Source organism: Myotis myotis, unplaced genomic scaffold (assembly GCF_014108235.1).
Source record: "Myotis myotis isolate mMyoMyo1 unplaced genomic scaffold, mMyoMyo1.p scaffold_m19_p_13, whole genome shotgun sequence".
In the NCBI taxonomy this organism is placed as follows: domain Eukaryota; kingdom Metazoa; phylum Chordata; class Mammalia; order Chiroptera; family Vespertilionidae; genus Myotis; species Myotis myotis.
Window position 1 is genome coordinate 29326353 of NW_023416317.1, and position 120131 is coordinate 29446483.

The following is a 120131-nucleotide window of genomic DNA, read 5'->3' on the forward strand; positions in this document are numbered from 1 at the left end:
GACCATCTCTGCTGCGCAGAGCCTCTCAATTCACGCAGGAATCCTACCCCCCAGCCTCTTGGCCTGCATTACTCCCCATAATAATCTCATACATCAAAGCTGGGAAGGACCCCCACTCTGCCTGTGAGCGACTGCATTAGGCGTTGAATATCATTATCAGAAGCCCCTCACTCCCTCGGCTTCGTATGCAAACTCCCGAGCTCCCTGGAGTCCTTCCCCGAGAAAGTGCCCCGGACAACGGACATTTGTTATTTTGCCGGAGAGGACGCTCAAGCTCCACAGGGACTGAACCAAATTAACGGGAGCGCCGAGTTGGCACCAACCAAGAGCTACATTGACACCTAGTGGCAGTCTGGGGATTACAGCTAGCTAGGCGGGTTCCTTGGGAAACACTTGGAAAAGCCAAACAATGCCTGTGACAGAATTATTTACAAATATTCGGAAGAGGACAGGGTGGGAAGCAAATATTCACTTTTCCACACCTCTTTGGTGATAGAAAACCTACGCTTCATATTTAAATATCTTAATTTGGCAGGCCGAGGGAGAAATTGAAGGCATAACTCTTTCATTCCATCTCAGGATAAAGCCAGGTAAGTGGAGAAAGGGAAATGGGGGAATAGAATCAAAACTTGGAATCCAACTTTCTAGCGCATGTGCCCTCTGACCTAGGAATCTGTCCTCCACACACTCACACAAGTGTGCAAAGATAGTTATTGCAACAGTATTTGGAGTGACAAACAAAAAAAAATGGAAACAACCTAAGAATACAGCTGTTCATGATATGATTTTTGCTATTGTTGCGTAATTCAATTTTACCTTTATTTGGAGTCTCCATTCCTCCTGGTGGCAGAAAATGTAACCGTGGTCAGTCCTGGAGAAAGTCAGGCATTTTATATTTAAACCTAGTCATTGGAGATGTTTTCTCTTCTTACCTTGGCCTTTAGGTTTAGAGGCCCACCTTGGCTCATATTTTAAAAGGTGAGGTATCTGTTCCCCAAATCTCCAAATGGGAGTTTATCTCTGACCCCTCTGTTCCTAAGACCCCAAACTTTATTGGAGAGTTTAATAACACCCCCATATGTTATAACTAACCCCCAGAGGAGGGCAGGGGTCCTCCCTTTTGGAGACAATATTTCTCCATTACTTCCTCCTCCTCCTCCTCCCCTTCCTCCTCCTCCTCCTCCTCCTCCTCCTCCTCCTCCTCCTCCTCCTCCTCCTCAGCTTCATCTAGTCTGGGGTTGGGAAGAGGGGGTAAAAACTGTCAATATATAATCTGCTCTGTCTTTTCTATCATATCTGGAATGAGAACTCAACAATTTGGCATATTTTGTCTGTAACAGCTTTCCTAAAACAATCACATTTACCTTTCCAAATCAGGAGCAGTCCGAGGAGGGATCCAGCACCAAGTTTCAACACTTAGAAAAACTCCTGGAGTAAGCACCCACTGTGCGCTGTACCTAACATGTGTCTGAACCCAATAATAGGTGCCTTGAGCTCAAGGACCAGAAGATGCAGAAAATCTCCTGACCAGGAATACAACTGGCAACCTTTCAGTGCATGGGTCAATGCTCAACCAACTGACCCATGCCAGCCAGGGCTGAACTGGAATTTTATTTTAATTATGGATATTTTTCAGCCATTTCCTCTCCTATGCTTTCACTAGTTTCCTCATTCAGGAATTCTTTGTGGATGTGTGTTGAAATTTCTCAATCTATTTTCCATGACTCAACTTATTCATTTTTTTAAATTTCTTTATCATTTGGTGCTGTATTATATTTAATTTCTTTTTTCTCTTTTAATTCACTCATCTCTCATCTGCTATTCTAGCCTGATATTTACCCTACTTATCATAGTCTTTTTATTTCCAAAAGCAACATTTTTCATATAAACTTGTTCATGCTTAATAATTTCCTGGTCTCATTGTAAAGATGCTGTTCCCTCCTTACCTCTTCAATAGGTAACATGATGTTAAACCTAAAAATAATATCCAAATATTGTACCTGTCACTCATTGAAAGGATACAAAAATGATTAAGTTGTAGGACATTTCAAAGGATTTATGAAGAGGATGTCTTTGGAGTGCTCAGCATTTCACTGCCCTCAGGGAAAGGGTGTGAAGGAGGCAGTTTATCTCTAAAACTCAACTTAGGATTCCAGGTAGAGTGTCTGATGTATGTACCCTGCTGTCAGAGAACAAAAAGGGTGGGTGCCTGGCTCACTTTGAGGAGGCCAAAGGGATTATGAATGCAGAATAGACAGCAGTGCTGGGAAAACCAGAGACAAGGGAGGGAAGCTGCAGCTGTGTACTAGTCTGGATTCTCCAGAGAAACAGACTACATATCGGGGGCGGGGGGGGGGGGGGATTGGGGTGGGTGGGTGGTGGGGAGAATTATAAGGGATTGGTTCACATAACTTTGGAGAGTAAATACATCCCAAGATCTGCCGGTGGCGAACTGGAGAGCCAGGAAGACAAACAAGTGATTCCTGGAGCAAATTAAGCCTGAAATATCACTGGAGGAAAAAATGCAAAACTGACGCTGTCCTACTTTGGGCACATCGTGAGAAGGTAGGGTTCTTTGGAAAAGGCAGCAGCGCTGGGGGGAATAGGAGACAGTAGGAAAGCAGTAGGCCAAACATGAGATGGGTTGACTCCATAAAAGAGCCATGGGCATGAGTCTACAGGAGCTGAGGAGGGCTGCCGAGCACCGTACATGGTGGGCATCACTCATTCACAGGGTCTCCAGGAGTTGGAGCCGACTCAATGGCACATAACACACACCAGGGTCCTTCCTAAAGGGGACCTAGCCTCCCTTCATTCAAGGGGCTCTAGGTCTGTAAACTAGCTCTCAAGTCTGGGGATTGATTGAAGGGTCATGACTTTGTTTTTATGAATCAGATTAGACTCTTGTTCACTTGATCTAGAACTTTTCTGCTTACACAGATCAAGTGAAAATTTAGTAGGCTTCTAAGAACCTTATGGCCAACTAGCCAATGTCATAGATCTGTGTGAGTCTGATTATTTTGGCCATGGCTTTGACTCTTGGTTATCCGTTACACTAACCATGTCTACCTTGTCTTTGGTGCAGGTCACCACTTGGCTCCAGGTTCAATTGCTCCCATGGCGTTTAGGTTTCTCAATTCAATGAGTGCAGCTCCCACTGTATGGCCTAGCCTGCTGAGAAGAGTGTCACAGAGCTCTTCAAGGATGCTGGGCCTCCTGCACATATTTATTCTTTACAGTATTGGAAAAGGTTTGTCTTCTGGACCAGCCCATGTGGGTGAGTAGGTCTTAAATGATAAAGCCACTCTCACATTCCAGTCTTCCTAAGCCTTTGAATTCCTTCCTCTACATTAAGCCAGGGGAGGTCAGCCATTTTCTTTTAAATCCTCATTTGAGGACATGATTATTGATTTTAGAGAGAGGGGAAAGGCAAGAGACAGACAGACAGACATTGATGTGTGAGAGAAACATTGTTCAGTTGTCTCCTGTCTGTGCCCTGACCAGGGATAGAACCCACAACCTAGGCATGTGCCCTGACCAGGAATCAAATGTGCAACCTTTCAGTATATGGGACAAAGCTCCAACCAACTGACCCAACCTGGCCAGGGCATTTTTAATTTTCTCACTGTGGACTGCCTTTTAGCCCATATTTAAGTCAACCAAACTGTTGAACCAGCTCCCATTTTTTTACAAAAATGCCCCTTTTGCTTTCTGCACCATGGGCAAGCAGCACATTCCTGGAGTGCTGTCAGCCTCCATTCACTGGATAGACCACACAACCAGCCTCAACCCCAGCTTCATGTGCTGAGCATGGGTCCCACTCTCTGGCCACGCATGGAGTACATTCATCTCCATTCCTACATGAACTTTGAAGCCCAGCCTATGTATACCCATTCCTTCTCCCGCTGGGCTGCATGTCATCAGCTTACTCTGAAGGTTTATTCTTCATTATTGGTCCATAAAGATGGTGTGACATGGCCCCGCCCCAGGTTAACTCACTCAATCATTCAATAGAGTGAGATAGAGTGGACAAGCTCACCTCCAAAATGTAACATTTAGAGGTCCAAGAGGGCAGCCGCATAGGACACAGAACTCACCCCCTCCAGTGAGCAAACTAAAATATACACAAATAGAGAGAAATACTCCTGTGAGACAACAGAGAGCTGAAAGAATCGCTTCTGAACAAGAGAAAGAGAATAAATAGAGAAGGCTGGGAAGCCATGGGAGCCGTGGGAATTCTCCAGGCCCAGGAGCCAGTGAGCGCCATTGCTTACATCCCCCTCCACTTCAATAGTGTGGCCATGAGCTCTAATTAGGTGCTTTGACATACCTGCAAGATCACCACAGCCTATTCACAGCTTCATTGCCCAGAGCCTTTTGCCTTCAAGCAAACAGAACAAGCAGGAACAGCTAAGAAATTGCAGGAGCAAGCAGGAACACTGAGCATTGCAGGAGCAAGCAGGAACACTGAGCATTGCAGGAGCAAGCAGGAACACTGAGCATTGCAGGAGCAAGCAGGAACACTAAGCATTGCAGGAGCAAGCCGGAACAGCTAAGCATTGCAGGAGCAAGCAGGAACACTAGCATTGCAGGAGCAAGCAGGAACACTGAGCATTGCAGGAGCAAGCAGGAACACTGAGCATTGCAGGAGCAAGCAGGAACACTGAGCATTGCAGGAGCAAGCAGGAACACTGAGCATTGCAGGAGCAAGCAGGAACACTGAGCATTGCAGGAGCAAGCAGGAACAGCTGAGGAAGACATATCCTTCTACCTGACCAAAAAAAATCTCATAAATTAAAACTAAGCTGCTTACAGTTAAACATCTTTAAATTTCAGCATCTACTTGCTGCCATCTGCTAAATTAGAATCTTCATTTGAAGTACAGTAATCCTCCACCCCATTGGCCATCCATAATCTGGGCTTAATCTGAGGAGAGGGGGTTATTCCATCTTGAACTATTTCCAATTTCAAGACTCAAAAGTGAAGGTGAGACAGTGGTGAGTTAACTTCAGTGCAACAGGCCTCATCTGAGAAAACCCTTCCATGTGGTTAACGTGGGTGGGATGACATTTGAGGGCCTACTTCTGGGGTATGATCTCAAAAGGCTAGAAACCCAAGCTGATGTTTGTAGGCTTCATCTTACACTGAAGCAATTTGGTAGAAGACTTACTGGCATCTCCCGGAAATTTAGAGGTGTGTGACCACATTGCAGATAAGTGGTTTAAGTACAGAGGAAAATGTGGGAGTTCCTGTGGTTTGTACAGGCACTTATTTTTCCAACAATCAGGTTTTTTAAAGTGGTTTTTTAAAATTTCCCCCATGGGGTCCTATGAAAGGACCAGGGGTATACACCTCCTCTACAGTAGGAGGGTTTGTGCTTTAGCTCTTGGGACTTTTTGCGGGTTCCTGAGAAGGCTCCAGCTCAGTTTTTTCCTCCAAGGTCCTTAATGGGGTTTTGCAGCCTCTCACTGAGAGAGGCAGGAAGGGCTGTGTCTTCCTTTTGCTTCCACATGTGGTGCTCCCGCCCCTGGGAAGGATGGGTTTTTCCAGGCTTTGTTGATAGGTGCTTGAGGACCTGAAGGCTTGAGCCAGCAAGAGAAAACTGTGATTTTAAGTCAACCCTTGTATGGCATTTCCAAATTTCACAGTAGTTCCACATGACTCCTTGTCCTATTTCATGGCCTGAGGAACACCCCCAGAAAGTCAGTCTAGCCCAGGGATAGGCTAGGAATAATGTAAATACAGCAAGCAGAAGCATTTTTTGAAAAGTCATGAGTCCATAAGAATACACAAAGGAGTAAATGGGGGAGGAGGAGTTAAGAGGTAAAAAGGGCAGCGCAGAGGAAAGACAGGAGAGTGAGGCAGAGGCCAAGGCCCCAGCAGGAAAAGCTCTGTGAACAGAGGGAAGCCCCTAACTTTCAGATGAACACAAGTGAGGAGACTGCGGCTCCTGAACTCTAAATCCACTAATGACAGTGAAGGTTTGTGAGGGGCCACGCCCGTGGAAGTTTTGTAATTGAGTTCTCACTCTAGGAAATTTGTCTGAGTTTTCCTTTATCTCAGCAAGTGGGAACAGAATTTTCCAGCACTCAACACAAGGTGGCGCCAGACACCCGTAGACGTAATGAGATCCTCCCAGGTGGGCTCAACTGGCGAACTTTCCCTGAAGGAAGTGAGTCACACCGGGTTGAAAGGAAACAGAGATCTGCACCCACAGGAAGTTAGCCTAAGGAAAAATAAAGCACACAGAAAATAAAGGTTAAAAAAATTTTAAGAGATGGGGTGGAGTAACACAGAGGTTAGGTAGGCAGATAGTCTACAATCCCTCTGTAGAAGGATTTTTGTTGTTGTTGTTGACCATATTACAGATGTCTCCCATTTTCCCTTCCCTTGCCTCCCTCCACCCACTGTAGAAGGATCTTTTATTTTTTTCATAAATTTGTATTGATTTCAGAGAGGAAGGGAGAGGGGGAGAGAGCTAGAATGATCAATGATGAGAGAGAATCATTGATCAGCTGCCTCCTGCATACCCCCTACTGGGGATCGAGCCTGCAACCCGGGCATATGCCCTGACCAGGAATCAAACCATGACCTCCTGGTTCATAGGTTGGCACTCAGCCACAGAGCCACACCAGCTGGGCCCCACTATAGAAGGATCTTCAAAGAACTTAGCCATGGAATCCCTGGCAGGACAGGTGATGGGCAGGTGCAGAAAGATTGCAAGTAGAGCAGCTAGTGAGGAGGCTGATGCAAGCGTTCAGGTGACACTGGGTCTGACTTGGGTCTGGAAATAGTGATAGAGAAAAAATGCTTCTGATTGGTATATTTACATTTACTAGTATTCTTCATTGATACAGTGAGTCAATAAGCCCAACACGATTTAATAACAAGACTAAGTATAAATGCACTCTACTCACCTTTTTTGAGAATTCATTGTATTAGCATTTGCTGTTTTGTGTATCCTTATGGCCTCATGACTTTTCCAATTTATTGTCAGTTGATGTCAGCCAAGATTCTCCTTTGGGATGCTCCTTTTAGATTCTCCTTTTGGGATTTTGTTTATTGGATCCTGAAGGCAGGACTAAGAAAGCTGGGCTTGATCCTGGGTTCAGGCACACTCTACTGGGTTGAGCAATAACAAGGACTGCAACACATGGTCAGTCTTCCATTGTCATCCTATTAGAGTTATTACTTGTGCCACTTTTTACTGTTAAAGTGTCCTGGAAGGGGGGAAAGGAGGCCTGGGGTGTCAGGACATAGTGCTCTAGGAGAGAAGGATGTAACCAGCTACAGAGAAGGCAGCCCCTCTGGGGATTAGCTTAGTGTCTGGTGTGTTTGGGCGTCAATGAATGTATTCTGGGGACCTGAGAAAACAACAGAATAATCAATAGAACTTTCTGTATACCCACATATACCAGCAAGAATGGATGGGCCCTGGGACAACTGTGAGAGAGACTCAAGCAAAGGGAAGTCCTGGGTCATTTCTGGGTCCTGAACTTGGACAGGTACAGAGGGACAGTGGCCAGAGTGGAGAGGCTGGGAAGAGGGAAGAAGGAATGTGGTGATCAGTGAAGTAGAATAGTTTTTATTTTTGCAAAATGAAAATGTTTTCAGTGTAAGCCAAATATAAAATTAACAAATACCCTTCACGAAAGAGTCAAACAACACAAAAGCATACAAAATAGTACAAAGGAAAAGATCTTCAAGTATTTCATCTTGAGAGATCCCATCCTTTGATCACTTGAAACCCCACCAGGTGGAGAGATGGTTGTAGGCCTCTATCTTGTAGGGGGAAACACCTGGTTGAGGCAGTTAGATGGTCCCCACTGGGCTGGCTGGAAGGGGACCAGGAAGTGGGCATGGAGACAATCAGCTCAGAAGCTCCAGAGTTGTTAGGGGTGGGGGCTAAGAAGGGAGAGGCACAGGCCTTGCCCATCAATCACTTTGCCAAAAAAAAACTTCCCTTCTCCATTCGTTCTCTGACCCTCTTTCCCCCTCCTAGTGAAGGAGATGAAAAGGAAGAGGCTTCCAGAGGCAGGCCTCTTAAGGAAAAGAGATCCCCAAAGGGATTCCCTATAGCATGAGGCCTCCAGGAAGACCCAGGAGCCCCCTGACCAGGGGAGGCTTTGGCCAGCTGCCTCAGTTGGAGTTCTCATGTGGCCAGAGGCTGCCCCCTTATTCTCCTCCTGCCCCATCCCTGACCTAAGGTCGCCCCTCACCTCCTGACCAAAGGTTGTCTTCGGTAGCCTCTCTGGACTCAAGGTCCTTGATATAACTAGAACCCTAAAGATCACTTTTTAGGAAGAAACCAAAATGATTACCCAAGGTGGCCCCTTTCTACTTTTAGTTCTATACTTTAACAACCCTACAGGAAAAAGGAACATAGCAAATATCGCACTATTGACGTCCTTCTGTGTTGTCGTCTCATCATACACATACATTTTAGCTGCTGTCCTCAATGTGCACACACTATTTACTGTTTACAGTATTTCATGTACTCACAGCGTTCCTGCACATCCCAGTTTCACTGTAGGGCAGGCTGAGCCATTCACCTCTGCACAGACATTGGCTTAAAGTGAAACCAACACCACTGTACCCATCCTTCCTTTCCTTTTCAAGGTTTCCTCTAGGAAAGTGGGATCTCCAAACCCACTTGGTGTATAGAGTCTCTGATCATGCCTGTTATACTGTTACACACGGCTCTTCAGAAGAGCCGCACCAATTGCAATGTACAGCATCACCAATTTCCCTACAGCTCTGCCAGTGCTGAATATATATGGTATAACAGTTGTATACTTAATCCACCCATTTTGTAGATGAGAAAACTGAGAGCCAGAGAGAACAAGTCACTTTCCCACGGTCATTCAGCTAGTGGATGGCAGATAGATACAGTTCTGCAGCCACATCTGCCCCCACTCAGTGCTTTGTCTGCCAAACCACTCTACCTCTGACAGTTGCTTCTAGAAATGGACATAGTAGGCTCTTCTGACTTCTCTTGTCCTTGGAGGAAAACAGAAACACAGAAGCACAGCCTTTCCCTCTGTGTCATGCAGACCAGGTTTCTCAGCTTCATGTGGGCCCTTCCCCACGCCTCCTCGATCAGGTCCTGAAGAGTTCCTCAGAAGACAGCACGGTCGTGGCACAGGCTTCCACATCTTCCCTTCTGCAGCTGATTAACTTCTGGGGTGAATTGGTGATTTTCTGAAAAGTAATTCCCATTAATATTTATTAGATGAATAGTAGTACTAAAATAGTAGTTGTAACACTATCACAAAATCCCAATTATTTGGTTAATTAACTTTTAAGCAGCAAAAAGCCCCAAAACAATTCTAACTCCTAGATCAGGGCTTTCCAGCATTTACGGAGATGTCTCCCAGTCCACTGAACAGCAGATCTGCTGGGACCCAGCTCCATCAGTGCTCCTCTCTCTGGGACCCTGCCTCATAAAAGCCCAGAATGTAATTCTGGTAAAAAAGAAAAAAAAAAGTCTAATTTTATTCTACCAGCTAGCTCTGAAAATAACGACCTGGTCTGAGATGCTCTACCTACAGCACCTAGCAGGGTGCTCAGTCCAGAGATGGCGCTCCCGAAACACAAATCCATTCCCTACTCATATTTCATGTTCCTGCCATCTTCTCCCAGGGACCCCAATACATAATCAAAGCCAGTTGTAAAAATGCAGGTACCAACTTTTCAGAGGGACACTCCCCAACCATTGCTAACCTGCTCACCTCCACCGAATTCAGGAGGTACCTCTGCAGTTATCTCCCTTGGCCTCCCCTTCATCACTCCGAAGAGTGGCAGGTGACACAGATAAACAGGCACAGTGGTTTCCTCCACCTCCGTCCCCAGGAGACATCAGCTTCAGACAGTCAGTTGGCCTTGATCCTTGTTTGTAAAGAGGCAGCTTCAGGGGATCTCACTCTTAGTGTCTCGGGCAAATCATGGGAAAGGACAATGCCCACACAGGGCTCACTGAGCAGGGCTGCCTTTGTGAAACCCACCACCAGTTCACAGCTGCTGGCCCAGTCAGATTCTCAGGACACTGGCTACCTAAATCTGCAGTGTTATACTGGATTATTTTTTAAATTCTGGAGCAGCACTGTCCAATAGGAATATAATGTGAGCTACAAATGCAATTTAAAATTCTCTAGTAGCACATGTTTAAAAAGTAAAAAGAAACAGGTAAAGTTAAAAGTAATAGTATATTTTATTGAAAATAAATAAATATCATTTCAACATGTAACTAATATAAAAATATCAATAAAATATTTTCTACCCTTTTTTTTAATGACTCTTCAAAATCCATCGTGTTTTATATTTACAGCACACCTCACTTGGGATTAGCCACATTTCAGGTGCTCAATAGTCACATATGGCAAGTGGCCACTGTACTGGAGAGTATAGTTCTAGAATATTAAAGTAAAACAGCACAACCCCAGAATCTCAGAAGGTGCAAAACTGTTGTCCCACAGGTTAAAACAAACTTTCAAGCATGGTTCAGCTGACATATATCAGTTTGAATTCGTTTTCAAAGTTTAAAAATCAGAAGATTTCTCATTAAAGTCTAGATTTTTGTTTGTTTGTTTCTCACTTAAAACTTGAAGATCTTGTAACACTGGCTCATGTGCATTCCCTCTTGGCAGCAACCTGCTGGAACTGAGAAGCAGCTGTCTTGTTTAGCTGGAACGTGTCTGCCATGGTCCTCACCATCTGACCCTATTGAATTACAGTCATTGCACTGCACACTCTTTTTTTTTTTTTTTTTTTTTTTTTTTTGTACCTATCTGGGCCCCAGAGGCATCTGATCTCAGAAACTCCATTTTCTATGAAGCACACAAAGTCATACTTGGGATGGTCCGTTGAAGAATGACTAACTAGGGGCCATCGTTATGGGGCCACCCACATTACAGTGGAATGTGACAGCAAGAAGAGATAGAATAAAGGGAGTCATTCTCACTTTAGCACCAAAGCCTCCATATCCATGAAGGAAGTATGGATGAAAGACAAGGAAAAGAAATTATATTTTTAGATCTGGAATATATACTTAGAAGTCTTACTATAAGTTTCCTTGTGTATGTGTTTCTGCTTTAGAATATTACTTGGTGATATCAACTTGAATGCAAAGACATTCTTAATGGTGTATTTCAGAGTGCAATCATCACCAACTATAAAATTAAAGATATGGACATGAAATATTTAATCCAAACAGATAAATAAACACAAACTCAATAGGGCTTTTTTTTTTTTCTTTTTTCTTTTTTTTCTTTTAGTTTCGTTCTTTTTTTCAATAGTGCTCTTTAAAGAGTTGTCAAGGATTTCCACTTGGTAATTTTCCATGGTTTAATTGGAAAGATGTGTGGATTTTGCAACGATGGCTAGAAGTTGCTTTTTTTTTAATAGTTTGGAAGATTATCTATAACTAATGCAAATGTTGAAGTACAGCTAGACCAGTGATCGGCAAACTGCGGCTCGGCAAATGGCGGCTCGTGAGACACATGTGGCTCTTTGGCCCCTTGAGTGTGGCTCTTCCACAAAATACTGACTTCTATGCATGGGCCACGAAGTTTCAATCGCACTGTATGTGTGCGCCCACACGTGGTATTTTGTGGAGCGAGCCACGGTTTGCTGACCACGGAGCTAGACTATACCAAAGTCAAGGCTGAGAGGTAGGGAGATGGCGGTGATGATGGGCAGCTCCAGAATCTGTTTGGGATTTAATGGATGCTAGTGATCTACTTCTCACACAGCACTATGGGAAATGCATATACTCAGATAAATTTTCCACTTAAAAAACCTAGGGAGAAACAGTAAAAATTAAAGGCCTCATGGAAAGGAATGCATGTAGGAACAGACACTGAAGCGATGTGGGAAGGATGATAAGGAGAACAGAGAAGCAAAAGTTAGTCCAGGGTAGTGATAGCTACCTCCCGTGGGTGAAAGTGGTCATACTCTCATAGACTGTCCTTGTCTCTGGTCTCATCTAAGTTGTTTGGATTTCTCCAAAAGCTATTTGTAGGGTGTGGCTCATAATGCATTAGGATTCCTAGGACTTCTTCTCATTTGAGGCCTCTTCATGTGCATCTGAAATTCTATAAGGAACTGGCCCTTTACATGGTTCTTCCCCTGACCCTTTACTCTGTGCTCACTAACAAGACACTGGGTCCTGGAAGGATCCTAGTGCCCCTGATCCGAGGGAGGAAACTGCTGGGCTGATGAATGTAGGACCAGAAGAGGAATAATGAGAGAGGTTGTTAGAAATGGAATGGTCTGTGAGTAGAGGGTAAGCATGGGCAACAGAGTTGAAAGGAAAACCACAAAGGGTGACTGCTTGATGGAATCCAACTGAGAAAGGCTGAACTGTTCACCATGTCTGGGGAAGAAGAGCTAGTGGACCTGCGCGAGCCAGCATCGCTTCCCTTCCATTATCATCATTTTGGATTGGTTCAGGCTCACTGCTTTCACTGCAGGGAACCGCTTCTACTTATGCCAGAGGCGCACCAATCAAGCCAATCTCCTACAGATAACACCTTCAAAAACTGATCAAAATAGAAAACTAGCTTCCTTGAGTCACTGGAGAACAACCGTAAGTTGACACTTGGAAGAATGGAATGTCACTAGGCAAGTGTCCGTTTTTTTACAGTTCCTTGTCTGAGGGCAGGTCTCTCTTGGTGCCATAAACAATGACAGTCCTACTGGCTTGAAGAACCAGGGTGCAAACACAAAAGTCAGAAAGTGACAGGACCAGAGTTAAGTGTTAATGGACTAAACATTCCAATTAAATGGCAAAGACTGTTGGAAAGTTTTGTTTTGTTTTTGTATGTTTTTTTGAAAGGCTAACTATATGCTACTATAAGAGACACACTTTAAATGTGAGGACAAAGATAAGTTTAAAGTAGAATCTGAAAAGAAGATAAACCATACAAACAGTAAGCCAAAAAAAAAAAAAAAAAAAAAAAAAAAAAAAGCTATATTGATATCAAGATAACAAGTATTGCCAGAGAAAAAGAGGGACATTTCATGATGATAAAGGCCCAATTACTCAGGAAGATATATCAACCATCAACCATAAATATCCAAGTTGCTAAAACAGAGCTTCAAAATACATGAAGGAAAAACTGACATAAAAGGACAAACAGACACCATCACACTCATAGTTAGAGATTTTATTGTCTCTCCCTCAATAACTAATAGAACAACACAAAAAGTGTGAACAGTATCATCCAACATTTTAACCCAATTGATATTTATAAAACACTATACCAACCACTGCAGAATACACATCCTTTTCCGCTCTGGGGAAGTGTGAGCCCCTCAAGTTCTTCCTGAAGGGAATGAGGCCTGCCCTGCCTCCCGTGTTTGATACACCACATTGCCTTCATGGTTAGCAGTAAACCATTTAGCAAACCATTCAGACTGGGCTGGAGGGGGCCTGATGAAAGGCACATGGCTAAGCTTTATGAAAAGGGGGAAATGAAAGGAGTCAATACTCTATATGTGAAGCCTTCGAACACTGCCTGGTGCTTAACCTTGTACTAATCTCAGCTAAAGTGATAACTGCCTGGAAGTACTAGAGAGAAAAGGAGAACAGGCTTCAGGTAGCAGGGTGTAGGGGTGTCCTGAAGACTGCATGAGGGAGAACCGTTTCTCCTGCGTGGGGAGAGTACGGCCCTCCCTTCAGGGCCATGCAGCTGTCACAAAAGTGACTCCTGCCAGAGCGATTCCGGGCTGAAGCAGAACTACAGGAATATGTAGCTGGAAGGCAGTTCCAGCTCCAGTTGCTTCTGAGGAGCTGGCTGCTAACCCTCCTCCCAGGAGAGAGCTGTGAGAAGAAATCTCTGAGGTGATAGGAATGGGTTTGATTTTGTTGTTTTGTTTTGGCTTTGTGTTGCTTTGTGTGTTGAGGTTTGGCGGATGGGCACAGGAGCCAGCCAGATGGAATATGGGGGTTGGGACGGGGGGCTGCTAGAGGTCTGCTTTTGCTTCTCCCAATCCTGGCATGGGCACACAGGACTACCCACCCTGGGGAGCCTCAGACCTGTGGGCCAGTGTCCTCAGGAGCGAGATAAGAATCCTGGACTTGAAATGAGCTGAGAAAACAGATGGAGATCCTAACCTTTAGGGCAAGTCCAGATTATTCCTGGCCCCCAGCCAAAGCAAAGCACAATCTATGCCTCCCACATCCACACCCACGCACTTCACCCTGAGAACCAATGAGGCTCTTGGCAGGTGAATTGAATATGTTATGTCAGAACAAGTTACTGGATGCAGCTGCTGTTATAATCATGGGAAGGGGCCAAGAGCCCTCGGCACACCAGTCTGGAAGGGTAAGACTGTGCATGACTCCTGAGCTGCCAAGCATCCATAGCTGTGCTACACCCCTGCTTGCTTGGCCATGCCAGGTCCTGGGGGCAAGCAGGAGTGGCCTACTGAAGAAGGTCCCCACTCCCTGGAGAAGGGAGGACTCTCCAGCCCCTCTGATTAGAAGTGAAGTCCTGTGCATGCTCTTCTGCCCTCTTTATGCAAATTCTTGTCAACCAGGAAACGTGTGCCCATGCCCAGCTACAGCCCAAACTACATCTGGTCAGTATTGTGCTGAAAGGAAAACAGAACACTTACCAAAGTGTCGGGGAGCACCACCACGGGGCAACAGGAGTACCGGAGGAGCCGGCCCGTCTTCCAGATGGAGAGCGGCACAACCACAAGGATCAGCATGAAGCCAACAAATGCAAACAGGGCCAGCGCCAGGGGGAGGGTCTCTTCTGGAAATACAAAGATAAGAACAGGCTCAGGAGACACAGTGAAGATGCAATCTCCAATCCTGGGCCTCCCTCACATTCCTGGAGCTGGCTCTGCACATGGCCCAGACAGCAGATGCCAACATCCTGAGATTGATTGTATGCCCCAGTGACTGAAATTACCACCACTGACACCATTTTTCTAGAATCCAGATTGAGGCTTGGTTTCCAGAAAGCCCCAGGGAAGATTAAAATCATTTTCTTGGGAAAAGGGAGGAGCATCAACTGTTACACCACTGGCTGTGTTAGCATGCATAGTACCTCAGGGCCACAGCCAGGAGGACGGGCAGAGTGCCAGGCCCCAGGCAGGATGAGGGGGAGGTGCTGGAAAAGAACAGCACAGAAGGGAACTGGGCGGTAGGTGGTAAAGTGTTTCACAATTTGCTCTTGGCATTGATTCATCTTTGGGAGGAAAATATTGAGTTCAGAAAACAGGCACATGATAACTACGATATATCAAGCCCCTGCTATGGTTAAGTGACTTACCCCAGGTCACACGGGTAGGGCTGGCTCCAAAGCCTGTAGTCATTCTAACTAAGTAAATGGGTAAGAAAGTACCAAGTGGGAGCATCTGAAGATGCAGAAGGGGGCATGTGTAATTTTCCCATCATGTAACCGGAAGCAACTCATGTAGCCTCTCTAGGCTGCACTGTATTGTGAAAGGTGGCACACCTGTATTGTGAAAGGTGGCACAGCCAAGGAGGCTGCAGAGAAGCTGATGGCCTCATATGTGTGGCCAGGGGCACTGTACTTTGTTTCAATGCTTTTGGAAAACATTTTGGCAGTATACATCAAGAGACACGCAAATGTTCACACCCTTTCATCCATTCCTCTGAGTACATTCCAAAAACATGATTCCAAGAAAGGAGACAATGATATGCACAAAGCAGCTCACAGCAACATCTGGACTAGAGCATCGGCCTCATAAACAGACTCCCTCTGCCCCAAGTGGCACAACTACACTTCCCACCCCTTCCAGGCATGCTCTGTGCATTTTCTTCATAGCGCACAAGGGAAGCTATCTCATCTGTTTACTTGTCTGTATCCATCTCTCTAACTAGAAGGTAGGGACAGCCCTGCTGTATCCAAGGGACTAGACCAGCAAGTGGCACATTGTCAGTGCTCAGTAAATAGTCATCAAATGAACAAGTCAATCAATCATTGACCATCATCTTCAAAAGCAAATGGAAATGACCTAAGACATGGAAATGACCTAAATATCCCCAAATAGGAGATGATTTAATTTATTATGGGACATTAGCATGGTAGATTAGGAATTCAGCTATTAAAATGAGAATTAGGACAGCCCTAGTCGATTTGTCTCAGTAGGTAGAGCATCAGCCTACAGACTGAAGGGTCCCAGGTTTCTCCCTCTCTCTTCCTCTCTGAAATCAATAAAAAAAATTTTTTTAATGAGAATTAGATACATACAAGCTTGTTCACTACAGCATGGTTTGTAATGGCAAAGATAGAAAAGCACAGAATATACCTATCATCAGAGGGGTAATTATATATATTTTGGCACATATATATTGGCTTATTTTGCATCTTCTTTGCAAAGGAGATAGAAACATGTGTACTGACATGAAAAGATGTTCACAATATACTACAGTGAAGAAGCAAGAAACAGAACAGTAAGCACAATAGTGCTATTAGTGCCTGTGAGTACTGGTATCATGCAGTACCTGCAGATTAAATGCTAAGCTTGCCAAAATAAACATTCTCGGTGGAAAACATGTACCTCTTACTTTATATACTTCTGTGTTGTTTCAATTTTTAACAAGCTTGACTTATCTGGTTTTAAAAGTAGTATAAAATGGTAATCAGAAAATCCATTTGGGAAATGTGATGGATATTTGTGAAAAAGCAGGCACAAAGCCTATGTGCGATCCAACATGTGTCCAGTCCAACATGTGGGAAGGATGACACCCTTCTGGAGGGCAATCTGGGAACAGCAGTTAAAACCCAATGTGTATGCCTCTGACCAAGCAACTCCACCTCCAGGAATGTATCCTTCAAGTCTACCAGCAAGATGATCTACGTACAAGGTAAAGCACTGCCAGCAATAGCAAAATATTGCGGGGGGTTGGAGGAAATGAAATGCCCTTCAATATAGAGCTGTTATATATACACAAAATGGAATACTACATAGCCATAAAGAAAGATGAAGTTCTGTGTAGATATGGAAAATCTATGATATATAAAGTGGAAAAGACAAGATTCAGAATAACAAATAGAGTATGCTACCATTTGTGCTAAAAGGAAAGGTAGAAAGGGGAGCCTCCATGTGTATTTTATATTTTTTGAAACTAAATGTGCAAAATAATTATTTTTTAAATGTTAAAAAGTTATATACAAATATGTCACTAGTGGTGTTTTAGTGGCAGAATTGTGGGATGTGGGTTTTGTTTCTTTTCAAAGGGTTTTTAAACATTGAGCGGTTTTAGATCATAAAAATGTCAAGGGAAAAAATTTAAGTCAAACATGGAGTCTATAGACTTCCCATAGGCCCCTCCTAGCTGAAAGCATCTGTGATGTACAGGGAGCTATCTCCTCATAAGGCTGACTCTCAGCCCCTGACTGCCTCTCCTGCCACCCGCCTCTGATTCAACGGTAAGTCAGCCTTGCAATATCTGGCCTCAGGCCTAGGGACCTTTCAGGGGAAAGAAAGTTCCAGGCAGTGGCTCAAGGGACCGCCACCCAGCCCCAGAGTGGACTCTCGCCTATAGGGGAATCTGAGTGAAGCACACCTTTACCATAGGAACCCATCCAGCCTCAGGAAGCAGGTCAGTAAGGCCACCGGAGACTGAGAACCAAAGAAACCCAGCAGGCAGCCAAGCATCCTCCGGGGGGCGGTGGGGGGGCTATCACCTGTGCAGGACCCCAGGGAACAAACAGGCCACCCTTACCTTGCACCTTGACACATTCTGCCTGGCTGAAGGTGCTGTGCCTCCCGATGGCTTTCACGAACGTCTGGGCCTTCACACAGTACACAGCCGCTGGCTCCATGGTTTCCAGGTGCACTGGAACGCCCCTGCTCCTCACTATTTTGACATGTTCCTTTAGGAGACCAGAAACCAGTTACACACTGAGGGGAGCAAGACAAGAAAGAGAGAGAAGAACCAGGGAAGGAAAACTGCAGCTATTTCCTTTCCAGGCTGCACACAGAATGTTCCCTCATTCATTCATTCATTCATACCTGTTTATTATGCATGTACTATGTGGCAAGCACTGTTGTAGGCACTGGAGCATAGCATTGAACAAAACAAAGTCCCTGCTGTCCTGGAGCTTACGTGGGAAAAGACAGACAATATGTAATATTTATCAGGTGGTAATAAGAAAAAAAACGAAGCAGAGCAAGAAGGTAGAGTGATCAGGAGGCACCAAAAAAAATGGTTGGGGAAGATCTCTCCAATAGGATAACGTGGACAGAGAAGTGGAAGTCAGAAATACTAGCATGACTGAGCTGGGGGGATAAGTGCACAGGAGCAATGGAACCAGTGGGCAGTGCCTCCTCACACATCCACCCATCCAGCCATCTGTTAATTCATCTGTACACCCTTCCACCTCTACCCATCCCTTGAGGCCTGTGCTCCACGTCTGACCCTGTGGAGGCTTGTTTGGACCACGTTTAGATGACTCAGGGTATATACTACTCTCTCAGCATGGCCCTCCCAGTTACCATGGGTGGATAGAGGGCTCCATCCAAAGAATCTGAGGGAGGAGCTACGTGCGCCCTCCTGCCCAGGCCCTGATCTGTCCCCTCCTCCCCCACTCCATCTTCTTGGCTGGCAATGCCATGCCCAACCATTGTTAACACCCATACCACCCACCCATACCTTCCAGGGAAACTACCCAAACTATAGCCCCTGTTGAGTGGACACAGAGGCATATGCCCTTCTTCCCCCGACATTGTTGTGTGGTCAGAGGTACCCCTAGTCTAAGAAGGGTCCTTCATCAAAGGCCAGCCAGCAACCTGCGACTCCTAAGCTTGGCCTGATAAGATAAGCAGGACCAATCAGATTTCCTCTCTTGGGAATTGGTCTTGAGAATAATTGGAGCTTGAAACAGGGACTAAGGGGAGAGGACACAGTGTGTGTGTGTGGGGGGGGGGGTAATTAAGCCTGAGAGGCCTTGAGGGATGGTGAGGCACAGCCACAGGAATGTGTAGGAAGGACTGATAAAGAATCAGGGCCTGGGAGTAAGCTGGAGAGAAGGCCACAGAAAGAGTGCAATAGAGAGGACCCACCAGAGGGAAGCAGGGACTCCATAGGCAAGGGTCGTTCGGTAAGGGAGACTGTGCTGCAGCCCAGCTCTGGGCCAGCTCTGTTCATAGATTCTATCAGAACCCCTTATTGTACCATATTAATCCTTATGATAAAGTCTACCTTTGTCTGTGCTGACTGCAGTGGGCCTTGTCACCCATATCAGCTTGGACAGAACTTCCACAGGTTTGACTATCCTCTAGTTCAGCAGTTCTCAACCTGTGGGTCACGACCGCTTTGGCGGTCACACGACCCTTTCACAGGGGTCGCCTAAGACCATCCTGCATATCAGAAATTTACATTACGATTCATAACAGTAGCAACATTACAGTTATGAAGTAGCAACGAAAATAATTTTATGGTTGGGTCACAACATGAGGAACTGTATTTAAAGAGCCAGAAGGTTGAGAACCACTGCTCTAGTTCCTGCTCAAGTTCAACCCCTTCTGCTGCTATGGCTGCTGCTGTTTGACCATTCCCTCTGGGAGAGCTGACCTCCCACCCATCCCAGCTTGCACCAGCCATCCCACAGGGAGGGGCAGCACCCCATTTAGGCATTCTGTGTGACCCAGTGGCTCATAATTAGGCAGGGTTATCCAGTCCCTGGCTCTCTGCCCTGACTTCTGCACCCTGCCCAGATACACACCCTCAAGAGGCTTGTGCCAGCCTCATGCATTTTTGAAATCTTCTGGCTGATCTGGAACACCCTGGTCTGCGGTACCTAAACATGCCAGGGAGAATGGCTGAGAAGACAAGCTGATGAGGTGAGAAAATGTATTGAAAAAGTACTGTGAATCCAACTATGTTAGAGTTTATAACAAGGAGGCAGCCCCCATACTTCAGTAAAGCTTGGCCTGAGAAGGCTCCCAGCCAAGGTCTGGGATGGAGCCAAGGCCTGGGTGGAACCAAGGCGGTTCTTTGAGGAGGAGGCTACTGGAATTGTCAGCCTACTCCCATCTCTCTTCTTTCCCACACTTCACTCAGCCTGGCCACCCCATACAATGAGCAATACAGGGCCAGCTTCTCAACCACCTCTCAGAGGTCTGTGATGCCTTCTCCAAAGTCTGACTCAAAGGCCAAGGCCAGAAGTATTACCTTAGCACCAGGCTCCCTTCTCCAGTAGGCCACGAGGAACTCAAACTGGGGTCCCAGGTCTTCCAGCTTAACCACCAGGTGGAAGCCATCCTTGGTGACCTCCATTCCAGGTGGGGTTAGGATGGCTGTTGGCAAGAAAAGAGGAGAATCAAAGCCAGTCCCAGACAGGACTGATTTCTGTTCTGGGAAACCATGACCAGTCATTGGTAGAAACACGCTAGGCTCCTGGCATCGGAAGGGGTTGGCTGTAACTTCACAGCATGCAGAAGCATGTCTACCGATATCCTCCTGTACTCAGCAGGTGCTCAGTAAATGCTTTTTGAATTATGAGCAAGTTTTTTAAAATGACAAAGATTACTACAATTCCCATGGATCAGTGATATGTTTGATATTTCAAACATCAGCAAATCAGCAGCCTGTGAATGGGTTGGCCATTCTGGCCTCAGCCCAAGTATTCTTCATCTCATATCCTTAATGGAGGATGTCAGAAAACCAGAGGGTTTTACAAATTCCAATAACCAACTCTAGAAATTGCTGGACCCCAAACAGATTGGCCAGCAGTCCCCATGGATCTTTTCCCATCAGCAGACTGAGAACAGAAGGGCCCACACAGGCAGTCTCTATCCCTGGCTAGTGATGATGGAGCCATACTTACCTCTCAGATCCAGACACTGCAGGAACAGAAGGGCACCCTGATTGTTGGCCTTGGCTTGAGAAATAGAGTATAGTCTGAGCTAAATCCCCCTGCACGAGGGTCAGTGGACACTCAAAAGAAAGTCATTTCCTGCAGGGAGTTTTCAGAGAGCAAAGCATTTCCTGGCATTTGAAGAGCTGCCTGGATAGGGGACAGAAGGTCTTGGGAAGTCAGGGACCAACTATGCAAAATATAGCCAGTTCAGAGGCTTCCGATGAGCACACAGCACCACCAGTACTACCTCTGAAGCACCTCCAGAAGGAAGAGAGATGTTTGACCACTTCAGTTTTAGGTCAAGCATGATTAGAATCCCCTGATCTCCATCTTTATTGAGAATAGAATTAGAAAAATTCTCAAAAAAAAAAAAAGAAAAATTCTCATTCCAGTTCAGAGAATATTTTGAGTGTTGGAGCAGGAACCTTTGTCCTGTGCACTCTACAAACTCATTTAATCCATCCAGCAAACTTAAGAAAGTAAATACTACTCCTGTTCTACAGATGACGTAACTGAGCCTCAGAGAGGTTAAGTGACTTGCCCAAAGTCACACCGTTAGAAGCCAGAATTTGAGGCTGTGTCTTTTCCAGGTTTCTAGACTTTGCTGTGTGAGTGTTTAGCCTCTGTACTTGTGGATCTCAGCTCTGGCTGTGCATGAGAATAACCTGGGGAAAGTGTTAAACTCCAGTGAACAGGATGCACATAGATGATCTAAATCAGACTCTGGGGATGGGCCCCAGACATACTCTTCCTGGGCTCCGAGGCAGGCACCATCCTCAAGTTCCTGGTCTGGCCCAACACCAATATCTTGGGCACCTCTGGGCCCAGTGTCTTCCTTGAAGAGTTCAAGACCTACTAGCCAGACAGGTGGGGTCTGGCAGAGGCCAGGGGGTAGAGCCACTGGAGATGGGGCACAGCCCCTGAGTCTTACTGATCTGCTCACCCCCAGGTGTGGCCAGCCAGGTGGCAGTGAGACAGGGCAATGGATGCTGAGCCTGGAGTTGGATGTGGCTTCAGGAGGCCTGCTGGGGTAAGTGGTTCTAAAGCTCCCCTGTGACTGGAATGTGCAATCAAGGTTAAGAACCTCTGCTCTCAAAAAGGCTTCCCTGTAAGAATAGGAGATCTTGGTCAGGGCAGCCTTAAAAACAAGACTTTTCATATGTTTGGGGAGAAATCATAGTGCAGAGACAAAGGAACAGACTTAATGCCCTTAAGCACCACGATTTCATTCCAGCTCTGTAGTGAACTCCACCTACCCAGGGGTCACACAGGATCACATCTTCCACCTTCTGCTGTAGGTACACAGACTCCTGTTCCTCCTCCTCCTGCAACAAAACTTTTTCCTGCTTGAGAACAACTCCCCCAGCCATGTAGTTTTATAGGCACTTCTTTATCTCCCTCTGGCCCATGCCTTCCTTTCCAACAACAGCTGCCAGCCCCCAGCAGTGGTCTTGGCTGGAGCCCCTTGCTCCCAGGAGCCAGAGGGAGGTGGTTTGGATGATACCCGGGCACTGTGGACAGAGGCAAAGCTGCTCCACCCTCCAGTGTCCCCCAGCCTCTCCCAGGGCCTGCCACTGGGGTCCCATTGCTTCCACTATATCCTCCTAGTGCCTGGGCAGAAGAGCTCACATTCTGCACCAAAATTCCTATTGATAACATATTCCAATGGTTCCACTCCTGTCCCCACCTTTTCCTTCCTCTACTCTATAGCTCTCAAGTGGGACATGTCTAGGACAATAATAAAAATAATACTTAGCAATAGCTGAGTACTGTAACAGGACAGCACTGCAATTAGTATTTATGCATTTCATTTTGTATAGTTCCCACAACTATGCTTTGAGGCAAACTGTTGCCCTTCTTATAGATGAGGAGGCAGGGAGGGACCCAACTATCAATGGCTGAGCTGGGACTTGATCCACATCCATCTGACTCTAGAGGGCCATTTCTCCTTCAAATCAATCTTCACTTTCTCAGCCAGCTTGGGCTCCCCCCACCACCATCCCCAACCCTCCTGATTTCTACCCAATCTCATACACTCCCCAGGAACCTTTGACTCATCCACTACTGTCCATGCTGCTCTTAACCTTCTTTGTCCTCACTCACAGCAGAGGATCTTCTGCCACATCAAACAACAGAGTTCACCAAGGGCCTTTCCTTGCCTCTCCTGCAGCTCCAAGCAGAACACATTATCGCCCTACCTGTCTCAGCGGAGCATCTGCCTTGCTCCTTCCTACCTCCACTCAATCCTCCATCCAGCAAGCTAACCACCACCCCCACCATCCCATAAAGCCGCTTTCTCAAGGACCCATTTAGGGGCCTCCTTCAGGCCTATCAGCAGTTCTTCTGTTCTCCCATCCATGGCCTCTACCTGCCCAGCCACCTACTGGTGCTCTCCCGTCACCTTCCTTTTAAACCCTGAGGTTTCCCAGGATCCTGTCCTGAGTTGTCTTTGTCCTCAAATAATGTCCCTGGACAATTATATCTGCTCCCAAGCCATAAGCTATTAATGTTGTGCTGTGTGTCTGTCCTTAACCTGTCGCAGCCCCAGGGCCTGATTTCCAGCTGCCAATCAGATATCTTGGCATGTTATCTTGTGGGAATCTCTATCTCAAAGAGCCCAAAGCCAGAAGTATCTCTTATTTCTCAAGAGTAGTTTTTTCTCCTGGGGTTCTCTGACTTGGATGACATTCTCACCAACCCCAATTGGAAGCTGGACACCATTGTTGTCTCTCCCAATGATTGGTCCCTGAGCTCTGTCCTAACTCAGCCATGTCTCAAATTTGTTCTCTTTTCCTCATCCCTTCCCCCACTCCTGGGATCAGGACCCATCTTGGCTCAGCTTGAGTGTTACCACCCCCTCCTCACTCTTGCCCTGCCCTGCATGCTTGTCCTACTCCAGTTCCCTTTCACACAGCAGCAAGTGACTGTAAGACAAACCTGGCCTAGACGATCTTTTTTCCCCATGACTTCCCTCTACTGATTTGTCAAAATCCTTCACTATGTGACCAGCTGCTTCCTTACCCACTGGCCATTCAGTCCTTGCTCCTGCTACTCCTAAACACACACACCCTTTTACACATTGGCTATTGTTTGTGCTCTGCCATATTTGGCCACCTATCTATATTCTTCCCTTACTTCTTTCTCAATCATTTGCCAAGTACTGTTGCTACAGAAAAGTTGTTTATTTCCCAGTGACCATAGAAGGGCAACTATTTCTGGTGGCTCTGCTAAATATATAGATCTTATTGTGCAAGGAAAGGCTGCTCACACAGGCAACATGGGGTTAATGAGGCACCAGATGGGAGTCACTAGATAATTTATTGAGGCACTGTCAGCGTGGAAAGAAGCAATCCTAACCCCACCTCCCCACTTCTAGAGCAGCTAGCTCTCCTTCCAGCTTTGCAACGTCAGTGTCCCCAACACCTGCAGACCCTGACAGAGATAGAGAATGACTTCCAAAGCCTCTTTCAAAATAAGAAAGAGGGCATGTGGGAAGCAGTTGGCATATTTTTAAATGAACCAGTTAAGTTGTTCGTGTTCACAGTACTCTGGCTTTGCAAGACTAATTTGATGCTAACAAGAATCCTGAAAAACTCAGAGGATATGGTTTCTGAAGAGGAAGGCTGGTGGCGGTGGGGGAGTAAAGAGAGAAGTATCTTACTTGAGTTTCGATTAAAGGGTGGCTTCAGGATGCTCCAGGCTGAAGTCTGTGAGCCTAGGATGGCCCTGACGCGGAGGTTGTATGGCACAGTGGCAGTGATGTCATCGGTGACGTCACATTCAGGAACTGTGGTAGGTGAGCACCTGCTGCTGGGGATCCAGATGTGGCTCATGTACAGGCTCTCATACTCTCTAGCCAAAGAGAGGAAGGCACAGGGTCACACCAGTTTCTTCCACCCAGGCTCAATGATGGTTGCAAGTAACTGCCTCATTCACCTGCTTTACATGGGTCAGCAAAATAATCATTTGCTCCAAACTCCAGTTCCTTTACCCTCCTCCCTGACCAACCAACCATTCTTCCTTACTCCTTTTATGACCAATCAAAGGAAAATTAGGCACAAATCCCAATGTGTCCAGGTCTCTCCATCTCCATGGGTCACCACCCCAATCTCAGCCACTGTCATCCCTTGCCTTGCTATGGTCTCCTGATTTTCCAGCTCCCACTCCCGCTATTCTTCAAACCATTCATCACTCAGCAAATCATGACATTTCTATCTTTAATGGCTTCCAAAACACTTGGAATGGAATCCAAACTCTTTCCCATGGCCTCCAAGACTCTCTGGCCTCTCTCTCACTTCACCCCTACACATGCTCTTTCCTCCACACTGGCCTCCTTGCTGAGCTCTTTTAACCTTAGGACCTCTAACCAGCGGTTTGCTGTGTCCCAAATACTCTGTCTCTGCTGTTCACATTGGCTGACTCCTCCTATCCTTCAGAAATAGACTTAAATATCACTCCCCAGACAGGCCTTCCCTGACCAGCCAATGAAAAGGAGCCGCCGAGTTAACCGTCTTTCGCATCAGCCTTTTAGCTTCCTCCCAGCACTGGTTGCTATCTGAAGTTACCTGGAGCAGTGTTGTCCAGTAGAACTTTCTGTGATGATGGAAAGGTTCTATATTGGTGTCATTCAATATGGTAGCCACTACCACATGTGGCTATTAGGAATTTAAAATGTGACTAGTGTGTCTTGGAAACAGACATTGTCATTTAATTTAAATAGCTCTCTGTGTCTAGTGGCTACCACACTGGACAGTGCAGACCTAAATATTTATTTTCTTTACCTTTTTACTGGATGCCTCCTCCTTTACATGCAAGTTTCCTATATCCAGAAACCTGGTCAACCGTACCCTGACTAGTATTTATTGTTAATCGTATATTGAGCACCTCTGTGTCCCTGTCACTCCTCAGTGGCTTCAAGGGCCTGAATACCTGCAAAGGAGCAGAGCCTGCTTGGCCCCTAGGCAGCTGACCTTTAGCGTCACAATTTCTTTTGGCTCATAGACAGGAAAACGAGGTCTCCCCACCCCCAAAGGATCTGAGTCTCCAGGGACCTACCTATCCAGCTGAAGTCAGAGTCAAACTCTTAAGATTTTCTACAGCTCCAGCTGGTTTTGCTCAGTGGATAGAGCATCGGCCTGTGGACTGACAGGTCCCGGGTTCAGTTCCAGTCAGGGGCACATGCCCGGGTTGCGGGCTCAATCCCCAGTGGGGGGCATGCGGGAGGCAGCCGATCAATGATTCTCTCTCATCATTGATGTTTCTGTCTCTCTCTCCCTCTCCCTTCCTCTCTGAAATCAATAAAAACATATTTTTTTTAAAAAAAAAAGATTTTCTACAGCATTAGACAGTTGACTCACCATTGAAAAGAAGCTCCACCAAAATGTGTTTATACACTGTTGGGTTCCCAGAGAGTTCATTATCAAATCCACAGAACCATTTCCCTTGTTTCTTCAACTCTCCCAATGCCCGTGCACACAGAGGCAGCAGGTGACTGGAGATAATCTATCTCTGGGCTCAAAAAGCTTCCTTGGGCTCTTTGTGGATTGAAAAAGGGGGTGCCTCCAGCAATCAACTACTTTCCAAGGGAGAACAACTAAGAAAAAAACCAAAACACACAATTCAAAAAAACTCACCCCTGGTACTCAACAGAATAGTGGATTGTTTCTCCAGCCATGATCACTGGGCTCCATGTTAAGAGATGCTTCATGTTGGTTGACTGTATAGAGAGGTTCTGAGGGGCAGGCAGAAGGGCAACTCCATCTAGGACCAAGGCAGACAGACATGCTGACAGGTGGGCTCAGATTGGGGCACAGCTTTAAATTAGTTTCTAATAAGACTTCATATGTCTATGAACCAGAAACACCTCTAATTTCATCATACTTGTGTAAATGCTAAATATTTTCCATCATCATTGCAATTCTGCCTTTGGTGATAAAATGGCACTTTAATATTAATTAGTAGTCACAATGGCTAATATTATTGAGCACTTACTATATACTATCTAGACAATGTGCTCGATTATTACATGATTATCTTATTTAATACTCATGACTATACCGGGAGGTAAGGACTATTAGTTTCTCCACTGTACAAGTGGCAAAATTAAGGCACATTGTTTACAACTCTTATGCCAGATTGACCTAGATGCAGGCCTTGACTCTGTCATTTACCATGTGACTCTAAGCAAGGCGAATAAACCTGAGCCCTCCATCCCTACATGGCAAACCATGCAGGCTCCTGCCAGCTCCTCGGCACCTCCCTCACCTGCTACTGCCATCCAAGGGACATGCCTACACCTCTCCCAGCAAGGCTGAATGGGGCATCAGCTCCCAGCTGGAAAGTGCAGGCTGGTCTGCTGTGGAGGAGTCCAATCCAGATAGGCACCAAGCAAGTTCTGAGATTCCACCTCAGGCAGACTGCAGACCTCTGAGCCAGCCTGGGACACAAGCATCTGCTCGCACAGGTGTGTGTGGTGTGCCCAAGTATGCATACAGTTTGTACACAGAACGAAACAGGGCTGTGACGCTGAGTATGCACTCATAAGAACTTTGGGCAGCCCTGGGGCTCATCCTGTGTGAACCCAGGGTGCAGTGCGGCTTCTCTGCTGTGGTCCTTCTCTTCCCAGTTTCAAACGTTCTTCTTTTAATGCTAACACCTGCCTCCCCTTGCTGTTACAGTTGCAGTGATAACATCGAGAGCACAGTAGGGCCTAGGGCCCTTGCCCAGGACTTTTCATCTCGGTGTCTGTCTCCAGATTGGCACCTGTTGTTATCAAGCTCCATGACCACGAGGGGATGAGGGTTGCTAGGGAACCCTGCCTGGTTTCCCTGCTTCTTTTGTAATGTAGAGGCCTGGTGATGCACCTCCAACCCACACTCAGCTTCCATGGCCTGCCCTGTGAGGAAACACCTGGGGTATCCACAAGGGAGGCTTCCTGTCCTCCCCACCCCTAACCTTGGAATCACCCAGGGGGTGAAAAGAAAAGGGCCAGCTGCAGTGAGGTGGCACGGGAGGGCGGGGCATGGTCCTTTCTGACATCCTTCCTCTGGTAAAGTAACAAAACATTTTTCTAGTCAGCTATGTGGGGAATGTAAGGCTATAGTTCACAATTTAATAGCTCTGAAATTGAAATCTCCAGGTCCAGATGGTTTCACTGGAAAATACTACCAAATATGTTTTTAAATTAACACTAATTTTACACAATCTCTTCCATGAAGTAAAAGAGGAAAGAACACTTTCCAATTTATTTGATTGGGCCAGTATTATCCTGATGCCAAAATCAGACAAAGATAGTAGTATATATTTTAAAAATAAAAAAAACTACAGACCAATATATCTCATGCACTTAGATGCAAAAGTTGTCAACAAAATATTAGCAATCTAAATCCAAGAATTCATAAAAAAGATTATATACCGTAACCAAGTGAGATTTATTCCAGGTATGCAAGACTGGTTCAACATTTGAAAATAAATTAATATAATCCACCATATCAACAAGCTGAAGAAGAAAAATCATACAATCATATCAACTGACACATGAAAAGCATTTACAAAATTCAACATCCATTCATGATACAAAGATAAATCTCTTCAAGTTAAGAACAGCAGGGAATTATCATTCTTGTGGTAAAATGAAAACTGCTGTTTCTTTCTGAGCCCTACAGGCAACATCTTCCATATCCTTATGCTGTTTGTATAGAGTACTCCAAATTTCATTGTTGTTTTGCCCATGTTTGTGGCACACACACATGGGGTGTGAGATGGAAAAACGGTAATGCCCATGAACTACTGATTTCAGAAGGCATTTAACAGGGTAATGCAGACAGTGTCGTGGCATTGCTAGAACACTAAATAGAAAATGACTTACAAGGAACCATATTTCAGCTCAGACTCCAAGTTGAAAGTGACTCTTTCCACCTACAAAAGGTTTTAAAATGCCCTTCAATTGTTAGAGAAGGCTGATTGTGGACTTGGGAACACAGAGGGAGAAAGAGAAAACTGTTATCCATACAGCATTCTCATTAACATGAAATGTCATCAATCAGCCAGGAGCAATATCTGTTGAAGTCAAATCTCCGAAGAAACCAGTTAATGAAGACTACCACATGTAAATGTCAAATGCAAAAATAAAAAAATATACTCAAGGGGAAAGAGAAACTTTGAAGTGCAGACAGGAAAAACACATTGGCCACAGTGAGGAGTGTGCAAAATCTAGATTTCCTCAGCCACACTGGATGAGGGTTCTCACCAGAGCGAGAGAGCAATACTAAAACCCCCTGTATAATCTTTTTGTTCCATGTGAATGTTTATGCTTTTGTTACTATAGAGAATTGTATTATTCTCATTCTAGTAGGTATCTCAAGAAGGTCCACTGGATGGAGGCTCTATTTCCAATAGAGACGTGAACTGGGTGACCGTGACCTGACTATTAAGATTCTGGTGCTCAGAAACTTAGGTTTGCCCACACAAAACCAGCTAAGCAACATCTTTCCCATAGTGCTGCATTCACAACACTGATATCTCTCTCTCTCTCTCTCTCTCTCTCTCTCTCTCTCTCTCTCTCTCTCTCTTTCTCTCTCTCTCTCTCTCTCTCTCTCTCTCTCTCTCTCTCTCTCTCTCTCTCATTTCCTGTTGCTATTGTAACAAATTACTACAAATTTAACATCTTAAAAACAACACATTTATTATCTTACATTTCTATAGGTGAGAAGTCTGACACTGGTCTCACTGGGCTAAAATCAAGGCATTGATAGGACTGCGTTCCTTCTGGATGCTCTAGGAAAGAATCTGTCTCCTGTTTCCTTGCCATCCTCAGTTTCTAGTGGCCACCTGCATTCCTTGCTCATGGCCCTTTCCTCAGTCTTCAAAGACAACAATGGCTGGTTGATTCTATTTCATACTTCAAATTTCTCCTGCCTCTTCTTTTGTCCTCCCATCTCTCTCTGTCACTGCAGCTAGGAAAGGTTCTCAGCCATCATCTTTTAAAACATATTTTTATTGATTTCAGAGAGGAAGGAGAGAGGGATAGAAACATGAATGATGAGAGAGAATCACTGATTGGCTGCCTCTTGAATGCCCCTGATTAGCGATCAAGCCCACAACTGGGGCATGTGCCCGGACCAGAATAGAAACGTGATCTCCTGGCTCATAGGTCAATGCTCAAATACTAAGCCACGCTGATCAGGCGGCTCTCAGCTTTCAAGGGTTCATGGGATTAGTGTGGGCCCACCTTGATAATCCATGATAATCTCCAAATCTCAAGGTCCCATAACATTAATCACAACCTTTTATTTTCCAAGGGATTAGCGTGTGCACATCTTTAGGGGACCATTATTCTGCCCACTGCATGGGCCTTGCACTGCAGAGGGTATTTGGCTCTATGAACTGACACTATGCCCTAAAATTTCTCCCTCAAATATATTGAATTATTTCAAGAGAATTATCTTGTATATCACCAGAAAAAGCAAAGAGCAAGACTGACCTAGAACTTGGCTGCTAAACTGGCTGCTGGCATCACATCCCAGCTTCAAAAAGTGTACAAACAAATTCATGCCCCAGAAAAGTAGTAGATTACTTCATGATTTTAAAGTATAGTCTTAAAATCAGCAGCATCACATTCCCCAGGAGTTTATTAGAAAGGCAGGCTCTGAGGCTGCACCCTACATCCAACTGAACCAGAATCTGCATTTTAACAAGAGTCCCCAGGGAATTCATATGCACATTAAACCTGGCTTTTCCCTTTCTCCTTTGGCCTCCTCATCTTCTCCTTTGGGCTTTGTTTCCCTGGCAACTGGTTTGTCCCACCAGCTAATCAACCAATCTACTAACTAACCAATCAGCCAATACACTTAGCCTATGCTACAGACTGTGGGGACACAAGGAAAGATGCCCAGGCCCTGCCCTCAGATCAATGCAGAAAACAGAACACACCAAAGCAGAGTAAAAGAGGCCAGGTCAAAGGAGAGAGAAGTTTAGGAGGAGTCCGTAGGTACAGGGAGCCATTTGGAATGATGCTAGGAGAATGGGATCAGGATGGGGAAAGGAAATAGAGATGGCAATTTTACTGGTGAAAATTATACCAGTAAAGGCCAGGAAGAGGAAATGAAGGTGTAATATGCCAACTGTGGTCCATATTTGTTTTCAAGGAGACGTGAGCAATAGGATCAGGGCCTGCATATGCTGGATCATAAGACAAACAGCAGATGTGAACACTATGTGCTGAGCAATTGGGAACTTTGAAGGTTTTTGAACTAAGAAGGGACACCGTAAACTTGATGTCTAAACCAGTTCTAAACATTTGCAAACCACCTTAGCATTGATTTGTTGCCTGGTTTAAACTAAATAGAATAATTACTTCTCAGTGTTAAAATAATAAAAATAAAAATGACAGAAAGTACGAAAGGCTCCCCCTGATACTACAAAATGCCCAGTACCTTGGAGTATTAAAATTAGAAATTTTTCTTAAATGCAACTTGACATGATGAAACATCAAAGACTACAGAGCTGTGATTTTGGAACAATAAAGCATGTAGGTACAAGTATCCAGGAGTGGAGCAGAGAAAATTATGTAATCTTACTGGCAGTGAAAGTGCCTCAAACCAATTTTTTTTTTTTTTTAATGCTATGGAGTACCTACCTGACTGCTACCTTTTCTGCAGTGATCAGGAGAGATATCCAATTTTTACAAGTTTTGTACTCAATATTAATGAAATTTGTGTCTTTTCATTCATGTGTATTTTGTTAGAATCTTTACTCTATTTTTTGTCCCTACAGTTAACATCTCTGAGGCACACACAAAGACTGAGATAACTATGCTGCACCTTTTAAAACCAGATAATGAGATAAATAACAAAATGCATGGAGTTCTGCTAACCTTTAAACTATTTGTTTTGATGCTTTATCTTTCTAGATTGTTCTGTGGACATTAGGAGAGAGATTTCCAAACAGAATGCAGGCTTTTTCTTTTCTTTAGGATGTGGGGAAGGAGGTTTAGGAGGTGAGCAACCTTTTTGAAAACAGACTTAAGATTTTATATGCATATAATGCAACCCAAACCCTGGGAAAGTATCTTTCACCTTCTTAACCTACATTCAATTCCCAGTCTATTGGCTGTATTCTAATTCATACTTACCTATGAGCAAACATGGAATCAAGGTGTAGAAAAGCCACATGATAAGACTTGTCGAGATTTCTTCTAGAATCTTCGTGAGGGTCCGTGTTTGGCAGACTCAGTTTGACCTGGAACATTGTTTCCTTTCACAATGCGACATCCTGTCCATCCCAGCCATCCTTGCTTCAGAAAACAGATGTTGGAGCTGAGGTCTCAGTTGTTGTGCAGCCCGAATTGTTCCGGAAAGAGGAGCCGGTCCAGACAGCTCAGAAGGGGCGGGCCGTATAGCACCCTCCTTTCTGCCCAAACCCAGATATTGATTGCATCAGGGGGAGTGGCCTGCAGAGTTCCAGAGAAAAAGTAACTCTGGGAGCTTGAGAATCTGCCTGGGGAAGATACCTGGACAGTGGGCTCTCTCCTGGGGGACCCTGAATGTCCCTAGAAACCCCATTGGAGTGAGCTGGCAGGATTATCTTACCCTCTCATCAATTAGTTGCCCTCTTCCATGTCTTCATCTTGAGTTCATTCAAGCTGGGTATTGATTCGTTCTTTTTGCTAATACATACCCACTTCAGAAAAAAGTAGAGACGTTTTGAAAAATGTTTTAATACCTTTTAAAAAGTCAGAGGTGAAGAAGAATATAGTTTCATATTCACTTGCATTTTTCAAAAGAAAACCTGGAAGGAGATACAAAAACTAACTAGATTGATTACCTTGGGGCAGAGGAAGTGGGGACTGGGAAGATGGAGAAAAATGAAAATGAGACTCTTTGCAATATCTTTTTTTGTTTGTTTTGGGCTTTAAACTTTTTTATTGTGGTAAAATACACATAACATAAAATTTACCATCTGAACCATTTTTAAGCATACAGGTCAATGGTATTAAATATATTCACATTGTTGTGCAAACATCAGCACCATTCACCCTCATGGCTCTCTTTAGCTTGTAAAACTGAAACTCTATGGCCATTAAACAATAACTCCCCATTCTCTCCTTCCCTCTGCCCCTGGCAACCACCATTCTTTTTGTTGCTGTGAACTTGACTACTCTAAGTACCTCATATAAGTGGAATTATACAGCATTTGTCTTCTTATTTCACTTAGCATAATGTCCTAAAGCAGTGGTTCTCAACTTTCCTAATGCTGCAACCCTTTAATACAGTTCCTCATGTTGTGGTGACCACCAACCATAAAATTATTTTCGTTGCTACTTCATAACTGTAATGTTGCTACTGTTATGAACCGTAATGTAAATATCTGATATGCAGAATGTATTTTCATTGTTACAAATTGAACATAATTAAAGCATAGTGATTAATCACAAAAAACAATATGTAATTATATATGTGTTTTCCGATGGCCTTAGGCGACCCCTGTGAAAGGGTCGTTCGACCCCCAAAGGGGTCGCGACCACAGGTTGAGAACCGCTGTACTAATGGTTTACAGGTTTAACCATATTGTAGCACATTGCAGACTTTCCTTCCTTTTTGAGGCTAATATTCCATTGATGTATATATCACATTTTGCTCATCTACACATCCATTAATGAACAGTCGGGTTGTTTCCATGTTTTAACTATTGTGACCAAGGCTGCTATGAACATGCATGTTCAAATATCTCTTCGGGACCCTGCTTTCAATAGTTTTGGGTGCTATGTATTTTTATACTATTTGATTACTGAACCATGTGAATGTATTATTGAAAAATGAAAAACAATTTTAAATATTGGAAGAAAACTTATTACAGGATTTGGCTCCCTAAAATGCCAGCTTTTAAAGGACTCTAAACACTTTATATGTGCCAATTAATTAGTGAAAAGAACATGAGCTTTAGAGTACAAGATTGTGGTTCCAGTTTAAGAACTTACTTGCAATGTCCCTTTGAGAAATGAATAATTTATTCATTCAACAAACATTTACTAAGGGCCTACTATGCGCTAGATCCTGAGAATTCAACAGTCCCTGCCCTCAACTAAGAACTTCCCAAGTGAAGAAGATGAACATGGGAATAATCATAAATTGGTATTGGAAAAAGTGACAGAAATATTTACAAGGGAATAAGGAAGCATTAAGGAGAAACATCTAACCAGCATGGGAGATCAGAGAAGGCTCCCTGGAGGAGGTGACTTGGGGGCTATTAAATGCTGAAAACAATTAGCTAGGCCTGGTGTGTTTAGGAAACAAGAAGTTTGGTGCAACTGGAGGTTGGAGTGGCAAGACATGGGGTCCAAAGGCAGAATGAAACAGGATTCCAGAGAGCTTTGGATGCCTTGTTGAGCTTAGAGTTTATCCTTAGAGAGCAATGAAGCTTGGAGAGCAATGAAGGTCAAAGAAGGGGTTAAAAGTTCATGTCAATTCCTGCATTTGAGCTTTAAAAAGTTTATGACTAGGAAAGATAAAACAGTAGAAGGGGTCAGACTGGAGGGAGCTATGTCAGCCAACTAGGTGAGAGATGTTATTGGCTTTCGCTAGATTTCCCCATGTTGGGAAAGAGCAGTAAGCTAATCCAAAAGATGGAGGTAGAATTGACAGCTCCTAAATATTGAATGGATTGGAAGGGTGGAGGAGGAGGCAAACAAGACTTTCAGGTTCTAGGTTTGTGTAGCTGGGTGGATGGCAGCACCTGAACCGAAGTAATGAAAAGGAGGAGGAGGATGGGGTGGGGCCAGGACAGGCAATGTTGGGGAGGGTACAGAAAAAGGTTGCATGTGTTCAACTTGATACACTTGAATTTGAGATACAGGCAGGGGGGCTCCAGTATGTAAAGAATCTTTGCCTCAAGTTTATGGGTGTCTGGCACCATCTCCTCTATCTTTAGCATTTCAGTGGTAGCTGAGATTAGGAAGTGGGTGAAACATTCAAGGAGAGTATGTAGATTAAGGTAGCATGTGGATGTGCTTCTGGAGAAGACCCACATTTAAGGACCAGCATTAAGAAAAAAGAAATATAAACATATTCGGGGGGGAGGTGTAAAAATAGGTCAGAGAGGCAGACAGTTCTGGAACAAACTGGCCCTGGACATGATGAAAGATGGAGTGGTCATCAAGCAGGAGTGCAGAACAGTGAGTCATTGAGTTAATCATTGAAAAATGTCCCCTGGATGATCATTTGTAATCTCAGTAAGAGGCGTTTCAAGAGGAGAACTTGAATCAGAAGCTAAACAGTTGTAGGGTGAGGAATGGACGGGATAAACAGTACACTCAATGTGAAAGGGAAGAAAGCAACTCCAGGAGCCTCGTTTTTTCATTTATAAAACAGATATGATGATGTCTTGCATATTAGTTAAGGGAATTAGAGAATACAGACAAAGCACATTAACACAATGCCAGGAACACAGTAGATCTTCACAAATGCTGTTTTAACCATGTCTTATGTTAATAACATTAGCAATAAGTACATTAGGGGTAATTTGCTCTGACTGGCTGGCTCTTTGCGTAAGGCCACTCATCTTTCTGTTTGGCCCCTGGAGAAACAAAGAAACACTTCCAATAGGAGACACCTATTGGAGCGTAGTAGTTAAAACCATGGGCTCTGGAGCCACATTGTCTGAGTTGGCACCCAGGCTCTGCCACACTTACTAGTTGTATTTTTTTCAGGCAAGTCATTTACAGTCTGCTTTTGTGTTCTCTTCTATAAATTGGAGACAGTTATAATAGTACTTAATTCACAGGGCTGTTGTGAGAACTACCAGGAAATGATTGGTACACTTAGAACAGGATCTGGCAAAGTAAGTGTACAGTAAATGTTAGCTGTATGTCTCTTTATTACACCATAGTCAAGAATGTTTGTTGCATGCTCTTTCTGATTCCAGCACTGTGAGTCAGTGGCCACATCTGTGCCATGACCTCTGGTCACAGCTGCTTGTATCGTTTCTCACTGCTCCCCTGGTGTCTGATCCTGGCTCCCCTTGCCTTTGTGTCTGGATACACCCCAACTTGAAGTGCTTCATACATGCTGGCCTCAACATCTGTCCCCCATCTTACTTTTGTTCTCCTAGTCCTGGCTTCCTGAGTCCTCTCTCCTAAATGCACTTCTGCCTAGTTTCCACATGTTAACAATAAAAGCCAATTTGTACTGGGTATCTATTATGTGCCAGGAATCATCCTAAAGGCTTTCCATGATTATATACATTTCCATATTTTATACAACAGACTTGCAAGGTAAGATTTAATTCCCAACTTTTCAGGGACACAGGGCTCAGAGAAATTTACTGTATATAAGAGCTAATCAGGGATGGAGATAAGAATTCCAGATAAGGTCTGCCTAATTCCAAGTTCTTTTCACTCACCTTACTGCCTCCCAATTAGCACCAAAGGAGGACTCACAGTGAGTCTCAGGGCACAGAGGAGAGAGTGATTCGAGAGATTAGCAAAGGCTTTAGAGAACAGACAGACCTTGATATGGAGTTGCAAGGATGTACCTGTTTAGATTTGGGTAGGAGAGATGCATTCAGTTCAGCATTACAACTGGGAGAATAACATGAGCAAGGCCCAAGGATGGAAAAGTTGAAGGGAATACTGACTGAGGAAGAAAAGGAAAAGCAAAGGAAAGAGAATGGGAGAACAAGAATGGGGGGAGGAGTGTTGTTCACCAACACCTCGAGGTCTTAAAGATAGTTGACTCTACCTGGGCATAGGTCCGTCAAGATGCCCCTTTCATACCCCACTCCTGGTACAAAAAAAAAAAAAAAAGATGCCCCTGCCCAGCTCTGCCATCCTCTCTAGGCAGTACTGCCTGGCAATTTTTCACAAGCCACTGCAAGGAAAGTCTCTGTCCTGGGTTCTGCACCCCTCGAGGGGCACTGAGGGGTAATGCTATCTGCCTGTCCCTTTTGAATGACAGTCCCTCTCAGGAATGGTTCATGACAAGGCACTCAGGCCAACCAACTCTATACGGACCATGTCATTGGGTGAGGACTTCTGGAGGGCTGTGTCTCACCTGCTAGCCTGTTCTCTTGCCAGGAATCCCTGAGTCTGACCTCACATTTCTCTTGTCTCTGAGGTACTTCTCTTTCTATACCTCCTCATCAGCTGGTTGAGATCTACAGTTGTCTATGCAACATGCCAGAACCAAGCTATCCTCTAACCTGTTGCTTGCACTTCTGTTAATTTTCACTGCCATCCAGAGTTGAAAGATCATCTATTCTGAAGATGAACTCCTGAAAAAAAAAATTATTTCCTATTATAAGCAGGTACAGTCTAGAAACAGGAATTTTTTTCCTTATTACACTATTAGCCACTTAAATATTTTATATTTAATTATGGAAGGAAATGCAGGTGATGTAAGTTTATGGAATGATAAAGAGGCAGTGGGGAGAGAGAGGGAGATTGCTGCAAGAAAGAGCCCTGTGAGGCCTGTAGGGCTGGGACTAGAATGAAGCAAGAGAAACACTAGGGTGCAAATTTGAGGCACTCACTCGAGAGTTGTGTAAGAGCAGGATAGGTCCTGGTGTCCTGGAGACTACATATGTGGCCAATCAGTCCATTCCAACAACCCTTCCTTTCCCTACTTAGCACAGAAGAGTTCTGGGCCCTTTACCAAGATTCCCAAATATGTCCTGTGTTTTAGAACATCTCACATTTAGTTTTAACCCACTGTATCAATTATATATTTTTTGTTATACAGGGTATTTAAGCAGTGGAATTTTCTGTGTCTTAGATTTTTCTAACTCCTGCTCCCACTGAGTCTGCTCAGTTATAATTTCCACACACTGTTAAGCTTTCGTTTTCAGCCCTTTAACACCTCCTCGAAACATACTTTCGTTTTTCAACTTCCTCCCTATTGTCTGGCCACCAGTGCAGAGCATCAGGAATTTAACCTCAATTCTTTCCTTATGGTGTGATCAAATAAAGCCCGTAAGTCTGTCAAACTGTCCTTCCTGCAGTCATAACTGATTTTTTCTGTGACATTCTCCAACACCTTTTTTTGTTGTTGTTGTCAATCCTCACCTGAGGATATTTTTTGTTGATTTTTAGGGAGAATGGAAGGGAGAGGGAAAGATAGAGAAACATCAATGTGAGAGAAACACATCGATTGGTTACCTCCTGCATGAGCCCTGACCAGGGCCTGGGCCTGGGAGGAGCTTACAACCAAGGTATATGCCAGTGATGGCAAACCTATGACACGCGTGTCAGAGGTGACACGCGAACTCATTTTTTTGGTTGATTTTTCTTTGTTAAATGGCATTTAAATATATAAAATAAATATCAAAAATATAAGTCTTTGTTTTACTATGGTTGCAAATATCAAAAAATTTCTGTATGTGACACGGCACCAGAGTTAAGTTAGGGTTTTTCAAAATGCTGACACTCTGAGCTCAAAAGGTTCGCCATCACTGGTATGTCCTTGACTGGAATCAAACCTGGGACCTTTTGGTCCACAGGCCTACGCTCTATCTGCTGAGCCTAACCAGCTAGGGCCTCAACACCTCTTCTTAAGATGGAGAATCAGGCTTTATTCGGAATTGCTCTCTGTAGTTAAAAGTTCCACATTTAAATAAAACAAATACTATTTTATTCAATTTTAAAATTTGAAATTCAGAAATAATGCTCTGTAATAGTGAAGATCTTAACATAATTTTCAAATGATTTTGATTGCTGAATTTTCACTCAACCAGTTTAATCCTAGTCACACAATATGCTCAAAGGCCAATTTTATAGGCGGCCTCCTTTGATCATTTTACATAATTAACACCTTGATTCTCACTCTCCAACCCCCTCAGCCTGCTCTATTTTTTCTTCAGAGTACTTCTCCATTAGGCATTATATCACCAGAAATGTAAGTTTTATGACAGCTTTTGGACAACTTTGTCCATTTTCATTATCATATTGCTAGGTTAGAAGAGTCTAGCACCTGAACATCAAATATTTGAAGTGAGTTGGTTGGATGCTGGACAAATATCTTCAAAAACTGTTTAAATATAGACACATAATAATACACACAGATATAACAGTTCAAAACATAGTTTTTCATCTTGACACCAAGTGATTAGCATATGCCCTGATGAAATCAATATTTGTTTTCTATAACATAGCCCTTTATCTATACTCTAGAAAACATATCAAGACAAGTTGGCATTACTTGTTCCTAGAAAAAACACGTGTATTCAAGAATTACTAATTTCTGCCAAAAAGTATCAATTTAATAACCATTCCTGTGTTCAGCGTAAACTAGACAACACTTCAGTCTCATCCTGGAATTCACCTCTCTCCATAATTTCCCAAAGGCTATCTGCAAATTTTCTACATAGTCTAAGATATAAATTATTTGAGCCCAGAGATTTATTTAAAGCAACAAGTATCTTACAACACTGAGACCAGCTTTCCTTTGAGCTTTAAAAACAGCTTAAAAAGTAATTTGAGTTGAAACATTTAAAAATTAGGCAGCCCAGTAAGTCAATTAAATGTTTGTGTTAAGCTATTGTAGGCATATTTGTGTAAGTGCTCCAGCAGGCAAACATAGTCTCAAAAAGATACATCTACCTCTGTGAACATGGCCAATGATAACTGAAAAACTCCTGTTCTTCAAAACCTTACCAAACTCAGTTTAGGTCCTACTCATTAAACAAGTCTTAGCAAATTGTATATACTTTCAGATCAAAAGAATAACTTGTTAGTAAACTAGAAAAGTATATTTTGGTCCATCTGTCACTTGGTTTAGGTCATGTAACAGCAAGAAATTTGGGCGTGTAGTATGCATAGTAAAATAGCCTACAAGTGTTTAGAAGATGACAGAGTTGAGTCATAAAAACTTGCTAAACCAATAGAACCAGCTTCTCAGAAAACAGCTTCCTATCTTGCCTTGCAATAGAATCAAACAGACAAATAATGGTCTCCCCCAGGAGCAGTAATGTGGCATTTTTTAAAAAGGAATTCACTGTATACTGTTCAGAATATAAAATTAGGATGTCATCTATCTAATATATCAAATGTCCTTTAAGGAAGAAGTGACTACAGTTGTAAAGCCATTTGGAAACAGTTAAAATATCTACATGATTACAAAGAACCCCCATATCTTCTAGCAAATATTAATGTGGAAAAGTTAAAGCATGCTGTAATACTACATTCTTTTTTTAAAAATGTTTGATTTTTTTACAGAGAGAGGAAGGGAGAGGGATAGAGAGTTAGAAACATCAATCAGCTGCCTCCTGCACACCCCCCACTGGGGATGTGCCTGCAACCAAGGTACATGCCCTTGACCAGAATCGAACCCGGGACCCTTCAGTCCACAGGCCGACGCTTTATCCACTGAGCCAAACTGGTTAGGGCTACATTCTTAATTTATTAATTTAGACATTGCATTTAAAGTGTTCCTGATGATAGTTTCCAGAATCCAAACCAAAAATTCTCTGTGCGCAGAGGCTTTTGCATATGAATGGCCTGGCCCTGTGCAATCTAAAATTACCTAACAAACTGAAGCTGGGTCACAGAGACCCAGAACATCCAAAAGAAGGCCCAAGGTCCCAGGCCCCACAGCAGCTTGTATTGCTTCACAGCGGGGCCTCATCTGGGCACCTCCAAACCCCAAACAAAGAAGAGGAATCTGCAGATCTCTCCATAGCTCCAGCTGGGTAGCCTCAGGCAGAGGCTTAATTAGCACCTCCTTAGAGATCCAAGAGTCAGTGTACCCAGTGGTCAGAGTGGGACCATCCAGATTACAACTCCACAGATCCATAAGGGACACACTCAGGGGGCAGACTCAGTGAGCACCAAAGCCCCACTGAAGCAAGTCTTGCCTCATAAGGGTGTCTCCAGCACATAAGTTCTCCCACCATAGACATAGCTGATTCTCACAGCCAATTGGCCTAGAAGTCAATTCCTCCCAGTGATACCTACAACAATCAAGGCTTAACTACAATGAGACTGTGCACAAAGCCCACAAAGGGGTGCACCAAGAGTTTCCACCTCAGGTAATTGGGGAGGCTGAGCCACTGGGCCCTAGGGCACCTAGCACAGAAAGCCACTCTATCAACACAGGGAAGCAGCCAAAATGCGGAGACAAAGAAACAGGTCACAAATGATATAAATGGAGGAAGGCAAACTACTGGATATAGAGTTCAAAACCACAGTTATAAGGCTTTTCAAGAATTTTCTAGAAACTGCCGATAAATTTAGTGAGACCCTCAAGAAATCTAGTGAGAACCTCAAGGATATGAAAAAGGACCATCTAGAAATTAAGCATACACTGACTGAAATAAAGAATATTATACAGAGATCCAACAGCAGACTAGAGAATCACAAGAATCAAGTCAAAGATTTGAAATACGAAGAAGCAAAAAACACCCAACCAGAAAAGAAAAAAGAAAGAATCCAAAAATATGAAGATAGTGTAAGGAGCCTCTGGGACAACTTCAAGTGTACCAACATCCAAATTATGGGGGTGCCAAAAGAAGAGAGAGAGCAAGATATTGAAAACCTATTTGAAGAAATAATGACAGAAAACTTCCCCTACCTGGTGAAAGAAATAGACTTACAAATCCAGGAAGCATAGAGAACCCCAAACAAAAGGAATCCAAAGAGGACCACACCAAGACACATCATAATTAAAATGCCAAGAACAAAAGACAAAGAGAATCTTAAAAGCAGCAAGAGAAAAACAGTTAGTTACCTACAAGGGAGTACCCATAAGATTGTCAGCTGATTTCTCAATAGAAACTATGCAGGCCAGAAGGAAGTGGCAAGAAATATTCAAAGTGATGAAAGCAAGAACATACAACAAAGATTACTTTACCCAGCAAAGCTATCATTCGGAATTGAAGGTCAGATAAAGAGCTTCACAGATAAGAAAAAGCTAAAGAAGTTCATCACCAACAAATCAGTATTATATGAAATGCTGAAAGGTATCCTTTAAGAAGAGGAAGAAGAAAAAGGTAAAGATAAAAATTATGAACAACAAATACACATCTATCAACAAGTGAATCTGAAAATCAAGTGAATAAATAATCTGATGAACAGAATAAACTGGTGAATAGAATAGAATCAGGGGCATAGAAAGGGAGTGGACTGACAATTCTTGGGGGGAAAGGGGTGTGGGGGATGCAGGAAGAGACTGGAAAAAAATCATACACCTATGGATGAGGACAGTGGAGGGGAGGGGGGGAGGAAGGACAGAGGGTGGGGTGGGAACTGGGTGCAGAGGAGCTATGCGGGGGGGAGGGAGGGAGAGGAACAACTGTAATAATCTGAATAAAGATTTAATTAAAAAAAAAAAAAAGACGGAGTGGGGGAGGATTGTGCATGTAGTATAAATTCAGATTTCTCAATAAGGAAGGGGGTTGGGCTTACCTGGGAGGAAGAGGTGCCTTTTCTTTTTCTCACAAGGTACCTGCTTCTTTGCAATCTCTGGATTAGATGATAGAATTAGAGCATTAAAGCTGGAGATACTTGATGTGCCACTTAAGGGTGACCTTTTAATTATTTTGGGGGTATCCTTATAAAAACTTATAGACCAGCATACTATGCATACTACACACCCAAACTTCTAACAGCCCAAGCTGCTCATCTGCTAGGACTTATTCTTCCAGCAATGGCAATGGATTGCACTTGGCCTTCCTATTCTGTTTAGTGATCAATCTGTGACACAGTGTCATTAATAGTGCTAGGCACCTGTGTTATGACCAACTAACAGCAGGAACAGCTTTTACTTATTGAGCTTATACAGTTTTGAAAAACGTTCTTTCAGTATTTTGGAGAAGTTATTTGTGGAAGTAGGCTGGGCAGTGTTATCTGTGCTGTCTATTTAACTGATAGCTAAGCATCTCCTCACAGGTGACAAAAATCCTGTAATACTGCCCTTCTAGGACTCTCCTCTAGCCTAAAAACAAGCACACAGCCTGGCTGGCATGGCTCAGTGGCTGAACGTTGACCTATAAACCAGGAGGACACGGTTCAAATCCCAGTCAGGGCATGTGCCTGGGTTGCGGTCTCGATTCCCCAGTGTGGGGTGTACAAGAGACAGCCAATCAGTGATTCTCTCTCATCATTGTATGTTTCTATCTCTCTCCCTTCCTCTCTGAAATCAATATATTAAAAAATAAAATAAAAACAAACACACAGAGGGCAGTGTGTCGTGATACTGAGTATACCAGGCTGGGAACAAGGAAATCTGGTTTCTAACATAAATCCTGCAACTAGCTAGCTATGTAGATTTTTTCTAAGGTTGTTCTATTTCTTATGAAAATGGCTTCAAGTAAAATTCATGCTTATAAAACCAACCATTGGTGTGAAGACTGGTTTAAAACTTTTTTAAAAATTGCTAAAATGTTACAGCACAAAATTAAGTAGTTCCTAGTGAGGTTTTTGTCCCATAATATGGAGAGGTCAGAGTAGGTATTACTGGCATATATGGGCTATCTGGGAACTCTCTAGTTATTATAAATCTATTTATGGCACAAAAATAAGCAGTTTCCAGTGCTACTCTCTTCCTAGCTATTTTCTCAAAACCAACTCACTGGGGTTTGCTATAATAGTTCATGTCTATGATGCAAAGTATTAATTGCTCCCTTTATAAAAAATCAATTTTTTAATAAGACTGGATAAAAAAGTGATGGAGAAAACAAAACATCATCAAACGTTTGTTTGAAATTAAATAAAAAGACGTTTCCTATCTAGTCATTTAAAGAGCACTTTATAACTGTTTTCTTCAATTTATGTTCAAGTGATTTTACAGCAAAAAGATAAGCATACATAACTTTTATTTTCATTAAACTTATTTACTAATAATCATCTTAAACAAAGGGAGACTGATGTCTAACCACTATGCTGTACACCAGACACTAATACAAAATAATATTGAATATAAACTGTAATTTTAAAAATTAAAAAAATAAAGGGGGGGCTGAGAAAGATAATGAAATATAAACTAAAAGGCTTTAAATGCAGATGCAATGCAGATGAAAGCTTGTACATCAATGTCTTATTTATATTTGCTGACTCCTGTTGCTTAGTGGGTGAAGCCAGGCCTGCCACCCAGTGGCAACATCTTTTAAAATGATTTTAAAATAATTTTAAGATTAAAAAAGTATTTTTTTACTAAAACAAATTAAAAAAAAAAAATTCAGCCCTAGCCAGTTTGGCTCAGTGGATAGAGTTATGGGTTCGATTCTGGTCAAGGACACATGCCTGGGTTGCAGGCTCAATCCCTCGTAGGGGGTGTGCAGAAGGCAGCCAATCAATGATTCTCTTTCATCACTGATGTTTCTCTCTTCCTCTCCCTTCCTCTCTGAAATCAATAATATATATATATATATATATATAAACTCATACATTAGATGACTTTAATTTTAGCATCAGTAATTCTGATGTATTAAGTGTTTGCTTATAACATATTAAGAATGGAAACATTAATTTGCTTAGGTTGCACTGGGAAATTTTTCAAAATATATGACTTCTATTTACAAGTTTTGTGATTTTAGTAAGAACTGTCAATTAAAATACTGAAGGTTGCTTTGCTTAAATTTCAATCTATAGAATAATGGAGGGAGAAGCTGTGACCACAAAATACAACTGGTTTTCTTCTGTGACCTATAGAATTAAATTTAATACTCTACAGTAGCCTCTCATCCATACACCCAAACTTCTGCTTGGTAAACAAAAACATAATAGAAGCACTTGCAAAAATAAGATTTAAAAATATTTTCTCTAACTATGAGTTCATCCCAGGTATACATCAATTTTAGTGTCCCAGTCAACAAAACTCAAGCTGAAAGGCGGAAATAGAAATAGTAGGAATATCATGCCTGATAATTATTGATGTTAAGGAATGGGGGTGGGAGGGAGACCAAGTATCTCATTGCCTCTTGTTTACCCCAAATTTGGCCATAGCTTTTTTTACACTGGCACAGATATATCCTAACACAAGATGTTTTGGGAAAAAATAACACTAGAGCCTCCATTTACAGTTTGAAAAACGGCTTTGTTCTCTTGAATAACCAGATGAAAAAGAAGCACCCCAAGAAAGTCTTAGAAATTTAGAGATTTTTGTTTCCAACACTTGTAAATTAAAATTGTACAAGATATGTTTTCTAACCTATGTCCCATTTACAGTGAAGACAAATGAATTTTTTAAAATGGCAGACAAAACATACTTGATTGGTATTTACAATGGCTTATGACAAATATAATACCTAAAAATAATTTCTAATTTTCCATTTATTATTGCTATTTAGTCACAGAAATGATTAACACTCTCCAAGAAATTTATTTTAGCATATGTCATATATTGATATAATTTTATACGAAGAGAAACCATTGAGAAAGTGACTAATATGGTGCCCTTACAAGGAAATAAAAGAGAGACAATAAGGAAATTCTTCCATAAAAAGACTTTTGATTTGCATCATTTTTTCAAAATATAAAACCTTATTATTAGAAGCAAAGAAAACAACAACAAAGGAAACAATAAAACAGAAGACCAAGGAAAAAGAATCGCTTATGCAGATGCTTTGCATACGTAGTATATATGTATGGGCTGAGTTTTAATAAAAATACTTATGTATTATAGTCATTCTCATATAGAGTTAGAAATAGCCAATCAAGTATGATTGGACTGACAGTTTCTCAGTCTTCAATTACATGACGAATTAGAGCTGTGCAGCAATCATTTCTGGTCAGCAGTATCATGATAAATGCTTGATAAGATATAATTTTTCTCCTTGTTCACTTGTAAAAATTGGTGCCTTTTTGTAATGTTCTACAAGTTCTTCCATGGTGCTGAATTTACGCTGCCCAATGCAGTAGACAGTCTCTTTTAGTTGGACTTTAAAATGCTTGTTTTTCCCTTGTGCTTTTAGTGATACTGAGAAATCATTTGGCTAAAAGAGAAAAAACATGTAGGGTAAACATTTTGAAAGACATCTGTTAGCATTTTTATATTAAACTAATAACAGTTAAAATGTGAACACTTATTAGGTGCTAGGCACTATGCTAAATTACTTATGCCTCAAAACAAACCCATTTTACTGATGAGAAAATTGAGGCTGAGAGAAGCTAAATTATCCAAGATCATCCATCTAGTTAACAATAGTCAGGATTCAAACCCAAGCAGTAAGATTCCGAAGTCTCAACATGTTCTGCCTAACACCATAGCAAATCCTTTTAGTTTAATATCTGAAGCACATCTGGAGCTATCTTCTCTCCAGTCAGACTACTAGAGAAAATCCAAGACATCTACATCTACCTCTTTCCAATTAGTAATGAATAGTAGCTGTCTTACAGAGTAGCTGATACAATATTCTGAACTCTCAAAGAAGCAGAATAATGTAAACTTATGAGAGGTCATAAACTCAAATGCCTACGGGGCGGGGGGGGGAGGGGTGTAAATAAGTGACAGGATAGATAGAAGGAACTACAGTGCTATTCTTCCCTATCAAGCACCTGCTCTTCCTGAGGGTTATACAAGGCCCCAGTCTAAGGGAGGTGGCCACTTAGCTGTGATTGCTGCCTTGTAGGAATATGGACTTAATGTTGACAGGTCTTCCAATTTTAAAAGGGAGGTCTGCTATCTAAATTTTTATAATTAATCTCCCAATATTTAAATGCTGAAAATATATTCAAATGTTTTTTAAAAACATTGTGCAGGTCAAACAAAATATGCCTAAGATCTCTACTTCAAAAACTCTGCTGCTAAAAACAACGGTATATTTTGGTTAATATCTATGCTCAATTAGCCACAAGAAAATATACAGTATTCTGTAATTAAGCTACTTCCTTAACTTCCTTAGACTTTTTAATTTAACTTAACACTCTTTTGAATAGTCAGTATTAACCCCAGAATCCTCTTTTTATCCAATTACTGCCAAAGCTTCAAACAGTGGGCTACTTGGAAACATCCCCATACTTAACCAATCACTCCAAGGTCACTCCCTTCCTAACCCGCCCACTGCTTGTCCTGGAAAGCAGGGCCAGGTCAGGCATCCAACCGCTTCCCTATGGTCAATCACCTGCTCTTCCTGGGGGGTTGGGTATGCATGTTACAGGCTCCATTTCCTGAACTTTAGACTTTGGCAGTTCAGTCATTATCTTTCCTCCCTCTATCCCTTCCTTCCTCTTGTGCGCATGCGTGCATACACACACACACACACACACACACACACACACACACACACACACACACACGCACCTTGCACCAGATAGCTAACTTCTGACTTTTTTTCAACTTTGTACAATCACACATTCACTTTTGTACAACTACATACACACAGACAAAACCAATACTAATCATAATTTGAAAAGTGGAAACACAGTGGTATCCTTTATCAAAGAAAAATAAAGGCCATTTTTAAGGGAAATGAGTATCATCAAATTCTAATATCCCTAGACAGTACCCAAGAGTCCACATAACTATTTTTTATGGTTTATAGCTTTGTTAGTATTAGAATAAAATTTAACTTTTATCACAAGTGCATTTTAAATACCATAACCGTTTAAAAAAAGTTTTTGAGGTACATAATAAAAGTGTATTCCAATTTCTAAACAAGCAATTTATGAAGAAACTTAAATATAAAATTTTTAAATTTAGGAATTCCCTTTATTATATGGACAACAGTGCATCCAATATGCAATTTAAGAAATGTTTTCAAAAGAAATATTTTCCCAGTTTCTCCCTTTTTCAGTTTAATGCAACAGAAAATAATTCAGGAATGCAAAACCAACAATACTAGACTAGACCAAATAATCCAGTAGAGTATCACTACTAGGGCTGTATTATATTAAAAATAAAGTTGGAAAAAACATTGACTTAAGCTTCAGAACATTTATAGGGAAGCCAATTAACCCCTCCAATTTTTTTTTTTAATACCCAGTGCTCTACTTCCATTTACCTTTGAAAACCAACTTACCGAAGACTCACTATCACGAATGAGGAAATCACCTTCATGCCCCCTTTCATTTAATGCCATTTCTGCTTGATGCCTGGTGACTTTCCCATAATACCAAGGATTGCCAGCAAACTTTCCAGTGAGTGAAGGCCTAATGTAATCACACTGTGGAGGTGATGGTTCCAAACCTGAGGTTAATGGATTATTCTGCATAATGGTAACGTAGTTTTTTGGCACCAGACCAACCATTCCATTGATCTTCCTGCATTTCCACCACTCGGGGTCATTTTCAGGTTTTTCAAGAACATCCATTACATCTCCTTTCTCAAAATTAAGTTCTTCATCATTGGATGAGCTGAATGGGTAAAGAGCCTGTACCACATGCAACACTTGCCCAGTATTTAGGTTATTGACGACTGCTGCTAATTTCTCTGACAGAGAACCCACATGGTCACCCAAAGGACTGTCACCTTCCTCAGTTACATAGTTTGAAGGGAACCATCCAACTTGTCCATTGTAGCTACCTCGCCACCACCCATCACTGCACTTCTCCATGACGATCACCTTCGTCCCTTTTATCAATGATAATTCATCCTCTCTCTCTGCCATGTAGTTAAATTTCACATATGCAGGCATGTTGAGGTCATAGAGACGTTCCCCTGGGTCAACAAAGCTATCATCAGCAGGAGATGCAGAATCTGGTACACTGGGTTTTCTTTTCACTTTTCCAATGCCTGTTTAAATTAGAAAAAAAAGTAATGAGAAAACAAAACAATGATAACCTAAAAAACCAATTTGCTCATTAAGAAATCTTTGGCTAGTTTTGTAAGCCTTTAAAGTTAAATTCCTCTTTCTTTCTTTCCACCCACCCTCTTCTCCCTTCCTTCCATTCCCATGACTAATAACTAGAAATTTGTACTTTTTGACCACCTCCTTTACCAATTCTCTTTTCATAACCACTTAACTGTAGTTATATGACAATTTACCTTTTCATCTTTCTTATCAAAGACCCTAAAATAACTGCACAATTATAAAATTGTCCTAAATTAATGCATGTTCTCTGAAATGTAAATACAGATTATTTCTCTCATACCTACAATCTAAGTACATACATAAAGGATCCACCAAACCCATCTTCTTCTTGTCTTATTTTTAAAACCTAGATTTTTATAATTAAAGTAAACAATAAATTAATTTACAACTTGATGTATACAATATAAAATTGTAGTTATGTCTGGGTAATACTCTCATTTGCTTTCTTAGCTCTAAGACCCAAGTTGCTCTTATTTGTTTCCTATGTTTATTTTAAAATAATATATTATTTGTTTGCTTCCTCTCATTCCATTCACATGTAAGCTCCACAAGGGCAGGAATTTTGTTTACTTTGTTCATGGATGTAATCCCAAGGATCTCACAATGGGTGATTAATATAAACTTGTTGAAAGATATGAAAAAATCATCAAATGGTGCCATCATCACAAATGTATGTTACATCAACTCTAATCAGGCATTTTCACCACTGCTCATTTCTTATCACATGATTTTATATTCTATTTTTAGCAAGAAAATGAAGGCATTCCTAGGTAAAATTTTTCAAATACCTTCTCACTCTCTCAAAACTTTCTCATTACTCTTACTCCATTTCTTCACCCAAGTTTCTAACTACTGATCCTTCTGGGTTCTTGCCATCTTTACTGCCTCTTTTATGACACTTGACCATCCTTGTTTCCTATCTACTCTATTGTTTAAAACCACACTCAGATCACCTCTATTCTTAAATAATTTTATTTCAACTCTGCTACTCCCTTTAAACTATGCCATTATTTAAAAAGTTGTCTTCCCTTTTTCCTTCAATTTTTTCACCATTCACTCCTAACTTCTTATCTGCTACTCCCTTTAAACTATGCCATTATTTAAAAAGTTGTCTTCCCTTTTTCCTTCAATTTTTTCACCATTCACTCCTAACTTCTTATAATATTAAATTTTTATTCTAAACCTTGTTATAAAATTGCATTCTATTTGTTTACTAGTCTGTCTCCTTAATAACAGAATTAGCTTCCCTCAGATAGAAAACGATTTTATTACCTTGTATCTCCAGTGCTTAGCAGTACAGCACCTACACTAGTAGTAGAAACAAAGTCAATTTTTGTGGATGAATCCAAAGGTGAATGATTCCTTAGTTGAAAGTGTTTCCTGAGATGTCATGCTTGGACTTCCCCTATACCTCAAGGAAATCATACACTTTCATTTTCTATAACTTCTGTATAGACGGTTCCAAGGTCTCTTTGCAGCTCTAAGCTTTTTCTGGAATTCAAGCACTACAATTCCAATTGTCACTAGATATCTACAGATTGTACCACAGCACCTCAAATACAAACACCCATGTCCAAATAAAATATGCATAAATCAACTCCATTCCTCCCAATTTTCTTATTTCTGGTTAGTAGTACCATCATCCTTTAAAATCCTCACATTAGAATTCCTATGGAGTAGAAAACTCTAGGCCTCCATTCATCCACCAAAAAGTAATGAATGAGCTGGCAAATACGGTCAGAATCAACTTTTCCAGGATTCTGGAATGTAGGAAAAAACTAGGGCCAGATTTAGGGAAGAAAGAAGGTGCTGTTTTGTAGCATAGAGAAAGCAGTGGCATTCTAAGTTGCTTGCCAACAATCACTTAAATCCCCAAACAGTAGTGGTTGTGAGAACAGCAATCTGCACTCCTAATGCCAGAAGAAGCATCAAAGGTCTTATTCTCAAAGAACTGTAGTTGTGGGTTTCAATCTATCTCAGCTACCTGAAGGACCAGCACAATGGCTTGCTTTAGTTTCACCTGACTTGGAGCATTCCCTGGGCAAGAGTGTCTTTTGCTGAAATCATTAATTGATACAGTAGTCTGGGGCAAGTGACAACAATTGGACAAGAAACAGACATTAAAAACCTGAGAAAGAAGAGTTTGCGAAAGGATATACATGGGGTAATAAGGGCTTTTAAAAGTTGCTGTGTATACCAGATAATCAAGATCTCTGAAATACATCCATACATAAATGGTCAACTGATTTTCAACAAGGAGGCAAACATCATTCAATGGGGAAAAGAATAGTCTCTTCAACAAATGGTGCTAGGACAACTGGATATCCACATGCAAAAGAATGAAGTTGAACTCCTACTTGACAACACATAAAAAATTAACTCAAAATGGATCAAAGAGCCGAAACCGGTTTGGCTCAGTGGATGGAGCGTCGGCCTGCGGACTGAAGGGTCCCAGGTTCGATTCCGGTCAGGGGCATGTACCTGGGTTGCGGGCACATCCCCAGTGGGGGATGTGCAGGAGGCGGCTGATCGATGTTTCTCTCTCATCGATGTCTCTGACTCTCTGTCTCTCTCCCTTCCTCTCTGTAAAAAATCAATAAAATATATTTTTTTTAAAAAAATGGATCAAAGACACAAATATAATAGTTAAAACTTTAAAACTTTCAGAAAAAAACATACAGTGAAGTTTTCATGAGCTTGGATATAGCAATGAATCCTTAAGATTTGACACCAAAAAAGCACAAGCAAAAAAGATAAATTGTACTTCATTAAAGTAAACATTTGTGCAAAGACTATCAAGAAAATGAAAAGACAACCTACAGAATTAGGAAAGAATATTTTCAAATCATATTCTGTTAAGGGTATATATCTTAGAACATATATATGTTAGAACCAACAACAGAAAGAAAAATCCCATTTTAAAAAATGGGCAAAGAATTTGAATAAACGTTTCTCCAATGAATATATGCAAATGCCCCAAAAGCACATGAAAAGATGCTCAATATCATTAGTCATTAGGGAAATGTAGATCAAAAACCACAATGCAATACCACTTCACACCTACTGGGATGGCGATAATAAAACCAAACCAAACCAAACCAAACCAAAATAAATAAGAAAGTAAGGGTTGGTGAGAATATGGAGAAACTGGAACTCTTCTTACATGGCTGGGCAAAGTGTAAAAAGGTGCAAGTGCTATGGAAACAGTTGGATGGCTCCTCAAAATGTTAAACACAGAATTACCATATGATCCAGTAATTCCATTCCAGGTGTAGGCCCCCCCCCCCCAAAAAAAAAAAAAGGTATTCAAATACTTGTACACAAATGTTCACAGCTTCACTATTCACAATAACCAAAAAGTAGAAACAACTTAAATGTCCATCAACAAATGAATGGATAAACAAAGTGGTATATTAATATAATGTAACATTATTCGACTATAAAAGGGTTGAAACAGTGATACATGCTACAACATGGGTGCACCTTAAAAACAGTGTGCTAAATGAAAGAAATTGGACACAAAAGGACACATATTATACACATTTATATTAAATAGCCAGAATAGGTAAATCCATACAGAACAATTTTTTATTTATTGACACCCACATTTTCAGAGGAGAACACTAAGATACCAGAAAGCTAAGTCAGTTTTCTAAGTTAACTCAGCTGAAGTCTAAATCTGGCCTGGACATAGAGCTAGATTTGGACAGAAAGCAGATTAGTGCTTGCTAGAGGCTGAAGGAAAGGGGTAACAGGGAGTGACTGCTTAACAGGGATGGGTTTCCTTTTGGGATAAAAATGGCTTGCAATCAGACAGATGTAATTACACATCATTGTTAATGTACTAAACTGCATTAAATTGTACACCTTAAAAAGATTAATTTTATGTTACATAAATTTTACCTCATAAATGTTTTTCTTAAAAGATTCCCACATCAGAATCTATAAAACAAAATAAAAAAACAAGCAAAACAGAAATAAGCTAATAGATACTGAAAACTTTTTTTTCTTCTTGATACTCCTCTCCCCAGGATATTTTTTTCCACTGATTTTTTTAAAAAAGAGAGTGGCCCCTTGCCGTAACTGGTTTGGCTCAGTGGATAGAGCGTCGGCCTGCGGACTCAAGGGTCCCAGGTTCAATTCCGGTCAAGGGCATGTACCTTGGTTGCAGGCACATCCCCGGTGGGAGGTGTGCAGGAGGCAGCTGATCGATGTTTCTCTCTCATCGATGTTTCTGACTCTCTCTCTCCCTTCCTCTCTGTAAAAAATCAATAAAATATGTTTAAAAATTATTTTTTTAAAAAAAAAAAAAGGAGAGTGGCCCCTTAAATCAATTTCCTGAATAGATATTTCCACCTTCACGACTTAGTTTACCTTGTTGGCTAGTTTCTTACCCAAATCTTATTAAAACTTCTACCTTTCAAAAATCTATTCAAGGACCATTTCAAATTAACAATTTTATTATTTTATTCATCTTTCCACTCCATGTTTCTCAACATCCTTCATTTCCCACCTTCACTCTCAGTAGTGAGCAACTTCACTCCTTTCTTTTTTTAAGAACTGCAGGGAAGGGCGCGTGGGAGAGGAAGGTCACCACTGGGGACTCTTCCTCCCTCCTGCCCCAGAAATGTCTTCACTTTCAGAATATGCCTTGCGCATGACTCGCCTGAGTGCCCAGCTATTTGGTGAAGTTGCCAGGCCTACTGATTCCAAATCCATGAAAGTGGTGAAACTGTTTAGTGAGCAGCCTTTGGCCAAGAGGAAGGAGACATATGACTGGTATCCAAATCACAACACTTATTTTGCGCTCATGGGGATACTGCGTTTTTATGGCCTCTACAGAGACGAGATCAGGACTTCAAGGAGGAGCAGAGACGTTTGAAGAAACTTCGTGGAAAGGGGAAACCAAGAAAAGGAGAAGGAAAAAGAGCAGCAAAAAAGAAATAGTGTTTGTTAGTGCGGAGAGAAACTTCCTCCTCTGCAACTGAGAGCAGAAGCAAGAGTTTATTCCCGTTCCCCAAGTTGAATGAGGAACATAAATGCTCCGTGTTGAAGTCTGATCCAGTTAGTGTGACCGGTTTCTTGACCACATTCTAATTCTGCAAAGTTATTTTGGCCTTGGTTTTGTAATCTGAGGTTTATCACATTCCCTAAAGAAATGAATGCAGCCTAGCCGGTGTGGCTCAGAGGCTGAGCACTGACCCAGGAACCAAGAGGTCATCGATTGGATTCCTGGTTGTAGGCTCAATCCCCAGTGGAGGGCATGGAGGAGGCTATCGATCAATGATGTTGCTCTCTCACTCATAAGTGTTTCTCTCCTTCGCCCTTCCTCTCTCTAAAAATCGATAAAAACATTTATAAATGTATATATATAAAACAAAAAACAAAAAACACCTCTAGCACCTTATATTTCTGGAATCCTTGTATGACAATGTTTCCTGTGTCTGTCTTTTAAGCCACCCCCCACCCTTTTTTAGCATAAGCTTCCAGAGAAGAGCATTCTGTCTCACTGATCTTTTTATTTTCCTATACTTTAGAACTGTGTAATAGCAGATGCTCAATAAATGTTTGTTAAATTGATTAAAATTGAATACTGATAAAAGAAAATACAAAATTTTAAACCTGAAAATAAAGGCAAGTTACAAAATGATTTTTTAAAAATTAAATTTATTGGGGTGACTTGGTTAATACGATACAGGTTTCAAGCATATATTTATATGATACATGATCTGTATATTATATTGTGTGCCCATTTAAAAATTTCTGAATAAGATAACCTTTAAGACTAATTATACAGTGTCAAAAAGAAAAAGAAAAAAGAATTTTTGGACAGACCCAAAAATGAAAGTCCCTAATGGGAAAACACAAAAAATAACCTATTTTAACCTTGGAAGCCAGAAATATTTTAGGGAAAAACATAAGCTTAGAATATTCATTTTTCTATGCAATACAAAGCCTTTTGTGATCTCTCTTTTGAGCATGTCTTTAACCTCATACCTAATACCTAATGCTATAGCCATACAAGCTCCTCAGTTACCAAAATACACATTCTATTTCAAGGATATGAGCCTTTGCACATGGTGTTTTTCTGCCCTATGACATTCACCACCCTCAGTCTTCAAGATTCAGTCATGGTATCTTCTCACTAAAGATTGTCCTATTTCATACCAAGTGTTCCATTACCATTTATCATATGAACAACAGACAAATGTATGCATAATCAACAACTTGCTTTTTTACCCTGCTTCTACAATTCTTTGGGAAGGGCCTGTTTACTGCCCTTTGTTTCTGTTGCTAAAAAATAGTCTTCCCAATCTTTCAGTAATGAGAGTAGATGTGAAACTACTTTATAAAGTTATACAAATATAAAGTATTAATACCTCTTAATTTCTAAATTATGTTATAACTAGTAGCCCGGTGCACGAAATTTGTGCACATTAAAAGGGAATTAATTGCCCTGACCGGTTTGGCTCAGTGGATAGAGCATTGGCCTGCAGACTCAAGGGTCCCAGGTTCGATTCTGATCAAGAGCATGTACCTTGGTTGCAGGCACATCCCCAGTGGGGAGTGTGCAGGAGGCAGCTGATCGATGTTTCTCTCTCATCGATGTTTCTAACTCTCTATCCTTCTCCCTTCCTCTCTGTAAAAAAATCAATAAATTTTTTTTTTTAAAAGGGAATTAATTAGCAGAGATATTTTAATATTGCTATTTGCCCTTTCTCTATAATAGAAGTGTGAGAGATGAAAGGAAATTAGTAAAATGTATATGAAAATAATATATAAATTTATTAATAAATAAACAGTAACAAAAGGATATAACAGACGCATGATATAAAAATGACAAAAACATATGAAAACAACAAAAACATGATATAAAAACAACAGTGATGAAAACAATGACTGATAAAGTGATTAAACTTATTCTAATATCTCCCTGTATACCACACATTAAGAGTGAAAACACTTTCAGGGTGTTGGACTAATTTCCCTTGTGATGAAGTACTTAGAACTTTAACTGTAACATCACATGCTCTTCAAACTCGAGAGAAAGTAACATATAACTGACCATGTGCAAAAACGGGTTCAGGTAGGAACATGCCTACTCTGTCTAGAGTTTGTCCTTGTGATTTATTAATAGTCATCACAAATGCTGGCATCACGGGAAACCGCCATCGAATCAATTTAAATGGGAGGCCAGTGTCAGATGGGGACAAATTAATTCTTGGAATCAGAACAGTCTCTCCCTCTGCAGATCCTGTTAATACTTCAGCTTCGATACTGTTAGGGCGTAATCTTTTGATAATAAATCTGGTACCATTACAAAGACCCCATTTACTATTGAGATTTCTCAATAGCATGATGATTGCACCCACTTTCAATTTTAATTTATGACATGGCATTCCCGAAGGAGTAATACTATTCAGAAATTCGATGGGGAAATTTTCCTTTGTTTCTTTGTTATGGGTTGGGGCCACAAAATTAGTAACAAAGAAACAGAATTAAAACTTTATTGTGAGGAGCCGCTACAGTGTTTTGGACAGGTTCAAGCCTTGGACTGATGAGAGGGCACAGTCCTCTCATTGCCACGTGCAAGTCCCAGCTTGGAGGGCAGGGCCCTCCCAGCACAATTATAGCCAACAGCTGTAGCTGTAAGCTTGAACCTATGGTCCGAACACATGGCCCACATGCCTGAGTGATGTGGGCTTGACAGAGTTCAGGTACATGTAGTTGAGTAGGATTGAAACCCAGGAGAATGTTTGTAAACATCATGGTCATGCCCTTACTTTGCCTCGTAGCATCTGCTATAAAATAAAGGCATGGCTGTGGGCATGGTCGCTGTCTCTCAGAGAAGCAGTATCCCACCGAGACGGGCTTTCATTCTCTTGTCTGTCTTTTCTAAGCCTTTCAGCCGCCCCACTCAGGTTCACCCCGTGTTGGCGCGACACACTTTAGAAAGATCTGCCTCCACGCTCCCAGGGCGGGTTCCTGCCTCAAATTCCGCCCTTACAGGAAACAGTTCTGGGAAACAGCTTGGGGGAAGGCACAGCAGTTGTCAAGACAACCACTGGAGGACTGGCTTCCTTCAGCTGTACGTTCGTCTGTATTTGACCAACACCACCCATGGTTTTTATATAAGTAGATCGGCAACAATTAAATCACCTTACAAGTAGACTTGCACAGGTATTTTTTTCTTTTGTTAATCCTCACCTGAGGATATTTCTTCCATTGATTTTTAGAGAGTGGAAGGGATGGAGTAGGGGGGAGAGAGAGAAATTTGGTTGCCTCCCGCATATGGCCCGACTACCCACTTGCAACTCAGGTACATATCCTTGAGCTGGAATCAAACCGTCAACCCTTTGATGCAAGGGGGGTGGGGGGGAGAGAGGGGGAGGGAGTGCTTTAACTGCTGAGCCACACTGGCCAGGGCCTCTCTCAGGTTTGTTTTTCCTAAATTCTTCCCAACTTCCCAGTTAGTATACCTCCTAATCTCAATTGGTCCCTTTTGCATTAAATCTTTCTAATCCATTGCTTGACTCTAACCTTCTCTAATCGTTAGTCAATATGGGTACAAAAGAGACCCTAAATATAAATTTCGTCCTGCTATTTACTGGTTAATTTGATCTTGGTCAAGTTATTTAATCCTCTTTAAACTCTGGTCGCCTTGCTTGTGAAATGATGGTGCGGTATTAAGTACCTACCTCATAAAATTTTTGTTAAGCACTCAGCATAGTGCATAGCACATAGCAAGCAATGGTAGTTACTACTTTTCAACCCCTAGTATTGGTATTTACTTTTTCAAAAATACTTAAACCTTTATTATAGCATTATATAGCTGACCCTGGCCAGGACTGGGAGGGAAATGACCAGGTCTAAACACTGAGGATCTGCGTAACTCTGAGGCATTCATTTTTATTGTTAGCTTTGTTTTGAAAAACAAAAACAAAAACAAGTGTCAGTATACCTTCCAATCTTTCCCTTGCTCCTAACCACTGGTCTAACTTCTCTCTTCCTACAACAGTTTCTTAACCAAAACAATATATTGTTAACTCCAAAAGTTTTTAAGAACCCTGGTTAAGAAGTGTGAATATTGCATCTTCACATGATAGTTGTCCTCTTCCTAAGGTAAATCTTTGTACCCACAACTATTCTTTATGTAACCTGGTTTTCAAATCTTTAATATACTGGATGCCAAGATTTGGAAGCATCTGAGTTTCTCAATACCCCTGGTTAAAGTATGCCTATCCAAAGTATATAAACTAAGCCATGCTTTATTTGGCCAATATACACAGAAAGAAGCTATAGCATCCCTTCACCCGAGCACCTCATAAATTTGAATCAATGCCATTATGAACTGTCTTGAGATCTTTTAGCATCTAACTATCACAGCAGCTCTTACTAAGTCTTTTTTACTCATGCAAACCGCTGCCAGGCCAGATTCAACACTTTCAATTTCTTTTAAAAACTTAACAAATTTATGTTAATGTCTGTTCCTACTTATCTTGTTTATTTCTGTTGCAGTTTTTAGCTTTCAAATATATTTCTGTACACAATGTATTTGTCATTCTTCCAGCATTAGGTCTTTATGTTAAGCATGTTATTTTCCCTCCATCTAAATCACTGAGTAAATAAATGTTCAATAGACTGAGGCCAAAGAAAGTATTCTTCTTTCTTGAGGGAACTATAATTCTGTTATGTTCATACTTCAAAACCAGTTTCTCCCTCCTGGATATCCCCAGGTTTTTATGGCACATCTAAGATTGGTCAGCTGTTTACCAGGACTATAAGACTTCTAGAGTTCAAAGGGACTTTCCAGGGTCATAGTCTTGCCCAATTCTCTCATTTACAAATAAGGAATAGGAAAAGTTTAGTTATATACCCTTGGCCACATGACTAATAATTGGTGTATCTGGAGGCAGAACTAAGGAATTCTAAATACAAATATATGGTGTTCTTCCCATTACAGAGTTTTATTTAATTTGTTTGTATTTTCTGTTCATTTTTATTTACATAAAATAGAGAAATTAATGTTTTTTTTTATTCTGCTTGATCTAAACTTTTGTGCACTTTTTGTTTTCAAGGGTATTTTCACTGCCACACAAGGAGCACACATACTATTTCCTCAAATTTTTAAGTCCATTTAGGGACTAGGTGGGTGAATAGCCTATATCTACTCTGACAAGCTGGAAAGCAAGATAAATGTAAACTCTGGCTTGCTGCTAGTGAGGAAAGAAGTATTTTGGTTACAAATCTCAAATCCTGACCCTAAACCTACAAATGTATTTAGGATTAACTATCAACTTTCTATGACTCAAGAGAGAATGATGATTTTATCATTGTATTGACAGTATATACTGAATCATTATATAAATGATACAATATATTCATTTTATACTATTTCTGGTTGATTTATAGTCAACATCAATTATGACCAGACTTAGATACAAAATCCACTATATAATTAGTAAGCAACCACCACCATCTACCTTCCCACCAGAATGTAAATTCTGTGAGAGTATTAGTTTTATATTCTATTATTTTTGCCTTGCTTGCAGTAGGCTCTCAATAAAAATATGCTGATAAACAAATAAATGAATAAGTTAAAGAATAAACTGTAAAAGGAACACTGACCAAAAAAGCAGACCTAAAAATTTTTATAACTCCCCAAAAAGCAAACAAAAGAGATATATCTCTTGGCCACTAAAGTTAACTAAATAATAAAAGGAGTCTTAATATTACAATTACAATATTCTTTTTCAACGAAGTGCTTGCTCCTTTTCCATTTTGCCCCTTACCTTGAAATTTTGACAGGTTACACTTCGTTTCCTTACACTCCCTATGTATGAGACTTGTACAACAATTCTCTGTTCATTTTTCTAGAAATATCAAGTAAATGTTCATAGACCAAATCAATTTCATTGTCATAAGATTATAAGAAGTCCATCACTAGATAGAAAGATTAGGCTCTTGTATTAGTATTACTTTATGATCAGAGCTTAAAAACAAGCCAAATAATTTCCTATTTTCCGCACTGTTTTTATTTTCTTTGCAAGCAGTTGTTGTCAGAACTCATTTCAAACTATAAAATTTCACATTTACTGAAACAGTAACTTCTAACAATCCTACATGGATTAATTGAAAACATTGCATTTACTGTGCTTTTATTAAATGTTTTCGTCTACATTGTTCCTCTAAAATCTAAGTAAAAAGTACTAAAACAATAGTGTGTTAATTCAAATGTTGAGGATCATGTGAAAATCATGTTGACAATAAAGGAACTTGCTTACCCAATCCTTTTTTCTGTTTTTAATTTATTTAATTCACTTCAAATGTCTACGCTAAGTTCAAAGTTACTGAATTAGAACTGCATCAAACTCAAATCATTTATTTATATCCTTTTGCTATCTGTTAAAGAGTGATACAATATTTTAAAACTACATTACTTATAAAGTCAAAACTAATATTATTTATCACAAATCATTTAGCTTATGTTTAATAAACCACATAAGCACCAGCCCATATAAACCCCCTCCCGTAGGTTCTCTCCATACAGTTTTCCTTTAAATTACAAAAGTGAAAAATCTAATTTGAAAACTACAAGAAAACTATGGATTTAATAAACAGATTAACTTACTGAAAAAATCTTTAAAGGCGTTTAACCAATCCATTTAGAATAAAAATCCCGTGTTTTCTTTTGTCAGTTACAGCTCAGGATAATTCTGAGTGAGCTTCCTGGTCTGTTCTGCAACACTGAAACTTCCCACACCCAAGCCATGTGACTTGGCCCACACCCAGGCAATAGAAAGTTTTTCTAAGGCTCCTCTCTTTCCAAACATTTCCCCCCCCCCCCCCCTGAATTATAACAGAACCTGTAAAGCAAGTATATCATGATGGCCACAAATGTGACCTTATTATTCAGAGTTATTTTAGAAGAAGCTTTAAGTCATATATATTTTCAACAGTTGAAAATGTCTATCAGCACGATCATTGTGAAACAAATTAATTATATGGAACATTTAAGTTACCAATAAGGAGTTCAGAAATTCTGAGAAAGGAGAGAAGGCTGTCCGATGCAAACGCTGAATTTACATCACTATACAAGGCTAACTACAGATCACTAACTTAAAATGAATAATTAAAAAATGTACCTAATTGGGCTTTAAAATTTATATGCAGTAATATCTAAAATTGGGAAACTTATCCTTTTTGCTCTATGGTATTAGTTTTTTCACTACCTTTTGTTAATTACTATCACATTTGCTCTAGTTGCAGGATACCAGCATTCTTTAAAAATATCTATTTAGATGCGGTTCTAGTCCTTTTCGTGCTTTCATCACTATAAGGCACACTTTCTTCACAAAAGTTACCTTAATTATCCCCAATAGCTCTAATCAACATGCTTTAAATCAATGGTTCTCAACCTTCTGGCCCTTTAAATACAGTTCCTCATGTTGTGACCCAATTATAAAATTATTTTCGTTGCTACTTCATGACAGTAATGTTGCTACTGCTATGAATTGTAATGCAAATATGTGATATGCAGGATGGTCTTAGGCGACCCCTGTGAAAGGGTTGTTTGACTGCCAAATGGGTCGCGCCCCACAGGTTGAGAATAGCTGCTTTAAATAAATGTCCAGTATTCACAAAATAATAAATATTCCTGGTTCTAACTCTGGTCTCTTTTAGCTACTCAAGGAAAATCTCTTTCTGGTTTGTCTTCCAATAAAAAACTAATAATAGTCTTATATGCAAAACCTTAAAAATCTCAAAAAGGTAACCTCACTACAGCAGTTAAATGTCATGGTGAAAATTTAGATTAATAACTTCATTTATTAAGTTACATTTAGAATACTGAATTTTTAGTTTAGAAACCAATTTTCTAATACTTTATATCTTACTTTGAATTGTGCAATAAATTTTTGCTATTTTATAATGGTTAAAAACAAAAAAAGATTTGTCTTCTATTGCTGATTTAGTCTAGAATAACAATAATAAATAAGAAATAAAAAATAATATAAAGTAGTTAATCAATAATATTTTATATTTGTCAGTTATGCCATATTACTTTCAAACTTTCACAAGGAAAAATTTTACTTTCTCTTCTACATATATACAAAGAATCCTTAAGTAATAGAATGTCTGCATGCTTGCCTGAATACAAAAAATGAAATTCTGTCCCTCCCAATTCCTTCCTGTCAGCCAAGGAGACTTTAATTAAAAAAAAAAAAAAAAGAGGCCACTCCTCATCTGGACATATTTCCTTCCTATCAGCTCAGCCAAGGCAAGTGTGAAAGCAGGTTCCACTATCTTTGGCCCTAATGAGGGCCAGTAAAAACACACAAACTTTACAGCTAGAGCAGTGGTTCTCAACCTTCTGGCCCTTTAAATATAGTTCCTCATGTTGTGACCCAACCATAAAATTATTTTCGTTGCTACTTCATAACTGTCATGTTGCTACTGTTATGAATCGTAATGTAAATATCTGATATGCAGGATGGTCTTAGGCGACCTGTGAAAGGGTCGTTCGACCGCCAAAGGGGTCGCAACCCACAGGTTGGGAACCGCTGAGCTAGAGGAAGAAAGAATGGGGGAAAAAGGAGAAACAAAATAAAAAAGATCAGCCTTATAGAGGCTAATCTACAGTAATGAATCTAATTTACTTTTATACAGTAATGATTCACAATTTAAAATTCTATTATCAACTATAAGAATAAAATAATGGTTTGCTTTTAAAAGTTAAGTTCAAAGTGTAAACCATTAGATATTTAAAATATAGCAATGTGCCAGGCAAAATAAACTGCCTTAATTTCAAGGCGGTAATTCTGCATCTTACTCATTTATCCCTGTATCATTTAGATGCAGAATTTGCCTAACTCCATCAGGTACTCAGAGTTCAAGAAGCCCCTGCTAGATCAGTCAGTTCTGCTCCTTAGCACCACCCTGGCTTGATTTTTGAACTCCAGCCAGACCCACCAGAGCTAGATTCATAGAAACTTCCCACAAACACTTATGACGTCCACTGGTCTCCTGATGTGAACACCTACTATGAGCCAAACTTACCTTGTCTTGCTAAAATTCCAGTTCAGCCCTTTTCTAGTCAGATCTGCCCACTGCTGCCAAAATTATGTACAAAGAACCAAGCTCTAACATCTACTTAAAAGAAAGTATTGTTGCTGTTTTAATACAAGAATAACTTACCTAATGTATCCTTTAGGTTTTTTACAATAGATGCTTTCCGAGCACTGTTTTTCCTTTCCACATAGTTAGAAGGCACAAAACCTGTTTTATTCATAGAATTTCGAACTCGCCACCAAGACTTAGAATCATCTAGAAGCCATAATCTCTCATTCTTCTTGATGTCCAGCTCTTGTTCTTGTTGGGCCACATAATCAAATTTGGCTACTACAACCACTTCCTCTGCCATCTTTCAGCAGCTTCAGCACTGTAACCACATAGAAAATATTTTTAAGATGTAAATAATAGCAGTCTACATACTTTTCAAAAGAGATACACCTAAAAAACCTAAGAGCACTGAAAGGTTAAAAGTAAAAATATGAAAAAACAAATACACCAAGCAAATACAAATCAAAACACAACTGGTGTAGCTATATTAATAACACACTAAAAGACTTTGAGGCAAAACCATTACTGATAATAAAGAAGTTTACTATACAGTGATAAAAAAGCCTATAACCTCTATACTTATGATTGACATAGCTCCAAAATAGATTACTAGAACTACAAAGAAAAATAGACATCTATGGTCACAGAGGACAATTTTTAACAACATATTTATCTCAGTTAACACATTGTATGCGGGAAATGTATTTATACATTTTACGTATTTATACGTCCTACCAGTGTAGTAGAGCACGGGACACGTATTAATACGTTTTTTATAGACTAGCGGTAGAATGCGGGTAACGTATAAATACGTAAACTAAAGTTATCGTAATTATACTGAACGTTGCCATTTGCGCAAGAAATTAGCAAAAATGGCCAGTGTCACCTGTTAGCGCACGATAAAAACTACCCGCAAACAATGTGTTAATAAATAAAGGAGACCAAAAAATTAGTAAAGCTAGAACAGAACTGATATCATAACCATGCAGTTTGAACTAATCTATAATAATCTATTTTAATAATAGAGATATATGCAAAGTGTCTGGGACACTGTTAACAGTAATAACAATGATCAAACAGCAGGCTGAGTGGGGCGACCAGGCTGGCGGGGGGGCGGGGGGGAGTTAGGAGCGGCCAGGCCGGCAGAGGGAGGCAATTGGGGGTGATCAGGCCGGCAGGGGGTAGGGCAATTAGGGGCAATCAGGCAGTCAGGCAGGTGAGCAGTTAGGAGCCAGCGGTCCTAGATTGTGAGAGTGATGTCCGACTGCCAGCTTAGGCCCTATAAATTGGCAGTTGGACATTTTCCAAGGGGTCCCGGATTGGAGAGGGTGCAGGCTGGGTTGAGGGGGTCCCCCCCCCCATGCACGAATTTTGTGCACCGGACCTCTAGTCTATAATAATAAAAGCACATAATATGCAAATCAACTGAATAGCCAAACAGCAGGATGACCTTCCAGACAAAACTGGGGCTGCGAGGGCCGAGGCAGTAAGGGGCTGAAAAGGCCTACTCTTGCACAGATTTCGTGCATTGGGCCTCTAGCCCTATATAATAAAAGTGTAATATGCAAATCGACCGAACAGCAAAACAACCGGTCTCTATGATGCGCACTGACCACCAGGGGAACGCTGCTCAGCCAGAAGCCCAGCTAACAGCTGGCGAGCGCAGCAGCAGTAAGGAGCGAGGGGCCAGAGCTGTGAGAGCCCCAGATTGCGAGAGGGGTTCTGCCTGCCGGCTTAGGGCTGATCCCAGGGGTATCGGCCCTAAGCCGGCAGGCAGACATCCCCTGAGGAGTCCTGGACTGCGAGAGGGCACAGGCCGGGCTGAGGGATAACCCCCCTCATCAGTGCACAAATCTCATGCACTGGGCCTCTAGTAAACATAAAAATACTAGAGGCCCGATGCACAAAATTCGTGCAAGGGGCTTGGCCCTTGCAGCCGTGGCAGCTGCCTCAGCTTCATCTGGAAGGTCATCCAGAAGGTCGTTTGGCCATCTGGTCTAATTAGCATATTATACTTTTATTCTAATTTCCAAACAGACAAATATAAAAATTCATCAAATGCCAGGCAATTAAAAAAAGTCTCAAGAACTTTAATGTACTTGATATCCTACAACCACATTCTCTGACAACCATAACAAAAAGATAGCTTTTTAAAAAACCACATGTTTAGAAATTTCTAAAAACTCATGTGTCAGAAAATAAGTAACAGAATTTAAAAAATATTAAAAGTAAAGTAATAAAGACTATACTGCCAACCTGTGGGGTGCAGCAAAAGGAATAAATAGGGTGGGGCAAAAGTAGGTCCTTAGTTGTACACAGTTACATCAGAAAAATAAGAAAACTAAAAATAAATTAATGAACTGAGCATGTCTCTTAAGCAGTTAGAAATGCTGAAGAATATAAAAAAGGTAGATAAAAGGAAATAATACAAATAAAAGCAGGACTTAATGAAACAGAAAATAAACATAGAGGACAAAAGCTAAAAAAAAAAAACTAACAAGAAAAACCTAAACCAAAAAAACCAACCACAAAAAGGTAGCTCTTTGTCAAAACTAACAAAATGGATATAATTCTGGTAAGATTCAGTAATGAAAAAAGGAAGATGCACAACCAAATACTAGGAAAGAAAGGGAGTTATACTTATAGATACTGCAGACATTCAAAAAATAATTTTTATAAACAACTTCAATAGCTCTAAAAACAAGTACAATATACACATATGAAAACAAATGCAAATGTCCCTTAAGTTTGGGAAATGATGTTCAATCTCATTGTAATAGAGAAATGCAAATAAAAACTGCTCCGTAATATGATTTTTTACCTATCCGGTTAGCAAAAATCCAAAAGATTGACAACACAGATTGTTGGCAAGGCTATCAGGAAGTAATCACTCTCATATATCTAATCTAATAAATGACAAACATGCAAATTAACTGTACCTTTGCTACGCCTTAAGCCACACCCACCAGCCAATCAGAGCGACTATATGCAAATTAACCCAACCAAGATGGCAGCCAGCAGCCACGGAGCTGAAGCGAGCAGGAGGCTTGGTTGCTCCAGTGATGGAGGAAGCCAAGCTTCCCGGCTGGCTCTGAGCTCCACCGAAGGAAACAAAGTTTCAATTATAGAAGGTAAATAAACCCCAGAATAAAAAAGAAAAAGAAAAAAAGGAGAGGCTGGGAGCTTCCGTCCCTGGGGGGCTTGGCCAGCCTGAAAACCGCCCTTAGCCCCTCACCCAGACTGGCCAGGCACCCCAGTGGGGATCCCGTACCCTAAAGGGGGTGTGACCAGCCTGCAAACAGCCATCAGCCCCTCACCCAGGCTGGCCAGGCACCCAAGCGGGACCCCCACCCTGATCCGGGACACCCTTCAGGGCAAACCAGCAGGCCCCCACCCGTGCACCAGGCCTCGATCCTATATAATAAAAGGGTAATATGCAAACTGACCCTAACAGCAGAAAGACTGGGAATGACTGGTCACTATGACACACACTGACCACCAGGGAGCAGACGCTCAATGTAGGAGCTGCCCCCTGGTGGTCAGTGCACTCCCACAGGGGGAGCTCTGCTCAGCCACAAGCCAGGCTGATGGCTGCCAGTACAGCGGTGGTGGTGGGAGCCTCTCCTGCCTCCTAGGCAGCGGTAAGGATGTCCGACTGCAGCTTAGGCCTGCTTCCCGTTGGAAAGTGAACATCCCCCGAGGGCTCCCGGGCTGCCAGAGTGATGTCTGATTGCCAGCTTAGGCCCAATTCCCCAGGGAGCGAGCCTAAACCAACAGGTGGTCATCCCCCAAGGGGTCCCAGTCTGCGAGAGGACATAGGCCAGGCTGAGGGACCCCCCCGAGTGCACAAATTTTTGTGCACCGGGCCTCTAGTTGAGAATATAAAAAGATTAAGAGCCTATGGATAGGGAATTTGGCAATATTTTACAAAATTATATAAACCTTAAGCTTCAACTCAACATATACTGTCAAGGTTCAGATAGTATTCCTGGAGGCAAAGACCAGCAGTCATATAAATGAGAGAAGTCCCTGGAAGGCTAATGGACTCTGATATTCAGCAAGGGCTGAAAATCAGCATTGTATTACCCTGCTGCTGGCTGAATGGTTGAAGACAATCCGCTAACCTGATCATCTTTTATTGTTTACCAAACCTTGCCATTCAAATGTGTGTTTGCTTTGCTAAAGGGCAAATGTGTATTCTAGTAAGTAAAAAGCTATGGGTCTGGAGATTCAGGGAACCTCTCTGCTAGAGAGTAAGGTCTCCGCCTGACTCCCCCATGCCTTCTAAATTTATATTTCTTATCTAGTATATCCGTTTGTGCGCAGCCCCTTCTCCAGACCTTGAACCCTAGCCACAGATGGATGCGGCATTCACAAGTATACATAATGTGTGTACTTATTTTGTTGTGGGGGAGCATGAAAATTAGAATTCCCAATTTATCTTTATTCACAAAGAAACACTAAAAAGATAAAACCAAAAAATGGTTATCCTGTGGGAAGAAAAGAGAGAGAACCTCAGTATGGGAGCAGACCTCTCTGGGTGTACTTTTAGAAGCATCTAAATCAATGGTTTTCAACCTTCATAATGCCACGACCCTTATAATTCAGTTCCTCATGTTGTGGTGACCCCCAATTTCATTGTTACAAATTGAACATAATTAAAGCATAGGATTAATCACAAAAACAATATGTAATTATATATGTGTTTTCCGATGGTCTTAGGCGACCCTTGTGAAAGGGTCGTTAGACCCCCCCAAAGGGGTCTCGACCCACAGGTTAAGAACCACTGTCCTAGGGTTTTGTGGAAGGTATAACTGTGAGGATGAAATTGGCTATTTGGCTGCAGCAATTACTAAGCAAAGTGTTGGAAGTGTAACTTTACTTCTCTTGGATGCTCAGAGTAAAATTTGAGAAGAGAAAAAACTTAAAGATGAATTGTTAATCAAAAGGGAAGCAGAAATTTAATTTAAATGTTGGAAAATTCTCAGATTATCCATATTGCAAAATATGAGAAAATATGTTATGAACTCTAAACGTATGTACGGCCAAGGGACGGGACTCTTTGATACATTAGTTTGGGTGTGAATACCAGACTCAATCAGCCACCGTAATTATGGAGAAATTAAAAATTACATGCTAGTCTGAAACAAATGCTAATTAAAATAAAGGCCTTTATTTTAAACGATAGGTCAAATAAAATGCCACCTTACACTATTCACTTTTGGAAATATCACTTTGGAAACATCCACAATATGAAAAACCACAAAATTATGACAAAGGCAATCTGTACTGGCAGAAATCAGGAAGGAATAATGGAAGATTGTTGGCCAGTCTTCTTAGATTTTACAGGATAAGACCACAGATATTCTTCAAGACAAGGAAAGAAGAACCACAAAGGCTGCCTCCTCCATTTCAAAAGGGGCCATTGCCTGGGTTTCAACCCAAAGATGTGGGGCCCAGGCCAGGAGAGCCACTGGCATGTGATTGTAGCACAGCAAGAGCTGCCTTGAGCTGCACTCAGCAAAGCCATAGGGGAAACACAGGTAAGTATTTAATAGTTTTAAATAGAGAACATACATGAACAGATATTTCACACACAAAAAAGGAATCTGAATGGCATATAAGCACGTGAAAAGATTCTCAAATTCATTAGTCATTATAGGAATGAAAATTAAAACCACCAAGTGATATCACTACACAGCTATTAAATGGCTTACGAAGAGAAGAGAGGTGGAGAAGAATGAAAGGGGGAAAGAAATAGGGGAGAGGAAAGATAGAGATACAGAGATAGAGAGATAAAGATAAAGATAGGAAAGGAAACAAAGAAAAAAAAGTACTAAGTTGCCAATGAGGATGCTAATCAACTGGAAATAATGCATTGCTTGTGGGAATGCAAAAGTAGTACAACCATTATGGGTAACAGTTTGACAGCTTCTTCAAGTTCAACATACACTTACCATATGACACAGCAATCTCACTGACCTAGACTCAAAAGGCTATGTATGGCCCTGACCAGTTTGGCTCAGTGGATAGAGCATCGGCCTGAGGACTCAAGGGTCCCAGGTTCGATTCCGGTCAAGGGCATGTACCTTGGTTGCGGGCACATACCCAGCAGGAGGCAGCTGATCGATGTTTCTCACTCACTATCCCTCTCCCTTCCTCTTTGTAAAATATCAGTAAAAATATATATTTTTTAAAAAGGCTATGGATGACATTCTAGAAAAGGCAAAATTATAGGGATTAGTGGTTTTCATAGGTTAATGGTGAGGGTAAGAGTCTGACTATAAAGCATGAGAAAATTTTATTTTCTTGAGAGGGGGTGAAGAAACTGTTCTGCATTCAGGTTGTGGTAGTGATTAACTTAGATGCACAAAGTGTGTTAACTTCCATGCACAAGGTATGTTAACTTAGATATACAAGAACAATGGACAGGGCTGCTTAAGGCAAAAACAAATCTTTTACTAAAGAAGTCATTTGCCTCTCGATATGTCTAATCTCCTTCACACTCAAAAACGTGTGAATCTTACTATATTTAAACTAAATATATAGCAGAAAACATTCATTGCACTTTCTTATACTTTAAATGGACCTGTTTTGACTCATGTATAATTTTATGTCACCATGCAATATACATTCACTAAGTTTTGCAGATCTTCCAAATGTTGACATCTTATAAAATATCATTGCATTTCATGCAGTCTCTGGAAACTTGAGTGAAAATGAAAATTAACATCCCAGTATATGAAAATAGTTTTGGCCTTACAGACTCCCTAAAAGGTCTACTTTAGGAACTCTGCTCATCTAAATATGGGAATAACATCAGGACAAATACCTAAAAACATGTTCTTCCCCAACCTACTTTTACAAATTAATTCGGTATATCTACAGATTAATGGCACTAAGTTTGTCAAATCATTTTACCATATTGTGTATGACATGTAAACTATGCGAAAGGGCACTGTTTGCTATGTATGATAAATATCACCATTTTTGGCAAGCCAGTTGTTATATTCTGAGGAAAAAGGAACCAGCTAGTGATAGAAAAAATTCTAAAGGGAAATCTCTCAGGCAAGTACAAATACAATTTTAGAGTCTGTCGTACTTTGACATGTAACTTGACAATTTCCTGTTTCTGATAAAAATCAGCAGAGTGACAATACCCAAGTGACTAACTCCGGAAGTTTGGTTGGGCTATAGATCTCTCAGTAAACAATTAAGAGGGAAAAATCCCCAAATAAGTAACTTCAATATTCTATAAGTAATGCAAAAAGACAAGGCAATTCATAAGATAATTTTATTCTATTCAATGTATTATACCTTACTATTTTGTCTAGTTATTTTAATTGTTAAATACTCTTATTAATGAAACAACATAGACAAGAAACCCAGCATGGGGAAATTAAAAATTACATGCTAGTCTGAAACAAAGGCTACTTAAAATAAGGCCTTTATTTTAAATGATGGATCAAATAAAATGCCACCCTATATTATTCACTTTTGGAAATATCACTTTGGAAATATCCCCAATATGAAAAAGCACAAAATAATGACAAAGGTAAAAGTTATTAAATAGTTATTACAGATGAAGAATACACTGAGCTAAGGCCTGAGAATAACTATAGGCACATCAAGCAAAAATCCTGCTCTCTAAAAATATCAACTATAATTCTATTTCAACAAGTTATTTAATGTCTTAGGCATTACTCCCTATATGATTACTTTGTGAGGCGTCACAAAATTTTACTTATTACCCTCTCTGAATTAAAATGTCACGTAGTGCTGTGGGGTGAGGGCATGTGCCAGGGGTTAGGGGAGGCCGGGGAAAGGTCAGTGGGGAAAAAAAGGAGACATATGTACTACTATTTGTAATACTTTAAACAATAAAAAAATTTTTAAAAATGTCACGTAGTGCTAAGAGGTCTATAAAAAAGTAACAGTAAGTCTAGTATCCATCTGACACCATATAGTTATTACAGTATTATTGATTATATTCCCTTACATATATTTTTTAAATTGTGATAAAATACCTGAATTTCACCCCCACCCCACCCCCAAAATTCAAATGCTTAAGTCCCATCCTCCAGTACCTCGGACTATAACTATATTTGGAGTTAAGTTCTTTAAAGAAGTAATTAAGGTAAAATAGGTGGATCCTAATCAAGTATGACTAGTGTCATTATAATTTGGTTCGGCCAAAGTGGCTCAGTTGGTTGAGTATCGCCCTGTGCACCAAAAGGCTGCCACAGTTCAATTCCCGGTCAAGGTACATACGTAGATTGTGGGTTCGATCCCCAATTGGGGCATGTATGGAAGGCAACCTATAAGTCTCTCAGTCTTCCCCACCCCTTCCCCTTCCTCTAAGCATATCCTCAGGTGAGATTTAACAATAATCTATATATAAAAAAAGCTAATATGCTAAGTGTCCAACCGTCCAACTGGTTGCTGTAACTCACACTGACCACTAGGAGGCAGATACTCAACGCTGGAACTGCCATGACCCACACTGCCCCTTTACAGAGAAAGGGCACCACGGACTTGGCGCCCACAAAGCAACACTCGGCTTCCCCCAAGTGGTACACAGGCCCTACCACCACCTCAGAGTGATACCCCACCAAATCGCAGCCAGTGGTGCCAAGACTCCATGGCGCAAAATGTGGCCCACAGCCCAGCCCAGTCCAGCCCAACCCAGAAACAGTTGCTGTGGGTGCCAGGTAATGATGTCACGTAGCAACGCCTGGCTTCCTCTCCCTAGAAACTAGACTCCTTGGAATTGCTTTTTTTAAAAAAATGTATTTTATTGATTTTTTACAGAGAGGAAGGGAGAGAGAGTCAGAAAGATCGATGAGAGAGAAACATCGATTGAGCTGCCTCCTGCATACTCCCTACTGGGGATGTGCCCACAACCAAGGTGCATGCCCTTGACTAGAATCGAACCTGGGACCCTTCAGTCCGCAGGCCAATGCTCCATCCACTGAGCCAAACCAGTCAGGGCCTCCTTGGAATTTCTTTAGCCCAGAAACCTGACTTGCTTTACAGCCAGGTGCAAACATTTTACAGTTTAACCAAATGTCTGTGAAGCATTTTCTGGTGCTTCATCTCATTTGATCCTCACAGAAATCCTGGAGTAGGTAGATAGGAGACTTGGTGGAATACTATTTTCTCTTTATTAGCCGGAAAAACAGATTTAGAAAGCATAGAAACTTGACCCGACTGAAAAGAAGTAAGAAATGGTGGACCTTGAAAACGACTTCAGGTTTTCTCACTGCGCAGAATATAGTCAAACACTGCTGCAGTTAAATATTTTACCCTTTGTTCTCCCTGCGTGATCTACAATAATAATCTGCAACATGTTGGTATTTACTGCTGTGTTGCTGACAATTACCTGAAAGAGAAGATGAGGTGCTTCACTGGGCTGGAAAAAGTTTAGCTAAATCAGAAAGCAGGTCTAATTAAGCAAGTTTATTTTATACATATAAAAGGCTAAGCTGACTCGCACCTGCGCGATACATATAAAGCTCTTGCTGGCGCCAATCACACACATGTGTTTTGATCTGTCAATGTCGATCGTGAATTTGGTTGACACTTCTATTATAAAGAAAGGGCAAATAGCGATATTAAATTATTTCTTCTAATAATTTCTTTTCAATGTGCATGAATCTACGTTCCGGGACACTAGTAATAAAATAAGAAGAGCCAATTTTAACACAGACATGCTCCATATGAAAACTATATGAAGACATTGGGAGAAGACAACCATCTACAAGCCAAGGAGAGGCCTCCGAAGAAACAACCATGATAACAACTTGATCTCTCAGACTCTAGCCTCCAGAATTTTGAGAAAATAAATTTCTGTTGTTTAACCACCCAGTCTGTGATACTTTGCTATGGCAGCCTTACCTAACTAATCCATATAAAATGTATCATCTGAACCATTTTTAAGTGTACAGTTAAGTGGCATCAAATATATTTACAATGTTGATGAACAAGTATAGCCATCCATTGCCAGAACAATTTTAATCTTGCAAAACTGAAACTCTATACCCAGTAAAAAATTACTCCCTCATATACAGCCAAACTGGTACTGTTAGCTATATATTAATGTGGGAAAGGAAGCAAAAGAGAGTCAGAAATTGGTGAGCATATTCAGCTGGGAAACAGAGGCCTGTTGGCTTCACCAGGAAGCTACAGCTCAGGGAACCACCAGTCCATTCCCAGCAGATCACTGGGGGAAGGGATAGAACAAAAGGGCAGGTAAACATATACGCAGTAAAGTCAAAATGGTGCAAGGGGTATAGGTGACCATGGAGACCTGTCAGTCTTACCTGGGGAAAGGATCACTCATCAGTGGGTGCACCCTATCAGAAGCCCATGAAGGTTTGAGAAGCTGACTGGCTATTTTGAATAATCTCCTGGTTAAAACCCCAGGAGAACAAAGCACGCGTGCTCTCTCTCTCTCTCTCTTGCTTGGGACTGTAACTGCACTCGCCCTGAGTGGTCTCTTCTTCCTGGGAGCATGTGACCCTGTGGGTCTAGTGGCCACCTGGAGCCTGAGAAAGGCCATGCAGGCCCAAATGAAGCAGAAACTCTGGACATTGGCCTTGGCCTTTGCCCTGATAAAGACTCAATTGGACTTTTTCCACGGCGGGATGGAGGAAATGGGACATTGGAAAGCAAGGAGAACTCTTTCGATATTGCATCACAAATAAACCACCTTGCCACATCACAATCAAATCGCTGATTTTTACCAAGCTTTTACTTAGAAACATGTTTCCCAGGTTTTTTGAGGTCCCACTATATGCCAGGCACAAATGAGCTATCCAGCTCATAAAGCTAAAGCTGTCGTGGAAGAGTTTACAGACTAGTGGGGAAAGTTCTGTTTCTTTGCTAATATTATTTTATCTTTAATGCTAACATACTCTGCTTCCATTAACATCATAAATTATGCTAACTACCTCTATAAACTAGGTTAAATGTGCTGCTACTGTTTATATATTTAACCACCTCTGACTGGACTAATAAAACCACCTGTCTTTTCACTGTATAAAGTCTTATTTAGTCTTCAGCAGTAACTGGTTTGGCTCAGTGGATAGACAAGGGGTGGGCAAACTTTTTGACTCGAGGGCCACAATGGGTTCTTAAACTGGACTTGAGGGCCAGAACAAAAGCATGGATGGAGTGTCTGTGTGAACTAATATAAATTCAAAGTAAACACCATTACATAAAAGGGTACGGTCTTTTTTTTTTTTTTTTAGTTTTATTCATTTCAAACGGGCCGTAGTTTGCCCACGGCTGGGATAGAGTGTCAACCTGTGGACTGAAGGGTCCCGGGTTCAATTCCAGTCAAGGGCACATGCCCAGATTGCAGGCTGGATCCCCCGTAGGGGGCGTGAAGGTAGCAGTCAATGATTCTCTCCCATCATTGATGTTTCTATCTCTCTCTCCTTCTCCCTTCCTCTCTCTGAAATCAATAAAAACATATTCTGTAAAAAAAGGGAAAAAGGAGAATAGGAACCAGTCAGGCCTGAGTTATTATTCTTAAATAAAGTGAAGCAATGATCCACAGGTTCTTGCAAACTTCGATTACTGCATACAGAGGACTAGGTCTTAAAGACTAATTCTCTTCTATCATCACTGTATCTAAGCTTCCTCCAGCTATCCCTAATCTGGAGGGCTGAGAGGTGCCTCTTAGCACTATTTGACATTTTAAGCCATGTTCATATATTACTTGCAAGAGTCTGCACCTAGTCCAAGTCGTGCTTTAATGCCCCTATAAATAAAATATGCTTATGATACATTCAATTTACTTTCTTAACTTCATAATTCTGTACTAGACACTGTTCTGCCATTAGCTATGACTCTGGGAATGTCCTATCAACCTCCCAGAAACTCCGTGTTCTTATCTGTAAAGCAAAAGAACTGAATCAGATAAGATCAAAAAGTCTCTTTTGAGTGCCAAAACTATGATCTAAGTTCCTCCTTAAATTTTCTGGACTAAACAAAACCAGATTTGTATTGTGTTTTCTAAGTATTTTCATTACAAGAGGTGGCAAAAAGTAGGTTTACAGATGTAATACAAATAAATAATCTATATTGATAAAAAGCTAATATGCAAAGTGTCCCCTCAAGAGTTTGACCAGGAGACTGGGAGTTTGATCACTCGCTATAATGTGCGCTGACCACCAGGGGGCAGCACGGAATGAAGGAAGGCCCCAGCTGGCAGCTGGGGAAGGGAGGCCCCAGCCGGCAGCCTTGATCTCTAGCCAGCTCTAGGGACCCTACTAGTGCATGAATTTTGTGCACTGGGCCTCTAGCTAGTAAATAATAAGAATAAACTTGTATTTTGTGTACTCACAACTATAAGCCTACTTTTGCCAACCCCTGTATATTACCACTATTCCAATCATTTAAAAAATATTTTTTTATTGATTTCAGAGAGGAAGAGAGAGAGAAACATCAATGATGAGAGAGAGTCAACGATTGGCTGCTTGCTGCATGCCTCCTACTAGGAATTGAGCCTGCAACCCGGGCATGTGCCCTGAATAGGAATCAAACCATGACCACGGGGTTCATAGGCGGAAGCTCAACCATTGAGCCACACCCACTGGGCAATCTTTATTCTTTTATATTCTATCTAGTGTCCCGGGGCATGGATTCGTGCACATTAAAAGGAAATTAATTAGAAGAAATATTTCAATATTGCTATTTGCCCTTTTTCTATGAGAAATGTCAACCAAATTATTGACAATGAAACACACGCGTGAGATTGGTGCCAGCAAGAGCTTTATATGTATCGCGCATGTGTGAGTCAACTTAGCCTTTTATATATATAGAATAAACTTAATTAGACCTGCTTTCTGATTTAGCTAAACTTTTTCCAGCCCAGGGAAGCACCTCATCTTCTCTTTCAGGTAATTGTCAGCAACACAGCAGTAAACATCAACACGAAGCAGATTATTAATGTAGATTATGTAGGGAAAACAAAGGGTAAGATATTTAATGGCAGCAGTGTTTTGACTATATTCTGCGCAGTGAGAAAACCTGAAGTCATTTTCAAGGTCCACCATTTCTTATTTCTTTTCAGTCGGGTCAAGTTTCTAAGCTTTCTAAATCTCCGTTTTCTGGCTAATAAAGAGAAAATAGTATTCCACCGAGTCTCCTATCTACCTACTCCAGGATTTCTGTGAGGATCAAATGAGATGAGGCACCAGAAAATGCTTCACAGACATTTGGTTAAACTGTAAAATGTTTGCACCTGGCTATAAAGCAAGTCAGGTTCCTGGGCTGAAGAAACTCAAAGGAAGCTAGTCGCTAGGGAGAGGAAGCCAGGCGTTGCTACATGACGTCATTATCAGGAGCCCACAGCAACCATTTCTGGACTGTGAGCTGCATTTTGTGCCAAGGGGTCTTGGCAGTGTAGGCTGTAATTTGGTGGGGTGTCACTCTGGGGTGGTGGCGGGGCCTGTGTCCCACTTGGGGGAAGTGGAGTGTTTATTTGTCAGTGTCAGGTCCATGGTACTGTTTATTTTTAAATGGCCAGTGTGCATCATGGCAGCTCCAGCTTTGAGCGTCTGCCCCCTGGTGGTCAGTGTGTGTCATAGCTATCAGTTAGTAGGACGTACGGACACTTAGCTTTTTATATACATAGATTACTATGTCTCTTAAAAGTGTCACTCAAGTTGTACATATTCTCAAAAGAATACACACATCTCAGGAAACAATAGTACTACCATTTTCCCATACTGTACAGTATAAGTAAGGTTAAGATTATGGCATCATTTTTAGCAACCATATTCTCCTGACACACCAAACTGTGGTCACCTGAAATCCCACACATATTTAACATGATTTTAACCATAACATTTGAGTATCTTTCACATTAATTGCTGTCCTTAATTCTTTTTTTTAAATCCTCACCTAAGAATATCTTTTCTTTATATTTTATTGATTGTTTGTTTTTTTACAGAGAGGAAGGGAGAAGGACAGAGAGCTAGAAACATCAATGAGAAACATTGATCAGCAGCTTCCTGCACCCCACCCCACCCCGCCCCACTGGGGATGTGCCCGCAACCAAGGCACATGCCCCTGACCGGAATGGAAGGTGGGTCCCCTCAGTCCGCAGGCTGATACTCTATCCACTGAGCAAAACCAGCTAGGGCCCATTGATTTTTTTAGAGAGTGTAAGACAGTGGTTCTCAACCTTCCTAATGCCACATGACCCTTTAATACTGTTTCTCATGTTGTGATGACCCCCAATTTCATTGTTACAAATTGAACATAATTAAAGCATAGTGATTAATCACAAAAATATGTAATTATATATGTGTTTTCCGATGGCCTTAGGCGACCCCTGTGAAAGGGTCGTTTGACCCCCAAAGGGGTCACGACTCACAGACTGAGAACCGCTGGTGTAAGAGAAAGGGAAAGACAGAGAAATATCAATGTGAGAGAAACACATCAATTGTTTGCCTCCTGCACAAGCCCCGACTGAAAGGGCGAGGAGTACGCCCTCCACCTTGCCCCAGGGTAAGGGCTATGCCCTTCATCTTAACTTGGCCATGTGCTCAGCAAGCTTCTTCCCGGAAGATAGTCAAGGGAAGTGCACGCCATCACTATGACCACATCCTGTGTACTCATGCCTGGCCAATCAGCAGGGCCCACAGTCCTTTCTCCTCCCCTTACCCCAAACCCCTATAAAACCTCTCTCCACACAGAGTTCTCTCTCTCTCGGCCACTGGAGCTTACCGTTGCATCGGTGAGTGTGGCAGGGGAGCCAAACCTGGGTTTGAAATGAATGACTCTTTGCTTTTGCATCGGACTCGCTGGCTCCCTGTGGGTTCTTGGGAATCATGAAATCTGGGCACAACATTTGGGGGCTCGTCCGGGATTCCCAAGACCATCGAGGGACCCCCGATCCGAAGAGTCTGACTGACCGCGGTATGTGTGTGTCGTTGTATGTTCTGTTCAGTGTGAGCTCGTTTCTGGAATCTGTAATTGCCTGAGGGGTCTAGGTGGACGCGCCGTGAACGACCACAGGCGGGGGAGAGTTGGAAGACGTTCCGCTCCCCAGGAGGGATGGATATGCCCCTCACCCCAGGAGGGATGGATATGCCCCTCACCCCAGGAGGGATGGATATGCCCCTCACCCCAGGAGGGATGGATATGCCCCTCACGAGGGATGGATATGCCCCTCGCGGATTTGAGACGAGGCAGGTCGCTCCTGCCGGTTTGGCGTAAGGCCAACGTCTAGTTGCTTCCATGGAGTTGGAAGCCTGTATTTTCGGGCCCTGTTTAGTGTTCTGTGTTTATACTGGACGGATGTTATGGGATGGACTCAGACTGCTCCTTTGGGTATTGTGATTGATCATTTCAAGCAGATTGGGGGAGGCTTTAGAGCTCCCTCAGGAGTTGGGAAGTTGTTAGGAATTGAATGGATTGTTTAAAGTCTGAATGAATGTCTGGTGAAAGTGTGGGAGTGTGGAGGGAGGGGGATTGCCCTCCCCCCTCCTTTGTGTGGCGGTCGGGCGGCCGCCTGAGTGAGGGTCTGTGGAAATAGGTCACCCCCTCCCCAAGTAAATGCGTCTGGGATTTCTGTGCACGTGTTAGGAGAAAAGCTGGCTTAAAACTAATGTGCGCACCGTCCATTTTCGGATAGGGTTTTGGGCTAGCATATTTAATTTGCTACCTAAGATTTTAAAAAGTTCTGCAATATAATGTTGGCCATCTCTCTTTTAGGGGTTTTGATTTGCTCTTCCCTTGTTTATTGTGAGAATGAGGAAATCATATTTTCTGTCAGAGAACAGTTTAGACCGCCACAATGTTGAGCTGCCTGACTTGGCAGCTGCCATGTTGGCCGCATGGCATGCCGTGCCCCTGGGGGCCGCCATCTTGGAACAGCAGGCCCCTCCCTCTGACTTAGTCAATCACAAAAGGAATGTCTGCTCACTGAGGCAGGATGGGATTTCAGGGGTGGAGTTTTAAGGCAGAGTTTTACTAAGGAAATGCAGATGGGGCAGAACGTGTGCCTGCCTCCCAGATTTATTTAATACTAAATTAGCAATCACGGTCTTAATATAATTTTAGTGGTATGATAGACCAATGTTTTGAGCAGTTGGCTTTATAAGGGCCGACAATAGAGCTTGTATTTCTTAAAGGGCTTGTAGAGAATTGAAAAGCTTTTACAAATTCATAAATGCATCCAGGATTTCTGTGCACATGTAAAGGAAAAGGCCGGTTTAAAAACGAGTGCGCATAGTTTTGAGCTGAACTTGACCTTTTGCTGTGTACAGAATAAAAACCCGAGCTGTTTTGGCCTTAATAGTTATGGGTTTGCTTCTTGAATTCCCCAGCAGGAAAATTGTGACCATTTTGAAATTTAGCAGCTATGCCAGGATAGCAGTAATCCAATTTCTAAAGTAAAGTACAATTATTTCAGGTAGAAACTGTGGTTTAAAAGTTCTAGCTACCTGGAAAGCATGGCCTTGGTATGATAGGAGGAAAAAGAAATATTAAATGAATGGTAAACCAGTGAACTGGGACTTGTCACTGATGGTGGATTGTGAAAAGGGCTGGACGTGGCCTAACTTCTCCTTCCTTGGTACCCCTGAAACGTCTGAGGGTACTTCTGGCCTTGGTTTTCCGATGTGTTAAATCTGTCGATTTTGTTGCTTCGCCGAAATCCTCTTGAAGGACATTGAATGGTTCTTTCCTTCCTCTTTAACTTTTGGGGGATTGTGTGAATGGATTACTGATGTAGATTATCAAGAATCTCTAAGGTACTTGTCCTGTATCTGGAGGAATGGCTTCTAGATGGTATTCACCATCTCTGGGACTTCCGGAGGGAAGTCAAAGCTCGGACTGGCTAAGGGTTCGGATCTGGCCTATCTTTTAAAAAGGTAGAAAAGAAGCATTCCTAGGCAGTTTTCTACTGCCTCTGTTCAGGTACTTGTTCTGTATCTCGACACAACTGAAACTGATTTGTTGGTATTTTGTGGTATAAATGTGGCATGCACCTCGAAGTTCTTAATGGGGAATGTATCTAGTTATTGTGTCTATTTAGTCTTGATTTCCTTGTTCAATATGAGTACCGTTTCTATCTGGATGAGACATAGGTCAAAAGTCCTGTCCTGGGATGTGGGAAAGGGAGGCCTCCACATCTGTTCCTGTCTGCTCACTGAAAGGGTGTAAGTTGGATGTTTATTTGATGTTTGTATGTCTACTTGGGTATAATTATTTGTTCATGTAAGTGTGGAAGTCTGTGGGAAAAAAAAGGCACACGCTTGCCCCAAGAGCACTTGCTCTCTGTCAGAGGTGGAATCTGCCCGCCTAACTAGTAAACATCTCTGTCTGTTTGTTTGCTGGGAACTTTGATTTGGTATGTGATATTCGGTGCTGGGTTGGGATTTTGGAATTCTGGGGTAGATTTAAAAAGTATTTGTGGCTTTTCTAGTCTGATTGGGACATTTAAGGGTGGGGCTCACAGTTCCTCAGGGCAGAGATTTCATGGGCCCTTCCCCCTGCCTGTGCTGAATTAAATAATACAGGCCAGTGTCATTTGGCTTGCTGGTTAAAGGAGGACAATGGGCCTTAGAATCTGTAAAGGTGAGCGGGAATGAAGCTGGTCAAATGTACTGAAAGGGTTTGGTACCTGTTGCTGCTGTAACTGATAACAGGGTTACCTAGAAGCCATCAGGACTTTGAAGTTCTCCAAGAGAGGAGGAATCTGTCTGACTCGGAGACTGGCGAGGACTGGGTGGCTTTTCTTTAACAATCTCTTTCCTTGAGAGGGCTCCAGAGGGCGCACGAGGACATTTGGCCACGCCTCCGCGCCATCTATGAGACCAGCCCAACCCCAACTCCTCATCAGCACAGACCAGGAGATTGGGTCTACATCAGAAGGCACCGCCGGGAGACCCTAGGGCCACGTTGGAAGGGTCCCTACATTGTGGTGCTGACGACCCCCACCGCTCTCAAGGTAGACGGCCTCGCGACCTGGGTCCATCCGGAAAGACTTCATCACCAAATGGAGCATCGATCGAGATCAACGCAACCCGCTCAAGCTCAAGCTACGGCGTGCTCGACCTGCCTGATGCCGGTAACATGACTCGCGATCACTCCTGTCACCAGGAGCCCCCACAATACTGTGTAATACATTTAGATAATGCCGGCATCTTCATGGACATGGCTCCAAAGAGACAAGGACAATTTATAGGATCACATGTTTGGTAGCAGAAGATTTGGCTGCCTAAAGCGGCCATGATGCCAATATTATGTTTCATTGTATTGATATGTTATATTAACCTTTGATTCTTTTGCAGGTTTGAATGTATGTTGGCTGTCCTGGAAGGGAGCTGTGTGGGGTGACCCCCAAAAGTAAAGGGTGCCTAGCTGCCAAGAGGGCAGGGGCCCAACTGGGCAGGGAAGGGTGCCCATCAGGTTTTGGTCTCTTTTGAGAGACAGCTAACAGTTGGCAGCCTGTAATACTGTCTTGCAGGCCTGAGTCACCATGCCATGTCAGGGGTAGTAAAGCTGGAAAAAGCCTGTTTAGAATAGAAGGTCTGAGGCATGGTTATGCATAGAAAGAAGGTTTTATGCCAACAGTTACTGTTTTGTTTTAAATCCATGAAAAGGAATTAGCAAGGAAAGTCAGAAAATCTTAGAGTAGATCAGTATGTTTTTCTCCTTATGTAATTCCTCCGAAATCTGGCAATGCTAAATAAGTACGTTTCTTTACATAGATTCAGTAAGACTGGTTCCTAATAGTGGTTTTATTAACGGAAAACTTTGACTGGAGTATCATGTTTCGAAGAGCCCTATCTGAGCTCTAAAGACTTGAAGCCAGTAAAAATGCCACGAAGAAAGCCTGGTATCCTGCTTGGGAGCCCTGAAGATGGCTGGCGCTGGAGCGTCAGGCTGATGCCCTACCATCACTGGCGGTTGGTAAGAGTAGAAGGGGAGCAGTAAAGATGCCTCTGCATCCCTGCAGAACCCCACACACTCTGGGCCGCAACAAGTAGGAGGGCTACTGAGATGGGCCTTAAAGCCTGGAGCGTGGGCTCAGGTGGAGTTGCTATAGGTGAGGGATTCACCTAACTCAGCAGATACTGCAGGCAGGCTTGATGGCAGCTGGATGGCTTGGCTTCCTGGCCCTACGGGGCACATTAAGATTCAACCATGAAATTCCAGCAAAGGTAGTCAGTTACCATTCTTGTTGTGTGTATGCAAACATCAGGACAGTAGATAAATTAATCTTGATTTGGCTTTTTGATAGCCATGGAGGAATTTTAAGAAGAAAAATCCTGTTTCAATAGAAGTTGTTAAATCTAAAATGGTTTCTTTCCCTTCCACCGGGCCATTTGTTAAGCTTATAGGGATAGTTCAGTTGATAGTTCTGTGTGCCCAGTATGGGCCTCTAGCAATGGTGGAATAGAAATGCAGTCCGTCTCATGATTGAGCCGGAAGTTCCAAGACAAGGGGGGAATGAAAGGGCGAGGAGTACGCCCTCCACCTTGCCCCAGGGTAAGGGCTATGCCCTTCATCTTAACTTGGCCATGTGCTCAGCAAGCTTCTTCCCGGAAGATAGTCAAGGGAAGTGCACGCCATCACTATGACCACATCCTGTGTACTCATGCCTGGCCAATCAGCAGGGCCCACAGTCCTTTCTCCTCCCCTTACCCCAAACCCCTATAAAACCTCTCTCCACACAGAGTTCTCTCTCTCTCGGCCACTGGAGCTTACCGTTGCATCGGTGAGTGTGGCAGGGGAGCCAAACCTGGGTTTGAAATGAATGACTCTTTGCTTTTGCATCGGACTCGCTGGCTCCCTGTGGGTTCTTGGGAATCATGAAATCTGGGCACAACACCGACCAGGGCAGGGGCCAGGGAAGAGCCTGCAACTGAGGTACATGCCCTTGACTGGAATCGAATCCAGAATCATTCGGTCCATAGGCTGACACTCTAGCCAGAGTCAAACTGGCTAGGATTGCCCTTAATTCTAATGTTTCCTCTCAGGCCCACCATTGCTTATATAATTTTTATTCAAAACCAGTTTTAGGACATTACCACTTAGCCCTATTAAAATTTATTGTGCCTCCCATTATCCTTTTGGCCTATGCATACAATAGGACCCATTGGAGTTACAGGAAACCAGTACACTAGTACTTAAAAACTCCTAAGTATAAAAATGTGTGCTAAATTGTAAAGCATTGTGCATGTCTACTCCTTAAGCACCTCACACTTAACTTTCCCTGCAGTTTCTGCATCTGTGTTTTATAATTCAGTAAATAGTACCACTATCAATCCAATTATCTGAATTAATGAAACCTACTCAGTCAACTCCCACATCTCAAGTCATTTAGATGAAGTATAAGAAATTTCTGAGAGAATCTACCTCTTGCTGTTGGCCTCTCCTTTGATTCTAGCTGTATTTGCTTCCTATTGCTGTGTAACAAATTGCCACAAATTTAGTGGCTTAAAACACAAATTTAACTATAACTGGAAAATAAATTAATTTTTAAAATCACAAATTTACTGTCTTTTTTTTTTTTAATATATTTTATTGATTTTTTACAGAGAGGAAGGTAGAGGGATAGAGAGTTGGAAACATCAGATGAGAGAGAAACATCGATCAGCTGCCTCCTGCACAACCCCCACTGGGAATGTGCCTGCAACCAAGATACATGCCCTTGACCGGAATCGAACCTGGGACCCTTTAGTCCCCAGGCCGACACTCTATCCACAGAGCCAAACCGGTTAGGGCACAAATTTATTGTCTTTAAGTACTAGAGATAAGAAGGTTGAAACTGGATTTACAGAGCTAAAATCAAAGTCTGTATTCCCACAGGAGGCTCTAGGGCAGCGGTTCTCAACCTGTGGGTCGCGACCACTTTGGGGGTCGAACGACCCTTTCACAGGGGTCGCCTAAGACCATCGGAGAACACATATGTAATTATGTGAACGAAAGGGGCCACATGCTGGCTGACCTGACAATCTCAGGGGAGGCCTGCATGGCAGTCTTGCAAACACAGAGACCTAAAGTAACCACAAAGGATGGTCAGAAATTAAACTTTAACTAAAAGCAGTTATGGTGGGCAGTTACATCCTAGGCCAGTATCTTCACTGACAAGGTCAACCTTTACCTTAACTGAACCTATCTGTCTTTTTGCATCTATGATAACACACCTTTGAAATGTCTGGGTAACTTGTAGCTTCCCTTTTTCTGGAGCCCCTGGGGCACAACCAAATACGCTGGGCCCCAGGACAGATACCACAAATTCCTTCATTATCATGTTAATTGATCCTGCACCCACCTAAGTATGCGTCCATCATTTTACTTTTTATCCAATCCCAAGGATTTCCCTGCTTTCCTTTATCCCTCCTCCTTAATCTATCACCAATGAATTTCATGTAACCCACCTATGTCCCTCCTTTGATTGCAAATGTATAAATACAAATGTAACCCGCCATTCTCCAGAGCACTATCCCAATTAGTTGAGGTTCTGCTTCCCGGCATATGTCAACAGTTTGGCTCAAATAAACTCACAAAAAATTCTTTACAGGTTTCAATGGGTTTTTTTACGTTAACATTTACATATTGTTTTTGTGATTAATCACTATGCTTTACTTATGTTCAATTTGTTGTTTTTAAAAAATATATATTTTATTGAATTTTTACAGAGAGGAAGGGAGAGGGATAGAGAGTTAGAAACATCGATGAGAGAGAAACATCAATCAGCTGCCTCCTGCACACCCCCTACTGGGGATGTGCCAGCAACTAAGGTACATGCCCTTGACCAGAATCGAACCCGGGACCCTTCAGTCTGTAGGTCGACACTCTAAGCCAAACCAGTCAGGGCTAATTATGTTCAATTTGTAACAATGAAATTGGGGGTCACCCCAACATGAGGGACTGTATTAAAGGGTCCTGGGGTATTAGGAAGATTGAGAACCACTGCTCTAGGGGAAAATCCATTCTATGCTAATTCCTTAGCCCCCAGCCATATCATCTTGACCTCAGCTTCCATTGCCACTTCTCTTTCTTACACTCCTGCCTTCCTCTTATGAGATTCCTTGTGATTACACTGGGCCCAGGGATAGATAATCCAGGAAAATCCGCAAAGTCCTTTTTGCCATACAAGGTAACATATTCACAATTTTAGAAGACTAGACTGGAGACATCTTTGGGAGACCATCATTCTACTGACCATGATAATCTTAAACTTAGGCTAATGATTCCAGGTACATCTGACTAAATTTCCCCATATTACTCACTGTGATTCTTTTGCTTTCTGCTCTGGGACTTCCTGAGGCAATGAAATGAGATACCACTGGGAACACAATTGGCAGGCTCTTATGTGCAGCTGAAAGTGGGGGAGGGAAGGAGAAAGAATTTATACCACACTGGGGAAACTGTCAACTGATGGGAGAACAAGAGCAGATGAGTAGAAAATATGAGAGCCGCATGTGGCTTGCGAGCCGCTGTTTGCCAACCACTGCCCTGGACTCTAGGGCAGGGGTGGGCAACTTTTTTGAGTGCGTGCCAAAACCAGCAAAATCTCTGACTCAAAATTCTGCGTGCCAACCCTAATTTTTTGAGAACATGTTATGCCTACTTGATATCTCTTAAGGTGTACATATGTGAAGAACCTTGAAGAAATAATAAAATTCATTCGAGCGACAAAAACACAGTATATGATGATGAAAAGTACATTTATTTTTTAATGTATACATGTTATGTAAGATTATTTATTTATCTAAGATGCACCTACACTGAATTTATCTGAAAAATAAAAAAGTCAATATTAAGAAAAAAATTGTAAATGGAAGATTATAAGAGAGGGTTTCGCGTGCCAGCAAAAGTTACTGGCATGCCATGTTTGGCACGCATGCCAAGGGTTGCCCACCCCTGATCTAGATCCTCAGAAGTTCCTACTGGAATTGAGCCCTAGTTGCAACAGCAGTGAATAATTCAATAACAGTCTTATACTGGCTTTTCTTTTTTTTATTCACTCTGGTCCCTCACTCTTGTTCCCTAAAAACATCCACAAATAAATTACCTGCACACAACTCCTTCGCTTTTAGATTGTTGTACTTTAGGGGAGAGGATGAGAAGGATAACTGGTTAAGACAATCAAGTAAAGAGTTTTACAACACAGAAAAGGAAAACACAATGACTTAACAAAATGAAAGCTATATACATAGTAGGGTATCTAGTCTTAATGCTATAACGTATAACTTTAGGTCAAATCTCTAAGTTTTATCAACTGTAAAATGAACAGCTTGACTCCTATTATTATCTACTAGAGGCCCGGTGCACAAAAATTTGTGCACTTGGGGGGAAGGGTGGGGGGGTCCCTCAGCCTGGCCTGTACCCTCTCGCAGTCTGGGACCCCTCAGGAGATAACGCCCTGCTGGCTTAGGCCTGCTCCCAGGTGGCAGAGGGCAGGCCCAATCCCTAGGTGCAGCCCCTGGTCAGGCTCAGAGCAGGGCCGATTGCGGAGTTGAGGCACCGCCCCCTGTCATGCACAGAGCAGGGTGGATTGGGAGGTTGCGATGCCACCCTTAGTCACGCTCAGGGTAGGGCCGATTGGGGGGTTGGGGCACCGCCCCCTGTCACACTCAAGGCAGGGTTGATGGGGAGGTTGCGGCGCCACCCCGTCATGCACAGAGCAGGGCCCATGGGGGGGGCGGGGGGGTTGGGGCGCCGCACCCTGTCACACACAGGGCCGCAGGGCAATCAGGGGGTTGGGGAGCTCCCCCATCACACACAGAGCCGCAAGGGGATCAGGGGGTTGGGGAGCTCCCCCGTATCAGACACAGAGCAGGGCTGATCAGGAGGTTGGAGCGCCTTCCCCTGTCACGAACAGAGCAGGACGGATAGGGAGGTTGTGGCCCCGCCCCCTGTCACACACAGACCCGCAGGGCGATCAGGGGGTTTGGGCGCTGCCCCCTGTCACACTGATCCCGGTGCTGGAAGGCCTCATGGCTCTGCTGATCCCGGTGCTGGGAGGCATATTACCCTTTTACTATATAGGATAGAGGCCTGGTGCATGGGTGGGGCAGGCTGGTTTGCCCTGAAGGGTGTCCTGGATCAGGGTGGGGGTCCCCACTGGGGTGCCTGGCCAGCCTGGGTGAGGGGATGATGGCTGTTTGCAGCTGGTCACACACCCTTCAGGGTGGGGGTCCCCACTGGGGTGCCTGGCCAGTCTGGGTGAGGGGCTGAGGGCTGAAGCTCCCAACTGCTCCTTTTTTTCTTTTTCTTTTTTTATTCTGGGCCAGCTTTAGCTCTGACTCCAGCTCTGAGGCCTCTGCTGCTGAAAGCAGGTATCTGGTTTGTTTGGATTCTATAATCGAAACAATGTATAACTCTAGCTCTGAGATCCCGGCTCGCTGAAAGCAGGTTTCTGGGGTTTTGTTTAGCTTCTATATTTGTTACAATGTTTCCAACTGCAGGCTCAGAGGCCGGCAAGGCAGGCGGGGAACGTTGGTTTCCTCCGTCACTGAAGCAAGCAAGCCTCATGTTAGTTTTAAGCTGCCTGGCTGACGGCAGCCATCTTGGCTGGCAGTTGATTTGCATATTGCCCTGATTAGCCAATGGGAAGGGTAGCGGTCGTACGCTAATTACCATGTTTCTCTTTTATTAGATAGGATAGTTCCTTTTAGCTGTAAACTTTTATGACACAGTATAAACATCATTATGGACTGATTGGTGAAAAGGGACAGCAGAAAGGCAGAGTAGTGAGATTATCACCAAAGAGATCAGCCAAGGAAATTCTGAAATAAGCCAGTCAGCAGGTAATATAATTTGGATTTGAAAAGCCATGGAAAAATTAAAACCCTCATACAGTGCTGGAGGGAATGTAAAATGGTACAGCCACTTTGGAAAACAGTTCAGCAGTTCCTTCAAAAGGTCAAACATAGTTACCATATAACCCAGGAATTCCATTCCTAGTAATACACCAAGAGAAATTAAAACATATCTATATCTCTATATCTCTATATCTCTATATCTCTATCTATATCTATATCTCTATATCTAAAAGGCTAATATGCAAAGTGTCCCCTTGGGATTTCGACTGGGAGACCGGGAGTTCGATTGCTCGGTATGACGTGCACTGACCACCACGGGGAGGCGAGGAACAAAGGAAGGCCCGGCCGACAGCTGGAAGGCCCTGATCAGCCCTGATCACAGGCCAGGCTTAGGGACCCTACCTGTACACAAATTTCGTGCACCAGGCCTCTAGTACAGGCAGTCCTCGGGTTACGCTGGACTCATTGTACGTCGTTTTGTGGTTACATTGCCAACTCCCATTTATTTATATATATTAAAAAAGGTTCCGTCATTTCGACATATGTACATATGTGCTTTATGTTTTTTGTTTTTTTGTTTTTATTTTTATTTTTTATTTTATTAAATCTTTATTGTTCAGATTATTACATTTGTTCCTTTTTTTTTTCCCCATAGCTCCCCTCCACCCAGTTCCCACCCCACCCTCTGCCCTTACTCCCCACTGTCCTCATCCATAGGTGCACGATTTTTGTCCAGTCTCTTCCCGCATCTCCCACACCCCTTTCCCCCCCAAGAATAGTCAGTCCATTCCCTTTCTATGTCCCTGATTCTATTATAATCAACAGTCCATTCTGTTCATCAGATTATTTATTCACTTGATTCTTAGATTCACTTGTTGATAGATGCATATTTGTTGTTCATAATTTGTATCTTTACCTTTTTCTTCTTCTTCCTCTTCTTAAAGGATATCTTTCAGCATTTCATATAATACTGGTTTCGTGGTGATGAACTCCTTTAGCTTTTCCTTATCTGTGAAGCTCTTCATCTGACCTTCAGTTCTGAATGATAGCTTTGCTGGATAAAGTAATCTTGGTTGTAGGTTCTTCCTATTCATCACTTTGAATATTTCTTGCCATTCCCTTCTGGCCTGCAAAGTTTCTGTTGAGAAATCAGCTGACAGTCATATGGGTATTCCCTTGTAGGTAATGAGTTTCTTTCTCTTGCTGCTTTTAAGATTCTCTCTTTGTCTTTTGCTCTTGGCATTTTAATTATGATGTGTCTTGGTGTGGTCCTCTTTGGATTCCTTTTGTTTGGGGTTCTCTGTGCTTCCTGGACTTGTAAGTCTATTTCTTTCACCAGGAAGCAGAAGTTTTCTGTGATTATTTCTTCAAATAGGTTTTCAATATCTTGCTCTCTCTCATCTTCTGGCACCCCTATAATTCTGATGTTGGTACGCTTGAAGCTGTCCCAGAGGCTCCTTACACTATCTTCGTATTTTCGGATTCTTTTTTCATTTTGCTTTTCCGGTTGGGTGTTTTTAGCTTCTTCGCATTTCAAATCTTTGCCTTGATTCTTGCGGTCCTCTGGTCTGCTGTTGGGAGTCTGTATAATATTCTTTATTTCAGTCCGTGTATGCTTAATTTCTAGTTGGTTCTTTATCACAACATCGAGGGTCTCATTAGATTTCTTGTAGATCTCAATAAGTTTATCAGCGGCTTCTAGACAGTTCTTGAGAGACCTTAAAAGTGTGGTTCTGAACTCAATATCCTCCATTGACAATTTTGTCCTGTTTCTTTGTCTCCGCATTTTTTATGCTTTCTTGGTGCACCCCCTAGTGGTCTTTGTGCGCAGTCTTGTTGTAGTTAAGCCTTGATTGTTGTAGTTAATACTAGGGGGATTTGACCTCCAGGCCAACTGGCTGTGAGAATCAGCTGTGTCTGCAGTGGGAAAACTTCTGTCCTCTGGGGAGGTGCTAATCTAGCCTTTGCCTGAGGCTATCTGGCAAATGGCTCTGTGCAGGGCTTGGGCGGGGCGGGTCGCACGGGATCAACAGGGTGGGTGGAGGGAGCAGTTATGGCTGCTCTCAGTCCCATCCCCAGAGGCTCTGCCTCTCAGAGTCCCAGCAAACGCTGCAAACCTCGGAGAGAAAGCTGCCCTCGCGTTCCGACCGATGCCAGACAGTCCCGCTTCTCCCGTTTGAGTCTGGGTCCCTAGAGACTTGCCCAGAACTGGAGCTCAGAATCTGAGACTCCCTCCCGATTGAAAACAACAACCGCGCCCTCAGCCACCAGCCCGTTCCCCGCGCACCTCCGCACCTTTGTATTTTCCGCACTGCGCCTCCTCTGAGTCTCGGTATGCTGTTCTCTTTCCTTCTAGTTGAAGAATTTCCCCTCAGCCAGCTTTCCTGTGGTTCTGGGCGATGTCCGTTCCGTCTTTTAGTTGTATTTTTGAAGTGGTTGTTCAAGGCAGCAAACTCCGGTGTTTACCTATGCCGCCATCTTGCTTTTCCGCGCTTTATGTTTTTTATTATTTATTTACCACAAGTAAAGGTCAGGAATTATTATCTTTCTTTTAAATTTTTTTACTGTTTCACTTCATTACTGCTGTGTATGTGCTCCATGTGAGTGACGTGGGTGTTTATGTAGGTGGGTTCCAATTTACGGCAAAAATCACATTACACTGCGCCATAGGAACGGATCTCCAATGTAACCTGAGGACCTACTGTATTCACATAAGAACATAAAATGAAGTTGAACCTGTACACTACACTCTGCCCCCCCCCCCCAAATAAAACAAAACAAAAAACCCTAAAATGAATCAAAGACCTAAAATAAGAGCCAAAACTATAAAATTCTTAGAAGAAAACAAGGCAAAAGCTTCATGGCATTTCTCAGATCTAACACCAAAAGCACAGGCATCAAAAGAAAAAATAGATAAACTGGGCTTCATCAAAATTAAACTCTTGTGCACCAAAGAACACAATCAGGAAATGTGAGATAATAGCTGCAATATATCTAATAAAGGATTGATATCCAGAATATATAAAGAACCTTATAACAAAACAACAAAAACAAACAACCCAATTAAACAATGTTCAAAAGATCTGAATAGACATTTCTCCAAATAAGATATACAAATGGCCAAGAAGCACAAGAAAAGATGCTCAACACCACTGTTGTTAGAAAAAAGCAACTCAAACCATAATGAGATACCACTTCACATTTAATTAGGATAGCTATTTAGAAAAAAAAAAATACACGGAAAATAACAAGTATTGAGGAAGACGTACAGCAAGCAGAACTCTTGTGCAGTGCTGGTAAATGTAAAGTGGTGCAACCACCTTGGAAAACAGGTATTTCCTCAAAAATTTAAAAATAGAATTATGTACCACATGACTTAGCAATTCTACTTCTAGGTCCATACTCAAAAGAAATTAAAGCAGGATTTTGAATGGACATTTGTACACCCAAATTCATAGTAGCAATATTCACGAAAGAAAAAAATTAGAAGCTACCAAAGTATCCATCAAAAAATACATGGGCAGCTCAGTTGGTGTGGCTCAGTGGTTGGGCATCAACCTATGAACCAAGGAGTCAAAATTCGTTTCCCAGTCAGATTGCAGGCTCAATACCCATTGGGGCGGGGTGTGTGTGTGTACAGGAGGCAGCCAATCAATGATTCTCTCTCCTTGATGTTTCCCTCTCCCTTCCTTTATGAAATCAGTTTAAAAAAAAAAAATAGGTAAATGTGAAATATACAATCAATGGAATATTACCACCCTTAAAAAGGAAATTCTTTTTTTGTTGTTGTTAATCCTCACCCAAGGATATTTTTCCAGTGATTTTTAGAGAGAGTGGATGGGAGAAGGAGAGACTGAGAGACACATTGATTGGCTGTCTCCTGCACTTGTCCCTGCAACTGAGGTACATGCCCTTGACTGGAATTGGACCCGGGACCCTTCAGTCCACTGGCTGTTGCTCTATCCACAGAGCCAAACTGGCTAGGGCAGGAAATTCTGACAGATGTCACAAAAAAGATAAATCATATAATATGCTAAGTGAAGTAAGTCAATCATAAAAGGACAAATATTGTATGATTCCACTTATATAAGGATCCTACTAGAGTAGTCAAATACATAGAGACTGAAAGTAGAATGGTGGTTGCCAGGGGCTAGGGGATGGGAGAATGGGAAGTTAGTTTTTAATGAATACAGTTAAGGAAGATGAAAATATTCTAGAAATAGATGATGGTTGTTCAACAATGTGAATGTACTTAAAGCCATAGAACTATACACTTAAAATGGTAAGTTTTATGTTACATGTATCTTACCACAATAAAAAACTTGTACATGAATGTTCATTGCAGTATTACTCATAACAGTCAAAGGGGAGAAACAATTCAAATGTCATCAACTGATGAATAATTGATGTATCCATATAATGGAACATTATTCAGCAATAAAAAGGAATGAGTACTGATACATGCTATAATATGAACCTTAAAAAATTATGCCAAGGGAAAGAAGGCAGTCACAAAGGACCACATATTGTATGATTCCATTTATATGAAATGTCCAGAATGAGCAAATCTATAGTGACAAAAAGCAGATTAATGGTTGACTAGGGTAGGGAATAGGGAATATTAAAAGGTGATGACTAAGAGCAGTGGAGTTTCTTTTTGGGGTGATGTAAATGTTCTAAATTGTGGTGATAGTGAAAATACTAAAAGCAACTGTGAAAATACTAAAAGCCACCGAATTATATACTTTAAGTGGGACAATTATATGCTATGTGGATTATATCTCAATAAAGCTTTTTTTCTTTTTTTTAAGCCAAGACTCAGTGGCTGAATGGAATTGTAAAATAAAGCAAAGGAATGAATTAAAGGATAGTTTGAAATCTTGCTCTGCCATTCATTATGTGTGTGACAATGAGCAAGGTACTTAACCTTTCTATGCTTCGGTAACACCTACCTATAGGGTTGTTATAAAGATTAAACAAAATAATATGTAAAACACTTAGTACAGTGTCTGCTATACACCACTGTCCTTCCTTACCCTCTCCTCCTACCTAATGCTAAAAACTCCACCACCAGTTGTATGGAAATATAAATTCAATAATAGTTATATCTGAATTTCATGATAAGGAAGTTATGTTTATTCCAGGTAGCAAATAACCTAAAAGATGCCAATTACGCTACTGAGAGCAATTTTCAAGTGCTAATTCACTGCAAGTTGAAACCCAAGACAAATGAAAATAAACTTTAGATAACACTTTTCACCAATTATCTCAACAACAGTTCCCCCTTCTTCCTTCATTTCCACACACTTCTTTCCTTACCTACCTGCCTTTTTATCTTATCCTTTATTTAAAACTATTCTTACTTAGGCTGTTATTAATAATGAGAAAAACAACAATTTACTTTTTTCCATTGTAATACATGTTAGGATTTTTAAAATGACTTATGCCAGCTATGGGACAGCATCAAACTCTGCCCCGGTAACCCACCAGAGTTTCTTGAACAAAATGAAGAAACTTTAAAAGATGAGAATGAGAAGGAATACAAGAAAGCTCCTGCTTTCTCTTGTGCCATAGCTGTCTTACTTGTTTATCCAGAGACAGAATCCTTTGGCATCTACAGAGAAGAACTACAATTTCTCCACATTATCCATAACCAAGTTTCACTCCAAAAAAAGTCAGATGTTCCAATAATTTGGTATTAGTACAACCTGGCATACAAAACTATACATTTTAAATAGATCCTCGTTTCATTTTAATGTTAAATAACAATTTACTCTCAAATTATTTTAAAGGACAATGTCTTTCAAAGGAGCACCTGCATTATAAATACTTCCGGAATAAGATTCAGTAAAAGGATGTGGTTAAGAAGCATAAACAGATGAATTGCCATTCTATTGTTATAATTCTGTACATTTTCAAGATCAGAAAATTCCTACTAAAAACATTTCAAAGTAAATTCATAAATGTTATCTCTATGTAGGCTTTCAGTACAATTATAACTTACTGTAACATTAAAAAAGACTATCTCTAAAGAAGAGTTGCTACAACAAGCTCAGAACTCTGTATTGCCTAACTTAATTTCTCCTTGATGCCTAACTACATTGTCTCATTGTATTTCACTTCAGAAATGTTTACTGGATACTCAGTACAGAGAGCAAGTATGCCAAGTACTTTTAGTACAATATGTTAATAATTCCCACAGCAACCTTATGAATTAAATTACCATTTTATAACCTTCACAGAACCTCCAAAGTACATCACAAAGAATAGCTATAGTGTAAGCAGCCAAACTAACCTCCCTCTTTCCTACACTCTGATGGTTTCCTTGGCCCTATATTAAATTGGTTCTCCTCCTCCCTTGCCACCTACTCCTGGTTTCTATTTCTGGCTCCTCTTTTTTCTCCCCTTCAGCCATCTACTCTTCTCAATATATACCCTCCTCTCTCTAAATAGATCATCCATTTTTATGATTTCATCTTATCACCTTCGGCCACTTGACTCTCAAATCTGTAAGTCCAAGTGTGTTCGCTAATAGAAGCTACCATTTTTCAACATTTCTACTTGAAAATCTTGTTATCACCTCAAACTCAACATGTATCATTCCCAATTCATTATCTCCAAAAAGCCAACTCTTCCATCCTCTTTACTAATTTCTGTTAATTACACTATCATCCCACCTATCCAGTCTCCTCCAATAAATCACACAGCAATTTGTGTAGGTTTTGCCTTTGATTCATCTTTTTCTGTTCAACTGACACTGCCACCACTAAACCCCAAGCCCTCAGTAATTCACCTAATTTATGAGTTCTTGGTTATAATTCATTCCAGTCTATCCACTTTAGTCTTTTCTGTATAATAGTCATTCATCCATACAACATATTCACTGAAAGACTAGTGTGTGCTAAATAAGCATCAGCTACTTACTGCAGGGATAGGACAGTGAGAAGGATATCTCTTTCTAGCAGAGGATACAGGTAATGCAAACAAAAGTTTTCTCAAATAAATAATTATTGACTTTGATAAATGCTGTGATAGATGTAAACACAGTGCTACAATAAGGACAGAGAATAGGAGGGCTACTTTAGGTAGAGACTTTAGTTAGAGATGGATTTTATGCTGACACTTTAAGAAGAAAAGGAGGCAATCATGTAAATACTTAGAGTGCTCCAAGCAAAGGAAACTACAAAACACGCAGTCGGTTGTAGGAGGGGAAAAGCTTGGCATGTTACGAGATATGATTGAGCCTCCTGTGCCTTGAGAATAGTAAGAGAGAAAGTGGTACAAGGTACGGTTGGAACAGAGGCCAATTTTATTCTATGCATATAATTAATTAAAGGGTTTTTTTTAAAGCAGGGGAGTTCTAACTCAATATACACTGTGACAGAGACTTCATTAATAGCTGTGTTCTCCTCTCCATTAGCACACTGGTTTACTACATTCCCAGGCACTCCTGTAATTAGGTGTGATCATGTGACTCAGTTCTGACCAACAGAATGTGGGTAAAAGTGATATGTGCTACGTCCAGCCTGGGTCCTAAAATCTTCCTCTGTATTCTCTTCCTTTCTCAAGACAACCTCAAAAGATACATGGTGATGATAGTGATGACTTAGAAGGATAGAGGAACCTGTGTCCCTGAGTTACCGCGTGGAGTAGAGGTGTCCCCCCACTCCTATTCCATCACACATATAAACTAGATTGTGATGTAAGAAAGTAATATAAACTTCCATTGTTTTAAGCCACTACAATTTGTTGCTTATTAGAGTTATTAGCATATCATGACTAATACTAACACAGAAATCTAAAAACATTTCTCTGACTGCTCTGTGAAGAATGAGTTAAAAGGGAAAAAATAGGCCGAACCGGTTTGGCTCAGTGGATAGAGCGTCGGCCTGCAGATTCAAGGGTCCCGGGTTCGATTCCGGTCAGGGGCATGTGCCTTGGTTGCGGGCACATCCCCACTGGGGGGCGTGCAGGAGGCAGCTGATCGATGTTTCTCTCTCATCGATGTTTCTGACTCCCTGTCCCTCTCCCTTCTTCTCTGTAAAAAATCAATAAAATATATTTTAAAAAAAAAAGGGAAAAAATAGTAAAATAAAAAGACCACTTAAGACTCAACAACAAAAATGTAAAGCATAGGACTTAAACAGACATTTCTCCAAAGATGTCCAAGTGACCAACAAGCATATGAAGGATGCTCAACATCAGAATTTACTAGGAAAAAGCAAATCAAAACCACAAAGAGATATCACTTCACCCCATTACAACAGCTACTATTGTTACTGCTTTAATTAGCTAGTTTTTAATATTAATAACTAGAGGCCTGGTGCACAAAAATTTGTGCACTTGGGGGGTCCCTCAGCCTGGCCTATGCCCTCTTGCAGTCTGGGACCCCTCGGAGGATGTCCACCTTCTGGCTTAGGCACGCTCCCTGGGGGATCGAGCCCAAGCTGGCAGTCAGACATCCCTCTGGCAGCCTGGCAGCCCTTGAGGGATGTCCACTTCCCAGCAGGGAGCAGACCTAAGCTGCAGTAGGACATCTTTAGTGCTGCTGGGGAGGCGGAAGAGGCTTGTGGCTGAGCAGAGCTCCCCCTGTGGGAGGGCACTGACCACCAGGGGGCAGCTCCTGCATTGAGCGCCTGCCCCTGGTGGTCAGTGTGTGTCATAGTGACCAGTCATTCCCAGTCTTTGTGCCCTTAGGGTCAGTTTGCATATTACCCTTTTATTATATGGGATAGGAAGAAAGCAAAAGGGAAGGGCAGACATTATGAGCATGGTCATCTGGGCAGCTTCAACTTAATACTCCCCAGGGAACCACTGGTCCATTCCCTACAAATCACTGGGAATAAGGAAGATGGACCCATGTGCAGTGAAGTTGGGGTGAGTAGGAAAGTGCTTGCCTGTCAGTCTAACCTGGGGAAAAGATCACTGGTTAGTGGGGATGGAGCCACTGCAAGTATGCAAAATCCTGAAGGATTCATTGGGTAAGTTCCCAGTTAAATCCCTAAAACAAAAAGTTGTCTCTTGTTCCTCTTGCTTTGCTCCAGTTTCCTTGCAGTCACTTGTTCTGCGACCCACAGTGCTCACCCACCATGTGGCTGTAGAAGCTGCATGGCCTATATGGGCATGGGGACCCCACAAGCAATGGACTGCAGCTGGGAATACAAGCTAAGCTAACCAGATGATGGAATGGACTATGCCTCAACATGGAATGGAAAGTCTGGAAACTCTGAGCAATGGCTTTGATTCTAGCTCTGAAGACAAAATGGAACTTTTTCCATGGCAAGACGAAAGGAAACGGGACCTTGGAGGGAAACTCCCTGAATGTTACATCACCAAAAAAGTTTCCACAATACTTCATTGTCCCATGGGGACCTCCAGAAATTCTTTTTCCTACGGCACCCCAAGAAGCCCACTTCCACCAGTAATAGGTGGAGACATGGAGGACACCCCACCAATAACACTATTAGGGAGGGAGGGAGAAGGGGAGGGGGGAGGGAAGAAGGAAGGGAGGGAAGGAGGGGGAAAAATAATTTATGAGGATGTGGAGAAATTGAAACCTTTGTGTACTGTTGGTGGAAATGTAAAATGGTCCAACCACTATGGAAAACAGTATGGCAGTTACTAAAAAAATTAAACAGAGCTATTCCTAAAAGTAGAGACTTGGATATGTATTTGTACATCCATGTTCATAGCATCATTATTCATAATAGCTAAAAGGTGGAAGCAACCAAGTGTCCATCAAGAGATGAATGGATAAACAAAATATGGTGTATATATTCAATGGGATAATACCAGCGTTAAAAGGGAAGGAAATTTTGACGAGGCAACATGAATAAACCTTGAGGACATTACAGTAAGTGAAATAAAGCAGTCACCAAAAAGACAAATACTGCATGATTCCCCTTACATGAGGTACCTAAAGCAATCATATTCATAGAAAAAGAAAGTAAAATGGTGGTTTTCAGGGGCGAGGAGAATGGCAGAATGGGGAGTTGTTTAATGCATACAAAGTTTCAGTCTTGCAAGATGAAAAAGTTCTCAAGATTGGTTGCATAACAATGTGAATATTAACAATACTGAAGTGTACACTAAGTGGATGGTTAGATAATAAATTTTATGTGTATTTTTCCATAATAAAAAAATAGAGAGGGAGGGGTGTAGAGAATAAAAAGACCAGTGTGGATGAAAAAGGAGCCTCAAACTAAACCTGACAAGCTCAGGCATGGCAGGCCTTACAAATTCAGAGACCTTAAGAACCACATAGGATGTGGTTACTTAAATTAAAACTTCCTAACTAAAAGCAAGTCATGGCAGGTAGTCGTGTCCTAGGCCCATATCTTCCTTGACAAAAGTCAATCTTACCATAACTGACCCTACTGTCTCTTGGCATCTAGGATAACATAACTTTAGAATGTCAGGACACAATCTCCCACCAGAGCAGAAGACCATGGACCCCTCATTGTTATCTTGTTCCCCACATACTATTTCTATGTGCTATAAATGTTTAATACCCTGTACCCACCAATATAAAAGAATTTTTCTGTTTTACTCTTTATCCAATCTCAGATTTCTCTGCTTTGCTTTCTCTCTCCTCCATAATAACTACCACCAAAGATTTTCATGTAACTTTCCTTATGCCTCCTCCTTTGATTATAACATATAAAATAAACTGCAAAACTGCCATTCTCCGGAGCATTTTCTTAACCTACTGATATTTTGCTTCCTGGCAATTGTCAGTTTGGCTCATATAAACTCATAAAATCTCTAAAGGTTTGGATGTTTCTTATATTGACACTAGCAAGTACAGTCGTCATAATGTGCACCTGAAACTAATATAATACTATTATGTCAATTATCTACATATATAAAAGCTCAGTGACCGGAAGGGTGGAACGACCAGAAAGACTGAGACGACGGGTCACTATGACATGCACTGAGCAGGCAGGCAGGCAGGCGAGTGGTTAGGAGCGGGAGGTCCCAGATTGCGAGAGGGATGTCCGACTGCCTGCGGGGATCAGGCCTAAACTGGTAGTCAGACATCCCCCAAGGGGTCCGATTGTGAGAGGGCCCAGGCCTGGCTGAGGGACCCCCTCCCACCCCGTGCACAAAATCTGTGCGCCAGGCCTCTAGTCTATATATAAAAGGCTAACATGCAAAGTGTCCCCTCAGGAGTTCCACTGGGAGACTGGGAGTTCGATCACTTGCTATGGCATGCGCTGACCACCAGGGGGCAGCACGGAATAAAGGAAGGCCCCATTGGGCAGCTGGCAGCTGGGGAAGTTCCCAGCCGACAACCAAAAGGCCCTGATTGGCCCTGATCGCCGGCCAGGCCTAGGGACCCTACCTGTGCACAAATTTCATGCACCAGGCCTCTAGTATTTCATAAAATAACAGGATGTTACAAATCACCAATCAAAAACAATCCCACAGAAAACAGAAGGCCAATAGTCCAAGTGAAGATAAGATGAGTGGTATAATGACCATCTAGATAGAGAACCAAAAAATTCAAGTTGTATTATAGAGATGGAAGAGACAAGACTTGATGATGGATTGAGGGGTGAAAAAGGAGTCAGATATGACACCTACCTGGCTTATAGCTACTAAGTGGATGACAACACCATTTAACAAAATGGTAAATACTGAGGAGTGGACAAATGGGGATGGGGGTGCAGATTAAGAGTAAAGGAATGAAGACTTGTTTTTATTATCTTTAAGTTCAAAATGCCTATGAGATATCCAAATGGCAATATCAAGGAAACAGCTTGATATGTGGCATATTGCATTTCAAAGACAGCTAAGATAGAATCTCCCATCCTATTTGTTTTTCTTACTAAGTGATTTAGACCACACCTCCAGATGGGAGGAGAGCCAGTGAATCTGGGTATGCTTATTACTATGCAGAATTAAAGCTACTCAACTTCAAAGGCTGTCATAAATGGTATTACAGCTTCTGCCGAACACCCTAGAGATGCTTGTTTATGGAGCTATGATGAAGCCCAAGCAGCCTCTATAAAGATCCACATGGAGAGGAATCAAGGTCCCTAACACACAGCCAGCCAAGCAGGTCTCAGCCAACTGTTAACACCAACTTGTCAACAATGTAAATAAGCTATTTTAAAAATAAATCTTTCAGGCCAGCCTAAATGATAACACATGGAACTTAGAAACAAGCCATCTCCACCCAAACCCTGTCCACATGCAAATCACAGAAACACTGGGAGGCGGGGGCGGGTAAGGGAGGTTATTGTTTAAGCCATTCAGTTTTGGAGTGATTTTTATACAGCAGTAGATAATATGACTCTGGTGTTCAGGGCAGAGATCTTCCCTAGAGACATAAATTTGTGAACCAGCCACATACCAATACTATTTAAAATCATAGGACAGAATGAGATCATCTAAGAAAGAGTGATGATGCTCTAAAACAGGGGTCCTCAAACTTTTTAAACAGGGGGCCAGTTCACTGTCCCTCAGACCGTTGGAGGGCTGAACTATAGTTTTAAAAAAAAACTATGAACAAATTCCTATGCACACTGCACATATCTTATTTTGAAGTAAAAAAACAAAACGGGAATACAATATTTGTATTTGCATGTGGCCCGCGGGCCGTAGTTTGAGGACCCTTGCTCTAAAACTTCAATATAAAAAGCTAAACAAAGAAAAGACATCACTAATTCAACTTTAAACTCTTTGCCAATTGCCTAAATTATTGTCTAATACAGACATCAGGTATTCTATTATTTTCAAAAATCTACCATCACCTTCTCACATGCTCAAATCTGGACTTACTGTTCTTTTATCTGATAACTAGAGGCCCTGTGCATGACATTTGTGCACTGAGGGGGGGGGGGGGACGGTGTCTCTCAGCCCAGCCCAGGCAGGGAGCCCTTGAGGGATGTCCAACTTAGGACGGCTCCCCGTGGGCCCAAGCTGGCAGTCGGACATCTTTAGCCTCTCCCACCACCGCCACTGCACTCACCAGCCATGAGCACAGCTCTAGCTGAATGGCACCTCCCCTGTGGGAGCATACTGACCACCAAGGGGCAGCTCCTGCATTGAGCATCCGTCCCCTGGTGGTCAGTGTTTGTTAGAGCGACTGGTTGTTCCACCATTCAGTCTACTTGCATATTACCCTTTTCTTATATAGGATTATTATATAGGATCAGTTAGCATTCAGGGAATCCTCTTTACTATCACCTTAAGTATCCCATTTGTCTCTCTAGAATTTAATTTCCTGTATCATTGTCCTCTTTCATTGAGGTTTACTCCTCCTTTTTGGTGGGTGAAGCAAATCAGACAATAGCTTTTTAAGAAAAGCAGCAAGAGAAATTTTTGGTTGTAAGTCTTAAAATGTCTATACTATATTTATGCTCAATAATTTTGGCTGGATAAAGAATTCTAGCTTGGATATCATTTTCCCTCAGATTTTGAGGGCATTGCTCACAGTCTTTTAGCTTGTGAGGTTGCACTTGAGAATGCTGAATCTCTGAAATGTGACTCATTTGCCCCCTAAGAAAGTTTATAGGATCTGCTTTGTCCCAGATACTACAAAATTTCACGACACACCTCAGTGTCTGTGTATGTGGATTTTTAAGCTAATAGGCTTCAAACCTACTCTATTCCACTGTGCTTTGTAATATGGGAAGGGGGCTGGAACCCTGCAAATCACACTTCTTTGCTAGCATGCTCTATCAGATAGCCTATAGGGGCGCCAGAAAGACACTAAAACAAAGGAGGGAACAAAGAGATACTCCTTCAGGTCAGCATCAACCAACAACCAACAACCAACAACCAACAACCAATGACCTTCACTCTGCCAATAGCAGTGGTCTCAATAGCAGCATTGGTTCTAAGTTAGCCATTTTTTGCTTTTGTGTTTTACCTACCATTCCCAGACCAACCTCAGCAAGTCTCCTAAGATACCTACACTTCCTGAGCAGGCAGCTCAGAAATCTGAGTTTCACCTCTTCAGGGCCACTCCTCAAGTTTCTAAATTCTAATAAACCCAATCTCTTTTTTCTTCCAGCCCTAGGGACTAGTAATTATAGTAAATCCTCACTTAATATAGTTGACTAGTTCTGTGATTGTAAGTGAAACAATTTTATCATAAGCTAATTTATATAACAAGAGTTATATTCCTATGGCATTTCATTGAATAAAGAAACATGGTTGAACAAAATGACTTTATTCCACGACTTTAAGGATCTGCTATACTTACTAAAGTTACTGTTTCTGTGATATCTAAGTGTTTGCTTACTTCCTTTTCAGCTCCCCAATTATCTAGTGTATTGGTTTCTGAGGGCTGCTGTAACAAACACACAATGGGTTGGCTTAAAACAGAAATCCATACCACCTTTGTGGCCACCAGAAGTCTAAAATCAAGGTATGGGTGGGCCATCCTCTCTCTGAAGGCACTAATTAGCCAGTTAACTGTCACATGTCCAAAACAGAAACCATCCCCACACACCATGATATTTTGAATTTAATTGTGTCTATAGATGCTTACGGTGTACAAAGGGCTAAGGAAGGATCTGTTCTAGGCCCTTCTTCCAGTTTCAGGTAGCCTCAGGCATTCTTCTGTGTGCATCTATGTCCAAATTTCCCGTTTTAAAATGCCAAACATATTGGATTAGAATACACTCTAATGATCTCACTGTTAACTTGATTATCTCTATAAAGATTCTATTTCCAAATAAAATCATATTCCAACATGTTAGGGGTTAGGTCGAGCTGTGGGCAAACTACGGCCCGTGGGCCGGATTCGGCCCGTTTGAAATGAATAAAACTAAAAAAAAAAAAGACCGTACCCTTTTATGTAATGATGTTTACTTTGAATGTATATTAGTTCACACAAACACTCCATCCATGCTTTTGTTCTGGCCCTCCGGTCCAGTTTAAGAACCCATTGTGGCCCTCGAGTCAAAAAGTTTGCCCACCCCTGGGTTAGGACTTCAACATATCTTTGGGGGGAAGGGGCACAATTCAACCTATATCATCTGGCTAAACAATTCTTTATATTAAATTCTGTTATAAGTGGTGTGGCCTCCATTTTCCTGACTAGACCCAATTGAAAGTGTGTATCTATATTCAACCACTGTCCTGGGCACCCAAAGGGCTCTCAATCTGCAAAATGTTTCTCAAATTGTGGATTTTAAAAATACTTCACTGATATTTCTACTCTGTTCTTTTCTGTTCTCTCTCACTGGCACTAGTATTACTTGAAAGTTGATCTCCTAAACTGACCTTTAAATTTTCTTTTTCACCTATCTTCCATCTTTTCCTGTACGTTATGAGAGGTTTTCTCTACTTCTGCTGAATCTTTTCTTCTTCTTCTCCTCTAATTTTCAGCAGTTGTTTTGTTGTTGTTTTTTTGTCTTGATTGGTCCTAATTCTTTTTTTCTATTTGTTTTGGTCTCATATTAAAAGCTTTTCTCATATTTAAAAGTAGGCTTTAAAAGCTGATAATGAATAACATAGTTTTTCTTCTCGGGCTAGTATAATAGTAAAAGAAGCATCCTCTAAGTTCTGAATTGATTACCAGGTTCTGGGAGCCAAATAGGAGAGGTGGTTTCAATAAGGATCCTAACACTAAGCATATTTCATTTAATCCAAGTGTTTTCAGTAGGACACCTGCCCTTCAATTATGGTATGTCTAGTGCCCAACCCTCTCTAAAAGATGCTTTATTTGACACCTACAGAGAATAAATTTTCAGTCTTCTGACAGGGCAGTCACTTAGCTATACAAATTGACAGAGACCTAGGTTGAAGCTTTTTTTAAAAATAGCTTACTGAGATATAACTCACATGCTATGCAACTCACCCATTTAAAGTGCACATTTTCAATGGTTTTTAGTATACTGAGTTGTGCAACCATCACCACAATCAATTTTAGAACACTTAATCATACCAAAAAAACCCCTAGTACCCTTGATCAGGTATTTCCCTCGAATCTTCTCCTGCTCCAGCCCTAGCCAACCACTAATTTATTCTGTCTCTATAGATAATACATTTTCTGGATATTTCAAACAAAGAGAATCATACAATATGTGGTCTTTTTGTGACTGGCTATTTCACTTACCATAATGTTTTCAAGGTTCATTCATGTTATAACATGTATCACCACTTCATTCCTTTTTATTGCCAAATAATATTCCATTGTATGGATATGCATTTTATTTACCCACTAGAGGCCCGATGCATGAAATTCGTGCAAGAGTAGGCCTTCGCAGCCCCGGCTTCGTCCAGAAGGTCATCTGGATGGTCGTTCTGCTGGTGGGCCGTTCGGTCGATTTGCATATTACACTTTTATTATTATAGATGATTCAATTGGTAGAAATTTGGGTTGTTTATTCTTTTTAGCCATTATGACTGATTGGGCTGGTTCATTTTTTGTTTGCCTTGTTAATCCTCACCTAAGGATATTTTTTCCCCACTGATTTTTAGAGAGCCCTGGTGGGTGTGGCTAGAATGGGAGGGAGGGAGGGAGGGAGGGAGGGAGGGAGGGAGGGAGGGGAGGGAGGGAGGGGAAAGAGAGAAACATGGATGTGTGAGAGAGACATGGATTGGTTGCCTGGGGGGCAGAGGGGATGGTGGTGAGAGAGGCATGATTGACCCACACTAGCCAGGGCTGAGCTGCTTCTTAAACAGTTTCAAGCAATCCTATTTTTAGCACCATTCTCACCCCTTCGACAAAAATGCCTGATGCTACCTATCTATTCTTGAGCCTGAGGATTCTTTTCTATTAGGATTGAACACTTTTTTAAGTCTACTAAGAAGTTTCTATTAGTCCATTTGCTTTCCAGTTTGCAAATTTTATTTCTTCTTGAATACTTTTTACCTGTGTAGTTCAAATCTTTAAAAAAATATCCTTAAGTGTATCACCTTAGTAAGCTTTGTAGTTAAAGCAAATGCATCTTTCACTTATCTACTTTTACCCAAAAGTCCTCTTAATTGATTTTAGCCTTTATTCTTTCTACTACATGCATTTCAAGGCTATAAACTTTCTTTTAAGCATGGCTTACCTCTTGCTCTTTTTTTTTTGTTATTAATCCTACCCGAAGATATTTTTCTGATTGATTTTTAGACAGTGGAAGGGAGGGGGAGACAGAGAGAAACAGTGATGCGAGAGAGACACATCGATTGGTTGCTTCCTGCACACAACCAAGCCTGCAACCACGGTACATGACCTTGAACGGAATTGAACCCAGGATCCTTTAGTCTGCAGGCTGATGCTCTACCCACTGAGCTAAACTGGTTAGGGCAGTATCTCATAAGTTATATGTCATATTTTCATCACTCAGTTCAAAACAGTCTAATGTTATTTCTTCTTTACTCTCTGGGTTGCCTAGGAATATATTATTTAGTTTTCAAAACAGCTGACAATTTTTTAGTTATTTTTTTGCAATAAACTTCTGGCTTAATTCCAGTATTTCAAAGCATACACTTTTCATATTTTTTTATGGTCCAGCATATGTCAATTTAGGTAAAATTTCCATAGGCAATTGAAAAAAAATCTATATTCTGCAGGTGCTGAGTGAAATGTTCAATGTATGTCATTTAGACTCATTTGTTAATTATGTTGTTCAAAATCTTTTTTTACTTATTATTCTACTAATTATTCAGAGAGTTATGCTAAAATATACCATATTATACTTATGAATTTGTCTAATTCTATTAGTTCTATCAGTTTTTGCCTACTAGGTTAGCAAAAATTAGAATAATGACACAGAGTTAAGGAACACTATTTGTTGGTAAGATGTTTGTTTATGTTTTTATGAATAGCAGTTTGGCAACAGAAACATTTTAAACATTTATATCTTTGGACCCAGTTAGTTCACATCTAGAAATTAATTCTAAAGCTTTTAAATGTTCATCAAACACTGCTTAGCAGTTAAATGGATTAACAGATTCTCATTTAAACCTTATAGCAGCCGTGGGCAAACTACGGCCCGCGGGCCGTTTGAAATGAATAAAACTAAAAAAAAAAAAAAAAGACCGTACCCTTTTATGTAATGATGTTTACTTTGAATGTATATTAGTTCACACAAACACTCCATCCATGCTTTTGTTCCGGCCCTCCGGTCCAGTTTAAGAATCCATTGTGGCCCTCGAGTCAGAAAGTTTGCCCACCCCTGCCTTATAGTAATCTTTTGATTAGGTATCATCCCCATTTTACAGATCAGAAAAATGAGGCTTACAGTGGCCTAAGCCCAAATAGTTATGAAGCCTATGTCAGAATTTAAGCTGACTCCAGAATATTTAAATTTATATATACTGACATAGAAGAACATTTATTTATAAGGCCAAGTCAGAAAACAATATATAGCATGTGATCCTATTTTTTTTAAGTGAGCATAAATTTGTATATTCATAGAAACAAATCTGGAATATAATATACATATTAAAAAATAAGTGACAAGATACCATTTAGAGGAGAGAAAGAATTTCATAAGAAAACTGTAATGAGACTCCTCATACAATTAAGACTAAACATATTTGAGTATGTCTGCAGTCAGGACTTTAAAGAAAAGATATTTCCTATAACAATGTAATTCCTATTTCTCCCACTCTGACATCTGGCATGTGGCTCACATTAATATTACCTCTCATTTCAGGTAGGAAAATACAATCACACATATATGTATGCATGCATACACACACACACACACACACACACACACACACACTCTCTAGAGGCCCGGTGCATGAATTCATGCACAGGTGGGGTCCCTAGGCCTGGCCGGCGATCAGGGCCAATCAGAGTCAGGTCAATTGGGGACTGCCGGCCAGGGGAGGGACAGGCTGCATCCACCACCACCCACCTTTGGGTCCCCGTCCCACAGGCGGGGTTGGGAGAGGTGGTGACAGTCACCAGCTGGGCACAGAAGGAACGGACGCCGCCAGACAGCCACAAGTGGTTGGCTGTGGGAGCGCACTGACCACCAGGGGGCAGCTCCTGCGTTGAGCATGTGCCCCCTGGTGGTCAGTGCGGGTCAGAGCGACTGGTCGACCGTTTGTTCCGGTTGTTCAGTCCTAATGGTCGCTTAGGCTTTTATACATATAGATACATGTATATATACACATACTTACACATATACAGATTATTATGACCACCTGACGTTTGTAGGCAAATTAGCTATAATTTCGCACTGAAGTTGCTAGAAGGCCAGACCATTATAAATAGGTAAGCAGGTTGTTTATCACAACAGTACAAGTCGTGGATATGGGTAAACAATGCGATTTAACAGCCTTTGAACGTGGGATTATTGTTGGTGCTCGGAGCCATGGAGCAAAACAGCTGAATTTGTTAAATGTTCAAGAGCAGCTGTTGTTAAAGTGTTTAAAGACTGGACTGTCAGCGAAAATCTGGGTCTGAATGTGCGAATTGTGGCTGTCAGCGACTAGTCAATGTTAGGGCAGAACAAGAATGGCAACACTGGTACAAGACAACTGAAGGGCAACAGTGCATCAAATTACCGCAGATCTTAATCAGGGATCCTCTCAAATGATCTCTGAACGCACTGTTCACCATACACTGCATCGTATGGGATATGGAAGCCGAAGGCCTGTTTGAACACCCTTGCTGTCTGCAGTTACCAAGATAAAACGTCTCCAATTTGCACAGGAACACAAGGATTGGACAGTCGAGCATTGGAAAAAAGTCATGTGGTCTAATGAATCACGTTTCCAGTTGCATCACGAGGATGGCAGAGTGAGAATTTGGCGGAAACAGCATGAAAGCATGCACCCCCACATGCATGAATAGAACCCTTCAAGCTGGTGGGGGCAGTTATGGTTTGGGGCATGTTTTCCTGGCATGATTTGGGCCCTTTAATTCGTGTGGAACAACATCTGAATAGCACAACATACCTAAGTATCATTGCTGATCAGGTTCATCCTAACATGTTGATGGCGTATCCCAATGGAGATGGCTTCTTCCAACAAGACAATGCGCCATGCCACGGTGCTCATATTGTGCAGGAGTGGTATCAAGAACATAAGGGAGACTTTACCTTGCTTAGGTCGCCCCCACAATCACCAGATCTCAATCCAATTGAGCATTTGTGGGACGAAGTTAAAAGAGTCATCAGGCAGCTAGTTCCACAACCATCAGATCTCACAGAACTGGACAGTGCTATTCATCAGGCATGGTGTCAGATTCCTCGCATCACCTTTCAACATCTCGTGGAGTTAATGCCAAGAAGAATCGCTGCAGTATTGAAGGCAAAATGTGGCCCAACGAAGTACTGATGGGGTGGTCATAATAATCTGGCCACTCAGTGTATATGTACTAGAGGCCCGGTGCAAGGCAATTGTACACTGGGGGTGGGGGAGTCCCTCAGCCCAGCCTGCACCCTCTCGCAGTTCTTAGCGCTGCTGTGAAGGCAGGAGAGGCCCCCGCCACTGCCACTGCACTCGTCGGCCGTGAACCCGGCTCCTGGCTGAGCGGCACTCCCCCTGTGGGAGCACACTGACCACTAGGGAGCAGCTCCTGTGTTGAGCGTCTGCCCCCTGGTGGTCAGTGTACCTCATAGCAACTGGTCATTCTGCCGTTTGGTTGATTTGCATATTAGGGTTTTATTATATAGGATATGTATTGTCACTGCCTGGAACAGCTTCTTGCCCAGAACAGATTTATTCTGCCAATTATGATTTTCCAACTACAGAGAGGGCTGATGAAAATGACTCATTTAAAATATGACTTGGGCTGTTCTCAATATTACAACTGCCCCTTTTCCCATTCTTCAAAGTACATGCACCTATGTTTTGCACCTAGATGACAAGACAAAGAACAATGCATACATACGCATATTATGTGTTCTGTGACTTATTTCATCAACATTTTGCTTTTCCCACTCTTTGATATTTTACATTTTTTAAAAATCTCACAGCTCTGATAATAGAGTATATCCTACCAATTCTTAGTCATTACTTCCATGACATGCACTAAACTAATTAAAACAAAAAGCTCCAGGAAGTTCCAAGATTGTAAAGCTTGAGTGCAAGTAAAAATAGTAGTAGGCTAGAAACAGCTTTATTAAAGTAAACGGGAAACTTTGTAACAAGGACAGGGTAGGCAAATTTTTTCTGTGAAGAGCCAGATAGTAAATATTTTAGGCTTTTTGGGACATACACAGTCTCTGTCATATATTCCTTTTTTATACATAAATCATTCTTAAATAAGAGCAGTACAAAGAGCATTTTTGAGGAGTTGCAGTTAAAACGGTGGAATACAGAAAAGTTTTTTAAAAAAGAAATTTACACAGGGCAAACAGGAAAGGAAACAATAAGCAACAAAATATCGGAAGCTAAAAGACAGATGGACAACGGCAACTACTCAGTGAACTCCGGAAAAGTGAAGCTAACCCTAACTCCTAAATAGGAGTTGAAAAATCCAATTTATACCTTGGAATTCTCAAAAGATTCAGGAAGTGGTAGTACCTCATACTACTTAAATTGAGGCAAGAGTTAAATACGGAAGACTGGGTAAAAGTTGAGAAGCAGTTAAATCCCCAAATCTACCTGATGGTTGGCTACCCCGCTCTGAATGAGGAGTAACCAGATGTAATTAAAGGTCTGCATACCCTACCGAAAGTGGGGGAATGAGAAATCCAGTCCCCCCAAATCCCCTCACACACACATAACCCTGGTGGACAAACTTTCAGCCCTCAAGCAGACTGAGTTTTCCCCTCATGAACCTGACACAAGAGGAAACACCCCTCATATAACAGGGTTTTCTCAAAAACTGGCTCACTCAAACCACCACGCAATTAAGTCCAGTATTTAAGTCACGATTAAATCAGGTTTACTATCAGGAGATAATAGCCAAAGATTAATGACTTCTGAAATAAGCCTCCAACATAAAAGTTAGAGGTCAATATAGAATAAATAGTCTGCAAAAAGAAAAGAACATTTTTAAAGAAATAATAATTTGTAGCCTCAGAAATTAGAAAAGTACAACAATGAAACAAGTACAGGATGCTCTCTATACAAAAAATGAGAGAATAAAAAGAGCTCTTGGGAAATCAAATTCTTTTTTCCCCCCAATAGTTTATTGATTTTGAGAGAGAGAGGAAGGGAGAGGGGGAGAGAAACATCGATGTGAGAGCATAGCATCCATTGGCTGCCTCCTGCATGCTCCCTACCAGGGATCGAGCCTGCAACCTGGGCATGTGCTCAGACCAGGATTCAACTAGCAACCTTTCAGTGCATAGGACAACGCCCAACCACCTGAGCCACACAGACCAGGGCAGGAAATTAGTATCTTGACAGCAAAAATGAAATTTTCAACAGAAGGCTTAGAAAATATTAAAGAAGCCTTTCACATAAAATAGAGCAAAAAAAATTATGAGATGAAAAACAGCAGAAAAAAACGAAGAGAGGACTAGCCTATGAGATTCAAACAAATAAGAGAAGTTTCAGAGAGAAACAGAAGGAAGAGGAAACCACCCACTGTAATGGACTAAATTGTGTCACCCCAAAAATTCATGTTGAAACTCTAGATAAGGACTATAACAGACAACTGAGGGTAATGAGGTCATAAGGGTGGAGCCGTAAATAATCCAAAAGGACTGATGCCCCTAAAGAAGGAGAGAGCAAGAAAGGTTTTGTGAAAAAGGAGACTGTCTATAAATCAGGAAGAAATCTCATCAGAAACCAACCCTGACGGCACCTTGATCTTGGACTTCCAGTCTCAAGAACTGTGAGAAAATAAATTTCTGTTATTTGTCCCACCCAGTCTGTGGTATTTTGTGATGGCAGTCCCAGAAAACTAATATAACCATCAATGAAATAATTGAAGACTTCCCAGAACTGATGAACATAATTTTGCAGATTTGGAGGACACGATATCCAGGAAAACACAAAAAATGAATGCATGCCAAGTCACACACTCATTAAATTTCAGTACAAGAGATACAAAATTCCAGAAAAGCAGAAAACATTAGGATTAGGAATCAGAATGTCTTCGGAATTCTCAAAAGCTAGAAAATAACAGAGAGATGCCTTCAGAATTTTGAAGAAAAATTATTTCCAATCTAGAATTCATTACTGAACCAAATCAAGCAGGAAGACAAAAAAAAGAAAAAAAATATTAATGCAAGATTGCAACCTTTCACAGGAATCTATGGTGGTATATACTCCATCAAAAGGAGGCATCAAGTCCAGCCGGCAGTCGTTGAGTGTCAAACCTATGAACCAGGAGGTCAAAAGTTCAATTCCAGGTTGCAGGCTTAATCCCAGGTGGGGTGTGTGCAGAAGGGAGCCAATCAATGATTCTCTCTCATCATTGATATTTCTATCTCTCCCTCTCCCTTCCTCTCTGAAATCAATAAAAAAAATAAATAAATATATATATATATATATATATATATATATATTTTTTTTTTTTTTTTTTTTTAAAGGAGGGATCAAATTCACAGGCAACAGATTTAACACAGGGGAAAAGCAGAGTCACCAGTTTTGTTGTAAAAGGAGAAAGCTGGATCAAGCCGGTTCAAAAACTGATAGACAAGGATAGTGCAATTCTACTCCCAGGTATTCATACCAAAAAGAAATGAGTTAGCCCAGTTGGTGTGGCCCAGTGGCTGAGCATCAACCCACGAAGCAGATCACAGTTCAATTCCCAGTCAGGGCACATGCCTGGGTTTCGGGCTCAACCCCCAGTAGGGGGCGTGCAGGAGGCAGCTGATCAATAATTCTCATCATTGATGTTATGTGTCTCTCTCTCTCTCCCCCTTCTCCCTTACTCGTAGAAATCAATAAAAACATTAAAAATAAAAAATATGTGTGTATGTCTACTAAAAGACTTCTAAGTAAATGTTTTTAACAGCTTTATTCATAATAGTTAAAAAAAAACTGGGAAAAACCAAATACCCATTAGTAGCTCATTTTTTAAAATTGTGTATTATTTCAATGGAATACTATCATCAGTGGGGGGAAAAAATAAAATAAAAAAACTATTGCTGCACCCAACATCATGGATAAATCTCATAAACACAATGCTAAGCAAAACAGCCATCCACAAAAGAGTACATACTGTATGGTTCCATTTCTATTAAGTTCAAAAACGGGCAAAAATAATCTATGATTATGTAAGTCAGAATAGTGATTTCTTTTGAGGATAGGAGATACTGATTGAGAAGCATGACAGAGTATTCTGGAGCGCTACAAATAGTCTCTATACCTTGATCTGGGTGATGGGTATATGTCTACAAATGCAAAAATAGGCCTTTTAAAGAAAAAAAAAGAAAGAAAAAGAAAAACTTCCCCGGGAAGAATTCTGGGAAGAAGGGGTTGTACACAAAGTATTCTAAATGTTTCTAAAAGTAAAAATTGTTATCATTCAAGAACATGTAGTACCTTGAGGTGATCAAGCATTTCCAAAGAAACATTTCCAATGCCTTAAACATTTCTGTAATATAGCTGGAATACAAGGCACATTAAATTCTTCGCTATATCTATTATTTGAATTGATCTAGAGGCAAGATGATTTGGGAAGTATGTACTGAAATTTTTGGAAGGCTGATTCTTTAAAAACAAACAACAAAATCCTTTTCAGATGCACCTGTTTTTTAAAAGATGTCCCCAAGCCATATTCTCACTGCTTTATTCAATTGGTCTGTATGAACAAAAGTGGAAATTATTCATACCATACTTATGTCCTTAAGTACAATTTCAGGAATAAAAAAAGAAACAAGAATCAGTGTTTCAACTGTTTATTTTAGCAGATAATTTACTTAAACAAATAAAAACCATTATAAACAACCAAAAGTTAAAAGAATAATAGCTTCTAAACTTGTTTCAGACCAAAAGAGTAAAGCATCCTCTCCAGGGATATTTCACCTGATATCTTTCTGTGCTACCTACCTGTCTTACATCATTCAACTCTTGCTATATAAATAAATGTGAAAAAGCAACAACACCAAGGCAGCCCTAGCTGGTTTGGCTGGGTAGATGGGTGTCAACCTGCGGAGTGAAGGGTCCCGGGTTCGATTCCAGTTAAGGGCACATGCCTGGGCTGCAGTGCTCGATCCCCAGTGGGGGACATGCAGGAGGCAGCCAATCAATGATTCTCCCTCATCATTGATGTTTCTCTCTCTCCCTCTCCCTTCCTCTCTGAATTCAATATATATATAAAAATATCAAGGCAACCGTGTGTGTGTGTGTGTGTGTGTGTGTGTGTGTGTAAATATCAAGGCTGCTCGCTATTCAGAGAAACTTTAGAGTTAAAGGGGGGAAGGGAGGAATATGAAGAGCAAATATATGTATGTATAAAAGATCTAACTTCCCAAAAAGAACAAATGATTTTCAGAATGTTTTGCTCAATAAGTGGATTGCTCAATAATCTGGTTCTTCACAGATGAACAAAGTGACAAAGTAGCAAAATGTAAAAGTGTTACTGTTCTAAGAATCAACAAGATCACTTTTAGAAAAATCATTACATTTATCAGCGGTTCTCAACCTGTGGGTCGCGACCCCTTTGGCAGTCGAATGACCCTTTCACAGGGGTCGCCTAAGACCATCCTACATATCAGATATTTACATTACGATTCATAACAGTAGCAACATTACAGTTATGAAGTAGCAACGAAAATAATTTTACGGTTGGGTCACAACATAAGGGCCAGAAGGTTGAGAACCACTGAATTAAGGGATAAAGCCTCACGGGTTTCCTCCAAACCATCACATTGTTCCCATCTACTTTCAAGGCCCCCAAATACTCAGTCTCTTTATCAAGAGATTCAAACAAACTCCAGTAGTAAAACTTTTAAAAGATTCATTCACTTTTTAGTGAGTCGAAGACACAACTGTAGAGAACATTATTTTTGTTAGTGCTGTTGATACATCTAACAAGCATAGAAAAAGACTGCAAGTATACTTTTAAATCATTGTTTCAATTGATCATGAAGGTTCTCCTGTCCTCATAAAAAAAAGTTCTGAATTTATAGAAGGCATAAATACACAAAATGCAAAGTAATATGAAGTAAGCAATAAAAAACAACATTGCAAGAGATGAGTAGTATAGTTTCATAAAGAATAAACAGAAAATTTGTAAAAACACACAGTACTAGAGTTAGGAAATCAAAGGTTATGTCTCAGCTCTGACACCATCACTAGATGTGTGCATTTTAATTCAGATATTCTGTATGGGTTGCATTTTCCTTATAAACAGAAGGTGGAATTCCAACTTTCCCACAATACTGTCCCATGATATGTTGATACAAGCCCACATCAGATTAAAAAACTAAAGGAATGATAAAACAATAAAGGCTATGGGTTCAAAAGAAAACAACACAGAGAACAAAAGATCTGGAAGGCTGCACTGATGGACCAAAAATGAAACTTAACAAAATTTGAGTTCCTTTGCTATTTGGGTACCTTAGGAGGGCAATTTTCTTTTAAAAGAATAGGCAGGCTATGCGTAGACATTCAAAGTCTCAACAGATATAAAGATAGAAAAATACAAAGTCTAAATGAGAACCAGAGATTGGTTTGGTTAGGTCAGTGGTCGGCAAACTGCGGCTCGTGAGCCACATGCGGCTCTTTGGCCCCTTGAGTGTGGCTCTTCCACAAAATACCGACTTCTGGCATGGGCCACCAAGTTTCAATCACACTGTACATGCGCGCCCGCACATGGTATTTTGTGGAAGAACCACACTCAAGGGGCCACAGAGCCGCATGTGGCTCGCCAGCTGGAGTTTGCCGACCACTGGGTTAGGTGGACAGTTCCTACAGAGAAACTGTGCTGTCATTAGGAAGAACAGGTTTTGAGCAGATTGTTAAAAGGCTAATAATGTGAACTATAGGCTATAGCAGCGGTTCTCAACCTGTGGGTCGCAACCCCTTTGGTGGTCAAACGATGCTTTCACAGGGGTCACCTAAGACCATCCTGCTTATCAGGTATTTACATTACGATTCATAACAGTAGCAATATTACAGTTATGAAGTAGCAATGAAAATAATTTTATGGTTGGGTCACAACATGAGGAACTGTATTTAAAGGGCCAGAAGGCTGAGAACCACTGGTCTATAGGTAACGGGGAGCTATTGGTTTAACAATGAGAGATACGTTCAAAACATTATTTTATGATTAGGACAGGCCAGTATGGCTCAGCAGTTGAGTCTTAATCCAGGAACCAAGAGCTCACTGGTTCGATTCCTGGGTTGCAGCTTAATCCGCACGAGGGGGTGTGCGGGAGGCAGCTGATTGATGTTTCTCTCTCATCTCATGGATGTTTCTATCCCTCTTCCTTCCTTTCTCTCTAAAAATCAATAAAAACATATTTTTTAAAAAACAGATTAGGCAGAAGGTTGGATATACTGAGTAGGAAGAAAAGGCAGACAGAAAACCTAGTTAAAAGCTAGAGGAAATAAACAGGTATCTGAGAGAAATTTCAAAAAAATGGCTGAAAAATTAGCCAATGATATGTGAATCAAGGAAATCAAAGGTAAAACCAAGATTTGTGTCTGGGCAATTGAAAGCATAATATCACCATAACATATGGAATCAATTTTGAAGGAAAGACTATAAATTCTAACTCTGAAATAGTTTAGTGAGGATCATCCAGACAAAATTGTTGCCTTCATCTTTAAATGTCATTTTTGGCCCTGTTAGTTGTCTTCCTAAAACAGCACAGCAGAGTATTTATGAAGATCTTTTAAGTGCTTAGTGATTTCCAGAGTTTCCTCTGATTTTTATGTATCAACTAAATGATGATTTAATCTTCTGGTGTAGGTAGAGAACATTTGGTATTTTTTCTATATTAAAAGTTATAAAACTATGATAAGAAAAAAGGACTACATCTGTATTTATCAAATCAAGTCTTCCTGACAAGTAATTTATAACAATAATCACATCAAATCTACCTTGAACTTTGGCAGGTCCAAAAGGTCCATAAGAAAAATAAACCCAAGGCACAAAGTATCTCTCAATAAACTAAAAAGACATTGTATGTATACTTCAAGTTTTATTTACATGGACTAAAAGATAGTGCTTAGAAAAATAAAGTACACGATTTAAAATTAAGCAAGTGAACAAGCACAGTTAAGGAGTCTTGAACACTTGGCAACTAGTGTTCACAGATACCACAGCTAATTCTCACAGATCACAATTTTCCCAAAGAAAAAAAAATCTCAGAGTTTGTAATCAAGATGGAATGAAACTACCAATGCATATTTCTTGAGTTACTATCCAACTGTGAATGGGATGCCTATTTAAAAACTGAATATTATCGACAATTCCCAAACAAAACCTTCTTCCTGAATTCTCACCCTTCACTTTGTGACCTCGCTGAAAACTGAACCTTTAGGCACAGTGCTCTCCAGATGCTTAATAAACTGTACAGGTGAGTTTTCATAAATCTACCAAAGATTTTTAAAAATGAGTAACTTCTGCAACACTTACCCATTTTGACCGGACATTGAGCTTCTTTGCTCACCACCCAAGGTGGGATTTTAAAAAATTCTCCTTAACTTCATTCTTCCCTACCTTGTCAGCTTTCTTACAGAATCTAATGGGTAGAATTATTTTTAGCTGATCAGTTCATCAGCTCGAATTTAATTGAGCGTCTATAATGTAACTGTTCTCAGCCCTGAACAAAACCCAGCTTCCTGAGCTTCTAACGGCAAATTTAACTTTTATGGGAACGCATAAGGTTACAAAATCAGCCAACCAAGGTCGGTTTTTACCGGATATATTACAAGGCAAGTCAAAAGCTCACAACCCAAGCAACTCAGGTAGGAACCTACCACAGGTCCCTCCGATGAAAATATCCCCGATCTCCCAAGGACCAGGGAACCGGCTGGGGCTGGGGCTGGGGCTGGGGGAGGGGCAGAGGGAGCATCCCGAGGATGTCCACCCGCCGCACGGGGCTCAGGCTAGAGGCGAACGCCCCCCTTCCCTCCTCTCCCACGTCCCTACCTTCCTGGCTGCATTAGGTCACAACCGGCAACGGGATTTGGGGAGGAAAAGAAGCAGAGAAGCACGCACGCCGCACACTGGACCTCCCAACCTCGCAGGGGTGGCCGCCCGGGGTGCTCACCCGGACCCGGCACGCCGGAGGCGGACAGGAAAGCCGCGGGGCCACGCCCCTCACCCCCGAGATAGTGGCCGGAGGGTCGCGCGAAACCTCAGTGCAGACGCCCAGGCCGGGCCGACGGGCCTCCCCGCCCCCTTCGGCTCAGCTCCGGGCCGGCAGACGGCGCCCGGGGCTAACTTCGCCTGGGAAGAGGAAGCGACGCCGCGAATAGCAGGCTGTGTGAGCGCCAGGGACAAGGAAGGGCTCCCCGTGCATCTGCCCGCCGGCAAGGCCGTCTCTCCGTCCCCCTGCCGAGCCTCGGCGGCCCCAGCTCACCTGACGAGGGCACCCAGACGCCGCCGCGGCCGCCGCGATGGCCGTTACGGCACGAGGCCTCCGCTCAGCCGCCGCGTAGCTCTGGGGAAAGGGGCGGGGCTCGCGCAGCGGGCGGGCGGAGATGCAACGCCGACTGGCCGCGAGGCTGTGGGCGGGTCCGCTCGGGCAGGAAACCCTCTCTTGACCTCCTCTGATAGGCTCGGTCTCCCCGTCCCTTCCATCCGCCGCACCGGGATTGGGCGGAGCTGCCTGTCAGTCAAGCGCTGTGCTGGGCGTGGACTGAGCTGAGGCTGCGCGGCGGAGAACGAGCCGGAGAGTGAGAAGCGCCGGCCTTCATCAGGCTCCCGTCGCTTTTTTCCTCTCCGGCTGCCTGCTGTGGGCCCTCCTCCTCCGCGCTGCGGAGAGAGACTCCACAGCCAAAAAAAAAAAAAAATGACTGCTTCCCGAGGTCAGCCCCATCCGCTCTGGGATCTTCCCTCGGGTCTCTGCACCTGAAAAGAGTCTTGGCAGATGAAGATTCTTGGGGGCAGACAGCAAAAAAAGAAAAACCAAAAGGCCCGAAAATGGGAACTTGGGAGAAAAATGTAAGACATATGCTTAATTTGAGCCACAACCCGAAATAGAGTCCGAGGACCTTCGAAGGGTCCTGGTGTGTAGGGAGCATCCAGTCTTGCCTGCAGTGGTCATGCTGAGAAGAGAAAGGACAGTGACTTTCGGGGACAGGTCTGCCGGCTCTCAGGGGCTCAGCCCCAGCCCCCTGCCTGGCCATCAGGATCCCGACACGAGCTGCAGCCCCGCAGCCCGCAGCCGGCCCCATGCCTTCCTCACCAACTTCTCAGGGACCCTGCGTGGGGTGTTGGTCTTTTCCCCATCCGCGCTGTTGAAGTAGTTTCCCCGCATCCTATTTAAACTCCTTTTAAGGTAGGAACCATATCAGCTTTCAGTTTTCCCCCAGTGCCTGGCACGCGATAGCACGTCAGTAAATATCGTTGAAGGCATTATCAATACCTCGCCCTTCCCCAACTTTCATCCGGGCCCTGACTTTACGTCCCACGAGTTCACACCTTCCTGCATTGAACTTCAAAATTATTCATTTGAATACCGGTGATTGTATGTGGTTTGCTTGCCATATACAGGATCGCAAGGTCGACCTCAAATCACCGGCGGCCGCTTCCTGGCTTCAAGTAGGCTGAGGCAAATAATGTCATGAAACTCTGAACAACAGCTACTCTCTCTCTCTGTTTACATCTTATTATTGGCATCTGCAGTGAATAATGTAAGTGAATTTTGAATTTACTATTAGGATCTCAGTGCCATATTTTATCATGGCTGCCTCCCAAAACTTATATATTGAACCCTAAGCCCCGATCTGGCTATATTTGAAGATAGTGCCTTTAGGCAGTAATTAAGTTGACTGAGGTGGTAAGAGTGGGGCCCTAATCTTACAGGATTAGTGTCTTTATAAGAAGAGACATTAGAGAGCTTGCTCTCCGTCTTCACCATGAGAGGACACAGTGAGAAGGCAGCCATGTACAAGACAGAAAGAGAGATCTCACCAGAAGCTGACCATGCTGGCACCCTGATGTGGAACTAAGCCTGCAGAACTGTGAGACATTTTTATTGTTTGAGCCACTCACTCTGTGGCATTTTGTTATGGCAGCCTGAGCTGACTAATACAACACTTTTATTGATACACCTTATAAAGTTTATGGACTGAGGTATTACACTCATTTTTTTAAGCTGGAGAAACCATTGTCCAGAAGTTAAAAGTATTTATCCAAAATCACAGTGCGAACTGTTAGGGAAACCTAGCTCAATTCAATGCTATTTACACATTTAACATGTGTTAGGGGCAGGGGGATGTGAATACAAATACAATAGGTAAAGTAATCCTTGCCATCAGGTAGCTTATGCCACCTACCTTAAGTAGGGAAAATATACCCAGGAAAAAATATGCTTAAGTCATAAGTTTAGTTTTTATTTTGAAAAGGAATATGTATTTTGAATGGGCCAAGGATCAGAACAGACCCTTCATAAGACTGCAGATTTCTTGACAACCATGTGCCACCTGTTTAAACAATAGAAGAATTAAGGGATTTTAAAGTGTTTTAGCCGAAACCGGTTTGGCTCAGTGGATAGAGCGTCGGCCTGCGGACTGAAAGGTCCCAGGTTCGATTCCGGTCAGGGGCATGTACCTTGGTTGCGGGCATATCCCCGGTGGGAGATGTGCAGGAGGCAGCTGATCGATGTTTCTCTCTCATCGATGTTTCTAACTCTCTATCTCTCTCTCTTCCTCTCTGTAAAAAAAAATCAATAAAAATATAAAAAAATAAATAAATAAATAAAGTGTTTTAGTTCCTTGTAAATATGTTTTTTTAAATATATATTTTTAGTGATTTCAAAAATAAACTAATCTCATTTAAAGAAGTCTAAAAGAGCCCTGATGGGTTTGGCTCAGTGGTTGGACCATCAGCCCGCAGACTGAAGGGTCTCAAGTTCCATTGCTGTCAAGGGCAGGTACCTGGGTTGCATGATTGATCCCCAGCATATCAGCATCAGTCTGGGTGCGTGCAGGAAGCAACCGGTCGATGTGTCTTTCTCACATTGATGTTTCTGTCTCTGTCCCTCCCCTCCCTTCCACTCACTCTAAAAAATCAACGGAAAAATACCCTCCGGTGAGCATTAACAACAACAAAAAGTTGAAAGACCAAATAGTTAATTTATTTAAGACTTGTTAAAATAAAAAGTTATACCTAAGTCCAGCCAGCATGGCTCAGTGGTTGAGCACTAACCTATGAACCAGGAGGTCACTGTTCGATTCTCTGGCAAGGAACATGCTTGGGTTGTGGGCTCCATCCCCAGTGTGGGGCGTGCAGGAGGCAGCCAATCAACGATTCTCTCATCATCATTGATGTTTCTATCTCTCCCTCTCCCTTCCTCTCTGAAACCAATAAAAATATTTTTAAATGAAAAAGAAATTAAAAGTAAGGAAAGAGCGATGAAAGAGGAATGGTAGATAGGCATAAAGTAATATATCAAATTGTAGTACGATGTAGTTAACAGGAATGGAGTCCATGTTCTTATGGGGTAGGAGTTATTCCAGAGGCTTCCTTTCACACGATGTCTTCCCAACTTCCAAACATAAGCATGCATATTACTTCTTTTACCAGAACTCAAACGAAAAACAGTAATCACCCTTGCTAATTAGTGCTGAGTGGACCAGGGTCTAAGCAGAATAAAATGACAAAATTTAGTCAAAACTTAAAAGACCTAAG

General features: G+C 41.7%; 2 protein-coding genes and 1 pseudogene across 5 annotated transcripts; 1 reads left to right on the plus strand and 2 right to left on the minus strand.

The window, feature by feature from the left end:
• Positions 1-7565: 7565 nt before the first annotated feature.
• Positions 7566-32389, minus strand: IL20RB (interleukin 20 receptor subunit beta). 2 transcript variants are annotated; one of them, XM_036332474.1, is made up of 7 exons: positions 31978-32247; positions 26480-26606; positions 24508-24698; positions 20159-20283; positions 17708-17858; positions 14620-14762; positions 7566-9201 (listed from the first exon to the last, which is right to left on the minus strand). In XM_036332474.1, exons 1-7 carry the CDS (start codon positions 32015-32017, stop codon positions 9100-9102), a joined length of 879 nt encoding a protein of 292 aa, XP_036188367.1. In that variant the 5' UTR covers positions 32018-32247; the 3' UTR covers positions 7566-9099. The 2 variants fall into 2 exon arrangements, with proteins under 2 accessions (XP_036188367.1, XP_036188366.1); XM_036332473.1 differs by lacking the exon at positions 7566-9201 and adding an exon at positions 13197-13455 and having other exon boundaries at positions 31978-32389.
• A 12456-nt stretch (positions 32390-44845) lies between these two features.
• Positions 44846-116951, minus strand: NCK1 (NCK adaptor protein 1). Of its 3 annotated transcripts, XM_036332477.1 has the most exons (5): positions 116857-116940; positions 84968-85056; positions 62778-63021; positions 47790-48502; positions 44846-45764 (listed from the first exon to the last, which is right to left on the minus strand). In XM_036332477.1, exons 3-5 carry the CDS (start codon positions 63001-63003, stop codon positions 45570-45572), a joined length of 1134 nt encoding a protein of 377 aa, XP_036188370.1. In that variant the 5' UTR covers positions 63004-63021; positions 84968-85056; positions 116857-116940; the 3' UTR covers positions 44846-45569. The 3 variants fall into 3 exon arrangements, with proteins under 3 accessions (XP_036188370.1, XP_036188368.1, XP_036188371.1); XM_036332475.1 differs by lacking the exon at positions 84968-85056 and having other exon boundaries at positions 116857-116951; XM_036332478.1 differs by lacking the exons at positions 62778-63021; positions 84968-85056; positions 116857-116940 and adding an exon at positions 60214-60396.
• On the plus strand, positions 53153-53543 carry LOC118668140 (annotated as a pseudogene).
• Positions 116952-120131: the final 3180 nt, after the last annotated feature.

Coding starts and splice junctions, on each gene's coding strand:
- NCK1 (XM_036332475.1), bottom strand. CDS start 63,003: ATGGCAGAGGAAGTGGTTGTAGTAGCCAAATTTGATTATGTGGCCCAA. Junction 48,503..62,777: donor AAACCTAAAGGATACATTAG/GTAAGTTATTCT, acceptor TAATTTAAACAG/GCATTGGAAAAGTGAAAAGA. Junction 45,765..47,789: donor TTCGTGATAGTGAGTCTTCG/GTAAGTTGGTTT, acceptor TTTCTCTTTTAG/CCAAATGATTTCTCAGTATC.
- IL20RB (XM_036332473.1), bottom strand. CDS start 32,017: ATGTGGCTTTTCTACACCTTGATTCCATGTTTGCTCATAG. Junction 26,607..31,977: donor GATTCCATGTTTGCTCATAG/GTAAGTATGAAT, acceptor CCTTGGTCCTAG/ATGGAGTTGCCCTTCTGCCT. Junction 24,699..26,479: donor TATTCTGTTGAGTACCAGGG/GTGAGTTTTTTT, acceptor CTCTTTGGCTAG/AGAGTATGAGAGCCTGTACA.